This window comes from Piliocolobus tephrosceles, chromosome 13 (assembly GCF_002776525.5).
Source record: "Piliocolobus tephrosceles isolate RC106 chromosome 13, ASM277652v3, whole genome shotgun sequence".
NCBI lineage: Eukaryota > Metazoa > Chordata > Mammalia > Primates > Cercopithecidae > Piliocolobus > Piliocolobus tephrosceles.
The window spans coordinates 25,501,466-25,645,644 of record NC_045446.1 but is presented as its reverse complement, the minus strand read 5'-3'; positions in this window follow the sequence as shown (position 1 = coordinate 25,645,644).

Sequence of the window (144,179 nt, the reverse complement as noted above, 5' to 3'; positions counted from 1 at the left end):
GTACACATAAGGAGCCTTACCTTTCACCCCAGCAAGCAGTAACAAATTGCCACTCCTCCTTCCTACCAGGTGTTAGAAATGTGTTAGGAGAGGTCAGGTGCAGTGGCTCATGCCTGCAATCCCAGCACTTTGGGAAGCCGAAGTGGACGGAAGACTTGAGGACAGGGGTTCAAGACTAGCCTGGCCAATATAGTAAAACCCCATCTCTACTGAAAAAAAAAAAAAATACAAAAAAAAAAAAAAAATAGCCAGGGATGGTGGCGCATGCCTGTAATCCCAGCGACCTGGGAGGCTGAGGCAGGAGAATTGGTTGAACCCGGGAGGCAAGGTTGCTGAGATCGCAACACTGCAGTCCAGCCTTCAAAACAGAGTAAGACTTAGTCTCAAACAAAATAAAAAATTAAAAAGAGCAGCACTTTTGCCACCATCCAACAGTAGAGACCATATGTGGAAATAAAACTTCTGTCCTTACTGGGCAAAAATCAAGAGCCACCCTCTCCCTTCCTCTTGAGTGTCACAGGAGGGTAAGTGGAAAATATGGACTCCGGTTTCTACTCAGTAATTACAGAGTGACATTCTACTCCCCACCCTATCTCCTTTCCTGCTGGAACAGTGTCAGAAAAAGCCAGTGATCAAAATGTCCTTAACATTTTCCTTAGCTTGACCAATTTTGTGACCAGCTTCTTCCTGTGTCTACACCCCTGACTTCCTTTTCCTTAGAGCATTTACTGGAGGAGCCTGTCAATTGCAAATTCTTCCCTGCTACTATGAGATGGACATTTCTTTTAAAAGCCTCCTGCCAGATTTGCAATGCAAGATTGTCTTCCTCAAGGATTAAGAGCCTTCTCTTTCAAATGTAATCATCAAGGAAGAGATCATTCTTGTGTCCCAGTCTCTATGGCAGGGTAGGGGACTAAATTAGGTGCCTGGTAGGCAACTTGCTGCAAGTTGTAAAATTGCCTCCTCTCATGAGATTCCAGAAAGTTTACTTTGCGTTTGTTAAGGCCAATTAGCAAACACAGATTGACTAAGCACCCACCATTCCCAGTTACTAAAGACTCTCCAGCCCTTCACTTCATGAATTGACTTTAGACCATGTTCTGATCTCTTCCTCTGAAGCAATAGCCTTGAATAGACTTAAATTATCACTTGCCTGTTTAATGTTGTTGGGTGGCTTTTGTTTTGAAACCAGCTAAAATAGAAACTGTCTCAAAAAATCATTCATTATACAAAAAAAAAAAAAAAAAATTTGACTTAAAAGTAAAAAATCAATAGATGTCAGCAGCAAGATGGCAGAAATGTCAGAATTATCTCATAATGATTTCAAAGCGTTACCAAAAAGATATCCCGATCCAGACCCCAAGACAGAGTTCTTAGATCTCGCACAAGAAAGAATTCTAGTCACACACCGGGGCCTATCGTGGGGGGGGGGGGGGGGGGGGGGAGGGATTGCATTGGGAGTTACACTTGATATAAATGATGAATTGATGGGTGCTGACGAGTTGATGGGTGCAGCACACCAACATGGCACAAGTATACATATGTAACAAACCTGCACGTTATGCACATGTACCCTAGAACTTAAAGTATAATAAAAAAATAAATAAATAAATAAATAAATAAAGTGAGAACAATAAGATTAAAAAAAAAGAAGAAGAAGAAATGCCAATTTAGGATAGTCCTTACCCCTGTGAAAAGTAGGAAATTGGGTGGGGGCAGGGGTATTAATCCTATTCTGTTTTATTTCTTTTTTAAAAACAATAAAGCATTGCCGGACATGATGACTAATGCATGTAATGTCAACACTTTGAGAGGTCAAGGTGGGAGGATTCCTCGAGCCTAGGAGTTCGAGACCAGCCTGGGCAACAAAAATTTTTTTTAAAAAGCACAGTTGAAAACACATTTTTAGATGTAGACAGTAGGTACATAGATTTTGGTTATATTATCTTTTTCGTATATTTGAAATATCTCATAATATTTTCAATTTAAAAAGGATTGATAGTCAATAACATAAAACATCTTAGACTTATATTTTCAACATTTGTACTTCATACTTCCACTACCCTGGGGTGTATCTTGTTGTGTGGATTTTTCCTGGGAAGAGTACTAAAACTGCTGGTAAGCAGTACTCTACCATTTAGAGACTTGTTTTGAAATTTTAATCTAGGTCTAGTTTAGTCCTACTATCAAGGCATAGCTATTTTTGGGTTTCTTCTGTGTGTCCTGGATATTGAACTAGGACTTTACCCTGGCTAATCAGGACTCCAGTTTCTCCCTGCCCTGTGTGAGCTCTGGGAATACTTTTTTAGGGCATGGGAGATGTCTTTTTTTATGTCAGTTTTTTGCCTTGTCTTATGGAGTTTCATCCACACATGCATAACTTAATATCAGCAATAGAGTTAAAGAGAACACCAGGCAAATTTCTGTAGTTAATTTCTCTGTTTTGCTCCATCTTTTCTGGTATTCTGTCCCACATATTCCATCTAACTTCACCTTCCTGAACTCTTGTTTCTGTCTCCTCAACTTAGTGGGACTATTGTCCTTTGCATCTCCTTCCCTTCACAGTAGTCTTCAAAAAGCTAGGGTGATTATGAAGCTCACATCATTTATTTCACTTTTCCTAGGCATCACAGTCCTGAGATACCTATTATTTTAATGTCTAAAAAGAGTTGTTTCATATATTTTATCCAGGGTTCTCATTATTGACATCAGGAAGCTTAGCCTGGTCCCAGTTACGCTCAGTGGCCAGAAGTGGAATTGATGATATATTTTTCTCTTCTAAAATATGTCTATTTTCTAACCGTGTACACTATAATGGCATCAAAGAAACCTTTATAAGGCAATCCAGTAGCAATATTGTGGTCCCTAAATATTCTTCTTAAGATGAACCAATGTCGTTGGAGAAACAGTTGCATCTCTAGCACAGAATGTTCAGGATGAGCCTGAGATATTTGCTTGTGCCAGTTAACAAGGAAGTTATGAAGTGCTGAGTTATTGTCAAAAGAACACAAGAGCTACCCTAAAGGGGCTGTTGCCATTGCCCACAATAACCATTGGAGCATTAAGAATAATGACTATGGTTTTACATCAAACACATTAAAGATATAAAAATTCATGAATTCATAATGATAATTTAAGAGGAAAAAAATCTCATTGGCCCCCATTGAAGGTTACTAGGATACTAAGTTGTTATTCTAAAAACTGGTAAATTATGGGAAGAAACCAAGTATTTATCATACCTTGCTTATATAAATTGTATTTCAGGGTAGCGAAGTAATTGATGTTAATCAGTTCAGAAGGACTGATAAAGATATGAAACCACTATATTGTAAATCCTCTAATGAAGTAATTAATCTAGGTAACAACCATCAGTGTATACTAAAACCACTGAGTGTTTGACTAATTGAGATCTTCCATATATCAACCTTAAAGAGACCTAATTCATATACCATACAAGTTACTATTTAAAATATCCAATTTACGGTTTTTGGTATGTTCAAAGAGTTATGCAACCATCAACACAATCAATTTTAGAAGATTTTCATCACCCCAGAAAGAAACCCTGTACCCATTGCCAGTCATGCCCCATTTCCCACTAACCTCCCCATCCTGGGCAACCATGAATCTACTTTTGATCTGTATAGATTTGTCTATTCTGGACATTTTATATGAATAAAGTTATTCAATATGTGGTCAAAAAAAAAAAAAAAAGAATTCTAGGCAAATCCATACAGTAAAGTTAAAGCAAGTTGATTAAGAAAGTAAAGGAATAAAGAATGGCTACTCCAAAGGCAGAGCAGCCCTGAGGCTTGCTGGTTGCCCATTTTTATGGTTATTTCTTGATTATATGCTAAACAAATGGTGGATTATTCATGCTTCCCCTTTTCAGACCACATAGGGTAACTTCTTGATATTGCCATGACATTTGTAAACTGTCACCACGGCACAGGTAGGCTTGTAGCATTGTGGACAACCAGAGGTCACTCTCGTTGCCATCTTGGTTTTTGTGGGTGTTAGCCAGCTTCTTTATTGCATCCTGTTTTATCGGCAAGGTCTTTATGTATTTTGTGCTGATCCTATCTCATCTTGTGACTTAGAATGCATAGCTGTTTGGGAATGCAGTCCACCAGGTCTCAATCTTATTTTACTCAGCCCCTATTCAAGGTTGGAGTCACTCTGGTTTGAGCACCTCTGACAAAAGTAGCCATGGTTTTTAAAAATGCTTCAGTGGGCAATTAAGAACATGCTTGAGGTAAATGAAGGAACAATTAGAAAGTCTCAGCAAAGAAACAGAAATTCTTAGCAAATAAGTAGAATAGATAAATAGTAACCAAAAGAAAATTTTAGAACTGAAACACGCAAAAAAATAAAACTTAGCAATGGATTAATCAGCAGAATAGAGGTGTAGTATTCCTGTATATTTTAGAAACTTTCTAATTAATATTAATTACATACTCTTTTCTAACAGTTAAATTTCTTCAAATAACTTTGTGCTGCTGGTCCTTATTTTATTATACCAGACAGATGTCTGAAAGAGGAATACTATATCTGGTCTATGAAACAAATTAGATTGTTTATTAAAATAAAGACGAATCATTCTAGAAACAGATCCCAGTAAGATTGCTTTATTCTATTTAATTGGACTGGTGACAATCTTTAACTTGGTAAAATTAACATCTTAGGTTTGTATCACACTTAAGTTATAATACATTTGGCAGGTGCTGTGTTAAACTTTTTATGTTTATCATTCAAATGTTTCACAGTTTGGTACATATAAAATTGTTGTTACAGGGATAAGTGTTTTTTTTTTTTTAAATCTTAATGTTAAATAGCATTGAATCACAGAGAAAAAAACATATTCTCTTTTTTTTTTTTTGAGACGGAGTCTCGCTCTGTTGCCCAGGCTGCAGTGCAGTGGCACGATCTCTGCTCACTGCAAGCTCCTCCTCCCAGGTTCATGCCATTCTCCTGCCTCAGCCTCCGGAGTAGCTGGGACTACAGGAGCCCGCCACCATGCCCAGCTAAATTTTTTTGCATTTTTAGTAGAGGTGGGGTTTCACTGTGCTAGCCAGGATGGTCTTGATCTCCTGACCTCGTGATCTGCCTACCTCGGCCTCCCAAAATGCTGGGATTACAGGCGTGAGTCACTGTGCCCAGGCGAAACATACTATTTTTCATTTATCTTCCTTTCTTATTACACCAAAGAGAACATTTCTGTTTAATACCACTATTTCTTTATAATTTCTTCCTCTTTTAACAAAGATAAAGCCTCAGGCTCCGAATTTTCAGCTGGCACTGTATCTATCTAGGATTTATTTTAGCATTGCTTTGGTTTTAAAGGTTTATTTTTTTGTTATCTGATTTTTATGCAAAGCATTCTTGTTTTCCATTTTAAAGTTGATATAAAGTTTCTTTTTAAAAAATGTCTAATTTTTTCAGGATACTCAACTTAAAGAAAAATAATAAGTAATACGAATACATACGGAATGAAAACATAGCCAAACTCATGATAGCTTCATCCTCATGCAGAATTTTAATTATTGTGTTTTAACTCATTGGCTCTCCCAATAGACGCTAGATTAATGTCAAGTGTGGAAACTGAGGGCAGTGATTTATTCCAAGTTCTAAAGATCATTATAAATAGATCCTAGGTTTTACACTTTTAGCTTCTCAATCGGTGTCTCTTATGAAACAATGCCCCCATAAATTAAGAAGTCACATTTTTCTCCCATAGGGATTCTAGTCCAGGTTGTGGAATCCATTGTCTCCAACACTGACAAAATATCTGTGGGAATCTTTAAATCATTTCCTCTATGAAAAACATGCATCACAGAACTGGGATTTTAAAAAATAAAGTAGAAATAAGGTCATTTTTAAACTCTTTAAAGACACCTGTGATGAATTTATTTTGTTGATTGTTACAATAAAGAACTTAATAAAAAGCCTGGCAGGAAAATAACTTAAGGGATTCTCTTGTTCTTTCTTCTGGTAAGTCATCCATTTATAAAGATTGTAACTCAGAAAAATAATAAAAGAAATGATGTGATTAAATTAAAAGAGAAGACCTAAATAAATCTAAAATGCTACATTTAATAAAATGGTGCAAAAATATCTACAAGATTGAAAGGCATGGGCTGGATTGGTTAGGAGAAAATGCAAAGAAATACATTTGCATAAGTTTTGCTTTAGAATTGAATTAAATGTTATATCTTCTCAAGTTTCAGGGCAAAAATGACACATACAGCCGTGATTAAGAAATAAAAATGGATAGCTTTTATTATTCAAGGAACTAGACTGTGACATTAATCAAAAGAAACCAAAGAGAATACATTTCACTTATTTGATGAGCATATTTGGACAGAATTTAATGTTCAGAATGGGGGTTAGTGCATTAAACTGTTCAATCTCCTCCACCCCTAATTCTATGCATGCATAAATCATTTTTGGTTGGGACCTTCATTTAAGATATTTGTCTTTCAGATTTTTCTGATAAAATTATAAAATTATACATAAAAGGACTTTTTAATGGTTTGATTTTTACAATATTTCCAAATATTATCTTCTGGGACTAGCCTTTTGACCCTTTTCAGGATGTTATAAAGACAAAAAAAAATGCATTTGTGGTTTCCAAATATTTCTTCATCAAATCTTTTTTTGCACAGAAACAGAAAACCAAATACCCCATGTTCTTACTCATAACTGGGAGCTAAACATTGCGTACACACTGATATAATGATAGGAACAGTAGACAATGGGGACCACAAAATGGGGAGGGAGAAAAGGGGGGTAAAGTTTGAAAAAGTACTTATCGTGTACTATGCTCATTACCTGGATGAAGGGTTCGATCATGCCTCAAACTTCAGCATCACACAGTATATACATTATAACAAACCTGCACATATACCCCTGAATCTAACAGATGAATTAAAATAAAAATATTTAGAAACATTGCTTTAAAGTGATTAAAGGCTCTGCCCACATGAGAAAAATAACTAAAGTAGGAAAGCAAATTAGTTGTTAGATTTTAGTAAGTAAAGTGAAAATTTTCTATTATTTTAATATTTTCACCTCAAGTGCTATACTTAGGATGCATGTGATCAGTTTCTGAATATATAGACTAAAATAAGTCCATGATCTAACTTTCATAAGTCTGTAAACTAATACTTATAGAACCCATCAAGAAGTTAGAAATAATTCATTAGACAGTATAGTGAATTGACTTTATTAAAGAGTCTATAGTTAATAACTGCATTGTGACTTAATTTGGTCATACCACATCCATATAATCAAAGTGAGAGTCAAAGGCATTACAATCTAATTAATGTTTCCAATGTATTCTCCATAAATATTAAGACAAATCTAGAATAATTATGATATCAATGGTTTTATGAGATCAGTGGACTCACAGAGATGTTTGAACAGTTGAAATTTATCATGCTTTCACAACATACAGTGTGATGCAGACATGCTCAACCTAATTTTCAGAAACATTTGCAATTTCAGCAATTAAATGAAGAAGATATACAACTGATACGTAAAACTTTGTGAAAGACTACTCCCAAAATAATGTTTCTGTTATCTGAGTTACAGTTGAGTATTTTCTGAGGGGTTTCATGTGCTTTGATGTGTATCCTATGCTCAAGCTTACAGATTTTGTGATGTGAGCTAGAATTTTCCAACAAAGCAGAGATAGAATCAGAGTGAGGATTATAGGCACAAATAAAAAATATTCTTATTAATAATCAAATTTTGGGCAAATTAGCCAATGTTTCCCCAAGACAAATAAGTTAGAAAATTTACACATCATATAAAAATGATTCATATTCATTCTGTTTGAATCATCATGACAGAAAATACAAATGAGCTGTCTCACCCATGTCTTTAACTCAAGATTTCTCCTGGTATCACTATTCTAACAAATGATAACTAATTTTCAGCTTTGTATTAATCTGGTAAGATACATATCTCTTGGGGCCCCAAAAGAGTCATTTTATATTAAAATATTAGGGGAATTTCTGATTTGATCTGTAATTGATTACAGGTGCCTGGTTTATGATTCAACAAGAGAGGTGGTGAGAGATGAACTGCATAAAATCAAGCCTCAGGCACAGCAACATGCTACAGAAGGTTATGATTCTACGTCTTAAGAGGTTTCTAGGGAAATCTTACCCAGAGTTAAGAAAAATGATTGGTTTACCATAAAACTATGCAATATTTTAAAGCTCTGTTATAAAAATCTTCCTAAAATGTTGGGAGCTATAAAATGAGGGATGGACTTACACATAATTGTCTTGGTTACAGAAAAAAAGCAAAGTTTAAAAGTAGATATAACATCATCAGCTATAAAACTATTTATCAACAATGTATTATATTGTCTGCATCATAAGATCTTAGATAAAATATCAATTAGGAGGAAATACAATGCAGAACAACTTTTCAGTAATAACAATATCACTTAATATATTTTACATTATGGAGCAACAGCAAGCAAATTCAAAATCTAGCAGAAGACAAGAAGTAACTAAGATCAGAGCAGAACTTAAGGAGATAGAGACATAAAAAACCCTTCAAAAAAAATCAATGAATCCAGGAGCTGTTTTTTTTTTTTTTTTTTTTTTAAGATCAACAAAATAGATAGACCATTAGCCAGAATACTAAAGAAGAAAAAAGAATCAAATAGATGCAATAAAAAAAGATATAGGGAATATTACTACTGATGCCACAGAAATACAAACTACCATCAGAGAATACTATAAACATCTCTACACAAATAAACTAGATAATCTAGAAGAAATGGATAAATTCCTGGACACATACACTCTCCGAAGTCTAAATTAGGAAGAAGTCGAATCCCTGAATAGACCAATAACAAGTACTGAAATTGAGGCAGTAATTAATATCCTACCAACAAAAAAAAAATGTCCAGGAGCAGACAGATTCACAGCCGAATTCTACCAGAGGTACAAAGAGGAGCTGGTACCACTCTTTCTGAAACTATCCCAAACAATAGAAAAAGAAGGAATCCTCCCTAACTCATTTTATGAGGCCAGCAACATCCTGATACCAAAACTTGGCAGAGACACAACTAAAAAAGAAAATTTTAGGCCAATATCCCTGATGAACATCGATGCAAAAATCCTCACGAAATACTAGCAAACTGAATCCAGCAACACATCAAAAAGCTTATCCACCATGATCAAGTCGACTTCATACCTGGAATGCAAGGATGAATCAACATATGCAAATCAATAAATGTAATCCATCACATAAACAGAACCAATCATAAAAACCACGTGATTATCTCAATAGATGCAGAAAAGGCCTTCAACAAAATTAAACACCCTTTTATGCTAAAAACTCTCAATAAACTGGGTATCGATGGAACGTATCTTAAAATAATAAGAACTGTTATGACAAACCTACAGCCAATATTATACTGAATGGGCAAAAACTGGAAGCATTCCCTTCCAAGCACAAGACAAGCACGTCCTCTCTCACCACTCCTATTCGACATAGTATTGGAAGTTCTGGTCAGGGCAATCAGGCAAGAGAAATAAATAAAGGGTATTCAATTAGGAAAAGAGGAGGTGAAATTGTCTCTGTTTACAGATGACATGACTGTATATTTAGAAAACCCCATCGTCTTAGCTGAAAATCTCCTTAAGCTGAGAAGTAACTTCAGCAAAGTCTCAGGATAAAAATCAATGTGCAAAAATCACAAGCATTCCTATACACTAATAATAGACAAACAGAGAGCCAAATCATGAGTGAACTACAATCCACAATTGCTACTAAGAGAATAAAATACTTAGGAATACAATTTACAAGGGATGTGAAGGACTTCTTCAAGGATCACTACAAACCACTGCTCAAGGAAATAAGAGAGGACACAAACAAATGGAAAAACATTCCATGCTCATGGTTAGGAGGATTCAATATCATGAAAATGGCCATAGTCCCCAAAGTAATTTATAGATTCAATGCTATCCCCATCAAGCTACCACTGACTTTCTTCAGAGAATTGGAAAAAACTACTTTAAACTTCATATGGAACCAAAAAAGAGCCCTCATAGCCAAGACACTCCTGGGCAAGAAGAACTAAGCTGTAGGAATGATGCTACCTGACTTCAAACTATACTACAAGTCTATAGTAACCAAAACATCATGGTATTGGTACCAAAACAGATATATAGATCAATGGAACAGAACAGAGGCCTCAGAAATAACACCACGGTATCTACAACCATCTGATCTTTGACAAACCTGACACAAGCAATGGGGAAAAGATTCCCTGTTTAATAAATGGTGCTGGGAAAATTGGCAAGCCATTCACAGAAAACTGAAACTAGACCCTTTCCTTACACCTTACACAAAAATGAACTCAAGATGGATCAAATACTTAAACATAAGTACTACGACCACAAAAATCCTAGAAGAAAACCTGGGCAATACCATTCAGGACGTAGGCATGGGCAAAGCCTTCATGTCTAAAATACCAAAAGCAATGGTAACAAAAGCCAAAATTTACAAATGGGATCTAATTAAACTAAAGAGTTTATGCACAGCAAAAGAAACTATTGTCAGAGTGAACAGGCAACCTACATAATGGGAGAAAAATTTTGCAATCTATCCATAGGACAAAGGGCTAATATCCAGAATCTACAAAGAACTTAAACAAATTTACAAGAAAAAAACAAACAATCCCATCAAAAAGTGGACGAATGATATGAACAGACACTTTTAAAAAGAAGACATTTATGCAGCCAACAAACGTGAAAAAAAGCTCATCATCACTGGTCATTAGAGAAATGCAAATCAAAACCACAATGAGATACCACCTCATGCCAGTTAAAATGGAGATCACTAAAAAGTCAGGAAACAACAGATGCTGAAGAGGATATGGAGATATAGGAACACTTTTACACTGTTGGGAGTGTAAATTACTTCAACCCTTGTGGAAGATAGTGTGGCAATTCCTCAAGGATCTAGAACTAGAAATACCATTTGACCCAGCAATCCCACTACTGGCTATATACCCAAAGGATTATAAATCATTCTACTAATAAAAGACACATGCACACATATGTTTATTGTAGCACTATTCACAATAGCAAAGACTTGGAACCAACCCAAATGTCCATCAATAATAGACTGGATAAAGAAAATTGGCACATATACACCATGGAATACTATGCAGCCATAAAAAATGATGACTTCATGTCCTTTGCAGGGACACGGATGAAGCTGGAAACCATCATTCTCAGCAAACTAACACAAGAACAGAAAACCAAACCCCACATGTTCTCACTCATAAGTGGGAGCTGAACGATGAGAACACATGGAATAGGGAGGGGAACATCACACAACGGGGCCTGTTGGAGGAAGGGGGCTAGGGGAGGGATGACATTAGGAGAAATACCTAATGTAGGTGATGGGTTGATGGGTGCAGCAAACCACCATGGCACATATATACCTATGTAATAAAACTGAATGTTCTGCACATGTACCCCAGAACTTAAAGTATAATTTAAAAAGTAAATATATATATATATTTTATATTTTAATTTGTAATAATAACACCTACATAAAAATATTTTTGCTTCATTTTATATTTGCCAATACTAGGTAAAGAGAAGATAGAACTACCAAAGAAGAAAGCTAAGTTTTGCACTTTAACAGAGAAGCAGCAAAAAATAACAAGGAAAGAAAGGGAAAGTAATTTTGTTCAAACCATGGAAGGTTTATGTGATCAAAGGAATTATGCACTATTTTTTTTTAAATTTAGCATATCGAAGGAAAGTGTAATACATTGCTATATTTAGATTGGTTATGTTTTAAATAATTTGGGGTAAAGCTATTTTGGTATTTGCTGTATGTGCCACATAAATGCTGATGTTAACAATAAAAACTTAAACAACTTAAGTTTGCAGCTATCTGCACATTCTCCACATTCTGTTTACCAAGAAAAAGAGCAAGGTAGAAAACTTTTCAACTTGGGATGAAAACTATGTGTCTTAGACAGTTCAGGAAGCTATAATAGAATACCACAGACTGGGTAGCTTAAAGAACAATCAATTTCTTACAGTTCTCGAGGCTAGAAATTCCAAAATCAAGAGGCAGGTATCTGATGAGGGCACTGTTTCTGGTTAATAGACAGCAGTCTTCAGGCCGAAAAAAAGCTAGAGAGCATACTGGGATCTCATACAAGATCACTAATCTCTTTCATCAGGGTTCCACCTCAAGACTTAATTACATACATAATTTATTACATTTCATTTCATTATTCTTCACAGATACTGCATTTTTTTGTTTGTTGGTTTTTCACATATGGAAGGTTCGTGACAAGCATATCTTGAGCAAGCGTATTGGTGCCATTTTTCCAACAGCATGTGGTCACTCATTTTCTTGTGTAACATTTTAGAAATCTGTGCAATATTTCAAGTTTTTCTTATTATAATTACATCTGTTACGGTGATATGTGATGAAAAGTCTTTGCTATTATTATTGTAATTATTTTGAGGCACCATGAATTATGTTCATATCCAACAGTGAACTTAATTGATAAATATTGTGTGTGTTCTGACTGCTCCATCAACCAGCCATTCCCTGTCTCTCTATGTCTCCTTGGACTTCCCTATTTCCTGAGTCACAGTAATTTGGAAATTAGGCCAATTGATAACTGCACAATGGCCTCTAAGTGTCTAAGTTAAAGGAAGAGTCACAAATCTCTCATTTTAAATTAAAAGCTAGAAGTGATTGAAAGGCACTTCGAAAGCCATGATAGACCAAAATCTAAGCCTCTTGTGCCACATAGTTAGCCAAGTTGGGAATGCAAAGGAAAATCTCCTGAAGGAAATTAAAAGTGCTTCTCCAGTGAACACACAAATGATAATAAAAAGAAATAGCTTTATTGCTTATATTAAAAAAAGCCTTACTGGTCTGGATAGATCATCAAATTAGCTGCAGCATTCCCTTAGGCCAAACCCTAATCCAGAGCAAGGCTCTTAGTTTTTCCCATTTTTTGAAGGGTGAGAGAGGTGAGCAGCTGCAGAAGAAAAGTTTGAAGCTAGAAGAGGCTAGCTCATGAGTTTGAAGGAAAGAAGCTGCAGCCATACCATAAAGGTCCAAGTTGGATCAAATGAGTGCTGATGTGAAAGCTGGATCAAGTTATCCAGAAGATCTAATTAAGACAAATGATGAATGTGTCTACACTATATAATAGATTTGCAATGTAGATGAAACAGCCTTATATTTGATGATGCCATCTAGTACTTCCATAGCTGGAAAGACCTCAATGCCTGGCTTCAAAAATTCAGAGGACAGGGTGACTTTCTTGTCAGGGGTCAATGCAGTGATTTTAAGTTTAAGCCAATGTTCATTTACCATTCCAAATATCCTAAAGGCCTTAAAGATTATGCTAAATATACTGTCTGTGCCCTGTAAATGGAACAACAAAGCCTGGATGACAGAACAGCATGGTTTACTGAATGTTTTAAGCTCACTGTTGACACTTACTTTTGAGAAAAAAAAATTCTTTAAAAATATTACCGTTCATTGAAAATGCACCTGGTCACCCAAAAGCTCAGATGGAGAAGCATATGGAGATTAATGTTGTTGCCACGCCCGCTAACACAACATTCATTCTTAAGTCCATGGACCAAAGAGTCATTTCAACTTTCATGTTTTATTATTTAAGAAATATATTTTATAAGGCTCTAGCTGCCATAGGTAGTGATTCCTCTAACAGATATTGGCAAAGTAAATTGAACACCTTCTGAAAAGGACGTACCATTTTGGAAGCCATTAGGAATATTCATGATTCATGGAAGGAGGTGAAAATATCAAAATACATGCTATGGAGACATTTTTGTGTGTGTGAAAGGAGGAGTCAGCTGATGTGAAAAATGTCATTGTCACATTGACAAGAAATTGTCACAGCTACTCCACCCTTCTGCAACCACCACCCTGATCAGTTGGGAGCCATCAACTCTGAGTCAAGATCCTTCATCAGTGGCAAGATTAGCACTCACTGAAGGCTCAGATGATTGTAGGAAATTTTTACCAATAAAGTATTCTTAATTAAGGTGTGTACAATTTTGGACATTATCCTAGTATACACTTAATAGGCCACAGTATACTGTAAACATAAATTTTATATGCATTGGGCAACCGAAAATTTTGTGTGACTTGCTATATTGTGATGTCTACTTTTTTGTGGTTGTCTGGAACTGAACCCATGATGTCTCTGAGGTATGCCTCTATATACCAAGGGCTCTAACTCCTAATACCAATACATTAAGAGGTTAGGATTTCAACATTTAAATTTGTGGAGTCACAAACATTCAGTCCACAGCCTGTCTTTTATTGACTTAAAAAACTGACTTATCTAAAAGTCTTTGAATATTAAAAACAAAATGGAAACAAAACATTAATATTTTAGTAACCAAACATTATGTATCTAATTGATATATATTTAAATATTAAAAAATAGCATCAAAAAGGAGAATCCAGAGTTTATAGTTTCAACTTTAATTTCTATTCTTCTGTTATGTTCAGTTACGTGTACTTTGCATCTGGCTAGAATCTCATCACCCACAGGTCTATGCTGCTACATTTGCAGAGATCTAAGTAAGTTATATAAGAATATGTAGTACTGTTTTCAATGTGTCTATTTTATTTTTTGCAAGGTCACAAAGAAGAAAAATTTAAAAAAAGACATAATATAAAAACAGTATATTATCTGTAATCTTTTTTAAATATTATAGTTATTTAATTTTTGTCTACAAAATGATAAAAATAGAAAACTGCAATTTCAGAAAAAAGTGACAAGTATCTTGATTGATAATATTAGACATATTTTATTAATACAAATTACTTGTACATATTTATGGGATATATGTGATATTTTGATGCATTAATATAATGAGTAGTGATCAAATCAGGGTATATAAAATAAGAACATAAACTAGAATTGCATAATATATGTGTAAACTAACTATAATATCACCACCCTTATAATTTTGTCTAGTTACTGGAGCATTATGAATACAATTTCAGCTATCCATGTTTCTATCCCCTATTCTATCACCTGTGTTTCCCACAGAGCTTATTACCTTCTTGAATTCTATTGTTAACACTTCCTTTAAAAAAAAAATTGACTCTATGAATTTACATAAGGTATTGTATTTCCTTGCTTTTCATATATATACGACATTATATTATAGGTTGTATTCTGTGACGTTTTCTTTAACGGCATCTGTATACGATCATTATTATTATTTCTAGCTTTACTTCATTTGTTTTCATAGTTGTGTAATAATCAAAGGGATTTCTATAATTTACTTTTCAGTTTTGCTTTATGGTGTTGAGGTTTGCTGTTAAATTTATTTGCTTTACTAAACAGCATTGCTAAGAACTTTTCAGGGAATGTTTCTTGGTGCTTACTTGCAAGAATTCTTCTAAGATGTATAATAAGAGAAAATGCTGGGTTATAGGGTATTGTGGTGCTAGAGCATGTGGAATTGTTTTCAAAAGTGTTCTAATTTATCTATTACTGGCATTACATGAGTATTCCCTTCAATTTACAATATCTTCCTGAACAGGAGTTACTACATTTTCTAATTTTTGCTTTTCATGTTAGTATAAAATACTGCTTATCATGTTCTTCATTTGCATATTCTTATAACCAGTGAGGAAGATAAAGTTTTCACTAATAGATTACCTATTTGTGCTTCCTTTTAAATAAAATTCCCATGCATGTCTTTTTTCTGTTTTTCTATGAGGTGCTTTTTCTTTTCTTGGTTACATTTGTAGTTGTTCTATATTTGCTGCATGTAGTTTAGTTATATAAAGTTACAAATATCTTTTCCTATACTTTAAACTATTTTTTAATTTTATTCATGTTGGATTGTGATGAAACCAAGATCTTAACATTAATGTATTTACATTTTCTAAGATTTTTATTTGTAATTAGCTTTTATTGTGTATTATTAAAGAAATAAATTTGTTACAAAAGTTTATGAGATTATAAAAGTATACTTCTGTAATTTCTTCTAAAAGATAAAATTATTGCTTTTACATTTAAGTCTTTAATGTATCTTCAAATTTTTCACAAAGCTGTCAGTTATGGGCCCAAGATTCTATTTTCCTCACAGAAATAAATAGTTATCCCACCTTCATTTACTGAACATTTCCTCCTTGATCCAGTAATGTGCAATGCACCTGTATTAAATAGCAGGCTTCCATATATGACTGTATATCTATCTGGGCATGTGTATCTTCACCAATACTGCACTCAATATTTGTGTCTTATTAAAAGGTGAAGTACCTCTAATTTTTTTAAGAACTGATTGTCTTGGCTGCTTTTCTTTAATTGGATTTTTTATTGAAGAATAGCAAATAAATAAAAATGCATCAAATGACTATATATAACTACCAAATATAAATGTCTTAATATGGCATCATAAATATCACAAAGGGGACCTAATCATCTAACTGTCATGGACATAAAGAAATAGACCATAATCAGTACTGGAAAAATCTTCTGGTATTTTTTCCACATTTTTATGCCCACAATATTCCACAAAGGCAACCATCATCTTGGCTTCTAATAACATAAATTAATTTTGCTTGATGTTGAAATCCAGGTTCATTAAATAATATGATGTTTGTTATGGCATGACTTCATTCTTCAAAATAATGCTTGCAGATTTATCCATATTGTTGGTGTGTAGCAGCAGGATATTCCTGAAATACATAGCTGTATTCATTGAAAACCTTTAGCTGTGTATTTATCCATTCTATTGTTTGGACATTTAGCCTACTTTGAATTGAGGCTATTGCATATAACATTGCCATGAGCATGCATTTTTGTTAGGCATATGCATATGGCTTTGGTAGTATATTGCACCTGTTAGGTTTGTTTGTTTTTTTTTTAAGTGACAGACTGTTCACCGAAAATGCTCTCATTTTTTATCAGCCTGAGGGCATCATTTTGCCTTGATTTTTAAAAAATATTTTGAACTTTTAATTCATATTTATTTAAAAAACTAACATTCAAGTGAAGAATCAGTTATGTTTTTGATTTAAAAAGTAATAAATAGAAAATCTGTGGTTTTAAACTTTGGCTGATGAATATTATATATTTTTTATTATACGTTAAGTGCTAAGATACAAATTAAAATATAAAATATATACATACACATTTACTTTTTAAATTATACTTTAAGTTCAGGGGTACATGTGCAGAACGTGCAGTTTTGTTACATAGGTATATGCGTGCCATGGTGGTTTGCTGCATGCATCAACCCGTCATCTACATTAGGTATTTCTCCTAATGTTGTCCCTCCCCTAGCACCACACCCCCTGAGAGGCCCCGGTGTGTGATATTCCCCTCCCTATGTCCACGTGTTCTCATTGTTCAATTCTCACTTATAAGTGAGAACATGAGGTGTTTAGTTTTCGGTTCTTGTGTTAGTCTGCTGAGAATGATGGTTTCCAGCTTCATCCATGTCCCTGCAAAGGAAATGAACTCATCCTTTTTTTAATGGCTGTATAGTATTCCATGGTGTATATGTACCACATTTTCTTTATCCAGTCTATTATTGATAGACATTTAGGTTGGCTCCAAGTCTTTGCTATTGTGAATAGTGCTGCAATAAACATACGTGTGCACGTGTCTTTATAGTAGAATGATTCATAATTTCTTGGGTACATACCCAATAGTGGGATTGCTGGATCAAATGATATTTCTAGTTCTAGATCCTTGAGGAATTGCCACACTGTCTTCCATAATGGTTGAACTAATTTACACTCCCAACAGTGTAAAAGTGTTCCTATTTCTCCACATCCTTTCCAGCATCTGCTGTTTCCTTTTATTTTTATTTTTTATTTTTATTCTTTTTGAGACAGCGTCTTGCTCTGTCTCCCAGGCTGGAGTGCAGTGGCACAATCTCGGCTCACTGCAAGCTTCGCCTCCTGGGTTCATGCCATTCTCCTGCCTCAACCTCCTGAGTATCTGGGTCTACAGGTGACCACCACCACACCCAACTAATTTTTTTGTATTTTTAGTAGAGATGGGGTTTCTCCGTGTTAGTTAGGATGGTCTCGATCTCTTGACCTCGTGGTCTGCCCACCTCAGCCTCCCAAAGTGCTGGGATTACAGGCCTGAGTCACCATGCTTGGCCCTGTTTCCTAGCTTTTTAATAATCGCCATTCTAACTGGCATGAGATGGTGTCTCATTGTGGTTTTGATTTGCATTTCTCTGATGACCAGTGATGATGAGCTTTTATTCATACGTTTGTTGGCTGTATAAATGTCTTCTTTTGAAAAGCATTGGTTCATATACTTCATCTACTTTTTGATGTTTTTTTTTTTTTATCTTGGAAATTTGTTCAAGTTCCTTATAGATTGTGGATATTAGCCCTTTGTCATATGGACGGATTGCAAAAATTTATTCCCATTGTGTAGGTTGCCTGCTCACTCTGATGATAGTTTCTTTTGCTGTGCAGAAGCTCTTTAGTTTAATTAGATCCAATCTGTAAATTTTAGCTTCTGTTGCAACTGCTTTTGGTGTCTATGACTAAAACACCAAATGTCCGAATGGTATTGCATAGGTTTTCTTCTAGGGTTTTTATGTTTTTAGGTCTTACGTTTAAATCTTTAATCTACCTTGAGTTAATTTTTGTATAAGCTGTAAGGAAAGGGTCCAGTTTCAGTTTTCTGCATATGGCTTGCCTGCTTTCCCAACACTATTTATTAAATAAGGAATCATTTCCCCATTGCTTGTTTTTATCAGGTTTGTCCAAGATCAGAGGGTTGTAGATGTGTGGTATTATTTCTGAGGCCTCTGTTCCATTCCATTGATCTATATATCTGTTTTGGTACCAGTATCATGCTGTTTTGGTTACTGTAGCCTTGTAGTATAGTTTAAAATCAAGTAACGTGATGTCTCCAGTTTTGTTCTTTTTGCTTAGGATTGTCTTGGCTATGTGGGCTCTTTTTAGGTTCCATATAAAATTTAAAGTAGTTTTTTCTAATTCTGTGAGGAAAGTCAATGGTAGCTTGATGGAAATAGTATTGAATCTATAAATTACTTTCGGCACTATGGCCATTTTCATGATATTGATTCTTCCTATCCATGAGCATGAATTTTTAAAATTATTATTTTTTATTTGTGTCCTCTCTTATTTCCTTGAACAGTGATTTGTAGTTCTCCTTGAAGAGGTCCTTCACATTTCTTGTATGTTGTATTCCTAGGTATTTTATTTTCTTTGTAGCAATTGTGAATGGGAGTGTGCTCATGATTTGGCTCTCTGTTTGTCTATTATAGGTGTAGAGGAATGCTTGTGATTTTTGTACATTAATTTTGTATCCTGAGACATTGCTGAAGTTGCTTATCAATCAGTCTAAGGAGGTTATGGACTGAGATGATGGGGTTTTCTAAATATACAATCATGTCATCTGAAAACAGAGATACTGCGACTTCTTCTATTCCTATTTGAATATCATTTGTTGAGGATTTTCACATTGATATTCATCAGGGATATTGGTCTGAAATTTTCTTTTGTTGTTGTTGTTGTGTCTCTGTCAGGTTTGGGTATCAGGATGATGCTGGCCTCATAAAATGAGTTAGGTATGAGTCTCTCTTTTCCTATTGTTTGGAAACATTTCAGAAGGAATGGTACCAGATCTTTTTGTACCTCTGGTAGAATTCAGCTGTGAATCCATCTGGTCCTGGCCTTTTTTTTGGTTGGCAGGCTATTAAAAACTGCTTCGATTTCAGAATTTGTTATTGGTCTATTCAGGGATTGGAATTCTTCCTGGTTTAGTCTTGGGAGCGTGCATGTTTCCAGGAATTTATCATTTCTTCCAAATTTTGTAGTTTATTTGCATAGAGGTGTTTACAGTAGTCTCTGATGGCAGTCTGTATTTCTGTGGGATCAGTGGTGATCTCCTCTTTACATTTTTTATTGGGTCTATTTGATTCTTCTCTATTTTCTTCTGTATTAATCTAGCTAGCAGTCTATCTAATTTGTTACTCCTTTCAAAAAACCAGCTGCCAGATTCATTGACTTTTGCAGGGTTTTTTGGGTTTCTATCTCCTTAAGTTCTGCTCTGATTTTAGTTATTTCTCGTCTACTCCTACCTTTTGAATTTGTTTGCTCTTGCTTCTCTTTTAGTTGTGATGTTAGGGTGCTGAATTTTTATCATTCCCATTTTCTCCTGTGGGCATTTAGTGCTATAAATTTCCCTCTTAATACTGCTTTAGCTGTGTCCCAGAGATTCTGGTACATTGTGTCTGTTCTCATTAGTTTCAAAGAACTTATTTATTTCTGCCTTAATTTCATTATTTACCCAGTAGTCATTCAAGAGGAGGTTGTTCAGTTTCCTTGTAGTGGTGTGATTTTGAGTTAGTTTCTTAATCCTGAGTTCCAATTTGATTGCACTATGGGGTCTGAGAGAGTATTTGTTATGATTTCCCTTCTTATGTGTCTGCTGAAGAGTCTTTTACTTCCAGTTATGTGGTCGATTTTAGAACAAGTGCAATGTGGTGCTGAGAAGAATGCATATTCTGTTGATTTGGGGTGGAGAGTTCTGTAGATGTCTACTAGTTCCGCTTGGTTCATAGCTAAGTTCAAGTCTTGAATATCCTTGTTAATTTTCTGTCTCGTTGACCTAATATTGACAATGGGGTGTTAAACTCTCTCACTATTATTGTGTGGGAGTCTAAGTCTCTTTGTAGGTCTCTAACAACTTGCTATATGAATCTGGGTGCTCCTGTATTGGGTGCATGTATATTTAGGATAGTTTAGCTCTTCTTGTTGCATTGATCCCTTTACCATTATGTAATGCCCTTCTTTGTCTTGTTTTATCTTTGTTGGTTTGAAGTCTGTTTTATCAGAGACTAGGATTGCAACTGTGCTTTTTTTGCTTTCCATTTGCTTGGTAAATCTTCCTCCATCCCTTTATTTTGAGTCTATGTGTGTCGTTGCATGTGAGATAGGTCTCCTGAATATGGCACATCAATGGGTCTTGACTCTTTATCCAACTTGCCAGTTTGTGCCTTTTAATTGAGGCATTTAGCCCATTTATATTTAAGGTTAATATTGCTATGCATGAATTTGATCCTGTCATTATGATGCTAGCTGGTTATTTTGCTCATTCAATGATACTGATTCTTCATAGTGTCGATGGCCTTTATGATTTGTTGTGTTTCTTCAGTGGCTGGTATCATTATTTTGTTTCCCTATTTAGTGCTTCCTTCAGGAGCTCTTGTAAGGCAGGCCTGGTGGTGACAAAATCCCTCAGCATTTGCTTGTCTGCAAAGGATTTTATTTCTCCACATATGAAGCTTAGTTTGGCTAGACAGTAAATACTGGATTGAAAATTCTTTACTTTGAGAATGTTGAATATTGGTCCCCCCTCTCTTCTGGCTTGTGGGGTTTCCGCAGATAGACACCCTGTTAGTCTGTTGGGCTGCCCTTTGTGGGTAACCTGACCTTTCTCTCTGGGTGCCCTTAACATTTTTTCTTTCATTTCAACCTTGGTGAGTCTGATGATTATGCATCTTGGGGTTGCTCTTCTCATGGAATATCTTTGTGGCATTCTCTGTATTTCCTGAATTTGAATGTTGGCATGTCTTGCTAGGTTGGGGAAGTTCTGCTGGATAATACACTTAAGTGTGTTTTCCAACTGGGTTCCATTCTCTCCGTCACTTTCAGGTACAGCAATCAAATGTAGGTTTGGTCTTTTCACAGAGTCCCATATTTCTTGGAGGCTTTGTTTATTCCTTTTCATTCTTTTTTTCTCTAATCTTGTCTTCTTGCTTTATTTCATTAAGTTGGTCTTCAATCTCTGATATCCTTTCTTCTGCTTAATCGATTTGGCTAGTGATACTTGTGTATGCTTCACGAAGTTCTCACACTGTGTTTTTCACCTCCATCAGGTCATTTATTTTCTTCTCTAAAGTGGTTATTTTAGTTAGCAATTCCTCTAACCTTTTATCAAGGTTCTTAGCTTCCCTGCATTGGGTTAGAACATACTCCTTTAGCTCGGAGGTGTTTGTTATTACCCATCTTCTGAAGCCTATTCCTGTCAATTCATCAAACTCATTCTCCATCTAGTTTTGTTCTTTTGCTGGTGAAGAGTTGTGATCCTTTGGAGGAGAAGAGGCATTCTGTTTTTTGGAATTTTCTGCATTTTGGTCTGGTTTTTCCTCATCTTTGCGGATTTATCTACCTTTAGTCTTTGACGTTGGTGACCTTCAGATGGAGTTTTTGCATGGTCTTCCTTTTTGTTGATATTGATGCTACTGCTTTCTGTTTGTTAGTTTTCTCTATAACAGTCAGGCCTCTCTTCTGCAAGTCTGCTGGAGTTTGCTGGGGGTCCACTCCAGACTCTATTTGCCTGGGTATCACCAGCAGAGGCTGGAGAACAGCAGAGATTGCTGCCTGTTACTTTCTCTGGAAGCTTCGTCCCGGAGGAGCTCCCACCAGATGCCAGTCAGTGCTCTCCTGTATGAGGTGTATGTCAACCTCTGCTGGGAGGTTTCTCCCCATCTAAGGCATGGTGGGGTCTGGGACCTACTTGAGGAGGCAGTCTATCCCTCATCAGAGCTCCAGCACTGTGCTGGGAGATTTGCTGCTGTCTTCAGAGCTGGCAGGCAGGAATATTTAAGTCTGTTGAAGCTGCACCCACAGCTACCCCTTCCCCCAGGTGCTCTGTCCCAGGGAGATGGGAGTTTTATCTATAAGCCCTGGACAGGGACTGCTTCCTTTCTTTCAGAGGTGCCCTGCCCAGAGAGGAGGAATCTAGAGAGGCAGTCTGCCCGCAGAGGCTTTCCAGAGTCTGAACTTCCCTGCAGCTTTGTGTACACTGTGAGGGGAAAACCACCTACCCAAGCCTCAGTAATGGTGGATGCCCCTCCCCCACACCAAGCTCAAGTGTCCCAGGCTGACTTCAGACTGTTGTGCTGGCAGTGAGAATTTCAAGCCAGTGAATTCTTAAAAAGCCTTAGCTTGCCGGGCTCCATGTGGGTGGGATCCTCTGAGGTAGACCACTTGGCTCCTTGGCTTCAGTCCACTTTCCAGGGGAGTCAGTGGTTCTGTCTCGCTGGTGTTCCAGATGCTACTGGGGTACAAAAAAAACTGCTGCAGCTAGCTTGGTGTCTGCTCAAATGGCTGCCCAGTTTTGTGCTTGAAACCCAGGGCCCTGGTGGCATAGGCACCCAAGGCAATCTCCTGGTCTGTGGGTTGTGAAGATCATGCGAAAAGCGTAGTATCTGGGCGAGAATACACCACCTCTTATGGCAGGGTCCCTCATGGCTTCCTATGGCTAGGGGAGGGAGTTTCCTGACCCCTTTTGCTTGCCGGGTGAGGCGACACCCCACCCTGCTTCTTCTCGACCTCTGTGGGTTGCACCCACTGTGTAACCAGTCCCAATGAGATGAACTGGGTACCTCAGTTGGAAATGCAGAAATCACCCACCTTCTGCATTGGTCTCGCTGGGAACTGCAGACCAGAGCTGTTCCTATTTGGCCATCTTGTCTGGGAATCCCCCCCTTGAATTTGGAAGGATATTTTATTGCTTATAGAGATCTGAGTTGAGTTATTTTCTTTCAGACTTTTAAAGATTATATTTCTTTAAAATGGTTTTAATGTACAGTGGTTTACATTATTTTATTACTGCAAGTCGTACTGTTAATCCATAAAAGTAATTTGCCTTTATTTTCTTGCTACTTTTAATAAGTAATTTTTGTCTTTGATTTTCAGCAGATTTCCTAAGATGAGCCTAGGTAAGGTTTTCTTTGTATTTATTCTGTTAGGCAATCATAGAGGTTTTAAATCTCTGGCATGATATTTTATCAGCATTGAAAAATTCTTTGTTATTTTATCTTCAAATACGCCTTCATTTCCTTTCTTATCTTTTTCTTAGATCTAGCTGCATTTACCTTCATAATTTCTTCAGATTTCAAGTGTCTCTTACTTTCTTTTTGTATTTTTCTTTTTCTTTCTTTTTTTTTTTTTTAGACAGAGTCTGTCTCTGTCACCAAAGGTAGAATGTAGTGGCAAATTATGGTTCGCTGTAAACTTGAACTCCTGGCCTCAAGTGAATCCTCCAGCTCAGTCTCCTGAGTAGCAAGAATTACAGAAGAACAATCACATTCAGCTATTTTTGACATTTTTGTAAAGACGGGGGTCTCCCTATGTTGCCTAGACTAGTCTCAAACTCCTGGCCTCCAGTAATCTCCCCAGCCTCTGCCTCCTAAGTCATTGGGATTGCAGATGTGAACCATGCCTGACCCACTTTTTTCTACATTTATTTTAACATACTGCCCATATGACATTTCTCTTTGAGATTAAAATTCAACATTATCTAGGCCTGATAAGTATTTTTTGCAGAAACACTCAAAACAGTTTTTTGCAGAAACACTCAATCTCATCGGCAAATTTACATTGCCATGACAGAGGATCTCCTACTTTGCCTTAAGGTTGAAAAATAATAATGCCTGCTATTTAGCTGATTAAGATACGGTCTGAACGTTTTATATTTCTATATAGTAAGTTTCAGTTTAATAGTATTCTGTTTTTAATAAATATTTTTCTATAACTTTAACATTAAGTTACCTAAAAGTTCAAGATTAAAATGTTAATTTAAGGGAAGTAGTATTTTAGTAACTTTTTCAATTACATTAGGCCACTTTTAAATATGGTTGCTAAAAAATTGTTCTTCAAAGAAAACTTTTGTAATTAGAATTTTCTAATGCTTCTGCTAAAAAAAAGAAGTGCTTCTGTGTAATTTTGACAAATACTCTATCAATTTTACAATTTTTATATACTAAGCATGAAGATAAAAAATGAGAAATGTAGCTAGAGAAAATATATATTTCTTTATATTAAATATTTTATATTACATGTTTATTAAACAATAATATCTGCTGAGTTATTTACCTTCTGTTTACTTACTCATTGTATATTAGTCAGGGTTCTCTAGAAGGACAGAACAAACAGGATAGAAGTGTATATAAATGAAACATTACTCTTTTTAAACTAAAAATAAAAAAGACTCCTTTTTATTAAGGAGTATTGACACAGACGATATCAAGGTGAAGTCCCACAATCGGCCACCTACAAGCTAAGGAGCAAGGAAGCCAGTTGGAGCTCCAAACCCACTAAAGTAGGGAAGCCAACAGTGCAACCTTCAGTCTGTAATGGAATGTCTAAGAGTTCAAAAGCTGAAGAACTTGGAGTCCAATGTTCGATGGCAGGAAGCATCCAGCATGGAAGAAAGATGTAGGCTGGGAGGCTATGCCAGTCTAGTCTTTTCAAGTTTTTTCTTTTTCGTTTTTTTGGTTTTTGCCTGCTTTTATATTCTGGCCATGCTGGCAGCTGATTAGATGGTGCCCACACAGATTAAGAGTGGGTCTGCTTTTCCCTGCCCACTGACTCAAAGGTTAATCTCCTTTGGCAACACCCTCACAGACACACCCAGGAATAATACTTTGCATCCTAAAATCCAATCAAATTGACACTACATATTCACCATCACACTCATGATTAACATAAAACTACTTGCTCAATACAGGTAACACTTTATGTCTCTTAGGTAGAGATTGACTGAGGTGAGAGAAAGGCTATTCTTAGTTTTTGGTAACTGATTATGACTAGATGATAAGCACTTGATGGTGATACTAAATCAATTAGGAATCACAGAGTAAATAGAGCTGGACGTAGAGTCTTGAGTTGGTTTTAAGAAAAACCAACTAAGAGAATGCCACAAAGATATTCCATGAGAAGAGTAACCCCAAGACACATAATCATCAGATTCACATATGTATACATGGTTTTAAGTTGGTTTTAAGAAAAAATTATTTGCTATTTATATTTTGTCTTCTGTGTTAACCCAACAACTTTATCATTGCAAGAGATAGAAACCCAAAACAAATTATCTCAAGGAAAAAAATATAATTGTTAACACATTTATTTGGAAAGAACTGTGAAAGCAAGGGACTTCAGAAACTAAAACTTTGACTCCATCCTAAACAACTTTCTTTCAGTACAGAGAGATAGACTGTAATTGTTCTTCTTCAGTTATGTAGCTGGAGTTAGACCCACGAGGATTACTTGCATGGAAGAGATAAATAACTACTAATTTGTACAGGCAAATATCCTACAACTTAACAGTCAGTTTACGCTCCCACACGCATATCATAGACTGGAGAAATCTTGCAGCATAATTAGAAGCAAATAAAATTGAATACCAACCAAATATTCATAATTATTAGAATGGGTGTTTAAATTATGTTGTATCCGTATGACACAGTATGCAGTTTTCAATCAATATTTTAAAATTTTTATCTTTTTCCCATTTCACTCTATCTCCAGAAATTTAGACTGCTTAATGTTGCTTAATCCCACAAGTCATCGAAGCTCTGTTAAATACTTTTCAATAATTTTTCTCTCTGCTCTTCAGGTTGTATACTTCCCATTGATCTGTCTTCAAGTTGACAAACGCTTATGTCTGTCGTCTTCAATCTCCTATTAAAGTCATTCAGAAAAGTGTTTATTTTGGATATTTTATCTTTTAATTCTAAAAAATTGTATTATCTTTTAGACTTTTTTATTTCTCTGTAGAATTCCTCATCTATTCACATATTATGAACTTATTTTCTCTTATATCATTGAGCATATTTTAATAGCTAATTAAAACGCATTTTCTGTAAAATCTAATGTTGTTTCCTATATTCTGAGGTTGGTTCTATTGGCTGTTATTTTTGGAATACAGAGTCATATTTTTTCTTTGCTTTTCCCTCCCTCACTCCCTCCTTCCCTCCCTCCCTTCCTCCCTTCCTTCCTTCCCTTTTCCTTCCTTCTTTCCCTCCCTCCTTCTGCCTCTTTCCTTTCTCTCTCTTTTTCTTTCTTTCATTTGTCTTTTGCATATATAGAAAATATTTTTACTCTTTATTTACATCCAATTCACATACCATAAAATTCACCTATGTAAAGTGTAGAATTAAATGGTGTTTAGTATATTCACAGACATGTACACCATCACCACAGTCAAGTTGAGAATATTTTTATCAGCTCAGAAGAAACCCCATAGGCCTTAACTATCACACTTCTAATCCTCTGTGCTTCCCCAGTCCTAAGCAACCACTAATCTAATTTCATTTCTATAAATTTTCTATTCTGGACATTTTATATAAATAGAATTGTACAGTATGTGATTTTTGTGACTGTTTTCTTCACATTTATTCCTTTTTATGTCATATAATATTCCATTGTATGAAGCTGTCATATTTCGTTTATTCATTCACCAGTTTATGGGCATTTGAGTTGTTTAGTTTTAATTGCATTTTATTTTCTTTCCTAATATTTATTAAATTTATTGTTTTATGCCTTCTTGATAATTTCACTTTCTGAAGCCTTTGAGGGTGTCACACTACACTTGCTTATTTATTCTGGATCTCAGTTTCAGTGCATTATTTCCTCTTCTTTTTCTTGGTGATTTTAGCCCTATGTCTTGGAATCATTTTAGGTCTGGTTTAAAATTGTATTCCACAATAAAATTATTTTATTGATTTTATTTTTCTCTCCCAGTTTCTTGGTGGCATTATTGATCACAGCCTATGTTAAAGTAAGTTTTCAAGTTAAGATTTTTTGCAGAAATAAAAAAAAAAATGATGAAAAGTGAATTAAGAGAGAATCCCTGTAAGCCAGAGAACATTGAGTCATCTCAAGTTGGTGGATAATAAATGACAAAAGTACAGAAAATTATGAGAAAAATGTTTTGTGGTCAGCTCAATAATTGACTTAAAAATATATTTGACACTTTGGGAGGCCAAGATGGGTGGATCACGAGGTCAGGAGATCGAGACCATCCTGGCTAACATGGTGAAATCCCATCTCTACTAAAAGTACAAAAAATTAGCTGGGAGTGGTGGCAGGCACCTGTAGTCCCAGCTACTCAGGAGGCTGAGGCAGGAGAACAACGTGAACCTGGGAGGCGGAGCTTGCAGCGAGCCGAGATGTCGCCACTGCACTCCAGCCTGGGTGACAAAGCAAGACTCCTGTCTTTTTATATATATATATACATATAATATATATTATATATATTATATGTTATATATTGTATATATAAAATGTATATATATTTTAAATATATCATGTGGATTTTCAAAATAATATGTGCAGCAAACCAACATGGCACATGTATACATATATTAACAAACCTGCACGTTGTGCACATGTACCCTAGAACTTAAAGTATAATTAAAAAAAATATTTTTTACCAAAAGAAAAAAATAAATAAAATGAAGAATAAAACCAAAAAAAAAAAATACTATATCTGAAAGGTATAAAAGTTTTCTCTCCACTATACTGTAGAATATGTGGTCATAATAAATAGTTTAAACTTAGAAAATCTTTCATTTTAAATCTTTTCAGTTTAAAAACTTACATATTTAGAAACAATAGTAAGTATAATAAAGAGACTTCTAATGAAGTATTTTAGACATATGTTCTAATTAGCTTATGGTTAATTGGCTAATTAGTTATCATAAATTTTATATTTATAAAATGAAAGCACATATCTGAATGCATTAACCCCAAACTTGGTTTTCATCTATTTAAGATGATACACATTTGTTAACTAATAACCCATACTTTCTTTTTACTTTCTTTCTCATATTTTTTCTTATATTCTTTCTGGTAACTATCATTCTGTTATTGCTATTACTGAAATTGGGAATAAACCAAGGTCAAAAATTTCAATTATTTGGACATATCAGATATATGATAGTTTTCTAATATAAAGTAATGACAAAATATATGTTAGCTCAAACAGTAATTACAGTTTGGCATAAAAATTAAAAACATGCCCTTAATGAACGTGTTACTGCTTATCTCTTCTGGATTTGGGAGCATCCACATTTTCTGTTTAATATATTGGTAAATAGGAAAAAAATGAAAAGGTAAGTTGGGCATATAGAAACTAATTTGAAAAGGTTAGATTTTTCATTGATGAAACTGCCCAGATTTTTTTTTTTTTTTTGCTTTTACTGTCAAATTATGTTTCGAATGATAATTAGAAAAGTATAATTTTTATAGGTTGTATTTATATATGAATAAGCTTTCTAAGCATAACAAAAATATAGAAAATAAAATTCTGATAAAAATTGGCACATGTAATTAACTGATTGCCTAACTCTGTATATTGAGAATGTTACATTTAATTTCAATGGGAATTTAAACCTAATTTTTAAATATTAACATAACTATCACCATGAAAGCATGTACTTGAATAAAAATAACTGAGTAGTATCAGAATTTGCCTAAGTCCCTAACATATTAGTAAAATAAAGGGAAATACTGTAACTTAAATGCCACAGTAATAATTTTTTAATCAAGTAGTCACATATTACCAGAAAGTAATAGTATGGCCCAGTTTCATTCTCAAGATAATTGGTAGGCTCCTCAGATATCAAAAGATTTTGAATAAGGTTAAAATAACAAAAATTGCTCTTTTGTTTTGTCAGCCATGCACATATCCCTGAGATGTTTTACATGTAATTTCAGAAAGCAGAATAGTGAAGAAAGACAGGAAGCTTGTTATCCAGAACATTCATTTTGATCTTTTTTTTTTCTTCCTTTTTTTTTTTTTTTTTTTTGAGACAGTCTCACTTTGTCGCCCAGACTGGAGTGCAGTGGCCCCATCTTGATTCACTGCAACCTCCACCTCCCAAGTTCAAGTGATTCTCCTGCCTCAGCCTCCCGAGTAGCTGAAATTACAGGCACAGGCCACCATGTCCAGCTAATTTGTTGTTATTAGTAGAGGTGGGGTTTTGCCATGTTGGTCAGGCTGGTCTCGAACTCCTGACCTCAAATGATCTGCTCGCCTCGGCCTCCCAAAGTGCTGGATTAGAGGCGTGAGCCACTGTGCCTGGCCTTTATTTAGTCTTATTAAGGGGACTCCTGTTCTCTGTTAATCAACAGTGAGTTGAACTGGACTAGGTGGCTACTAGAAGCTAAGAGTAGTCCAAGTTGCATCTGTAGGTATAGTTAACTGCAAATATAGAAAAAAGATGAGAAAAAATAAATAACTGTACTAAATTGATATTAAACAAAATCTGCCTCAAATATTAATTAAATTAAGTTGCTACTCAAACATTCATTGACAAGGTAGGTTTTAATTTTCATGTTTACTGATAATTGTGTGGTTTTGTATGTAGGGCACTAAGGAAAGTTTGCATTGATTCATTATGACTCTTTAAGGTAATTAATAGTCACAGTGAACTATTTAAAGATATTGTGCACTAAATAGTTCCTTACGTAATATAGGCTATAAATATATGCTAAAAAATTAAAAATACAAAAGTTGAATTATTAATAACAAGACTGAACAAATGTACAAGTAATTAATGTACCAAGTTAATAAATAAGATTGAAGCAGCTTTTGCATATTATATTTCTTGAAATTTTTGCAATTTTTACAACTCTGTGGCTGGAATTTATTAGTTATTTGTTCATAGTTAAATAAATTGAGACTTAGAAAATAAAGGAGATTTTACTTAAAGGTGTTTAATATTACTGTACCTCTTTTGAAGATGGAGTGATTTGGAAATAATGTGTAAAAGCCAAACCAGGGAATGTACTTGTATTGAAATACATCTTACAGTCAAGCCACAAGGTGAATTTTAGAGACATTTAGGCATTTCCAAAATACAGATTCAACTTGCTAAATTCCTGAACATACCAAATTACCCCCCCCCAAAAAAAAAAAAAAATCAATTCATTCTGCTAACATCATCTCTGCTTCTCAAACTCAAGAGTAGAAAAATGTCAACCAGTGATACATCCTGAACATTTCTCATAAATCCTAGACATTTTTTCATGGCTTTAAAGTTAATCACTGACCTGGCCTAACCCTCTTAGTTACTGAACTCAAAGAGATTATGACTCAAGGCAGCCTTGCTCCATGCAGAGGTAAAAAAAAAAAAAAAAAAAAAAAAAAAAAGAAAAGAAAAGAAAAGAAAGCCACTGAAGAAAGCTGAACTTTAGTCACTTGTCGTCATCAGATTGAGGATAATCCTTTTCTTTGTCAGAGTCAATAGGAAGGTGTCTAAATTTGAACTCACTTTTAGAGTGATATATAGCAGAAGTGTTAAATACCATTAAAATATCTCTCAACAAAGTCATAGTACAACTAAAACTTTGGATCCAGAAAGAAAGTATTATTGTTTTTTTATCAAAGCCTACATTCAACTTTATGGAGGCAAATGGGTCATAAGTAGACTAAAATTGCCTGAGGTATTGGAAACTATTTTTCTCCAATAAAATAAAGGTATACATATATAATTATTTTTAACTAAATACATTGGAATTTAATGAAAATGAGTGTTTCTTTATTATATATATAGAAAAAACTTAAATATTGTATTGAAACAGCACCAGAAATAATATGAGAAACAGCTTTTGTAAAGAACAGAATTGACTTTTAAGACTTGATAGTTTGTGACAGTGATAAAAACATATGATTTAATAATTTTGGGTCATCATACATTAGGCACTGTGTAACATTATCTCATATGGTAGGAATTTTCCCATATGTTAGATAATAGTGCCATGCCCCATTTATAAATGAGTCAAATTAGACTCATACCTCAAAAATTGTTCAGGTTCTCAGAATGTATGACAGAGATAAAGCTACAGCCAGGTCTTATCAAGGATTTGAGCTCTTGATTATGACACTAACGTAAAATTCCTTACAGGCAAACAGCATATTCATTATTATTTGTTTCAATTCTATTAACTCTAAAAATTAATATGTGTAACCTTAATTTTTCCTAGAAATTATCAATATTTTGCAAACTAATCTTAAGAATTTATAAAACAATCAATATGAGAAAACTATGAGTTTACAGGGGGAAAATCAACTAATTGACCAGAGACAAAGGGTACAAAAAATACAGAATGCCAGGGCAAATTATTAGATGATATTTAAATAATTAACTTTACACTAATAAAACATATACCCAAAGAAATTTGTTGCATATTTGGAGATTTGAAATACTAAAAATAAGTACCACTAATATTATGTTGCATTGTTGTTGTATTTGTCATTAATAAGTAACCCATGTTGTACTTACAAAGGCACACACTTCATAAGATTTTATATTAAAAACATAAATAGGGGGCCAGGTGCAGTGGCTGACACCTGTAATCCCAGCACTTTGGGAGGCTGAGGCGGGTGGATCACCTGAGGTCAGGAGTTCGAGACCAGCCTGACCACCATGGTGAAACCCCGTCCCTACTAAAAATACAAAAAATTAGCTGGGAGCAGTGGCACGCACCTGTAATCCCAGCTACTCGGGAGGCTGAGGCAGGAGAACCACTTGAACCCAGGAGGTGGAGGCTGCAGTGAGCTGATATCGCACCACTGCACTCCAGCCTGGGTGACAGAGTGAGACTCTGTCTCAAAACAAAACAAAACAAACAAAAAAACATAAATAGAGATTAATGTTAATGAAGTTTGAGGTACCTTCTTCCTAAATAACCAGAAAATAAATTATAATTACATTTCCATATTAGATTTTGGAGATTTATGTACAAATTAACTGGTTTTTATTTCAATCTTCTAAAACATGTTATTCAAAATAATTATATACTAAGAACAAAATTCAGAGAAGAAAATTCAAAAATAAAATTATAAATCAGCAAAGTAATATGAGAAAGATGATTAAAAAGTGAATGAAATACATATAGGACTCACATTCTATTGTCATGAAACTGATAATTCTTTTTATTTTCTTCAACTTTTAGGTTCAGAGGGTTCATGTGCAGGTTTGTTACATGGGTAAATTTTGTGTCACTGGGGTTTGGTGTATGAATGATCCTATCACCCAGATAGTAAGCATAGCTCCAAATAGTTTTTTAACTCTCTTGCCCTCCTATCCTTCTCCCAATGCCTCTTATTCTCATCTTTATGTTAGATGATCCCACTTATAAGTGAGAACATGCAGTATTTAGTTTTCTGATCCTGCATTAATTGGTTCCAACCATGTTGCTGGAAAGGACACAGCTTTGTTCTTTTCCATGACTGTGTAGTATTCCATGGTGTATATGTACCACATGTTCTTTATCCAATCCACCACTGATGAGCATTTAAGTTGATTCCGTATCTTCACCATTGTAAATAGTGCTGTGATTAACATATAAGTATATGTGTGTCATTGGTAGAACAATTAATTTATCTCTGAGCATATACACAGTAATGGTATTGCAGGATCAAATGGCAATTCTGTTTTAAGTTCTTTGAGAGGTCTCCAAACTGCTTTCCCCAGGTACTGAACTAATTTGCATTCTCACCATTGTATAAGCATTCCCTTATTTCTACAACCTTGCCAATGTGTATTACTTTTTTGACATTTTAATAATAGACTTTCTGATCTGTATGAGATGATATTTCATTTTGGTTTTGATTTGCATTTCTCTGATCATTAGTGATATTAAGCATTTTTTCATATATTTTTTGGCCACATGGATGTCTTCTAAGGCCACATGTATGTCTTCTAAGGAGAAGTGTCCATGTCCTTTGCCAATTTTGTAATGGATTTATCTGATTTTTGCTTATTAAATTTTTTAATTTTCTTATGGATTCTGAATATTAGACCTTTGTCAGATTCATTGTTTGCTAATATTTTCCCCCATTTCATAGGTTGTCTGTTTACTTTGTTGATAGTTTCTTTGGCTATGCAGAAATTTTTTGTAGTTTAGTTAAGTCTAACATGTCAATTTTTATGTTTGTTGCAATTGCTTTTGGGGTCTTAGTCTTAAATTCTTTGCCGAGGCTGATGTCCAGAATGGTATTTATTAGATTTTCTTCTAGAATTTTTATAGTTTTAGGTTTAATATTTAGCCTTTATGTCATCTTGAGTTAATTTTTTTGTAGGGTAAAAGATAGGGGTCTGGTATTATTATTCTACATATGACTGGCCTGTTATTATGGCACCATTTATTGAATAGGAAGTTCTCTCCTCGTTGCTTGTTTTTGTTGACTTTGTTGAAGGTCATATGGTTGTAGGTGTGCAGCTTTATTTCTGGGTTCTCTATCCTGTTCCATTGGTTTATGTGTCTACTCTTGTACCAGTACCATGCTGTTTTGGTTACTATAGCTTCATAGTATAGTTTGAAGTCAGGTAATGTGATGACTTCAGTTTTATTCTTTTTGCTTCGGATTGCTATGGTTGTTTCAGTTCTTTTTTGGTTCCATATCAATTCAGATTTTTTTTTTTTATAATTCTGCAAAAAATCGTCATTGGTAGTTTGATAGAAATATCATTGAATTTATAAATTGCTTTGGGCAGTATGGCCATTTTAACAGTATTGATGATTTCTATCCATGAGCACATAATATTTTTCCATGAGTTTTTGTCATCTCTGATTTCTTTCAAGCATGTTTCATAGTTCTCACTGTAGAGATCTTTCACCTCCTTGGTTATCTGTCTTTTTAAGCATTTTATTATTTTTGTGGCTATTGCAAATGGTATTGGGTTCTTAATTTGACTTTAAGCTTGAACATTACTGGTGTGTAAAATGCTACTAATTTCTGCACAAAGATTTCATATCTTGAAATTTATTGAAGTGTATTAGACTCCAGGGGCCTTTTGGCGCAGTCTCTGGGGTTTTCTAAGTTTAGAATAATGTCATCCATAGAGAGAGATAACTGGACTTCCTCTCTTTCTATTTTGATGGTTTTTCTTTCTTCCTCTTGCCTGACTGCTGTGGCTAGGACTTCTAATACTACGTTGAATAGGAGTGGTGAGACATCTTTGCCTTGTTCAAGTTATTGTCTTGTTCAAGTTATTGATGGAAGTGCTTCTACATTTTCCCATTCAGCATGATGTCGGCTATGGGTTTGACATAGGTGGCTCTTGTTATTTTGAGGTGTGTTCTTTCAACATCTAATTATTTGTTTAGGGTCTTTAACACACATGGATGTGGAATTTTATTGAAAGCCCTATCATCATTTATTGAGATGATCATCTGATTTTGTTTTTAATTTTGTTTAAGTGGTGAATCACGTTTAGTGATTGTATCTGTTGAAGCAACCTTGCATTCCAAGAATACAGTCTACTTGATCATGGTGTATTAACTTTTTGATATGCTGCTGGATTTGGTTGCTAATATTTTTGTGGAGGATTTTTGGGTCTATATTCATCAGGGATATTGGACTGAAGTTTTCTTTTAGTGTGTGTGATATCTGCCAGGAGCTGATATCAGAATCATGCTGGTTTTGTAAAATGAGTTAGGGATGAGTCTCACTTTTCTGATTTCTTGGAAAACTTTCATTTGGATTGGTACCAGTTCTTCTTTGTATGTTTTGTAAAATTTGGCTGTGAATCAATGTGGCCAAGGGCTTTTCTGTTGTTGTTGGTAGGTTTCTTATTACAGATTCAATTTTCTAACTCTTTATTGGCCTATTCATGGTTTGCACTTCTTCCTGATTCAATATCAAAAAGCTGTGTTCCTGGAATTTTTCCATTTCTTCTAGGTTTTCCAGTTTGTGTTCATGGAGGTGCTTGTAATATTCTCTGAGGATTTTTTGTATTGCTGCTGGGTCGGTTTTTACATCACTTTTTTTATTTTTTTATTGTGCTTATTTGCATCCTCTCTTTTTCCTTTGTTATTCTAGCTAGTGATCTATCTATCATGTTTATTCTTTTGAAGAACGAACTTTGGATTTCTTTCGTCTTTTCTATAGATTTTTGTATCTCAATTTCATTCGGTCTTGCTCTAACTTTAGTTATTTCTTTTCTTCTGCTAGCTCTGGTGTTGGTTTCCTTTTATTTCTTTAATTCCTATAGGTGAGTGTTAGGTTGCTAATTTGAGACCTTTCTAACTTCTTGATGTAGGTGTTCTGTGCTACTAACTTTCCTCTTAACTATGCTTTAGCTAAGTCCCAAAGATTCTGGTATGTTGTGTCTCTGTTTTCATTAGAAACTAATAATTCTGGCCAGGCGCGGTGGCTCACACCTGTAATCCCAGCACTTTGGGAGGCCGAAGCAGGCGGATCACGAGGTCAGGAGATCCAGACCATCCTGGCTAACACGGTGAAACCCCGTCTCTACTAAAAATACAAAAACTTAGCCAGTGGTCCTAGCTACTCAGGAGACCAAGGCAGGAGAATGGCGTGAACCCGGGAGGCAGAGCTTGCAGTGAGCCCAGATGGCACCACTACACTCCAGACTGGGAGAGAGAGTGAGACTCCTTCTCAAAAAAAAAAGAAAAGAAAAGAAAAAAAGAAAGAAACTAATAATTCTGAAAGTCAAATAGAACAGAATATACATGACAAAATTCAAACTACTATCAAATAAAAATAATTAGTCACAGGGAATCAGAATGAAGAATACAAATAGTAAAACATACTAAAAAACCTAATAAATATGGAAAAGCAAGAAAATCTAACAAATGTTTTGGAAAAAACCTTAAAAAACAGAATAGAAAAAAATTAGAAACTAAAAATATTAATGATTCTTATAATGCAGAAATAATTGAATGTACATTTCAATATTATATTCTGTTTCAGGAAAGCTGAAGAAGGGGATGCTAAAATGAAATATATATGAAACCATGTTCTTGATTTTGTTGAATTTCTTCAAGCATCCACAAAAATTAAGAAATATAACCCTTTGTATTTAAGTTATCTCAGGAAAGACAGCTTCTGTGCCTTTGTCCTGGAGAAATGGGAACATTTTTAAGATAAATTGTTGAATCTGACATTTTGATAATATCCAAAATTGAAACTAAACTACCTGTAATATGTAAACCTAATTTTGTGTTTCTTTTAGAAAAAAGATGGATTATGAGGGCACAAACATTTTGACTGATAGAAAATTAATTTGTAATCATTGGGTTAAAAAAGCATCTAGAAGATAAAATGTCATTGAAATATTAAATTCAATTTAACACATATTTATAAGAAATCTGAAAAATATACAGAGGTAGTTTACAAACTTAATTCCATCTTAATATTTATAGCAATTACTCCTCATGCCTGTAAAGAGACTATTTAGAAAATAGTTGTGTTAGGCCGGGCGCGGTGGCTCAAGCCTGTAATCCCAGCACTTTGGGAGGCCGAGACGGGCGGATCACGAGGTCAGGAGATCGAGACCATCCTGGCTAACCCGGTGAAACCCCGTCTCTACTAAAAAATACAAAAAAACTAGCCGAGCGAGATGGCGGGCGCCTGTAGTCCCAGCTACTGGGGAGGCTGAGGCAGGAGAATGGCGTAAACCCGGGAGGCGGAGCTTGCAGTGAGCCAAGATCCAGTCACTGCACTCCAGCCTGGGCGACAGAGCGAGACTCCGTCTCAAAAAAAAAAAAAAAGAAAAGAAAATAGTTGTGTCGGCAAGGCACAGTGACTCATGCCTGTAATCCCAGGACTTAGGAAGGCCAAGGCACTTAGGGAGGCTGAGGTGGGAGGATCACCTGTGGTCAGGAGTCTGAGACCAGCCTGGCCAACATGGAAAAACCCTGTTTCCACTAAAAAAATACAAAAATTAACCAGGGGTGGTGGTGCATGCCTGTAATCCCAGCTACCCGGGAGGCTGAAGCACAAGAACTGCTTGAACTCAGGAGGTGGAGGTTGCAGTGAGTCGAGATCGTGCCACTGCACTCCAGTTTGGGCGAAAGAGTGAGACTCTGTCTCAAAAGAAAAAGAAAAAGAAAATAGTTGTGTTGTTGAAGAAATAGCCACTCAAAATTAAGGGCTATTTTGTTTTATGTTTGTATGATTTCAAATAAAAATCTATTAAATATTTTTATTAAAAATTAAATATCATAAACATTCTATAAAATATATCCACTACACTGAAATGTTTAATACTGAAATGTTTATCTGTCCCCAAATTATTAAACACATATTTCAAATATTTAAAGAAAGAAAGCCCCCTAAAACACTGAAGTATAAAAGCAGCAAAATGACTACAGCAAGAATAATTTAGATTATCTTCATGTATCATAAACTTGGGTTTGTGTATGAACACCAGGAGCTATAGACCATAGTAAATCTTATTATAGATAGTATAGTCAACTCAACCATGTGTATGATGCCTGGTCATGCAGCAAATATACTGAGCGCTATAAAACTACAAATAGCCATTAACTGTTTTCTGACATAACCCTTTGGCTGAAATGCCAAGTAGCTGCTTTAGATAAGCATACATTAAATGATTATTTATCCACTCTAGGTCAGATACTCTAAAGAGAAAGGATGCAAGGGTTTTATCACCCTTCTTTATAAACATTATTTCACTATTGGTATCTGTTGTGCAATCATTTATTCCATTAATGATTCCACAGTTTTCATCAGAATCAATTGGATGAATAACTACTGTTTAAACAAGGTCATTCTCCCATTACTGAGAATCTTAGCCTCATTAATGCTAATAGGAGGGAGGGCTGCTGGCCCTGCATCAGCACGAAATAGGCTTAGTGGGAAACATTCAAAGATCAAGAATAAAATTATAGCTTTTAAAAGTTATTATTAAAGAATTCATTCTCTCTAGGAGGTAAAAGTCAAAGCAATTAAATGGCCAATTTGAGGGGGGGACATCAAAATATACAGATTTACTGGAAGTTACCACATTCAAAGGTTCAAAATGAATAGCAAGGCTCTTTTATTTTTATTGCTGACTCTGTGATAAAGGGAAAAGAGGAAATTCTTTTTTCTCCTCCATCTCCCAAACCTATTTATGTTTTTGCTTTTTAATTCAATGTCATGTATTTTGAGCCTTAAGATACTATTAAACTCCTGTGAGCTTTGTTTCTGGCCTGAAGCTCTTCTATGTAAGTGTTGTTTTTATTTTTAAGTCTAGATGTGAATTGAGCAGACACAGATGGGGGTTAATGGATTGTGAGTCCTCATTGTGTGAAAGGAAAAGCTTCTTTTAATAAGGTGCCTATTAAACATTTGCCAGTTGCTGCATTTTTATGATAATTTAATCTGGCTGAATGTTAATTTTACTTTAGAAGTTTAAAGCATTGATTCTCAAACAAATACACTGGGATCACCTGCAGTGCTTTTTCATAATCTATGCTTATAGGCCTCCAAATTTAATTTTGATTTACTAGGATGGGAGACCAGAAATATAAAATCTGAAATCTACTCAGTGGAGAACTACATTTTGAGAAACAAGGGTTTAAACTTGTAGTTACTAATCTTTCATTATACATACTGAAACAAATAATGACTAATAGATTTATTTTAAGTGCCAATTTTATTACCATTCTCTTTTTCCTCATTTCTCTAAAATATCTTTTTAAAAATATTTATTATTTTTATTTTAACTTTTGTATCAAAATATTACATGTATGCCATAAATATGTGCAACTATTATATATCCATAAACGTAAATATAAAACTTTTTTTCTGATGGCATATTTGACAACAAAAGACTTAGCTAGTTTTTCCTGGGAAGCAATCAGTGCTTATGACAATCACCAAGTTTTTTTTTTTTTTTTTTTTTGAGGCGGAGTCTTGCTCTGTCGCCCGGACTGGAGTGCAGTGGCTGGATCTCAGCTCACTGCAAGCTCCACCTCCCGGGTTCACGCCATTCTCCTGCCTCAGCCTCCCGAGTAGCTGAGACTACAGGCGCCCGCCACCTCGCCCAGCTAGTCTTTTTTGTATTTTTAGTAGAGACGGGGTTTCACCGTGTTAGCCAGGATGGTCTCAATCTCCTGACCTCGTGATCCGCCCGTCTCGGCCTCCCAAAGTGCTGGGATTACAGGCTTGAGCCACCGCGCCCGGCCCAATCACCAAGTTTTAATAAACTTGTGAGTAAAAGTTATGAAAGAAATGATTTAATATTTATAGGTTTTGCCTTAATCCATAAAAAAGTTGAGCCTCTAGCAATCTTTGTTTTTTAATATAAAAAGTGAATTTGAGTTTCTGATAATCTAGATATTCACTTACGTTTTCTATTTTATGCATACATGGATAGCTTATTCTTGTACATTAGAATAATGACTAGTAATTTCTGATAATTGGAAAAGTTTTAGGCCAGCTCGGAACACCCAGCCCTATCATTTACCAGCTGTGTAACAGTCTATATGTGAAGTTACTTTTCTAACCAGCAATTCTTTTAAATGAAATGAAGTTGATTATACGTTTTATTATAATATTCCTGTCAGTGTAACTGAGATATTGTATGTAAAGCATTTTACACTGTTAAGGGCATATGGAAAATAAACAACACTTAGAATTAATATCATTGTCATTTTCCTAATTGTCATTATGAAATATAATTTCAAGATTATAATGAGTATTGTTTATAATACACATTATTTTTAAAAACTCTTAGCATATTTCTCTTTTTATAATGAGCTGACATTGGCTTCTTTTTACTGAATGATCTATCTTTGACAGAAAGAGTGTGTGACCTGCTTTTAGGTACAAACAAATAAAGGAATGGTAAGTTAATGCATAAGTCAGTGGCATTCTTACATGATAGTTAAGTAAATTCAAGACAAAAACTATTTTGTAGTGTTAGGGTTGTCTTTACAGTAAATTTGAAAATGACTGTGAAAACAATGAAGTCTGTATTTGTACTAATTAAGATGGAACATGATAGAGACACAGTAGGAATGTCAGAGAATGTGATATGACAGAGCAATAAAATGCTCTTTGGTGGTGGAATGTTCTGTTCCTGTTACAATGGTACCTGTAAGATCATACAGCTTGGAGGATGTCAGAATGTGTAGCCAAAAAGCACAGCCTGCCTTAGAGTGATATTTGCAGCAATTTGAAAAGAAAATTAAAAGTGAAGTAGAAATTACTGAAAACAAGAGGATTCAACTAGTTCATATTGGGAAAGATTAAAAATAAAAAGAACAACACTGAAAAATCCATTAACTAGAAGTGAAATATTCTATTAGTCAACACAAATTAAACTAGAAACACAATCAAGTTAAGAGATGTTCATGTTAAAACTTGCCTTTTCAATTTTCTCTCTAGATCTTCTGGCTGATACAAGCACTCAAATAGATATATCCATGAAATTTCTGGCACGCTCTCTCTGTCTCTCTCTCTCTGTCTCTCTCTCTCTCCCCCCCCCCTCTTTTGTAATATCATTAGGAACACATGGACTTCTACATATTCAATGTGGTACAATCAGTTGCAGCTACTGTTTTTAGATATTTTAGCCAGTTAGAAACTGAACAATGTATTATTGATTCACTGTATACATTTACACCCTAAACAGAAAATTTAGCAGTTTCTCCAAGGAGGCCTGGTTACTTCTCTTGGAACAAAGTATCCTTAAGTGTTAAACAATAACAGCACTTTTGCAAAGATTCATTAAAAGAGCCAGTACCATGAAGAAGGGGTCTGTCATTGAGTAGTTAATCCTAGAGCCATGTTAAGTCTCCTGAGGAACAGCTATCTACTCCTTTCTTCTATTCCAGAGACAGCAGCATTTTAAGTGACAGATATGACTGGACAAGAGGTTCTCAGAGACTAATGCCCAAAAACTATCTCCTAGAGAGGATCTTTAACATTTTAAGCCTGTATGTCTGGGTAGGGGTCTTCAAGTGCCCTCAGGTGCCAGGATGACCTATACTGAGAAAAACATTCAAGAATATGCTTTGTATGGTAGTAATATCCAGGCAGCTTATATCCTAACAGACTCTATTCTGTCTCTTCTCAAGCCTATTAAGGTCACAATACTTTATGGTCCATTCCTTATATCTCCTCATGAATATTGGCTATCATAGTTTCTGACAGCCATCTGCCCTCATTTTACCATCTATTCTAGATAATCTAAGCTCCAGGAATCCCAGAGTGTTTATTTAAAAATGTTACATTGGAGGGCCATGGGAATATGTGAGAGACGGGGTTGGGAGGAGTATTAGTACATAAGAAGAAAGAGGAGAGTCATTAAAATGTTTTGAGTACTAACTTTCCAGAGAATGTGCTAAGATTTTTACATAGTTTAAACCTAAGTGCAAATCTTCTGAGATTGTCCCTATGATTCATTATATTTATATTAACATATTAATATTTTGTGTTAATTATTAATTACACAATAATTATTGTATCTATTGTATTATACATTATATAATGTTATATAATATATTATAGTGCAGTATATTTATCTCGTATTTTATAATATGCTAAAATAAATATTTGAGGCTTAGATTGATGAAGTAATTTTTATAGGGTACCAACCTAAGATGTGAAGAACAGATATTTGAAAGCAGTATAGTCTGATACCAGAGTGAAAATATAAAAAGTACAAGAACCTGAAGAGAATTCATGACAAAAAAAAAAAAAAGAAATGAAATGCTAATTGATTCTAAGAAGATAGATTTTATTTAGTCCCTACAACAGAAAAAGTGGTTTAACTATAGCATAGAGGATAAAATTGAAAAAGCATTATGGCAAAAAAGACTCTGGCTTAAACATTAAAATAGTTTTTTGTTTTTTTTTTGAGATGGAGTCTTGCTCTATCGCCCAGGCTGCAGTGCAGTGGCGTGATCTCCGCTCACAGCAAGCTCTGCCTCCTGGGTTCATGGCATTCTCCTACCTCAGCCTCCCGAGTAGCTGGGACTACAGGCACCCGCCACCACGCCCGGCTAATTTTTTTTGTTTGTTTTTGTTTTTGTTTTGTTTTGTTTTTTAGTAGAGATGGAGTTTCACCGTGTTAGTCAGGATGGTCTTGATCTCCCGACCTCGTGATCTGCCTGCCTTGGCCTCCCAAACTGCTGAGATTACAGGCGTGAGCCACCGCACCCGGCCTAAAATAATAAATTTGTAATCCTTTTATCAACCAATGTGGTGCTAGACATCTAAATACTAATATTCTTTTAATATTTTACCTATACTCTACTTATATATTTTGTAATTAGTTGCAGCCCTACCAAAACTTTTACAACCAGGTGTCATTCAGGCTGCGTGAAGGAATTTTACTTTTGTACAAAAGAAAATATCAGGAAAACCCAAAGCATCGCCAACTGCTGCTAAGTTCCTTCCATGAACCCAGATAATTCTAACACTAGTGTGGGGCTGCTTCATAATCTAGCTCAGAAGCATAAAAAATAGAGGACTGGGGCGGTGGCTCACATCTGTAATACCAGCACTTTGGGAAGCCCAGGTGGGTGGATCCTGATGTCAGGAGTTCGAGACCAGCCTGGCCAACATGGCAAAACCCTGTCTCTACTAAAAATACAAAAATTAGACGGGCATGGTGGCGTGAAACCTGTAATCCCAGCTACTCAGGAGGCTGAGGCAGGAGAATCGCTTGAACCCAGGAGGCTGGGGTTGCAGTGAGCCAAGATTGCCCCACTGCACTACATCCTGGGCAACACAGCGAGACTCTGTCTCAAAAAATAAAATAACATAAAATAAAGAAAGAAGAAGAAGCATAGTATAGAAAATACTTTTGGAACTTCCCTCTCAATTTTTTGCCAACTCCAGAACCCAGGAAGGCCGGCCTTAATGAGCATTACTTGATATATTCTTCTTTTTCAAAGCCAGCTGTTTTGAACTCAGTAAAACACAAGGCAGAAGATGTTTGCATACAATAGGTGATTTGTTTAATTGAATATTTTGTTTTCTGACTAGATTGAAGTTTAATTTTATATAAAATGAATTATTAACATTAACCAAATTGAGTTTTACAAAATTTATTTGGATATTTTCTGGATTCACTAGCAACCAAGGTTAAACATTAGTAAAGTATTCTTTCTGTCCTACCCATATTGTATTATATTATTTAATTGTATAACGCAATTGGTGTTGGAAACTGAGAACCAATTGCAGACAGTGATAGTAAACTGAATTGTCTGCCTTTGTTTCTAATCACAATCTGTTGTTTAGGTAAGATAATGATTCCTTGTGTCGGATGAAAGACATAATCTTAATATAAACAAAATTAAAAGTAAGACAAAGAGTTTGAATAAGTGCTATTATATTAAAATGTCAATAAATGGAATTACAATCTAAATATAAAACTCTTTCCTATGCAGATTTCTACTGATAATATTAAGTCAAACTACTGCTAATAGAAATGTAATAGCATAGTAGAGATGATAATGAAATAGAACGAGTGCAGCTTCAGTTATAATTTCTCACCATAGACTGAGCATGCCGGGATCTCATTCATACTCATTGTATAAAACAGGTTTTTTTTAACAAGACAACATATTTGCTCTGTTCTCCTTTTCAACAAATAATTATTTCTAATAAAACTTCAAGTCTTTCTATGGCTGTATGATATTACTAATCTCATGTACATATTCAACTTTTCCCTTCACAAATAACTCACCACATTTCTTTTTTTTTATTATTTACTCAAGCAACTCCACAACTCTACTAGTTTGCAGAGCTTCCTTAAATTAACAAAGATTTACTGCTGACACATACTTAGAAAACACCTGTGACTTAATTCACTAAAGTATAGCTTTATTATTAAAGTCAACTTGTAAATGTTAGGAAAGAATTTAGTTTCCTTTGAAACTTTCTCAGGCAAATGAAAGCCTTACACACACCTATGACATTTTTTCAGAGTTTTTTTTTTTTTTCAGGCATTCATATTTCAGTGCCTATCTCCTGCTGAGATGTCTCCCCATAAAGTTATCATTTTCATGGTCCCAAACATATCTTATCTTTAAAAAATATTGTTGGTACATAGTAGGTGTATATAATTACTGTGTACCTGAGATATTTTGACAAAGGCATGCAGTGTGAAATAATCACATCATGGAGAATAGGGTGTCCATCCCCTCAAGCATTTATCCTTTGTGATACAAATAATCCAAATATCATTTTTAAGTTATTTTAAAATGTACAATTAAATTATTATTGACTATAGTCATCCCATTGTTCTATCAAATAGTAGTCTTATTCATTTTTTAAATTACTTTTTTGTACCTATTAACAATCCCCATGTTTTCCCCAGTCCCCGACTACCCTTCTCAGCCTCTGGTAACCATCCTTCTACTCTCTATGTCCATGAATTCAATTGTTTTGATTTTTAGGTCCCACAGATAAGTGAGAAGATGCAATGTTTGTCCTTCTCTGCCTGGTTTATTTCATTTAACATAATGATCTCCGGTTCCATCCACGTTTTGCAAATGATAGGATCTCATTCCTTTTTATGGCTGAATAGTACTCCATTGTGTATATGTTCAACATCTTCTTTATCCATTCATCTGTTGATGGATGCATAGGTTTCTTCTAAATCTTGGCTATTATGAATAATGCTGCAATATTCTTGATAGACATAGATGCAAAAATCCTGAATAAAATATTAGCAAATTGAATCCAGTAGCACATAAAAAAGCAAATCCATCATGATCATGAAGGCTTTAATCCCTGAAATGCAAGGTTGGTTCAACATAGGCAAATCCATAAATGTGATTTATCACATAAACAGAAATAAAAAATTCTACTATGAAGACGCATGCACATGTATGTTTATTGCAGCACTATTTCCAATAGCAAAGACTTGGAACAAACCCAGATGCCCATCAATGATGGCCTGGATAAAGAAAATGTGGCACATACACACCATGGAATACTATGCAGCCATACAAAAGAATGAGTTCATGTCCTTTGCAGGGACATGGATGAAGCTGGAAACCATCATTCTCAACAAACTAACACTGGAACAGAAAACCAAACACCGCATGTTCTCACTCATAAGTGGGAGTTGAACAGTGAGAACAGATGGACACAGGGAGAGGAACATCACACACCAGGGCCACAGGGAGTTGGGGGCAAAGGGAAGGATATCATCAGAGCAAATATCTAATGCGTGTGGGGCTTAAAACCTAGATGACAGGTTGACGGGTACAGCAAATCCCTATGGCACATGTATACCTATGTAACAAACTTACATGTTCTGTACATGTATCCCAGAACTTAAAGTATAATAATAATAAACAAAAATACCCACATGATTATCTCAGTAGATGTGGAAAAGGCTTTCAATATAATTTACCATCCCTTTATTTTAAAAACCTTTGACTGATTAAGCATCAAAGGAATATACATCAAAATAATAAGAGCAATCTATGACAAACCCGTATCCAACATTACACTGAACGAGCAAAAGCTGGAAGCATTCCCTTTGGGAAACAAAACCAGGAGACCCACTCTCACCACTCCTGTTCAACATAGTACTAGATGTACTAGCCACAGCAATCAGGCAAGAGAAAGAAATAAAAAAGCATCCAATAGGAAGACAGGAAATCAAACTATCTCTGTTTGCAGATAAGATGTTTTCATACCTATTAAACCCCATAGTCTCTGCCCAAAAGCTCCTATATCTGATAAAGAACTTCAGCAATTTTCAGGATACAAAATCAATGTACAAAAGCCAGTAGTACTTCTACATACCAATAACACCCAAACTGAGATCCAAATAAAAAGTGCAATCCCTTCCACAATAGTCAAACATACACACATACAAAATACCCAGGGATACAGCTAAGCAGGGAGGTAAAAGTTCTCAGTGAGAATTATAAAATGCTGCTAAAAGAAATCAGAGATGACACAAATGAAAAAAAAAAAATCCATTCTCACGGATAGGAAGAATCAACATAGTTAAAATGGCCATACTGCCCACAACAATTGCAGATTCAATGCTATTCCTACCAAACTACCCATTATGTTTTTTCACAGAGTTGAAAATACTACCCTAAAATTCATATGGAACCAAAAAAAGCCCAAATAGCCAAAGCAACCCCAAGCAAAAAGAACAAAATTGAAGTTATCACATTACCGGACTTCAAACTGTACTGCAAGGCTACTATAACCAAAACAGCATGGTACTGGTACAAAAACAGACACAAACACCAATGGAACAGAACAGAGAGCCCAGAAATAATGCTATGTACCTACTCACACAATCTGATTTTCAACAAAGTTGACAAAAACAAGCAAGGGGGAAGAACTCCTTATTCAATTTATGGTGTTGAGATAACTGGGTAGCCATTTGAAGAAGATTTAAACTGGACCCTTTCCTTATATCATATACAAAATAACTCAAGATGGATTAAAGACTTAAATGTAAAATATGAAACTATAAAAACCCTGGAAGATAACCTAGGAAAACCTACTCTGGACATAGGCCCTGGCAAAGATTTCATGATGAAGATGTCAAAAATAACTGCAACAAAACCAAAAATTGACCAATGGGACCTAATTAAACTTAAGATCTTCTGTACAGCAAAAGAAACTTTCAAAAGAGCAAACAGACAACTTACAGAATGGGAGAAAATATTTACAAACTCTGCATCCAACAAAGGATCTAATATATTCAAAATCTGTAAGGAACTTAAACCACAAGCAATAAACAAACAACCCTATTAAAAAGTGGACAAAGGATGTGAAAGACGTTTTTCAAAAAAGGTAAACACACTGCCAACAAGCATATGAAAAAAATGCTCAACATCACTAATACTTAAAGAAATGCAAATCATAACCACAAAGAGATACTATCTCACATTAGGTTACAATGGCTATTATTAAACATTCAAATAATAACAGATGTTGGCAAAGTTGTAGAGAAAAGGGAATGCTTACACACTTTTGATGAGAATGCAAATTAGTTCAGCCACTGTGGAAAGAAATTGGGTGATTTCTCAAAGAACTTAAAACAGGACTATCATTCTACCCAGTAATCTGATTATTAGATACATACCCAAAGGAGTATAAATCATTCTACCATAAAGACACATACATGCATATATTCACTGATGCATTACTCACAATAGCAAAGACATGGAATCAACCTAAATGACCATTGACATTAGACTGGATTTAAAAAATGTGGTACAATATGCACTATGGAAATACAGCCATAACAAAGAGCAAGAACATGTTCTTTGCAGCAACATGGATGGAACTGGAGGCCATTATCTTAAGTTAACTAACTTAGGAACGGAAAACCAAATACCACCTGTTGTCACTTGCAAGTGGAAGCTAAACAAACATGAACATGGAGCATGGAACAGTAGACACCAGTGCCTATTTCAGGGTGGAGATTGAGAGGAGGGTGAGGATTGTAAAACTATTTATAAGATATTATGCTTATTACCTGGGTAATTAAATAATCTGTACACTAAACCCCTGCAACACTCAACTTATCTATAACAAACTGGACATGTACCCCTGATAAAAGTTAAAAAATGAAAGAAAATTGAAGGACAATATAATAATGATGATTTCAGTATTTCATCATTATTCCAGAAAATTTTATGATTCTACCCTTTGTTTATTTTTAGTATTTTTTGTTTATTTGGGAATAATTGATAAATAATAATGAAATAATTCCCAAAAGATAAAATAGAAAAATGTTTTAAGATGTAGAAAAAAAAAGTCGCTGTAACCTCATAATGAGTTTTATGTTCTTAAAAGGTATAATGGATTCATATGGTAAGAATCTTTGGTAACCATGCTTTCTATCTTTATCATAGAGAGATACAATTAAATTTATTAAATAAAAATTAATTTTTTTATTCTTTCAAATGACACACAGAAATAAATAATAAAATACTGCAAATGTCAAATTTAAAAAAAATCAAAAACTAAAATTAAGTCTAAAAGCCCCTATTGTACATAAAAGCTTAAGGAAAACTTTATTTGCTAACTCAGCACTTATGCTCATTTAACATGTATTTATGTGATTGCTTCGTATATCTTCTTTTTATTTAAGAGGGATTTGAGAAAGATGAGAAGAAAATACCTTGTGATAAATTTTTAAAATCTTTCTTGCACATAAATATTAAGAGTTTGAATGAGAGAGGAAGAGGGTAACTGTCAGATTCGTTGGAGAATGGAGAAGCAGTATCAATTTCCTCTTTGTGTAACTTGAATTTCTGGCAAGCAATTTGCTATTAGAACTTTTGTTCTGTTACCAGCAGACAGAACATAAATCTATGGAATGGCATCATAAAGTACTTTGATCATACTAAGCCAGAATGGATTCTGATACTTTCTGTTGATAACCCTAAGATTCAGAACAATAGTGATGTTGCCTTCCATAGACAAATTTACCTGGTGTCGGGCTTATGACTCATTCCAAGAACCAGCCCAGCAGTAAGCTTGAAAGATTTGTTGAATATGCAACAGTGCTGAGAACTATGTATAACATTTTTTTTTTTACTAGAATTATCTAAGATGCTAGATGGGATAATAATAAAATAAATGATTTTTCTTTTGGAAAAAACATTGTTTTCGTTGATAGTGGGCATTAAGTTTCACTAAAAGACTTTAGGGGTTTGATGGTTCAAACACTTGGCCTAGGGATACAAGGCTAACTATGGCTCTGACTACAAGGGGTACTTAAAAGATCTTCAAAATTAGTTATAAAAGAAAAAAAATCAAGCTACATTAATAAATTCTTTCTCATTTCATATTGCATTTTTATTCATGAAAACTAGGTGTATCCCTCCCCCCACAGCATACTATAGCTGAATCATCCAGATACCCTAGTATCTTTGTTCTATACCATTTTTATTGCTATTGGAGAGCTCTTCTGCAGCAAATGGCTACTAGAGGAACAGCCTATTTAATAACTGTCAGTGAGCCCTGATTTTCAGTATGAATTAAATCGGTCATCAAACATTTTGTGGAAAGTCTACAATGGCAGTGCTCTAAATACATAAATAAAACTAACGGATCCTATGCAGGAACAACAGGAGGTGATACCTAAATTAATATAATTACCACAGGACAGGGACGTATGAAGTATTAATGGGATACACAGAAGGAGTGTATTTATTTTATCTGAAAATAAGAAAGAGAAAAGAAAATATTATGATGTAAATTCAGCTGGCCTCCTTTTTAACTGTTAAGCTGAAAATAGGACATGAGAAAATGAGAATTTGGATATGAAATGGAACACAGGAATTATTTTAGTTATTTGGACATTGCCTGGTGAAGACAGGGCTTGGTAAAGGTGCTAGTTATGCCTAGTTTTATATATTTTTTTTTTCCTCATGGTTAGATTTAGCTCTGTGAAGGTAAAAAGTACATCTTATTCATGTTGAAATCCCTGTCACCTAGCAAGGAATAGACTCAAATGTGTCCAGAATTGACTGTGACCTCTCCTTTTGAATTTTCCTTATCAAACACATGCCTTAAGGCTGAAAGTCTTCTTTCTGAAATTAATCTCTGAGCATCAAGCTTAAATTACTTGAAACTGCCTTCTTTATAAGAAAGTATACTTCTGGGCTTATCTATTTGGACTTAGTTACTACAGCATCTTGTTGAAAAGCTTGAAGATAGAAAAGTTTCATCTACCAAATGGAAAAAAAAAAAAAATGGAAAGGTAAAACAAATTATTATCTTGAGGATTCATCAGCTACTTTTATCAGATTCACAGATATGAAGTTTAGTTGTGACTGAATTGGAAAGATCTTGGAGGAGGCAATATAGGGCAGGGAAAAGGCTACAAAATGTATAACCCTGGATTCCTCATATCTTAGCAGCTGATAGGTACAGATCACTTGACATTTAGAGTAATGACGGAAACTGTATTTGTTTGTGTTCCTTCTGAATAATGCTAGTTGTCAAGTTCCTACCTAGATGGCAGGAAACATGTATGTTACAACATCTCCTGTACCTAGAACTGGTTAAGGCTCAGCACAAGGGCTTCAGTATCTATGTCTTCTTCATAATTACATTGCGAGGTTATCTTTGTCAACTCTTTCTGCAATCCTCTCATACTGCGAAAATAAGCACGTATGCAAAAAGTGCACATAACAATACTGAAGGCTGATGAGAACTGGAGTGTATACTTTACATCTCCTTCTTCGCAAGTATCCCCAGGTGTCAGTACACAAACCATGTAATCACAGCCTCCTTGGATCATGCACAGCAATCAATGTGAATAAATGCTCAGTGGCACAGTCACATATGCAGGCCTGCAGGATGCCTTTTTAGGTTCAGCTATGACTCTATTGCTGAAAATAGAAGGGATTAGATAACTCAGAAATGGAAAGCTAAAAAAAAAAAAAACAAACATTAAGATGTTATATTGCACTGGCCCTTCCTCGATATCTTTATTCATAGATACAAAACAGATGGGCATTTTGCCTTGAACATGATCATCACTAAATATATACTATTGAATGAATCTTATGTATAATGACTCATACACAATGACACATTTACAAAGCCACTTATCTACTTCTTGCATTCTTTGCATCTCTATTAATAATGTTTCACAAACTAAGGATACTTTCTATAAAAAGTAGAGTGCACACAAACATAAAATTTCATGATATTCATGAATTTCTTGGAGCTCATTTATAGGTTGTAGATACCAAGGTAAGATATCTTGATATAATTTAATTTTCTCATTTCACGGAGGAGCAAACTGAGACCTTAAGGTTACTTGAAGGGTCAGTTCATTGCCTTTCCAACCATACTATTATACTGACTTTCCTTTTATGGATGAGAAATGACTTAATGAAATAATTCTTACAATGCTTCAGTAACAGAAGAGTCACTCAAGGCTACTTGGTCCTCAAATAATAATAATTATTTTTATTGATGGCTCAGGATAATTTAGATGTCACATATTATTCTCCTTTAAGCAGAGCAGCAACATACAACTGACTAGAATTTCCTGAACATCAGGAACTTAATTGATTCTGTCCATCACTGTCTTATGCACTTAAAGAAGATTCTTCTTTTGCCAGTAGCAGGAGGTGGTAAGAGTATAATTAAGATTTTCCTAGGCCTTATTTATTAATTTTTGCAGCTCTCCACCTCATATCATATTAAACATATAGAAATTCACTCATATTCCACATAAAACGATATTTAGGTGTAACGACATAAGATTTGGTTTGTGGTTCAATAGTCTGATAAATACAAATTTTTTGGTAAATATACAATTATATATTCATATAGTTTAATTTTGTAACTTTTTCCTGCTATGAACCAATGCTTTTTTTTTTTTAAACATTCAAAAATTTTTCTGCATCTGTGAAAAGCAATTATGCCGAGGCCTGTGCTCAATGACTAATAAATGAAGCAGTCTTAATAAGAGATGGCTATTACCTGGAAGAAATCTCCAAAGATTTTGCGATTTAATACAGATTGACATCCAAAATCAGTGATAATTGGTATTTGGGAATGAATATTTTCTTCAGCCCAAATATTGGATCCAAAATTTGGTATTGATTTCAAAGTTTAGCCTGGAAAGGCCAGGGAGTTAAAGCTGGATATAAGTTAGTGTTCTGAGCTATGACAGCAAATAATATAAAATATAAGTGAATCAAATATACAAATAACCTATTTGTTAAACACCCTAATGTTAGCCAACTGAGTGCAGAGTCTATGTATATTAATCACAGTTGATAGCATTCATCATTGTTTATATCAGTTAATAAATATATATTAGATAAATGTGATATATTTTATATCATATTGATGTGAATTTAAGGCACTCAGCTCCAACCTCCTCTTGATGGATGTATGATTGACATTCAGGGTAACCAAATGCCTTGGGCTTGTTTCATTTAACATTACTCTTACTTAGTCTACACTGAGACTGTCAGTGTCATTTGCCATTAAATCTGTGAGCACTGGCAAATTAACTTACTGAATTTCAAATTTTTATCAGTAATGGAAGGATGTCTCTCTTGCCACGTTGTTGTGAGGATTAGAGATAGCACACACAAAGCAACTGGAACCATAATAGGGCCAGGAGAGCAGACATGCAATAAAGGATGGCTATTATTTTTAGTCTGTTTTTCAGATGAGGAAATTTGGCCCAATAGTAGTTCTCTCCCCTCCTCAAATTGATTCTTTTCATCTCCTATTGCCAATGGGCACCATACTTCTCAGCTATTCTGTCAGGTGGGTATGGCCTTATGAAAATCTTACCAATGAAAAATGAGCAGAACATGTATGGGGAATGTTCAACTTACTTAATCAAAATGAAATTGCTTGCCCAGGGCATTATCTCTTTTTCCTTCACGCAGGCTGGAAAATGAATCAGGAGAGCCAGTTCTGACTATATAGATAAGCACAGTATTTTAGAGGAGGAGGAATATTAGGGAAGAAAAATTGGGGTCCTGAATGATGCTATGGAACAAAGCTTCTCCACCTCCTCAAACAAGAGGTGAAAACTTTTTATTCTAAATCTAACCCACTTCATTTTCTCATGAAATTGAAATTATTTGCTCATCAGGTTTCTTAAAAATATGTTTTAAATTAATTTCTTGGAAGTTTACTGACAGATTGAAGTTGACTATTTCTTCTATTTGTATTTGCAAAAAAAAATATAATGAAAACAATGGATAGAATTTGTGAATATTAATTATACCAAAATACTGTGCTACATACTACATTTATAAGTCACATAATTTTTATAATAACCATATATGTTATATAGTATTATTATCCTTATGCTGCATATGAAGAAATTAAGTCACAGAGATTAAATAGATTTCCACTGGTCATTTGGCTTTAAAAGGAATGGAACTAAGAACCAGGTTGCCTTGATTTAAAATCTTAGTTCTTCAATTTTTAAACTGAGCCACTGGGAATTTGCTCAACCTTTCTTTCAAATGAGCCATACCTATTTAAATGAGTCTGGTAAAAAATAATTTTATGCCTTTGGTTTATACAATTTGAAGACAAGAAAAAGTACCTGTAAAGCTTTGAGCTATATATATCTTAATTCTGGTGTGAAAGTGGAATTCATTTGTGTCACACCAGAAACCAGAGTAGAATAAATGGTGAAATGACTGAAAAGGAGTTTAATGATGAAACACATTAATGAATTGTGTTCATAGAAATAGCATGCCTTATAACCTCAAAGTTGTGAGTTGCTCTGCACCATAAATATTTAAAGATAATATGAATGTCTTCAAAGATTTTGAAGATGAGTTCATTAAAGAATGGAAAATTGACCTGAACTTTCCTTGAATTTTCATAATCTTAATTTTATACAAATTAATGTTTAATCATTGTCCTGTCTAATATGGAGATATTATCAGTCTGTGACTGTATATCACTTCCAGTTTTGTACCACATAAAGAGAACACAGTCTTTGCTGTTTCAGTTGTATTTTCTTCCTCTGAAGTGAAAGGACATATAACAGAAATATTTAGTATAGCTGTTTCTGGGAGATGAATTTTTAAAATTATTTTATCATATTTTTCTTTGTTTCTGATGTCTGTACTTTGCAGTAAGTTTCACTAAATGTCACAAATAGGTACTTGAAAATTGTAACTTTAAGAAAAATGACATATAGCAGGTCCTCACATAACATTGTTTTATTCAATGTCATTTTGTTATCATGCTGATGAGAAAGAAAAGATTGGTTTTGTTATATGCCATTTCATTTAAAGTTTCAGTATCTGATAACCTATCAAAGGTATTAAGTGAGGATTTATTGTATACATGTATGTGTTATAGTAATACATAATTCTATAATTATATATAGGATTTAGGCAGATAATTCAGAATTTTTTCATTGAAACACTAATAGACCAAATTTCTGCCTATCTTTGAATTTTATATTTATTTGGAAAAATACATGTTTGTTATCAGCACTACCCAGTTTACCACACTGCATAATAATTCAGAGGCATTTTTCCAGTATTTCATTTGCCTTGAATATGTTAGATGTCAGAGGAACTTAAACTAATTACTTCTGAGCTCACATAAGCACCAAAATACATTTTTTGAATTAGCTTAAGCCTAAAACACAGGTCTTGTTTTATTTCTTTGAACTGATACACCTCTTGTTGAATGTAGTATATTTATATCCCCAGATTATGTATTTTTTAACTGCATATAAATATGGGATAATCTAAGAATAAGTAAATACATACCTATTGTTAGCATTTTGTAATGTACAATAGTTATTTTGTTCTGTCTCTGAACAACACACAGCCTCATAACACACTTTATGGTGTATAGGGACTTTTTAATATTTTCAAACCCACAGAAAGTCAATGGCACAAAAAGATATCTTTTATTACTTTATTGAAAGTTTAATATCTGCTAAAATAAATTTTAGATTTCTTTACTTACTTATAAATGGACATTTCTATCCTATTCAAAAGATAAAGTGGGAACAATTACATAATTTACAAATTCATTTTCCAGTGTCTCTGTTTAAAAAAATTATTAATTTCCCATGAGAAATCTTTTTACATTACAACCATAGAGTATTAGAATACCACAATCAATCAGTAAGGTAATTTGAACTCTGCCCTGATGTCCATGTATGTCACTGACCACTCAAAACCACAGACGTCTAATCTCCAAAGTCAGAAGGCAAATGAGAAAAAGTAAAGATAAGGATCAAAGAGTCCTGAAGATGCACTCCATTTTTCTGCAGGTCTTTTGAAATGTGAATTTTTTTGAAATTTTAGAAGTTAGATGGATGAAAATGTCTGCCACAACAGCAGAGGTAGTGGTACATTGCAGTTTATTCGCTGTCCTTGCTAGCAGGAGAATCAAATTACCCCTATTGTGGCCCTGGCTTTTCCCAGCCATGCAGAATGGAACTTCAATCATTTCAGCAAAGTGAATGTTTCATCTCACTGTTGACAAAGATAGATACTCTATGTCTATTCTTTCATATGGCCATACTCTTCTTACCTAAAATACTTTTTCATCAGAAGAAACAAATTTATATCATTTATATATATATATACAGAGATTGAATCTGATTAATTAAAAAGTTAATAGGAAAAAATCAGTCTTCTTTTAGGGCTCTGAAATAGAAAGGCATATGAATTCATAGCTACCTATCTTCACTGCCTCACATATGTAAACTCATGTGAATTTCTTCATTAATTTTGATAGGATTATGCTGTGGTATTATAATGCCACCACAAATAAATGATTTATAGAGTTTAAACTTAAATTATGGTCTCTTAATACAAAGAGAATTAATGAGTCTTGAAGGACAAGTTTTCCTTTAAAAATTTTTAATGTACATTTAAATTTTTAATAAAGGCTCTGTTTGTTCATGTTTACTGCCTAAGTATGTGTCAGAATCCTTTCAGTAGAATTTAATAAATTTGTGATAAGCCTTATTGAGTGTTTGAGATGTTACCTCTATTCAGAGCCACATCTCAAGTAAGAGATGGGTTTTTTGGGGGGATGTTTCATTTTCAAAGAGATAGTTAATAAATGGATTCAAAAGTATTTGCCTTTGTGTGTAAACAATTTATTTTATTGGTGATGTGCAAATTAACTATCCTACTTACAATTTGTTTTATTTAATACTTTTTATTCTCAGTTCAATGGAATAGGTACCACACATGGATTACTCAATTTGAGAAAATAAGATACCAAAGCAATAAAAGACTTCTAAAGTTTAACATCATTACAAAGCCAAGAGACTCTTTAAGTCTGACCACAGTAAGGTGATCTTTAGTTTCACACTAGACAGTATGAAGTAGCTTGCAAAAGAGCTGAATTTTCGAAAGCTACTTAGTGGCCATGGATATTATCCCAGATAATTATCCACAAAACTAGAACAGGGAATTTGGGCTATCTTGGTTCTATAGAATTTAATGTATGTCATAAAAACCATTCTATTAAGCAAGTAAAAGTCCTGAGGACTTACGTACCTTTATTTTTATTTTCCCTAGTGGGACTGTCTCTTCTTTTGAACCTAGATGTGAACTCAGAAAAGCCCACTCCATTTTCCGGCTGTTTGTATAATATCTCAAAATCCAACAAAACACAGTTTGATGTAGAAATCAAAATTTTTAAGCCTTCTTTTTAGGCTCCCTTTCAACTTTTCTTTTTAGGCTCCCTTAGCTCAGGCCAAATATAAATGGTAAGCCTGCCTTGCTCATTGCAGTTTAGGATGCATCTGGGAGTTGGAGGTAAGGGTAGAGGTGGGTAAGAAATTATCAATGCCATCATTCTTGTGCAAAGTTGGTTTTACCATTGCTCTCTGGATATTTAATGATTATTTTTCCCTTGAGAACACTTTCATGGTTTCTTTGGGAACTCCCTCATGGTTCTTGATCTTTAACCTTCTAAGGAATTAGTCTCTAAATTAATCCTTAATTAATCTGTATTTCAGGTCATCCCAAACTCTTCTTCCACCGCAAGGATTCCGTTGATACCTGCTTAGCTTCATTTTTCATTTCAGGGTTGTTCTTGGAGAAAACTATTACAGGTCTATATCAATTCTGTCTCTTCTGAGAGCACATCTTTTATCCATGAAAACACTATTGCATTCTTTTCCCATTTAAGACAGAAAAAGTGTAGCTCCCTCCAAACGTTCACTTAATTTTACAGAAATACACACTTTGGCACAGTGGTTCACACCTATAACTCCAGCACTTTGGGAGGCCAAGGAGTGCGGATTATTTGAGGTCAGGAGTTTGAGACCAGGCTGGCCAATGTGGTAAAACCCTGACTCTACTAAACATACAAAAATTAGTTGGGAGTTGTGGTGTGGCCTGTAATCCCAGCTACTTGGGAGGTTGAGGTGGGAGAATCACTTGAACCTAGGGAGTGGGGATTGCAGTGAGTCGAGATGGCACCACTGCACTCCAGCCTGGGTGACAGAGCAACACACACACACACACACACACACCCCACTTTGAGGCTGAAGTAAATCTGACTTATTTGCAACGTGAAAATAAAATATAAAATCTCTTCTTAGGGTTATTTCTAAACATAACTAACAACAGAATCATCTGAATCATCAGAATCATCTATTTTGGAAAAAATCAGATTCATCAAATGAACCTTCAGCCAACAACTGATCATCCATTGAGAAGGATGTTTACATCACACGTAGGAATGCTATGTTTTCTAGGATTTGACATTTTTAGCGATTGAGAATTATTATGTTTTGTAAATAGAAATACCACGGCTAAAAACAGAATGTTATAAATAGAATATTGTTTGTTTCTAAAGTCGATATACTAGAGTCATGTGAAAATAATAAAAGCAAGACATTTTGTGGCAAAGTTATCTGGGAGTAAACACGGCAGCCACAAGCACTGCTGGTGAGAATTTTCCAGGCATATGGGAAAAGGGTTGACAAGTTGCAGTGAAGCAGCAACTTTCCCTTTGCTCCAACAATAGCCAGCCAATCACTCGTCCTTTGATTTCTCCGATAATTATGTACCAATTGAATATGTTTCACAGAGCTTTGAGTAATCACCTTGAAAAACCACGCCATAAAACTTCAGTTAAGCAGGAAGGATTAGGATAGCATATCGTTGTTAAATATGAATTTACACTGTAATAATTCTCTCCAAAGACCAAATAAATTCTAGTTCAAAAGCCTCTAAAAAAAAAAAACAGGTTCTAAAGTCTCATAATAAGTTTTTATTTTTTTTAACTTGGCCTTTTCAATTTCTGTGTAAAATTAAAAACCTTCATTTGAATATAATATCTACTGTTTTCAAATATTTACAAGTTGCTTCCTTTTTATCATCATAGATCATTATACACTAATGATGGGGGTGGTGAATGAATTAACTTTCTTCCTGTTGTGAATTGAATTCTGTTCCCCTGAAAGATATATGAAATGCTTGTGCATATCCCCTTATCTGAAAACAGGATCTTTTCATGTATAATCTAGTTAATACAGTCATTTGAGAGTGGAGTTGACCCTTAATTCAATATAACTAAACTTCTTGTAAGAAGAGAAGGAACACGGAGAAACAGATAACACAGAGAGATTGCTATGTGAAGACACAGATACACAGAGGTAAGTCACTCATGTGGGATGAAGGCAGATAGTGGAGTTGTGCCACTGCAAGCCTAGCATTGCTCTTGATAACCTGAAACTATAATAGAGAGCATGATTTTGTCCATTTTTTTTTTTTTTAATTTTCCAGAACTGGGAATGTTTTAAACCACCTAGTTTGTGGTAGTAATCCTGCAGCAATGCTAGGACATGAACACATTCCTCTTGACTAAACATTCAGTGTGTTTTATGTTACTACATTTACTATGAAAGTAGCATATGAAACATATTGAATTACTTTTTATTTAATTACTTATTTAGCCCCGAGTTGGCCAATCGTGAGAAGTCAGTCATGACAGAAAAGTGTATCTATCACCCTGGTATCTAGGTTGAGAATTTGGATTATCCTTGGGTAAAAAGTGAAATATTTTATTTTTATTTTTTTGTGTGAGATAATCAAATGGTGTATATGGCCACCTTTTTGAAGAATAAATATATGCGATGATGGACTTATGTAAATATTTATGAGTTAAGAAATGAAATGTGAGGACATATGTTATATTTTGGCCACTCAAGGCTTTTTCTTTTGGATTAAAACAGTCTAAATTTTTCTTTAGAGAACCTGTTTGTCCTTTTCCACTGTACACATATTTTGTGTTGTACTCACTGTGCTTTTAGCTTTGAGGGTACCAACAGGACCCTAGGTCTGGCCGACTAAAACAAAACAAAACAAAACCTCACATTTCTGTCCTAAAAAAATGAATACATGTATAAACGGGCAAAGGACCGGAATAGATGTTTCTTAAAAAAAGACATACAATGGTCAATAGGTACATGAAAAAATGCTCAGCATCATTAATCATTAGGGAAATGAAAATCAAACTCACAATTTGCTATAACTTCGCAGCTGTTAGAGGGGCCACTATCAAAATGATTAATGATAACAAATATAGAGAGGATATGAAGAAAACAGAGCTCTTGTACATTGTTAGTGGGAATGTAAATTAGTAGTACATCCACTATGCACAGCAGGGTGACATAGTCAATAATGATGTATATTTCAAAATAAGAGAATACATTTCAAATGTCTCACCATAAAAAAGTTCTAGGTAAGGAGGTGATGAATATGTTATTTTGCCTGATTTAATCTCTCTTTACTGTATATAGATATCAAAACATCACACTGTTCTCCATAAAGGTAGATAATTATGATTTGCTCATCAGAAATAATATTAATAATATATTTTTTAAAAAGATGTGTGTACATGGTATGCTTTCAGACAAAATTGGTGATATTAGCTGGAAGTTTTATTCTTTCATGCTATAAACTGTTTTGCTTGCCCACAAATGGAGTTAATACAGAAAAATTTACTGCTGAGAAAGAGTAAAGAAAATGTCGCTATAACCTTCAAAGATAGCATTTGATAATGACTGAGACCTTATAATTCTGAGGTATAGAGCCAAACACATATTTTGATTTTCCTTCTGTACCTATAGGTGAACAATTTTTCTTCCTATCTGTGGTAAACTTCTACATGTATACGCTTCATGTAAGAAGGTACAATATCTTGACTGTGGCCTGATAAACATGCATGAGTTAACTCTAAAAATCAATTTGCTTTAAAGTCCAATGTACTGAGATTCACAGTTCGCAATCAAGCATTTTTCTAAAATTAATAGAGAATCATCTATAACTTTATGTTAGAATTCATTTTAAATATTAATTTTTATAGGATCATTTTGTAATTTAAAGGAATATATATCATAATGTTCTAGATGTTCATATATACATATTCCTAATAATCTTAAAACATCAAAAATGTCACCTCTGTATTTTTAAAGTATAGCTCAATCTCTCTAATAGTTTGTACTTTATGATTTAGTAACTTCATTTTTTCATGTATTTCAAAATCCCAATTGTTCTAACAAATCAAAGATATTTTATATTTATATACTAATTGACCAAACCAACCTTATTTTATGTTTACATAAATTTTATCTTTATTTTAGTATGCATGACAGTACACTTTTAAACAAGGAACTATTCAAAGAATAAATTTTACATCACTTTAAATCTTAAAACAACAGACTCATGTATAAACAAATCAAGTATCAGAAAGTAATTCCTTGTGTAGAATGACAGTGATATACATACACACACACACACACACACACACACACTCATATGTTAGAAGACAAATAGACTTTTTTTTTTTCCGATTTTTACCACTTGGAGTTTTGTTTTAAATTTAGGCAAATGAAGTCTCGTTTCAGAAGAAGAATTCAAAGGACAGTTTTCACTTAAAACATGAAGATAAAGTTAATAAAGTAGGAGTTTTATAATCAAAGAACATATAACTATACATTAAATTTATTTACTTTTTTTTTACATAGTGTATTTGGTCTTTAAAAATGTCAGTCACCCGAGAGTGAAGACACGGCAACAGTAGAATCACAATGTTTACAAATCAATTATTTCAACAACAGTGGTATAAAATTAGTTGCAGTTTTAAATTTTATCCTTGTAATTTTTTTTCACACTTTTTGAAAATACTAGGCAGCAATTGCATGCACTTTTTCTATTTTATTTGAAAGGCACATTTATGCTTAATTATACACACATTTCCAATTCCAATTTACACTTGGCATTAGATAGCAAGAAAGTCAGTAATAGTTGTATAGTTAAATTAAAATGGCTGAAATCTACAATTTTAAAATCAGGCAATAATAAAAATGATGTTACTGTTTTGTGTTTTAAGACATAGATTTTTCTAACACTTAGAAGATATTTGGAGAATATTGTTACAAAATGAAATAAGCCATAGCAGATCAATATTTAAGGTAAATAGCCTTAAATCATTTGGTGTAATTAGGTTTTAAGGACAGTAAAAATAATTAGATTTAGAATGCTTAGGTACTTGGCTATTTAAAAGTTTGGCCCTAGTACAGCTAGGCATTTTACTTAAAAACCCAATAATTAGGAATAATTTTCATCTGTTGCTTCTGTGTAGGTTGGTACATTTCCTTCAAATAATTGATTTGAGTATATATAGAAAATAATTTTCTCAAGTCATTGACAAAGTTAGGGCTAGGTGTGGGCATTTCAATTAAGAAAAGTTTAAGAAACTATACCAAATTGCTTCACTTTTAAAAACAAAAATATAACTTCAAAATTGCTAACATGTATTCCTTAAACACTATAGTGACTATCTTTGTATAATACTGGATATTAGCAGTCAAATGAAGGAAATATATTTTGAGTAAATTTAGTTAGTTCAAAAGTTTTACTGTGTTTACCACCAGTCATAATGCCTAGTAATACCTAAATATATTCAGTTCTTATAAGGTTTTTTTTCCCCAGGATCTTTCTCGGGTGTGTGTTTTCAAATATCACACACAACATTATTTTTGATATGGGCACACATTATTTCATTTTGAGATGCATTCAGCTTTGGCTAAAATTTAGAAGATAATAAATGGCTGAGTCGAGGAAAATGGAAAAAACTGTGTTCCTATTCATTTTATACTTAATAACTATCCTATAATATTGCTGATCTTCATTTAATATTATATGTTTAACATTATACATTTAATACTATAAATGGCACATTTAATATAAACAGAACAGAATGTATTCCTGCTCTCAAGAAGCATGTTATCCATTTGAAGAATTTTCAATAAATGTAGACTTGCAAGTGTGGTTGGCAAGATCTGCTGTTCATGACTTGAAAGGAGAGGAAACCTGGAGACAGGGGACACCCTCTACACACAAGGTCATGTGCCCCAAATGACACAAACCAAGGCTTGTCTGAAATGAGTCAGGTGGAGTGCATTAGAGCCTCTTTTTCTGCTCAAGCATAATGTCAAACCTACCTATGGAAGGGGGTCCAGTGGAACCAGCCAAAGGTTTTATCTCAACAGTTTTATAGCACTAACCTCCTGCTTTATTACAGCCAAAAACACGCTTCCAAGTATCATGAAATAATCAGAAAAAGTCATGGTAACCATGGTATACAAAGTAGAGTGGAAAAAAAGCCAGAGTGGTGGAATCTGTTGTAACAATGACACATTAATGATTAAGAAGTATTCACGGTGAAAGTATTCAGCCTGGTGCATGATTCTGGTTTTAATACTACAGAAAAAAATATACTGAGAAAACAAGTAATTCCAAAAGGTTGGAATGCTACTTTTCAACCAAATACCCCTTCAGAGCCTACACTGATAACTTTTTCTTTAAGCGTAACTTTTTTATCAGCAAAGTACCAAGATTTAATTATGTAGTCACCTATCTACATAGAAAATAAGTAACTAATTTCATGCTCAATTATACATTTTCATGGGCAAGTGACTAATTTTGCAAGAAACAGCCTCTAGCAGGTGCAAAAGAATATTCTTACAATATAGTAGACGGAAAATAGTTCATTAGAAGTGTAAAAATACAGATGGTGGCCATTCTGAATATAAGCTAGATATTTAATGCCAAGTTGCTGCCATCAAATAATTTTCATCCATCGCTAGAAAGTTCAGGAGCTGACATTTTATACTATCATGTGGAAATGCCGCAGAAATCCCCGCATACTTCAGAAGGTAAAGTTGAAGGCCTCAGATTCAGCTATCACTTGATGGACAGTTGACCTCAGTTTATGGTTTTCTACCACTAAACTGTAAATCCCTGAGAGAACCTGAATTTAATGAATAGTGGCCAGAAACCCATATGGCATATAAAAGTTAATAAGTTTCAAATTAAAATTCTAATTATAGAAATGATTCATAGTCTGATTTTTAAAAAGGCATATGTTACATAGTAAAAAGTTTAAGCCCTCCGATTTCTATCCTATTCCCACATTCCACTACACAAAGGTATGCACAATTCACATCTGGGTGTGTATTATTATTATTATTATTATTTTTATTTTTATTTTTTTTGAGACAGAGTCTCACTCTGTCACCCAGACTGGAGTGCAGAGGGCTTGGCTTGATCTCGGCACACTGCAGCCTCTGTCTCCCAGGCTCAAGCAATTCCCCTGCCTGAGCCTCCCGAGCAGCTGGGATTACAGACACCCACGACCATGCCTGGCTAATTTTTGTATTTTTAGTAGAGACGGGGTTTCACCATGTTGGCCAGGCTTGTATCGAACTCCTGACCTCGTGATTCGCCCACGTCAGCCTCCCAGAGTGCTGGGATTACAGGCATAAGCCACTGCACCCAGCCCTGGGTGTGTATTTTTATGGACCATATATTCTCTCACACACACACACACACAGTATTCCATATATCCCGCATATGGTATTCTATAATATTCCACATATAGTATTTTATAACGTTATTTTCACATAGCGATACATGGTAGATAATTTTCCATGTTAATGCATGTACATTAATTTCATTATTTGAAATAGCTGCAGATTAGTCCACTAAAGCAAAGTTGAAAAAATTTTCTTAACCAGTCTTACATTCTAAGATTTTGTTGTTTATTTTAATTTCTTATTGCAGAAAAGTAATAAAGATTTTAAATTCTAAAAATCTATAATGTAATAAGGTTAAATTTTATAATATATGTGTAATAAGAAGGTCTTAGAAAACAACTTTAAAACAAAGTGGCCAACTTTGAAACATTATAAAAGAGTAGAGCCCATGATCAACAAAATTTCTCCTAAGTTCAAGTCATATGTACTATTATGACTTTTCAAGGAGCAGAGAATGTATTTCATAGAAATGTGAATGAAGTTACTCATAAAATATCAAAAGAGAACCTATAACTGTGTATATTACTGTAACTGTCCCCCATCTCCAGGCCTTCTTATATAAATTTAAAAAAGAGAATGTATCAATGATGAATTATAATTAATTTTTCACAATTAGATTAAAAATAAAAATTTAATAAATATACTGTATTCTTTAAATGATATTTCAGAACTTCCAGTTAAAGTCACATGGAAATATCTATAGTAACTATCTCATACATTTTTAAATTGTAGAACTGGAAAAAACAGACAAGATAATCACATATATTAGAAAAATCCCTGCATAAAGGAAAATTTTTGTTTATTCCTATAGTGAAAAACTATTATAAAAGTGTTCTGTTTTTTTCTCATAAAGATATAAAATCTGCTTAATATCCAGTTCCTTCAATTAACTAATATAATTCAAACACAGAGTCCAGACGTGGTGGCTCATGCATGTAATCCCAGAACTTCAGAAGCCCAAAGCAGGAGAATAGCTTGAGCCTAGGAATTCAAGACCAACCTGGGCAACCTGTCTCTACAAAACAAACAAACGAACAACAACAAAAAAACATTAAAAAATTAACTGGGCATGATGGCAACACCTGTAGTCTCAGCTACTCAGGAGGCTGGGGTGCAAGGATCCCTTGAGCCTGCGAGGTTGAGGCTGAAGTAAACTGTGATCGTGCCACTGAACTCTAGCTTGGGCAACAAAGTGAGATCCTGTTTCAAAAACCAAACCAAAACAAACAAACAAACAAAACACGAGGATAGTGGATGTCAAGACCAATGGTATTTGCTCTTTTTCCATGTTTATTTAATATTTCTATATATAAATGTATGAAAAAAATTTATAAATAATTAGAGCATATCAGCTATGTCATATTCTAGAAAAATAACGTTCTTACAAATTAGGTTCTGAGGAATTGATTTTCTGGAGAAATTACACCATCAAAATTTTTCATTCCAAGCTTTTTCAGATTTAAATACAAATTTTTAATAGTACTTTGTCTCTAAAGGTTCATATTTGAGTATAAACCCTAATTTCCATTAAAAAAATTCTAGTCATAATTTATAGGTACAGTAGGTATATATTGGGAGGATACATACACATAGACGGTCTTTCCTTGGTAGTGCCTAGTGCTACAATCAGAATTATAGCAAAAAGTTAAATTTCACACACACACACACCTTGCCCATATCCAGTGCGTCATATAGAGATGGGAGAAGTATTCTTCTGAAAAATGAAACAAGTAAATTCAAACACAATGACAGAATTAGTATATTTCATCACCAAAACAAGAGATGGCTTAAATTTGACTGAAGCATTTGGAAATTCCTAATACACTCCATTCTATTGTGTTTGGTGTGATTTTTAGTAGGTAAGCCTCCTTCCCCCAGAAAATTTCAAAAGAACATACACAAAGCATACAAGATTATGCTTTTTATTTCTGTATGTTCTCCATCAGTCTTAGTGTCCTTGGTTGGTGTAAAAAATGGAAAACTGAATGTGTGGACCTCATCTTCTTTTGAGCTTTTCAGACCTTAGGATTAGACTCTAAATCATGATATATACATTAAGACATTGGCGACCAGAGAGGAACCCATTCTGTTGGCCAGCTGCTCTTGCCCATCATGTATCATACTCTATTTCATTCAACCTTGCAATATCAAGTTCGTTTTCTAAAATCAGTAAATAATACTCCAAGATTCCAAAATAAAGATCATTTTTATTTTTTCTTGCCTGTAGTTTTCTCTTCCTTGAAGTCAGCTTTGTCAGATCTTTTTTTTTTGCCTTTTTAAAGAAAAATTATATTATATATCATGAAAATTGTGGCATGTATTATATTTTTATGAGAACCATAATGTCTAAAATACCCTAACACTCATTATTGGTTCTCAGAATATCAGTGGTTTTTTTCCAGAAATGTCTAAACCAATATTCTCCAAAAACAAAATACTCCCTTCGGATGTTTCTAATTTAGTTAACCCCTTTCCTGAAACCAAAAATCTGTATGATGGAGCTTCAAACTTGATTTTTAATTGTGATATGTGAAGCCTGATATATTTTTTTTATCACCTAACTGGTAGGTAACTCAGAATTTTGATTGTAAAATTCAAACAATGAGTCAATATCTCATTTAAATTGAGAAGAAAGAATACAATTTGATAAGCAAAATATTCCAAGGAAATGGCTTTGCAGATTCAGGCCATGGGAGGGGAACAGATATGGAGACATATGCATATGTTAAAGGAGATTTATGTGGAAGAATGTGATTTCAATTGAAGTGTAACAACTAAGGTCAAGAGAAGTAGGTGAGGTTGAACCACTTTATGAAATGCTATGCTGTGAAAAGAATTTGAAGGCTGGAAAGAGTTTGAAATGATGTTTTAAGCAATCATGGGAAAATTCTAGACAGAAGTGATATACACTGCTTCACAGAGGTATCTTTTTACTAGGACTTTTTAATGGTGTAGAGAAAGCTGACATATTGCTGCAAGGGAAAAAAGATTTGATTTCCTAAGTTTGACCTGAGTGTATTAATACGGCTAGTCTATTAACTCTGGAGACATTCTCTATTCACCAACCCCTTAAATCCCCAATTTTCCTTAAGTATCAGCAGCTATAATTCTAAAATATTATTTAAGTGGGCTAACTTAGGGGATAGACTTGGGTAGTGGGTGTTAATAAACACACTTGGCTGCATATCTAACACTATATTTTAGAATAAATTGTATGAGTATTAAAGTTGGCTTTTGTCCTTTCCCTAGCCTCTGTACTATCTTAAATTTTGGTTGATTCCAAACTCTGGAAAAATGCTTTCTATTTCCCTTCAAATGTCCAGTGATTTCAATTCCTTATCTTAGGTAGTTGACTCCAGCAAGAGAGTAGAAAAAATGTAGTTTGAATCAGAAATAAATTAGAGAGAGTGAGACCATATGGTAGGTTATTGCACAAGGTAAGTGGTTGTGAGGGTAGAAAGAATTTAAAAGTAAAGAAACACATCAATAAATTGAATCAATAAGCATTTATTCAAGCAGTCATATTGGAAAGGGAAAGAACCAGCTGCATTGAACTAAACCATATGGTTTTATAATTTATGAACATACCCAATAGCCTTCACCAATTTCAGCCTGAATATAGTTTTCTGAATCATCAAGTCATTGACATGAGCCCTAACCAAAAAAAAAAAAAAAATGTAAGGTAAGGGTTTTCTATCTGTCTTGTTTTGTTTTACTTAGAGGCAAGAACAATTAGAGAAGGTAAAGGGAACCCACCTAGACGACTATGGCAATATAAGTATGAACAGTATATCATCAAGTAATGACAGGTCCTATCTATAATATATCTAAATAAATATTGAGCTAAATAATTAGAATCATTTGCCTAAGCCCTTCAAACTTAGCCCTCATACCCATTAGGCTGATTCAAGACCTCAAGGAAAATGCAAAAGGGAATTACATTAATTAATCAATTAATTAGTTCCTTACTTTTCATATATATTACTCTCCTGAAATTGGTTTTATAATAATTTGTTTTTACAAGTGGTTCATTGCTTTTGTCATGTGGGTAGTGCATTATGAAGTTGTTATTAAACTAAGGTATTTTAAACAGAAAGGGAATTAAATTTTATTTGGTATGCAGTTCTGGGGATTTTCTATATGCAATTGCATTTCATCACAAATTGAAGCATTATTATCACCATATTAAAGGTAATGAAACAGGTTCAGAGTTATTAAATGAATTACCAAAGCTCACAAGCTACTCTCAATATGGACACTAAGTATTAACACTAAAAATACTGGTATGATGAGTGATTGGCTCAAATCAGGGAATTCTTTATAATTTTTTTCTTTACTTCTTTCATCTGTTCATGTTGTATAACACTCCATTCTCTCTAAGCTACCAGCAAATTGTGTCAGAAAAAAAAGTGTAAGGAGCTCTGTCAAGTTTCTTCAACTAAAATGAATGATTATAATCTGCATAGATTTTGAAGGCAAGTTTCAGTGATAGTTCATAATAGTGAAGAACACATCAGAGATAATTTTTCTTATGCCAACAACAGCCTTTCTGTTCTAAAATGATAAAATTTAGAGATGAAAAGGACAATATGAAGTCTGTAATCCATACTTCCTGCACAATATTTTTGTCCTCACTACTGTTTATAACAGTATAAAGAAAATTTACAACAACCCAAAGTAACCCAGTCTATATTTTTCAGTTGACTTCTTATTGAAACTCTTGCCAGATCTCCACTCCTACCCAGTGTTACACATATCAGCCAACTACATACATCTGTACAATCTATCAGCCAAATATGACAGAGAGTAAGATTCAGGCCAAGATCCTGAAATAAAGCTTTTTCCTTTCTTCAGTGGTCTCTCTTTTAATTTATTATGGTGTTTCTGTTATTTAACATCATTCTAAGAAAGAAAAATGTTAGCATGGATTTTTTTTCATTCAGATTTATAGTCTGCAATGTTTGTTTAAAATGCAAATATAAGGGCATTTAACTCATCTGGAATAACCACAATGGCAGTTTATATTTCATATCTCATTTCTTGAGGATGCTTCTAGCGAGCCAGAGACTAAAATGCAACTCATACTAAGCAGGGTTTGAGGGAGGAAAAGAGAGTTGAGGCCAGGCATAGAGCCACCTCGAAGGGGTGCTGCCTTGGGTATGAGAATACTGGGGAATGAGGACACTTACAGCCTCCTGGATGCCCAGCCCAGGATTGGAGGCATCTAGCAGGCACTTGCTAGGACCTAAGAATATCCAGTTTCCCCCTTCCATGAGTTGCCAAACTAATGCACAACACTGGGCTGGCAGCAGGCTCTGGGGAATTTGAGCCAGGCATTCCCAGCTTTCAATAGTTTGCTGCTCCAAACTGTGGTAGAAGGGCTTACTCCATCCAATTTTAAGACATGGCCTCTAGCTGCCTTACTGGATGTACCAGGGCATTGGGCAGCCCTTGGCAGAGGGGAGGGGTACCACCACCAAACTTACCCTGAGACACCCGGGAGTACATGCACCCAACTCTGACCTAGGTCTTCTGGATTATACTCAGGTCCCCACTGAGGGCAGAGGGCAATGGCAGAATGCCCGCATTGGCAGAACAGAATCCCCTGTTCCCCATTCCCAGTCCCCTCACCCCCAATGCCTGATAGGATCAGTTGCTTTCCCAGATGGAGGGAAACAGAAGTAGTAGCCAGGGCTGGGGTGTTTGGGAACCAAAATTGTATGTAAACTGACACTGAGTTTCCTCTGCCTCCCACTCCCACCATGGTCTATTGTGTAACTGGAATTCACTTAAAAATAACAATTTAAATATATTAACAATTTTAAGACTGTGACAATGGAGTATTAAACCAAGCACTGCGCTCTTTTGAGCTTGGGGCCCTGTGGGACTGCAGAGGTTGCATGCCCATGAGGACCGCCTTGGCTATAGGACAGATGGTGATTGATGTACACATGCATATTAACAAGTCATCAAGCCGAGCTGATGGCAAGCCTCAGAAACCGAACGCTGAGAGATCAGACACCAGAAGATATGGCTCTATTGAAAGATCTATCCCTCTCTCACTAAGTGGCTCATACATACCTCAGCCAAATCATCGATCATATTTATACTTCTGTTAGTTTACTACAGGTTTTGGTACCAAAGAACTGTTGCCAGATCTGGGTCCATGATGTTTATAAATGTCATCATGTCTTGTAGTTTAAATACTGTGAAGTTAGGAGTCTAGACAAACTATTAAACCATAAGTATGCTTAAGGTTTCTCTACGTGATCCATAATCCAAGAACTTCCAGAAGTTCAGATCAACACAGACCCAAATTAACTATGTTTTCCCACTATGTTTGTATCACTGTCCTATTAGAGCTCATGTTCTAGAGCATATTAAAATGAAGATGAGAAGCACCATTGGAAATATTTAGGTAGATACATTAGTTGATGTTTTGATGATCATTAAAGCTCATTACAGTAATAGCTTATCAAAAACCAAATAATTGTATCAATTTTAATTAGGTCAACAAATAATTGTTAAGTGCACTTGGTTGGACAAGGTACTATGGGGAAATAGAAAGACAAAAAAAAAAAAAATAGTTACCGTTCTGTAGAAGTTTACTGTATTTAGTTTCTGCCTACATTTGATAGAAACCTCAAAATATTTATGTGTTTTGTAAAAATCTCTTTCAAAAATGTCAAAAATAGGCATTGGTAGAGAAATCTGATATATTTGAATGCCATTCTTTGATAATATATAACATTTATAATGGTACATACTTAAAAGTTTTCCTAGTATTGATTTTTCAGAAGCGGATACAAGATTTGGGAAAATCACAGGGAATAATGTGACTCAGTTGAATATATTTGATTCCATGTGACAATAATTTTCAATCAACAATGAATACAAATTGAAGGCGGAAAAGACACTGTAGAAAGATAATAAGCAACTTGTGCATCACAGTTGGAATGAGAGTTGAAATGTCTTCAGCGTGTTGCCTTAGGGGACTAGCCATACCTTGTGGATATTACCAGTTTCTTCCCTTCTCCACCCACTCCCTTCTCCTGGCATTGACTAAATCTCTGGGTATCTGACAGTCCCCTTCAATTTGAACCTGAAATAACAGTCCCAGTTATGGTGAAACTAATCACAGCTCTGCCTTTTTAGCTAGTAGCTATGTATCAGAATAGTATATTAAGTAAATAATTTTTTAAGTTAATAAAGGAATATTCAACCACTAAAATAGTATGATGTGTCAGTTAATTAACATTGTTTTTCATTACATTTTCAGAGTCATGTCTCCAATTGGCCACATTTACTTAATATATATTTTACATCTATAATTTAGAAAATGTATGAAAACCAAGGCAACACTAGTGTATTCTATTGTAATTATGTGTCTTACCATGTATATAAATTCATAAAATAAAAATGTCTCAAAATTGATGATTTATTCCTAACAGGGTGAATTATCAAATGACACATGAAGCTAATAAACATAGGTCTTTGAGATCAAAAAGTCATATTAAAATCTGAATTGCATTTTCATACAGAAAGTTAATTATTTTCTGCTGAGATTGATAATATATTCCCTTAGCCACTTCAAAATATTTTTAAACATCAGAGGCTGTCAAAACTCTGCATTGGAAAAACAAAAAAGGATGAATACACATTTAAGAGAAGAGAATAAACTGCAATGCAATAACCTATTTTTAATCTCCAGATACAGATGGGAGATGACTTTGATCATGTCTAGGCATAAATGACACTTTAAGGAAATTAACCTACCTAGTTGGACGCCAAAGGTCATTGTCACACTCAAACAACCTCACTACCTGCCTCTTTTCCATCCAAGGGCTGATTTTTATCTAGGGATGACTTCAATGACTTTCCCACAGGCAAGTTAAACCTTTCAGTGTATTGAGCATTATTTGAGATTTCTCAAAGACTTAGGCTAAATTGTCTTTTCCTGTTTATCACTGTAATGGTTTTTCTGGTACAATATTGCTCACGTTATCTTTTAATTTCTTAGTCCCATGGGGTACATGCTGTCTGTGACTGTGTCTGTCATGAATGCCTCAGACAGAGAAGACTGTTCTCAGAATCAGTGCGACAACAAGCTGTAGTTCTGTGATCATTTAATTAGAGAGTTGAAAGCAAGGACTTATAATTTTCTGGTGCCATCCGAACTGGAAAATATAAATGACAATTTTTAGCATCATATCAATAAAAGGAAATATAAAATATTGAAAGGTGCTTACCTAGTAATGACAGATCTTACAGAAATATACAATAAAGTAAAAAAAAAAAAAAAAAATCCAAATGAGGACTAATCCTCTGTGGGAAGTGATTTGATATGGAACAAACCACTGTGAATGTTATGCAGTCTTTTCCTCTGTGATTCTGTACTAGAAAGCAAGGGGGACATCAATTTGCTTTTTATTTATTTATTTATCTATTTATCAATTTATTTATTTATTTATTTTGGACACAGGGCCTTACTCTGATGCCCAGGGTGGAATGCGATGGTGTGATCACAGCTGACTGCAGAATCTACCTTCCAGGCTCAAGTGATCCTCCTGCCTCAACCTCCCAGAATGTTGGGATTATAGGCATGAGCCACTGCATCCAGCTATTTTACTTTTTAATCCACAAAATGTATCGATTTCCATTTTATAAAAATTAGTTTTGCATCATCCTCCCCTATTTGGCAGACTTTCAGAACCAAAGCACTTTCTTTATTCTTCTCTAAATCTGTATCCTGGTTTTAAAACCATTAATATTTGAATTTTACTACATTTAGATCTAAGCCATAGTTCTTATAAATCATTATAACAAAACATATCTGACTACACATTACATTTTTTCTACCTTGAAGAGGGCACTCAACAGTAGAACGTAGTAGCAATTTTTCCATTGCTAAGTTTCTGATAAATATTTAGGTTTTCAAATCGTCATTCTAAAGTGTCTAAGGCTCAAACAATTTACAATATTACTAACTAGACATAACTTTCTGTAAACACTAAGGAAAAAGAATGATCTAAAACTGGATTTATTTTTAATAGTGCTATAATCCAATGAGGATATAGAACATGTATTTGAATTAAAATCAATAAACAATAGATATTTTACATACTAATTGATAATCAGATTAAAATACTTATAATGGTATTCTAATAGATTTTAGAGAATTGGGTTGATTAAAGAAGCATTCAAGGACAAGGTTATAACTCAAAATTTTTAAAAAACAGAATTTAATGGGCATTACCAATGAGGTTTACTTCATAACAAATGAGCAGTAATAAAAATGCAAATGCTAATTCAAGGATGAACAAGCACACAAAATTCAGCAAAATAAATGATACTAAAAAGCAGAAATTCAAGAAAAGGAATGAATGAAATAGACAGTAGTTATTGCAGAAAACTATGGAGAATTAGAGATCATCTTTCCATTGTAGGTGGAACAATTTATACATAGCTTCAACAGATTATTGCCTTGTAGGAATGTGGGCCCAAGTTGCCAAACTTCCTATGTTGTCATAGAGCTAAAGTATGGATGGTTGTAGGAAATCCTTTATAACTTAAATTCAAACTATTTTTTAAATGTGCAAACAATGCTAAATCCTTTACTAAGCAAGATTACATGTATAGACAACCACTTTGTCATTTCACTTATATATGATAAACAGATGAGGTGTTTGGGTATACAATGAAGTAACTGTCACTCGGTCAAGATATTTAACTGTCCCATCACCCTAATGGATTCCCTTGTAACATTTCTAATTTAGTATCACCCCTCTTTCACAAATAAACTATTATTCTTTTTTTTTTTTTTTTTTGAGACAGAGTCTCGCTCTGTCACCCAGGCTGGAGTGCAGTGATGGGATCTCAGCTCACTGCAAGCTCTGCCTCCCAGGTTTACACCATTCTCCTGCCTCAGCCTCCCGAGTAGCTGAGACTACAGGCACCCGCCACCTCGCCCGGCTAGTTTTTCTGTATTTTTTAGTACAGATGGGATTTCACCGTGTTAGCCAGAATGGTCTCGATCTCCTGACCTCGTGATCCGCCCGTCTCGGCCTCCCAAAGTGCTGGGATTACAGGCTTGAGCCACCGCGCCCGGCCAGAAACTATTATTCTAACCTGGGTCATTAACAATTAGCTTTGCTGTGTTAGCAGTGTTTCACTGTGTTTATTGTTGTGTAGTATTCCATTGTGTGACTACAATAATATATTTATCCATTTTTCTGCTCATAAATATCAAAACTTGTTATGAGTGGAGAGCAGTATTTAGAAAACTAATGTCAAAATGCATACATAAACATAAATCGGCAATATTTTTCGTAGAAATATAAAACAACAAGGAGAGACTTACACTACAAAGATATATGCAAATATGATAAAACTGCAATGATTAAACCATGTAATAAGTCTGAATCAACATATAGATCAATAAAACAGAATACAAATCTTAGAGAAGGATCCCAGAACATAGAAAATATAGTATAAAATTTAGTCTCCCTTTCAATAAGAAAAGTTGGATTATCCCATAAATAATTATGAAAGAAGTGAATAGTCATAAATATAGCAATAAATAAAGGAGAATATGCTTTAAATAGAACAAAATTAAAATTGTGTGTTTTCTAACAAAATGGAAAGTGACCTAGATCCTGGAAGACATAAATACACATTTCAAAGAAGAGGAATTACAAATGGTATTATATGTTATATAAGCAGTTTTCTATGTATATAAAATAATGTTATATTATTATAGTATAATATACTATATTGTAATATATCTAATTAAACATGATAACAGGGTAAATGCAAATATGTTATCTTTCCCCTATCAGATTTATGAAAAATAAAAAGTCTGATGATATTTCATTGAACTGGCAAGCATGTGAAAATAGCCATTATTAAAGAAAGGTCAATACAGTGATATCTATTAAAATGCAAAACATATATAAGTTTTGACCAGTGCTTTTCTTTCTTAGATCTTATAGCTTCACAATGTGCAAAGATAAATGTAAAATATTTTTCTCTACACAACTGTTTGTAATACTTAAGTTCTGTATGGCTTTCAGTCCATTTGGGCTGCTATAAGAAAATAATCATAAATTGGGTACTTTATAAAAACACCAATTTATTTCTCCCAGTCTGGAGGTTGGAAGGTATAAGAAATCAAGTCACTGGTGGATTCAGTGTCTAATGAGAGCCCATTTCTCATAGCATAGCCTTCCAGCTGTGTCCTCACATGATGGAAAGAACTCTCTAACTCTCTTGGATCTCTTTTTTAAGAACCCATTCATGAAGGCTCCACCTTTACGACCTTTCACCTCCTAAAGGCCCTAAGTCTTAATTCTATTGCACTGAAATTAGGTTTCAACATATGAACTTAGGGAAGATACAAACAGTCAAAGAGAATCTAAGTATTTGTTAAATGGATACTGGCTAAATAAATTGTAATGCATCCATAAAATAGAGTACCATTATGGGTCTGTATATATTAATCTGGAATGTTTTCTAAGACACATAATAAAATAAAAATGCAAGAAGCATATTGTCCCTAGTATGTTTCCAAAAGAGGAAAATTATACACATTTAATTTTATATGCATAAATACTCTGAAAGAATATCAAAAGCTTCTAGTATTACTGACTAACTAGCAAAGGGGACCCAGCCATTTGAGGTCAAGGAAAATGATTTCACATATACTTTTCTATCCTTTAAATTTCAAATTATGAATGAGTCACCTTCAAAAATTAAGTAAGCCTTTTTTCCAAACAGAATGTCATGATAAAGCTCTATAAACTATAAAATGCTGAAAGTGTAAGAATTTATCTCATATTTTATTGCTACTAAGCACTATCTGTGAAATTTGTTAAATGATTAGGCAATAGAATTTTAAATTACATTTATCGTATTATAAAAACTATATACACTCATTGCAGGAAATGGGGAAGGTATAATGCTAATAACTTTAATACACAAAGAACTCTGCAAATTGCTAAAAATAAGAACAATTCAAATATATAAAAGGCAATTTATAAAGAAGGAAATGCAAATGGCCAATAAACATATGAAAAGATGTCCAAACTCACTAGTAGATCAGATAATGAAAATTACAGCAATAATATAATTATTTTCACCCTATAAAATGACAACAATTATCAAGACTAATAACATTGAGTACTAATAAGTGTGCAGTAAAACAGGTAGTCTCATGAATTGCTGATAGAAGTTTAAATTGCTAGCAAGTATTAGAAAACTGAAGTTGGGAAGAACGTATTATTTTCTTCTTTTGGGGTAAGTAATACATACACATAATAAACATAATTCAAAATTTAAAAGATATAAAGGATGAATAGTGAAAACTGTCCTTTACACTATTATCACCTGGCTAGTTTTCAGCTCTTCTCTTAGAAGGCAACTGATGCCATCATGAACTTGTAAATTTCAATGGAGGTTTACATATGCATATGTGTGTGGATGCACATACATATATTTTATATATACATATATAATACACACATATATTTACTTATATATTTTCTATTCACATATACAATGCATTAACTCTCTTTTTTATGCCTATGATAGAATGTTACATTCATTATTTCACAATTTTTCTTTCACTAACCTATAGCATTCTTTATTTGGTGGTGGTGTGGGAGTGGGTGCCTATTCCAACGTACAGAAGTATCCAATTTACTTGCATTGTCATTTGTGACTATTGAAGCTCTTCACAATCTTTTGCTATTTTTCACTGAATAAAAACACACATATTTAATTCCAAAATAAAAGAAAGCAAAATTTTACATTACAAAGATACTGCTGAAACAAATTCCAGAGCTGATGAATGCAATGAATGAAATTTTTAGAAATGCATCAGAAAGCATCAACATGTAAAACATAGGAATTAATATTTTCTCAATTTATGTTAATGGATTTTCAAACATTAAAAATGAATGTATCAAAATATATAAAATACTAACATTGACCAACAATAGCAGAAAAACATATACAAGCAATTATTATAGGAACAGTTAAGAAATATATTTTTAATATTTCCCATTATCTTTAGTCACCATTTCAACTTTCAATTACCTCCTTTGTCAAAATAAAAGTAACACAACAGGTTTTATAAGTGAATGCTCACAAATTTTTCAATGAACAAATAATTTTGAAGCTATTCAATGTATTTTAAGAAACAGAGAGGAAAGGAATGTTCCAAAACTATTGTTATGGAAAGGCAGAACAGGGACTGCAAAAATCTATATTTAATAACATATATAAATATGATACAAAGAGCAAAATTATAATACCATACATGTAGATATTAACCATGTTAAACAATATTATTTGTCATTATGTGTAAATAGTGTACATATGGGTAAATATATTAAAACATGTCTAAGGAATTACATCAGGAAAACGGTGGAAAAGAAGTTTTCTACCATAACTCCCAACAGAAGCATCAATTTTGACAAACATCAATGAAACAGCATGCCTTTATGGGAGGCTGGGGGGTCCAGCAGAGAAGTTCCAGTACACCATTGGAACAGACTTTTTGAGAAGAGATGCACTGAAGAGGTTAAGAAGAAGAGTTTCACTTTACCTGTATTGATGAAAAGAGTCAAAGTCTGTAAACTATTTTAAGATATTTATTCTGAGCCAAATATGAAAGTGACCATGGCCCACGACACAGCCCTCAGGTGGTTCTACGAACATGTGCCCAAGCTTGGTTTTATATATTTTAGGGAGGTATGAGATATCAATAAAATACATTTAAGAAATACATTGGTTTGGTTCAGAAAGGTGGGACAACTCAAAGCGGGGGCTTCCAGGCTATAGGTAAATTTAAACATTTTCTGGTTGACAATTGGTTGAGTTTATCTGAAGACCTGGGATTCATAGAAGGGAAATGTTTAAGTTAAGATAAAGGATTGCAGAGATCAAGTTTTATTGTGCAGACGAATCTCCCAGATAGCAGACCTCAGAGACAGCAGGTTGTAAAATGTTTCCTATTGGACCTAAAAAGGCGCCTGGTGCTTAGTTGATTATCTCTTGGATCTGGAAAGGAAGAAAGGAAAACAAAGCAGAAAGGCGCTTTTCTATAGAATGTGGATGTTTTTCCCACAAGGGATGGCTTTGCAGGGTCATTTCAAGATATGGCAGAGAAAGACGTTTTAGGGTAAAATATTTCGATTTTCTTGCTTGTTATGCCAGAGTTAGATTGCAAAGTAAGTCGTGATATAAAGGGTTAAAATAAACCTCATCTGATGAGAATTTCTGGTTTGTAGGGCGTGACTCCCCAGGTCCCTTAGACAGGAATTTGAGCAAGATAAAAAAAAATCAGAGCTTAGTCCTCATCTGCCTCATACCTCCGACTAAGGTGGTACAGCTCGGAACCAAAAGAGACCCCCTTTTGCCCACAATTTATCCCATGGCAATCAGTACAAGCATAGTGAAGGGGCATCAGTATGCCCAGCCAGGCTGGATGCTGCCCAAGAGGCCCATTCTTTCCATGCCTCACCCAGAACACTGAGCTGATTAGCAGGGCTGAGTGGTTGGGAGAGTCTGGGAGCAGGGAAGAGAGGTGGGAACTAACAGAAATCAGGGCGCAGAACCAAACAGGGCTGTGGATCCTACTGACTGCTTCAGAGACGTTTTCAGGAAGCCTGCCTATAAGCTGCTTGAGATGTCTCACTCATGGAATGGCCCAACTGGTGCCTGGGCACCCCCTCAATACTCTGTGTGCCTCCTTCATACCTATGGCCAGCTTCCCATGCACACCACCATGGATAGAAAGTGTGTCTTGCAGATGGCTTGTATACATGTGGTGACCACTAGGCTGAAGATGTGAGACTGGGAGAAGAAACACAAACTTAAGCACATCAGGGGACCACCCTAAGGAAAACAAATGGAAGCTCTCAGGACCCGGCTTGCCTTTATAGGACTGAGAGGAGGCATATGAACTTCTAAATTCTCCTCCAAGAGGAAACATGAGGTGGGGAGCAGGCATATCCATAGAAGAGATCCTAGATAGCCTCAAAATCCCTAGCCAGGCTTACGATGAAAGCGGTCTCTTCTGTGGTCAGTCAGCGAAGACTGGAGGAGATGACTGCTGTTTCAAATGCAAAGACATCCACAATAATTCAAGTAACATAAAAAAATCAAGGAAACATGAAACCAGCAAAGGAACACAATAGTTTCCTGAAATCTATCCCCTCCCTCAAATGAAGTTCTACAAATTGCCTGACAAAAAATATAACTGTTTTGAGGAAGCTCAATGAGTTACATGAGAACACAGACAACTAAATGATTCAGAAAAGTAATACAGAGACAGAATTAGAAGTTCAACAAGTATAATCATTTTAAAATAAAACAGAAATTCCAGAGCTGATGAATACAATGAATAAAATAAAAAAATGCAACTGCATAATCAACAGACTTGATCAAGCAGAATAAAGAACCTGTAAACTTGAAGACAGGCTATTTTAAATTATCAGTCAAAGAGGAAAAAGTAGAGAGAACAAAAGAGAATTTAAAAAACTCTAAGAGATTTCTAAAACATCATCAAGAGAACTGATTTACAGGTAAAGGAACTCTCAGGAAGAGAAGAGAGAGAGAAAGAGGACAAATTCTTACTTAAGAAACAATGACTGCAAAGTTCCCATAACTGGGGAGAGGTATAGACAGGGACAAGCTTAAAGATTCCTAAACAGTTTAAACCTAAAGAGAAATTCACTGATGCACACTACAATCAAACTATTACAATCCAAGACAAAGAAAGAATTTTAAATGCAAAAAGAGAATACTTTACATACAAGAAAACCACCAGGAGACTATCAATGTATTCTTAGCACAAAATTAGAAAATGAGATAATATTTTTAAAGTGCTGAAAAACAAAACAAAACAACCTTGAAACCAAGAATACTGAAGCAGTCCTTCAGGAATAAAAGAGATTAATACTTTTCCAGAGAAATAAAAGCTGGTGATGAAGGAGTTCAACACCACTCAACCTGTCTTACAAAAAATGCTAGAGAAGCACTTTAAACTGCAAAAAGAACATGAATTACTAACATTAAGACATCTAAAAGTATAGAACTCACTGATAAAAGTAACTACATTCTCAAATTTAGAATGATTAAATACAGTAATGGTACAGTATAAATCATGTTTAATTCTAATATAAAAATTAAAAGGAAAAAGTACTAAAAATAACTATTGCTACCATAACTTGCTAATGAATACACAACGTGCACCTGTAATCCCCGCTATTTGGGAGCCTGAGGCAGAAGAATGGGTTGAACCCAGGAGGTGGAGTTTGCAGTGAGCCCAAATCATGCTACTGCAGTCCAGCCTGGGCAACAGACGAGACACTGTCTTAAAAAAAAAAAAAAAAGTGTAAATTATGACATCAAAAGCATAAAAGGTGAGGGAGAATAAAAGTGTAATTTACTTGTAACAAAAGAGCAACTATTTAGAAAAAAATTTAGAAAAACCGTTCAGAAAATAAAACTAGTTTATGAAACACTGTTTTAAAAAAAGTGGCTTAAAAACTATTAAAAAACCATTAGAAATAATGAATAAATTCAGTAAACTTACAAGATACAAAATCAACATAAAATGTCAGCTGTAATTCTGTGCATTAGCAATGAACTATTTGAAAAATTAGGAAAATCACATCTATAATAGTACCAAAAACAGTAAAATACTTAATAAATTTAACTAAGGAGGGGAAATATCAATACAGGGACATCTACAAAACAATGATAAAATAAATTGATAAATAAAATACACATTAATAAATGAAGCACAGATAAATGAAAAACTGTTCTGTGTCCGTGGTTGGAAGAATTACTATTAACATCTTCATATTACCCAGAGGAATATACATATTAAATGCAACCCATATAAAAATTCCAAAGGCATTTTTCACAGAAATAGAACAAAAAATATCTTAAACCTTGTATGGAACCACAATAGACTTTGAATAGCTGAAGCTATATTGAACAGGAACAAAGTCAGAGGCATCATACTTCATAATTACCAATTTTCTGATTCTATTACAAAGCTATAGTAATAGAAATGGTATTGTACTGGCATAAGAGTAGATATGTAGACCAATGGAATGAAATGCACAGCTCAAGAATAAACCCTTGCTTGTACAGTCAATGAATCTTCAAAAAGGCACTATGCATAGTCAATGGGAAAAGAGTAATCTCTTTAATAAATGATGTGGAAAAACTGGATATCCACAGTCAAAAGAAATAATTGGATACCTCTGTTATAACACTCACAAAAATTAAATCAAGCTGAATTAAAGACCAAAGTGAAACTTGAAACCATAAGTCTCCTAGAAAAAAACAGAAAAGCTCCTTTAAATTGTTGATATTGCTTTTTGAATATGACAACAAAAGTATAGGCTACAAAAGCAAAAACATAAGTGAGGATACATCAAACTGAAAAGTTTCTGCATAATAAAGGAAACAATTGACAAAATAGAAGATGAAAATGAAAGGCAACCTATGAACTGGGAGGAAATATATGAGATAAGTCATTAAGATATAAAATATATATGGAATTTACACAATTTAAATGAAAAAAGAAACCTGTTTATAACATGGATAAGAACTAAAATAGATTTTTTTTTTTTTTTTTTACAAAAAAAGGCACTAAAAAATGTCCAACAGTTTTATCAAAAGATGTTAAATGTTACTATTCATTGGGTAAATGCAAATGAAAACCACAATGAGATTACGTTACACCTCTTACAATGGCTATTTAAAAAAAGTGAAAAGACATCAAGTGTGGGTGAGCATGTGGAGAAAAGGAATCGTTGGTGGGCATGTAAATTGGTAAATTCACCATGGAAAACATTATGTGTGATCCTCAAGAATTTTAAAATAGAAATACCACATGATCAAGCAATCTCAATTCTAGGTATATATTAAAAGAAAATAATATCATGATCCCAAAGAGATATCTGCACTCCAATATTCATTGCACTATTATTTGCAATCATAAAGATATGAAAACAAATTAAGTGCCCATCAAGGGATGAAGAGATAAAGAAAATGTGGAATAAGTTCAACAAGATGTCCAACTAGAAGTTCCTACCACTCATATTCCCCAATAAAAACAAACAAAACTATGAATAAACAACTACCTTTGGTGAAAGTAAAGTACAGTGCCAGCACACAGCAAAGAAGTAGCAGAAATTCTGAGGACCAAAAAAAAAAAAACTAGATGGCTGCATAGGGAAGGGAATAAAACATTTTACCTCTTTCACGAAACCCCGAGTCAGGTTCAGCTTGGAACCAGGAGGGACTTCATCACCATTGCAGATACCAACAGTCTTTAAAGACTCCTGCATTCCTCACATACACTGAGTCCAAGTGAGATGCTTCCCAACGTCCACACGGCTATGCTCCCAACAAAAAAGGAGCCAATGCTGTGACTCTTCCACCACAGCCCCAGCTACTATTGTGTTGTGCCACCTTAGAAGTAGAGCCACAGTGAGTGTGTCCTGCCTTGGAAGAGAGTAGTCACTTTACTCTTCCATTCCAAAGACTTTGTCAACTCCGCATCCACCTGCCCAGTGACCCACCAACCTTAAGTTGAGCTGCTGCTACACTCTGCCCCCGAGGACAAGTTGCCATAAAGTCACCCTATCTTCTCCATTCCAATTTTTGCTGGCCCCTGCCCTTCACTGCCTGAGCTGATGTGATGCCCCACCTCCCAGGGAATATATACATTGACCAAGAAAAGTAGTCACATCTTCTAGCACTTGAGTGAAAGTGGCACCTCCCTTCTTGAATGGGTGCCTTGTCCATCTAGAGAACTCATAGCCTTTAGTGCATGAGTTGAGGCAGTACCCTGCCCTCCCAGGAAACTGGTGCCTTGGGCAAGAAGAGCAGTCATACTCTGGTGCCTGAGCTGACATGGTGCTCTTCCCCCTGGAGAGTAGAAGCCTTGTGCTAAATGAACAGGTTTCCTGCCAGGGCTGAGCTGATTCCATAACCCACACTGCAGTGAAATACAGCCTTGGCTGAACTAGGCCGCTTTGCCAACTGAATTGAAACCTGTAGCACTCTGCTTTCCATCAAAGGAATAAAATAATTCTCCAGTAACTGGTTCCAAAGACAAGAGAATTTACAAATTGTCAAAAAAGAAATGCAAAATAATGATCTTGAAGAAACTCAGCAAGATACAAGAGAATACACATAGAAAATTCAAGGAAATCAGGAAAAACAATTCATAATCTGAATGTGAAATTCGACAAAGAAACATACATAATCAAAAAGAACCTAAAAGAAATGTTGGACGTGAAGATTTCTTTCTTTTTTAAATTATATTTTGTAGAGATGAGTCTCACTGTATTGCCCAGGCTTGTCTCAAACTCCTGGGCTCAAGTGATGTTCCTGCTTCGGCCTCCCAAAGCGGTGAGATTACAGATGTAAGCCACTGGGGTCAACCTTGAGTAATTCAATAGAAATAAATAAAAAGGACAACCAAGAGCTTCAACAGCAGACTAGATTAAGTAGAAAGAACAGTCAGTAAACTTTAAGACCACTCTTTTAAAATTACCTAGAGAGAAAAATTTGAAAAATAATGAGAAAGCATAAAGGAAGCCTATTGGACTTATGGGACCCTATTAAGTGAAAACATAAATTTTTCCATTATGGAAGTTCCAGAGGACAGAGACAAAAAAAGTACAGAAAGTTTATTTAATGAAATAATTGCTGAAAAATTCTCAAGTCTTGGGAGAGATACAAACATACAGATCTATAAAGCCTTAAAGTTAGCAAACAAGTTCAACTCAAAGAGGTCATCACTGAGGCGTATTATCATCAGAGAATTATAAAAGCATCAAAAGAAGACAACATGTCATATACAAAGGAATTTTTATTAGACTATCAGTAGACTCCTCAGCAAAAAAAAAAAAAACCAAACCAAAACAAAACAAAACAAAAAAACTTGCAAGCCAGGAGAGAATGGGATATAAATTGTAGCATCAAAAATACAAATTTTGTATGTGACCAAAATTAAATTTTTATCAGCTTATAAGATGTTTTACAAAAGTTTCATGGTAGCCACAAAACAAAACAACATAGCGTATACATAAATGATAAAGAGAACAGAATTAAAAGCTTAGCAGTACAGAAAATCAGCAAATCACAGAGGCAGACCACAGAAGAAAGAAACAGAGGTTCTACAAAACAACTAGAAAACAAGTTACAAAATGGCAGTAATAATTCCTTATATATCAATAACAGCTTTTAATGTAAATGGCTTACATTCTTCAAAGGATATGGAGTGGCTAAATGAATAAAAAAAAAATTCTAACTATATGCTGCCTACAAGAGGCCCACTTTAACTTTTAGAACACACATAGGCTAAATGTAAATGGAAGAAAGCATTCCATGCAAACAACTACCAAAAGAGAGCCGGGGTGGCAATATGTATATCAGATAAAATAGATTTTAAGGCAAAAACTATCACAAGAGAAATAAATGTTTACTAGTTAATGAGACGGGTCAAATCATCAAGAAGTTATAACAATCATAAATATATATGCATCCAAAATAATAGCACCTTAAATAGATAAGGCAAATATTAATGGACAAGAAAGGAGAAAGGGATAACAATACAATAATAATAAAGAACTTGGATACTCCACTTTCAATCATGAACAGATCAACCAGATGCAAAATTAACAAAGAAATACTAGACTTGAACTACAATTTAGACAAAATCTATCCCACAGACGTATAAAGAATGTTTCATCCAATAGCAGCAGAATATATATTCTTATCTAGTGTATATGAAGCATTCTCCAGGACAGACCACAGTAGGGCATCAAATAATTCTTAACAGATTTAAGAATATGAAAGATTTAAGAATATTAAAATTTAAGAATATTAAAATGATGTCACTATGATTTTCAGGTACGATATTATGAAAGTAGAAATCAACAAGAGGAGAAATTTTGAAAAATTCATAAACATGTAGAAATTAAGTAACATTCTCCTGAAAAATCAATGAGTCAAAGAAAAAATCAAAAGGGAAATTAAAAAATAACTTGAGACAAATGCCAATGGGAACACAGAATACCAAAACCTATGGGATGCAGCCAATGTAGTTTTAAGTGGCAAGTGTATAGTAATAAATGCCCACACTAAAAGAGAAAAATAGATCCCAAATAAATAGCCTATCATTATACCTCAAGAAACCATAATTTATTGTAGTTTGGAGTAAGTTTCATATGTAAACAGTGTGTTAAATTTCCAACGATTCAAGAATTGGTATTGATTTTCTATAGGGCTAATCTGTGAATCCATTCCCTTTATCATTTGTGTATATGCTATATATACATTTCTGGCCTTGTGACTACCAAGAAACTTACATTAAAACATCTTATAGTTGTACTGGACCATTTTAAGCCAATTGATTTAATTTTAATCCCATACAAAAACTTTGTACTTTTACCACCCCACAAAATTTATATTTTCAATGTAACACTTTACATCCTTTTATGTTGTGTATTTCTCAACAATTGTAGCTGTAGTTGATTTTACTATTTTGACTTTTAACATGCATACTAGAGGAATAAATAATTTGCACTTAATCATTACAATACTGGGGTATCTGAATTTGACTATATATTTATCTTTACCAGTGAGTTTCATAGTTTCATATATTCTCATGTTAGCAATCAGTGTCCTTTCATTTCTACCTGAAGAACTTCCTTAAGTATAGCAATATTTGCCTATTGCTGGATAACTATGGTATTGCTTCGAAGATGTCATATTTCCTTGCTTTTTCATGTGTCCTTCTGTTGGTATCTGCACATGTGGTATAAAGTCACTTCTTCATATTTTTAAATGTACTACCATAGAGGAGGACTTTCCTGAAGATGTACCTTTGGTGTTGGTTAAGTAGGGCACTTTGGCTTTTATTCTGGTTGTGTGCAGTAGTGTAATCTTTGAATTATTTCTTTGGTTATAAACCGAATTAGTGGTATCTGTGATTTCTCTGGTGGGTTAGGGTGCTATTATTAGAGGAGGCTGTGGTGAAGTTACGCAGCAGACTGGGTTGTCATGTAGGCTAGTCTTCAGGCTTTCATGGTGTCAGCAGGGGGCTGAGCATACCTGCCACTGGTGTTGGTGATTACTGGGCTGCTCAGATGTCAGCAGTGGTCAGAGTGAATCCGGTGTGTCGGCAGGTTTTGGGACCCTGGGAAGCTGTTGTGGCTTGAGAGATGGCAGTAGCAGTGGCCTGATGATTCTGTGAGTCTTGAGTCTTGTGTGTTGATTTGGCGGTGGCTGCCATGGGCTGGGTGGGCCAGTCTTCAGGCCCACAAGTGGTTCTTACAGGTTGGTGCAGCTGAGATAGTAGCAGTGAGAAGTTTAGGCCCACCAACCTCAGGCCTGGAGAAAAGTAACCAGGTGACCCAAATGGTGGATTGGTTTGGACAGTCCTCCCAGGACCCCAGCTATGTGCTCTATCTTGAAGCAGAGTAGGGGATGGTAAAAACTAAAACCAAGGTAGGCAGACCAATGTTCAGGCCCTCCAGTGGTGAGAGTAGGTGCCAGCCATGGTGACCAGGACTGGGCCATTCTCAGGCCCCAGGAGGAATGCGTGAATGAACTACCACTGGAAAGGGTAGGGTCTGCCTCAGTGGCCACAGCCTGGGCTGGAGGGTAGGGAATGCCTGTCCCTCTCATGCTCCAGCCCTGGTGGCAGGCAGTAGCCCACACCTAGTTAGCACCTCAATCCCAGCTGCAGGTGTCCCTGGCCAGCTCACAACCAAGATCCAGAAACAACCTGTGGCCCCGGGTATCCCTGTCTAAGTCCCCAGGGTGCTTGCTCACTTCTCAGCCCCAGCTGTGAGAGCTCATTCTCTGCTTGTGCCCTCATCCCAACAGTAACAGCATGAGTTTCCCTAGTGCCTTAGTCCTGGCACCACTGGGCCCTAGCACAGTGTGCATTCTTTTAAAAGCTAGAATGCAAAACGGTACCTCACTGTAGCCACTTAGGTCTCAGAAAGGATGTGGGACCCAGCGTGAGCTGCCTCCCTGGAGCAGTTCTGTTCGACAGACTCCTGCCTGCTCTATATGTTGTGTTCAGGGCTTAGGAGGGTCCAGGGGTTCTCCCATGGCCAGGATCGCACAAATCCCCAGTGGGGATATGGGCCACTGGAGATCTTTAACTTACCTTTTCCTCATGTTGAGAAGTCATTTTTAGCTCTGAGATGATCCCAGCCAAGTGGGCTGCTTTTCTTCCTTCTCTTTCCTTGCTTTTGGGGTTTCCTATCACTTTTCTGTTGAATTCCAGCGTCTTCTCTTGGATAATGTATTCGAAGTGTGATTGTCCCATCCAGCATTTTGGTTAAGTGGAGGATGCAAGGTGAAATGCCTCTAGTCAAACATCTTGAAGCCCCTCCCTAGTGTCTAATTGAATATTAAATAAATCATGTCCATTTTCACACATAAAGCAGTGATTTCTATAGCAATTTTCCTCACACTGTAATCATATAGAAAATAAAATAAAACATAGAACAAGTGGTTTCAGACATTAGATGAGAGGCAGTAAATTTCTGTGATTCTGGGGATAAGGATAACATTTAAAATCAGCCTTGCAATTGTTCCATCTTACTGCCTAGAATGAGTTTCCAGGTAACGGCATAGGAGATGGATTTCAAAAAGACCCTGATACACTTTCCTATATCAAAATGTTTACTGTAAGTTTTTAAAAAATCATCTAACTTATTAACTCAGGTATAAGCTCAAATAGGGCAGAAATATGCCAGTATTTATCAGCCCTCAGAATGAGGTTTTCCATGCAATATTGGTACTTGGTAGGTAACAAAGAAATATTTGATAGAAGAATAAAGTAAAATAGCCACAGGTTCTAGATAATCTTTATACTTGTAGAGTTGGTTCATGATTAATTGACTTGATCATACTGAAGAACCCCAACACTGTTGTTTTAAGAATGAAAATCTCGAAAGCGTCTCGCCAACTGCAACATGAAGGGGGTGCATCCTAAACTTGGGAAAAAGAGACAGGGAGAAAAGAAAAAAAGCAACATTTATGGAGCACCTAATATGTGCCAGTAATTTTACATACATTGTCATATTTTCCCCTCACCAGAATTTTTCACGGCCAATGCTAATATGAGCACCCCCAGTTTACAGTGAAGACGCTGAGGCACGGAGAAGTGGCAAACGCAGTCTTGCGTATTACCATTTAGGTAGTAACTTTAATAGATGGCCTTTGAACCTATATTTGATCTCTTTTTCTCTTTTTAGTTTATAATCCAATTAAAATTGTCACATATGAAACTTGAAAGGGTCATTTGTTAAAGTTATTTATTTGGTAAGAATTTATAAAGAACCCATTATCATAGCTCAGAAAGAGGTTTTCTACTTTAAAGCAAACACCTCATTCAGCAAACATGTTTTTTTTTTTTTTTTTTCAAGGAAACCAACATTGCCACTTTAAGAGCTTTTATATGTTGTTTAATGGAATAAAGTGTCTCATTTCTAAACAATCCATTAGTATTTGTGATTAATTAGCATATAAAGAATAATGAGGTGACTGAGACCAGAGTACCCCTGCCTTAATTGATTGCCTGAGTTCCTGGGTTAATAAAATCCAATTATTTTCTTATGTAATTGGCACGAAGTTTATTTGTATCTCCTTTTTAATAAGTTTGCTAATGATATAAGAAAGTAAACAAAACAAACTAACTGTATGAATGCCAAGTTCAATTAAATCTTCAGGCCTGATCAAATATCCCTATGTACAGATTAGTTCAAAATCCGTACTTATCTGTAAAACACACACCAAGTTAATCACCCATGCTGTCCTGACTTGTGTGTTGAAGTAGGAGCAAGAGGGCATTATAGCTTTTTAAATAGAAGTGAAATATCATAGCACTCTGTAATTGGAGAAAGGACAATCAGAGGGAAATCCCAAGTGTTTCAGAGACTGAACTTTAAGTAAGAGACTAGAATGGGCTAGTTTTCTTGAGACTGCGTTTAAGATGTCTCTCAAGTGACTTGAATGGTACCTTCTGGAATCCTATACCAATTCATAATCCTTGTTCATTCCTGTACCTTGCTTGACTTTGCTGTCAGATTTGGGTATTCTCAGTCCAGCTCTGCTAAAATACTGTGATATACAAACTCTAGGATCAAGTTTGATGACTCCCAGACCACTTAGCGTTATAGACTCTTGGCCATGGAACATAAACCTGTGATCATTTTTTCTTTCTTTCTTTCCTTTTTTTTTTTTTTTGACAGTGTCTCTCTCTGTCACCCAGACTGGAGTACAGTGGCGTGATCTTGGCTCCCTGCAGCTCTACCTCCCAGGCTCAGGTGATTCTCTCAGGTAGCTGGGACTACTGGTGTGCACCAAGATGCCCTGGTAATTTTTGAATTTTTTGTAGACGTGGGATTTTGCCATGTCGCCCAAGCTGGTCTTGAACTCCTGAGCTTAAGCAGTCCGCACACCTCAGGCTCCAGTCGGGAATCATTTGAGTTGGAGTGGGCCTTCAGCATCTGCATGCTTAGTGAGATCCTTTCATCGGATCATCATTATATTTTCTTAGCTCATTCAGTTTGGTTTCCATAGCTTTATCCTACTTATATTTCCAATGTTGCAACAGAAATCCTTTCTTAACTCCAAGCCACTTGGTTAAGGCTTAAACAAAATTATGGATCCCTTACAAGATACCTAAGAACTGTAAGGTAGTATGCTAGATATTATAGGTACTTTGAGCCTAGCACAGTCTTAAATAGAGTGGGTGAACAGTACATATTTGTTTATTTAAATGTAATGGATTAATATATTGTACTGGTAAAATTGTATTTGAGAACCATGCCCTGCATACTCATTGTGTTAAGCATCCTTAGATGTCATGGTGATAACTCAGCTATTTGCATTGTTACATCACACCTCCTCAGGAACATTTAGGCTAGCATATAGGACTGCTTACTTGGCATCTCCACTTTAATAAATGTCCACAGCCAAGCTCCTGGTCATCATTTAATACCCAATACTTTTCACACTTTTTCCATTTCTTGTAATGGTCACTTAGACATTATAGTTGCTCAGACCAAAATTTTGAAGGCAGATTTTTTATTTCTCTTAGCTACAATCAATCCATTAGCCACTCCTGTCAATGCTTCCTTAAAAGAAATTCAAACTTGGACAATTTCTCACCACCATCACATTATGGCCCTGGGCCAAGGCTCCAAGCCATCATCCTACCTCATCTAAATTATTGCAATAATTTTTGATACCCTGCCACTCCTTTGCCTGCCCATGCTGAATGCTCGATAGAATCAGCAGAATAAGCCTGTTAAAACTTATATCTGATCATGCCACAAAAACCTTTATTGCCTTTGCTCTCATTCAGAGTAAACATCAAAGTCTTTATGGTGGTTTATAAAGCCACTGTATATAGATACGTTATTTTCCCTTTCACTCTTACTTTTCACATCTCCTACTTACTCTCCCATCTTTGCATAAGTGGACTGGCATCAGTTTGGGTGTACTTTTCATTTAATTCTCTCTCGATTTAGATTATTTCCTGAAATCTCAGTTATCTATATTAGTAGTACCCTCACCTCCTTTGGGTCTTTAGTGAAATATTCCTTCCTCAATGTGTCTTTCACTCATAATTCTATTTAAAATATTACCTCTCAATACTCCCTATTTCCCATTCCTGCTTTATAGTGTTTTCTGCAGTACTGGTCATTATCTAATAAGTATATGTTTTACTTGTATATTTTATTTTCTCTTTCCCTCCCATAAAAGTTTAGCTCTGTGAGGCCAGAGAAATTTGCATTTGACTCCTAGTTGTATCCTCTGCACATGTATAGTTTTTGCAACATATTAATTTCTCAATAAATGTTAAGTGGATGACAGGACATGGTTGTGGTATATAAGATTGCTATTGTAATTCTCCGTCCTCTTCCAGTAACATGATTAGACATGCATGCCTTTCTCCATGTATTTTTGTAGTGATCTCCCACTGTAGGGTTGTGTGAGGGGGTTTCCCATTCTTTAACTAGGGCTAGATCATGTATCTTGCTATGGCTAATGTGCTCGTAGCAGACATAGTACAAATACAGCTTAAAAAAGCACTTAAAAGTTCAGGTTGCATCTCTGCCATCAGAAAAGAACATTCCCGAAGTTAGTCAGCCAAATCAAGCTAAGGTCAGCAGAGCTACTCCATTGCACCTAGCTTAGATCAAACTATCCCTAGGAACCTTTCAGATTCATGAGTTAAATAAATGTAAATCATTTAAAACAATAAGTCACTGAGTATAGGAATATTTGCTCTGCTTATACGATGGGCCAAAAGATCAATGTTCTCAGGTTACAAAAATGGTACAATGTCTTTCTAATGAATTACCGTGTATCACATAAATGGGACTACAAAAATTAAGTAACTAGGATTTTCCACTTTTACTTGGTTACTGGAAAACTCAAATTTTTCTATGTACTCAATTTTGGTTATTTGTTTCAGTCTATTTCTTAGAATATAATAATTATCTTCTCCCATAAATATTTAATTTATTACATGATTCTTAATTTTAATATTTTTATAGGTTTATTTTTCATTTTACATTAATCTATTTCAACTTTTTATAAATAGAAGTTGTGTGAGTTAACTCTATTAGAATAACTATATTAGAATAGCACACATTGTAGAATTTCTACATGAATGCTGCAAAAATATTGCTTAGAGTATAAAATTTAAAAATTAAATAAAAATTAGTTGATGTTAATGCTATAAAAGTTTAAGTATTTACAGAGTAAAATTTAAAAATTAATTAAAATATGTTGGGTGACTAATGTAAAATTAAGTTGATGAGAAATCAATTTTGTGGAGTCGACATTCTAGTCTATATAATGTTAGAAGGGAAAATTCTATATCATCTATTTTCTATGTCTTAATAGCTAAGATTTGAGCTCAGCAGTAAAAAGCTTAGAGTCTCAGTAATGAAACTAAATATTTTATTTATCCTTAAATTAGTAATTTTTGGCTGGTTTCTATATTGTGATAGTAAAATTAGTTTCCATGATAATTAATATAATAAACAATGTCTCACCACCTTAAACAATACATTCTCAAATGAATAACACATTACAATAGGAAGATTCTAAGTCACTTTAAGCCCAATTTTTTAATCTGAATAAATTGAAAAATTTCCCAAACCACTAATTGAAAAAAACAAGCAGCCAAATACATCTAAAATGCTATATTACCTTTAAATTCCACAACTGAATCACAAAAACCTCTTCATATACAATAACACACGTCCACATACATGAACACATGCACACACATGTACTCACTATATAAGTTCACTTTTCTAATAGTTTTTGTAATTTTTTCTTTTTCTTTCTCAGTAATTATTTCTAACTATCCTGAATAAACCTTAAAAGCATACACAGAGTAATTCTTATCTACAAATAGATCCATTATTGCATTCATTATATCTGCAGGCTGGACTTGTATAAGTATAATATAAAATTCAATTTAGGAATTTAAAAAAAAAGAAGCTAATTAAATCAAAAGATTGAGTCAAAAAAAAAAAGGTGAACTGAGTAGCAAATCATTATGTTAACATTTTAAATTTAGTAATGGAATTTATTTACTCATTAAATGCGTTTTAAAATTAATTCTCATTTTTGAACTCACTCCTTTTAGATTCAATTAAAGTATTTTAAAAGGAAAGTGTAAAATCTACTGTTTCTAAAGCTTGACTCTAGTTAGAATAAATCCTTTCAGGCCAGGTGTGGTGGCTCACGCCTGCAATCCCAGCACTTTGGGAGGCCGAGCCAGGCAGATCACGAGGTCACGAGATCAAGACCATCCTGGCTAACATGGTAAAACCCCGTCTCTACTAAAAACACAAAAAATTAGCCAGGCGTGGTGGCAGGCACCTGTAGTCCCAGCTACTTGCAAGGCTGAGGCAGGAGAATGGCGTGAACCTGGGAGGTGGAGCTTGCAGCGAGCCGAGATGGCGTCATTGCACTCCAGCCTGGGCAACAGAGCGAGACTCCATCTCAAAAAAAAGAATAGATCCTTTCAATGTATACTGATCCATTTTCAGCAAAAATATTAATGTACTTGAAAATTTATGTCACTCAGATCCTCTGTATAAGTACTAAGATTACATTTGTAAACTTTCATGGAAGTGGAAATGAGACTGAGTAAGATCAAAGCTGAGAAATTGAACTGGAAATATAATTGGCCACCATAATATGTTGGCAAGTGAACTTTGTCTTGGTTAAACTGGTAGAAGATAAATGACTACAGAGGATTCAAACTAGCAGTAATACTTCCAACTTTGAAAGGTGCTCGTTGTAATTCCAAGTAAATTTCCTTTGGGTAGGATCTTAAACAATGGTTTTAACTAAAGGGGCTATGATCTAAAATGCATTTCATAGAATTTTACTGTTTTACCCTAGCTTCCAGGGTATTGGGAGAAATACAGATCTCAGGAGAAAATCAAGCAATAAAAGGGAGAAACTGATCTATGACACACAGAAGTCTTGTCAAATAGAAACAACATGTTGGGGGAAGGACAGGGTGTGATAGAGTTGACATGAAGTTGCTCATGCCCTTCATCAGTGCTTCTTTTAAAATTGTTTTGTCAATGAATGCTTAATACTCATCATTACTGTGTTCAATTTCAAGATACAATTGAGAACAACATGCCATTGTGGCCCACCCAAATGTGGTATCTTTTGAGGGAAGAGAGTCAAATTAGACAATTATAATAGAGTGCTATTTGTAGTGGTTCTTGATAACTGCAGTATAGTTAATATCAGATCCTTTCCACTGCAAGGTGAAAACTTCTAGAGGAATCTTTATATACATGGCCAGAATGTGATTAGGAACTATTACTAGTTAAAATGAATCCAATCTAGTAGTGGTCTTATTTACCGTGGAGGTAAATTGCTATCTGCTGTAACCTTGGGTTATCTTATTAACTGAGTAACAGCATTATCTACATCATTGAGTTGCTGGGAATGTTAAGTAAAGCACTACATTGCAACAGATCAGCAAATTGCCTGACACATTTTATTTATTTTTACTTTATTGAAATGGAGTCTCTCTCTGTCACCCAGGCTGGCATGCAGTGGCATGATCTCAGCTCATCACAACCTCTGCCTCCCCAGTTCAAGTGATTCTCCTGCCTCAGCCTCTTGAGTAGCTGGGATTACATGCACTTGGCACCACGTCCGGCTAATTTTTGTATTTTTTAGTAGAAATGGGGTTTCACCATGTTGGCTAGGCTGGTCTTGAACTTCCAACCTCAGTTGATCCACCCGCCTCGGCCTCATAAATTATGCACTATTTATTAAAATACTATTTTTACATTATGGTTATAGTTAGCTATAATTGAAAAAGGCTAAGAAAGGAAAGATTAGTGTACAACAGAAAATGTCGTATATAAATTATACACGAAGTCTGGAAGATAAAGAGTTAAAAACTCAGGAGGAGTTTCCCATAATTCACATGATTATCTTTCATGCTGACAGGCAAAACTAATATGCTTTATAACCTGATCACAAAAACATTAATAAGCATTTACCATGGATTTGCATCCTTTCTATCTTTATTTAACTCTAGATTGCATGATCTATTCAAGTTACCCTAACCTCTTTTCCCTCATGAATAAATTCATTCCCTATTTAACTTTGCTTCACATCATACAGCATAATACATTTTGGAAATATGAGGTTCCAGAAGTGTCACACAAATATAGAACTCTAATGCTTTCTGATAACTCAAAACCCATGGTAAAAAAAAAAACAATAATCTTAAATAGAGATGGACTGATAGCATGCTAGAAGATATTGCTGCTGCTAAGTTTAATAAAATATGATTGACATGCTTAGATTTATCACAGAAGGGATCACATTTTTTTAACAGTCCAGAATGACATACAGCAAAATTTGCTGCCAGTGAGTGGAATGAGAAACGCAATGCTCTGTGTTCTGTGGCAAAACATTAACAACCCAGTTTTGGAATAGAAATTTTTTTCTTTTTTCCGTCCTTCATGAGCGTAGCTTCCAGGACCTGTCTCTATTATCTAATCACCTTCACACATTCTGCTTTGCACCCTGCTCTCTTTCTGACACTCGGGCTATGCTGACATTTCTTGGGAGGGCATTTTTTCTTATCCTAAAAGCTTTCAGCTCAACAAGCTGATTTTCAGAAAGATTAAAGATCATTACAATTCCCAAAGATGGGAAAAGATTTTGATAGGAGTTTGTACTGAAGAAAAAGGTGTCCCATTTTGAGTATTCATGTTTACCTAACTGTGTTTTCTCCAAGTCCTCATTGCCTAGGGGAAACAAGAATTTGAAGGGAATCAAGTGAAACCTCCTTTCTAACTGCACACACTTACTTGCCCTTTGTATTTGCCCTAATGCAAACAGATCATCACTGCTTCCTTCTTCTGAGAAATCTGAAAAAACTATTTGTATTAATTTTTAGTTTATCATTTGGAGACTTTGAGTTGGTAGACTTATTTTCATAATGAAAAATAGTGCAGTATTTCCTGCTATTAAACACAAAAATTGTTCTTTAATGTAGAAAACATTTCCAGAAATATGAATGTCTTCTGTTCAAGTATGTTAATAATTGGGAAGTAGTTGATTAATAGAATAAATGTAGTCCTTCAGACCTCAGATCCTAAGAGCACATTGAGTTTCAGAGAAGTTATATTATACTTGATTCATTACTTGCATAAACTTGGGCAGCTGATTGAATGTTTCTAACCCGTTTTCTTCCTTCAGAAAAACATTCAAAATGGGCAAAAGATCTGAGAAGGCAAGTCACCAAATAAGATATACAAATGATTAATAAGCACATGAAAATATGCTCAATATTATTAGCAGTCATGGAAATGCAAATGAAGACCAAAATGAGATACCACTTAACACTCAATGGGATAGTTTTGATCAAAAACAGATAAAAACATGTTTTAGTGAGAATATAAAAAACTGGATTCCATATATACTCTTGGTGGAAATGATAAATGATGCAGATCCCTTGGAAAATAGTGTGGACTTTTTTGTTTTTTGTTTTTTTGTTTTTTTTTTTGAGATGGAGTTTCATACTGTTGCCCAGGCTGGAGTGCAATGGCGCGATCTCGGCTCCCTGCTCCTCCACATCCCGGGTTCACGTGATTCTCCTGCCTCAGCCTCCTGAGTAGCTGGGATTACAGGTGCATACCACCATACCCGGCTAATTTTTTGCATTTTTAATAGAGACGGGGTTTCACTATGTTGGCTAGATTGGTCTCGAACTCCTGACCTCGTGATCCACCTGCCTCGGCCTCCCAAAGTGCTGGGATTACAGGCGTGAGCCTGGCCATGGACATCTCTTTAGAGGTTAAACATACAGTTAACATATGACCCAGTAATTGTCTAGTAAACAGGCAATGGAGATTCTCCTGTAGTCTTAAATTGAAATAGTCATTTGCGACAGATGTAATGTTACTTCTTTTATAGCATGTTAATTTGGTAAAGCATGAGAGGTAAAAAGCCTAATTATAGATTTCCTGGGGTTTCATTTGTTTGCATCAAATAATGCCTCCTATGCTTACAATTCTTCAATTTTATGATCAAATGTTAATGTTAAATATTTTTAATTTTAAAAATAACAATACTTGAAAGTATCAATACTGTTTGGGGTCAGTTTGTGTGAAAATTATTTTCATTTTCTGATTTTTGTCACTAAGAGTGTCTTATATTTGGGACAGGCATCAGGCATTGGAAAGAGAGCACAAAAATTTAATTCATCACAGAGTTCATAGGTTAAAATAAAGCAGTTGCTCAGGAAAAGCACATTTATTCCTGATAGTGTGGTAAGAGATAAATGTCATTTGTGGTCTGTTACTGAGAAGAGAGGAGAATGCTTAAAAAATGGAGCATCCTCATAAGTAGAATCTGCAGTGAAGGCTGGTTTTCTTGGTATTTCTCAAGATAGTTTTGTAGGAAAAAACCAGATTCTTGTTACAAGACCAGGAAAGATTAGGCACACAGACACTTTGAAGGGTGAGGGGTTACGGAATTTATTGGGCTAAAAGGAAAATGACTCATAGCCAAGCGAGCAGGGTTCCTGTTAACAGGCTCCCATCTCAGATTGAATCTCAGGTCCCTACTCAAGAACAGGAGAGGCCAAGCTCCTACCCTCTGCAAATGGTGGGAGCTTCCTCAGGCCCCAATCCATCCTCTCAGTGCTCAGGCTGGTTGGAGATTCTCCAGGGAATGCTTTTTACTTAGCTATATTAATAAATTTTAAAATCATGTAAAAAGCATAAATCATTCAATGTAATTATTTAATTGGTAATAGAATATGGTGTCAAGAGTTGGTAACATAGAATAAAGTATGGTGCTAAGAGTTGGTGCATTGATGCTTTGGCTTGATTCAGGAATAGACTGTCAACCTGTGCCATCTGATACAGTATCTCCCGGCCACATGTGTGGCTATTTAAATTCAGATTTAAAACAATTAAAGTTAAGTAAAATTAAAAATTCTGTTTCTCAGTCTCACTGGGCACACTTAAAGTGCTAATGACAATTGTGCTGATCACAGATATAGAACCTTTCCATTATTGCAGAAAGTTTGGGACAGCATATCTTTGTTACCTAGAATAGTCATTTTTATTTTTATTTTTTGGATTGGGTATTCTTTTGAAAATTCAATAAAACTTGATCTAAAATAGTAAATTAGGAGCCTTCCCCCTTTGGGCAACTATATGTAATATGATTTACTGAACTAAACTCTAGACGCTATGGAAATTATTGTTTAAATGTTCTTTTTCTTGAAGATTATTGTAAGATCAACTACTAGTGTTTCCATCTAAAGACAGAGCCATAACTGTAATAAAAACCTCCATTTCAGATTATGACTGATGTCGTACCCTAAGATTTGAAATACTGACTAGTGAAGAACTGTACAAAGGCTATTTAAACTTTATTGAAGGGCTGAGGACGATCATAAATATAACAATAACAACACAATTGTGAACTATATTGCTAAGAGCTGTATTGAATGATTTACATATAATATCTCATTTAATCCTCAAAAAATCCTCTTACACTAAATTCAGAGATGGAAAACAAATAGATACAATTAGGTAAAGCAGCTTGCCCAAAGTAAATCACAACTAGTAAGAGAGGAATCAAGGATTGTACTCCCTTCTATTTTCTACTACAGATAAGGCCTGTTATACACAGAAAAAATGGATGAATGAAGTTTCATGTAAGTGACGATTACCAATATTTCATTATGGGAAAGTGTTTAAGCAGATATAACTAAGTTAACTTGCCCATTAAAAATTCAAATTACCTTTGAATACTTGTAATGCTTATACCGCCGTAGAATACACTAGAAAAAAAAGGTTTTGCAAAATGCAAACCTATAATACATTATACTAAATAAAATATCTAGATTACTACATAACACACATACATTTTTACCTTTAACACTTCTGGGAATTTTAAAAAGATATGTCAAGTCTGTGTTTTAAATCCTCTTAAGTTAAATTGGGCATTAGTAAATCAATTTCTATGATCTATAGATTTATTTGGGGCAGAGAATGCTTAATCAAATGACATAAATAAAGACATTATCAAGAGTCTGAAATATTATGTTTAGATTGCTATGATATAAAATTCTTGCTATTTTATTTTTCTTCTTTTTTAGTTCACTTTATTCAACTGCACAAAATGTTAGGTGTAAGAAGTTGAAATAATGCATCCTAAGAGTTGACTGATCACTGTTCTTTTTTGTTTTTTTGTCTTTGTTTTCAAGACAGAGTTTCACTCTGTCACCCATGCTGGAGTGCAGTGGCATGATCTTGGCTTACTGCATCCTCTCCCTCCCGGGTTCAGGACATTCTCACGCTTCAGCTTCTGTAGTAGCTGGGAATACAGGCGGGTGCCACCATATCCAGTTGATTTTTAAAAATATTTTTAGTAGAGACAGGGTTTCGGCATGTTGACCAGGCTGGTCTGGAACTCCTGTCTTCAAGTGATCTGTCCCCCTTACCCTCCCAAAGTCCTGGAATTACAGGTGTGAGCCACTGTGCCTGGCCCACGGTTCTTTTTACAGTTAAAATAACCTTCAGTTGAACAAGAAATATATCACACACCACCACTAAGCAAATTCTTGTTAGCATGCAAGCCATATACACACACAAATGCAAAAATTATACATACAATGAATATATTCATACATATAAGTCTATGTAAAATGTTCAGACAACAGGAAATCTAGGCAACTTGTCAATATTTCACTAGCTAAGAAACATTAAAGTGTTTATGTTTTCCTTGAATTGTGTTATACTAAGAATTCAGGATAGATTTACTCATAAAGATGGAAATTAAATACCTTTTAGTGCTTTAGATATATCTTTTCCATTTCACCAAATATCTCATTGGGGTCTTAAAACTCTTAGTGCTTGGCTGAGCATATGTTAAGTTATACAGAACAAGAGATTCTTAATCTAAACCACTGATATTTTTCTAAACAACTCCAAAGCAATGAACCTTACCACCTCAATGTTTTCTTCTTACCTGAATATCTTAATGACATAGTTTTTAGGCAGCTTGACATAGTAAAAAGGCACTGAAGGAGAAGAGAGAAGTCCTGAGTTTAAGTATTCATTTGGCTATAGACTTGTTTCAAAATGGCTGTTTCATCATCTATAATATACTATGGTGTCTTCCTCAAAAGATGGTTCTCAGGATAAAGCAAGAGGAAGTATGTGAAAGAGCTCTGCAAATGTCATGGATTTCAATGATCATTCTCATTAATGCAGTGTTTGGTCAAGGGCAGTAGAAATACCATGACTGATTGGCTTTTGAAAAAGATTCAGTACCCATGCAGCCTGCAGTTCTCTTCCTGTTTTCATTTTCAAAATTGCTAGGGCTCACTGTGAGATTTTCTCTAATTGCCACATATGTGATATAATTTTCTTCCAAAACATCATAAAATATTAGCTCTTTACTGCTCTCAACAAACCATCTTTTATATCTTTTTAAAGTTATATTTGCAACTTTTGAAATTGTATGTGTAATAAAGACCAAAGTTAATATTAATGTATTGACTCTTCAAATCATGAGCTAATTAACTCAGCACACGTTCAGCCTCTCTCTAATTTTGTCACAGTGTTCTACATACACCAGCATACTGAATAGTCAGTCAACACCATTCAACAGCAATTCAGATATTGATGGAAATATGGAAGAGCATACAGTTTTAATGAACAAACTTTTACTCCTCAAGTATGAATGTAAAGATTAATACCAGAATTAAGCAGAATTTTATAATGGAAGGATGTTTAAAATAATTTCCAGAAAGCCTGAGTTGTATTTCTCACTTTGGCAATATTGCAAACCACATTAGATTACAAAATGGCTCCAGTTATTTAACACTCTGAGCTTATGTGTCCACTGTGTATTCATAATTCTAGTAACAACAGCGGAGTTTGTATTCTCATTGTTCGAATATAGGCTATCCTTGTGATTTGCTTTGGGTTATAGAATGCAGCAGAAGTGACATTGTTCCCGTTTTACGATTCAGGAGACTTCGCACACATGTCTCTATTGGAATCCTTCCCAGTGGTCTTTCCCAGAGTAGCTTGTTGGATGACAAGATACACATGGCCTAGTAGTCACTGATGGCTCTAACTAAGAACTAGATTGCTACCATATATGTGCATGAAGCCATCTTAGGTCAGTCACTTCTCTGCCAATCTGCTAGCTGACTAAAAAGCTATGATCAATTGAGTCTGAGCCACACCAGTATATCATTCAAGCTGACCCATAATAATGTGAGAAATAATAATTGTACATTGTTTCAAGTCATTGAGATTGGGGAATTTTGTAGCAATTGCTTATTGCTGTGCAGTAAATCACTCTAAACATAATGTCTTAGCAATCATCTTTTTAGCTCATAATTCTGTGGAATAGCAGTTTGGGCTGGACTAGGTTGGTTCTTTGAGTCTCAGCTGGGCTTTCTCATGGACTGCAGTCAGCTAACAAGTCATCTAGACAGCTTGCCTAGGATGGCTTCCACTAGGATAGATCATTTATGTTGTGTGTTGTCTCTCATTCACTACAAGAAAAATTTTAGAATTCTGACATAAATAGATGAAAGATGGAAAATTAGAAGTTGGAATACATCTGGGACAGTTTGAGATAGCTAAATATATATGCCTGTGTGGAATTCTGGAAGAAGAAAGAGAGAGAAAATCAGACCAAAAATTATTATTTGAAAAGACAGGGACGTATAATTTTACATAACTCATAAAAGGTACTAATCCATGGAGCCATCAAGTCCACAATACTTTAAGTAACTAAATAAAAAATTCATAATCCCCTTCCAGCTGTATTATACTAACACTGCAAAAACATAAACTCAAAACCAAAAAAAAAAAATGTAAAGTTAAGGACGAGAGATGGAGGGAAGGAGATTTTACAGATTACTGGAAAATAATATAGTTTGAATAATTTTACAACAGCAAAAATAGAAGAGCTATGCCAGTGGAGTGACACCTTTAAAAAACTAACTCTAAATGCAGAATCTAAACCCATTAAATATATGTTTCAAGAAATAAAGCAAAATACAACTATTTTCATATTAAAAAAATGAAAAAATCAGAAAGTTTTCCACCAGCAGATCACACTAAAAGAAATGTAAAACAATGTATCTCAGGAATAATGAAGTAAATCTCAAATGGTAGATTTGAGATTAAAGAAAAATTTTTAAAATGTAGAAACTATATGGGAAAATTTAAGTAAATATTAACTGTATAAAATAAACAGCATTTAAATTGTTGTGTGGCCCAAAGTAAAATAAGAATTAAATTGCATGACAACAGTTACATGTAAGCCAGGAAAGTGAATTATATAGCAGTATTCGGAGAGTCTTCTCTAGTTTAGTAGGAGAATGACATGATTGATTAAATCTACATTTTGGTAAGGGGATTTGTGTATTATAATTTATCAGATAACTAAAGTGATAACAATAGAGTAAATACATTCTATAGTGTGGATGGGGAGTAAATGAATTCGAAAATGTTCAGTAAACCCAAATAAAGGAAAAAAGAAGAGAAAAAGAAATATAGAATATGCAAGACACATAAAAAGCACAAAGCACAAAGTATGATACTAGTTATCAAACATATATGTAAATTACATTAACTCTAAATAGAATACATTCTCTGGTTAAGCTACAAGGATTATTCCAAAGAAAAACCAACTATATGCTCTTTTTAAAAGATGCAAATAAAACATATGTAAAATTTTACACATAAATGTATAAATTTACATATGTATGTTTTAAAATGAAATAAAGTTAAAAAATTAACCCAGGATATGCTAAACAATATAATGTCAGAATTGGCTATTAATGTCAGATTAGTATTTATAGAATAAAACACTATAATAAACAAAAAGTTTCACTTCATAGTGATGAGTTTAAATTCACCAGAAATATATAATTTAAAATTTTATATGAATCTAATGATATATTATCCAGTTATCTGAGAAAATTAAACAATGTTATGTTTAAAATTGATGAATTATATCCACAATGAATGTTTAAATTTACCTGTCCAACTATTAAAACAATGAAACAACAACAAAAAAATAAAACTAGCAAAGATATAAATTGCAGCAATATAAGTAAAAACCTTACTTCCATGTACACACACACTGGACCCAAAAGCTGTGTGCACTAAGCGGTTGTAAAGATTCCACCCCAATGGATTTAGAATATTTATTAAAGATTTTAAAGATTAAAGATTTAAAGATTAAAGATTTTAAAGATTTTAGGCCGGGCGCAGTGGCTCAATCCCAGCACTTTGGGAGGCCAAGACGGGCGAATCACGAGGTCAGGAGATCGAGACCATCCTAGCTAACACGGTGAAACCCTGTCTCTACTAAAAAAATACAAAAAACTAGCTGGGCGAGGTGGCAGGCGCCTGTAGTCCCAGCTACTTGGGAGGCTGAGGCAGGAGAATGGCGTAAACCCGGGAGGTGGAGCTTGCAGTGAGCTGAGATCCGGCCACTGCACTCCAGCCTGGGCGACAGAGCGAGACTCCGTCTCAAAAAAAAATTAAAAGAAAAAAAAAAAAAAGGATTTTAGAACATCAGTTACATAAAAATGCTATATGTTATTATTAAGGTTTTAAAATATGTCTATGAACTGTCCCTGTCTATTTCACTAAATTTTTTCTTGGTAGCTCTTCTCTTATTCTCTTTATTTTAATATTCAGTTACATTTTTACAAAGTTTTAGATCTCTGCAATCACATCTGTGTCTCAGTTCTCTGACTGACATTTTAGATCCCATTGACTATTCTAGATGATTCCTACCCTTCTACAGACCATCTTATGATTCAACATTTTGAAAAAACTTCCCTTTTTTCTTTTTTACTAGCATGTTTATACACACCTTTATACCATTGGAAATGACTTAATAGATACTGCCTTTTAATACTTAATTTACAAGATAACTCCTTGGATAATAATCGTACAGTATTAGTCCATTTTCATACCACTGATAAAGACATTTATAAAGAAAATTATAAAGGCAATTTATAAAGAAAAGGAAGTTTAATGGACTTTCAGTTCCACATGGCTGAGGAGGCCCCTCAATCATGGTAGACAGTGAAAAGGCATGTTTTACATGGCAGCAGGCAAGAGAAAATGAGAGACAAGCAAAAGGGATTTCCCCTTATAAAACCATCAGATCTCGTGAGATTTGTTCACAACCATGATTTGTTCACAACCATGAGAACACTGTGGGAGAAACTGTCCCCACAATTCAATTATCTCCCACCAGGTTTGTTCCACAAGACATGGGAATTATGGGAGCTACAATTCAGGATGAGATTTGGGTAGGGGCACAGTCAAACCATATCATTCCACCCTGGCCCCTCCCAAATCACATGTCCTCACATTCAAAACCAATTATGCCTTCCCAAGAGTCCCCCAAAGTCTTAACTCATTTCAACATTAGCTCAAAAGTCCATAGTCCAAAGTCTCATCTGAGACAAGGCAAGTCCCTTCTGCCTATGAGCCTATAAAATTAAAAGCAAGTTAGTTACTTCCTAGATACAATGGGGTACAGGCATTGGGTAAATACAGCCATTCCAAATGGGAGAAATTGGCCAAAACAAAGGGGCTACAGCCCCCAAGAGAGTTTGAAATCCAGGGAGGCAGTCAAATCTTTGACTCCATGTCTCATATCCAGGTTACACTGATGCAAGAGGTAGGCTCCCAAGGCCTTGGGCAGCTCCACCCCTGTGGTTGTGCAGGGTACAGCCTCCCTGTCTGCTGCTTTTATGAGTTGGCATTCGAGTGTCTATGGCTTTTTCAGGCACATGGTGCAAGCTGTAGGTGGATATACCATTCTGAGGTCTGGAGGACAGTTCTCACAGCTCCAGTAGGTGGTGACTCTGGGATCTGGAGGCCCTTTTCTCACAGTTCCACTAGTTGGAGCCTTAGTAGGGACTCTGTGTAGAGGCTCTGACCCAGAATTTCCCTTCTGCACTGCCCTAGCAGAGGTTTCCAAGAGAACTCTGCCCCTGCAGCAAACTTCTGCCTGAGCATCCAAGTGTTTTCATACATCCTCTGAAATCTAGGCATAGGTTCCCAAACTTCAATTCCAGACTTCCATCCACCCACATGCTAACACCACGTGGAAGCTCCCAAGGCTTGGGGCTTGCATCCTCTGAAACCACAGCCCAAGCTGCACCTTGGTCCCTTTTAGCCATGGCTACAGTGGCTGGGATGCAGGGCACCAAGTTCCTAGGCTGCACACAGAAGGAGGGGCCTGGGCCTGGCCCATGAAACAAGTTTTTCCTCCCAGGCCTTCAGGCCTGTGATGGGAGGGGCTGCCAGAAAGGTCTCTGACATGCCCTGGAGACATTTTCCTCATTTTCTTGATGATTACCATTTGGTTCCTCATTACTTACGCAAATTTCTGCAGCTGGCTTGAATTTCTCCTCAGAAAACTGGCTTTTCTTATGTTTTTATCATATCTTCAGGCTGCAAATTTTCTGACTTATATGCTCTGTTTCCCTTTTAAAACTGAATGCTTTTAACAGCACCCAAGTCACCTCTTGAATGCTTTGCTGCTTAGAAATTTCTTCTGCCAGCTACCCTAAATGATCTCCCTCAAGTTCAAAGTTCCACAAATCTTTAAGGCAGGGGCAAAATACCACCAATCTCTTTGCTAAAACATAGCAAGTGTCACCTTTACTCCAGTTCCCAATAAGTTTCTCATCTCCATCTGAGACCACCGCAGCCTGGATTTCATTGTCCATATCATTATCAACATTTTGGTTGAAGCCAATCAACAAGTCTCTAGGAAGTTCCAAACTTTCCCACATTTTCCTGTCCTCTTCTGAGCCCTCCAAACTGTTTTGACTTCTGTCTGTTACCTAGTTCCAAAGTTGCTTTCACATTTTTGGGTATCCTTACAACAGCACCCCACTACCTGGTACCAGTTTACTGTATTAGTTTGTTTTCACACTGCTGATAAAGACCTACCTGAGACTGGGTAATTTATAAAGAAAAAGAGGTTTAATAGACTCACAGTTGCATGTGGCTAGGGAGGCCTTAAAATCATGGTGGACAGTGAAAGGCACATCTTACCTGGTGGCAGACTAGAGAAAATGAGAGCCAAGCAATAGGGGTTTCCCCTTATAAAACTATCAGATCTATGAGACTTATTCACTACCACAAGAAGAGTGTGGGGGAAACTCCCCCCATGATTCAATTATATCCTGCTGGGTCACTCCCAAAACATGTGGGAATTATGGGAGCTACAATTCAAGATGAGATTTGTGTGGGGACACAGCAAAACCATATCACTTACTTTTTTTTTTTTTTTTAACTTTCACTCATCACTTTATTTAGCTAACAAAAGCTTACTAAGCTCCTTGTGCTGGAGCTAGGAATGTGAAAATAAAATGTAGCCTCTGCTCTGAGATTTCACTGGACAAGTAATAAACCAAATATGATAGGGATAATAATGACCCCTAAAGATGTCCACAACCTATGACCCAGAACCTACGGATATTTTACCTTCCATGGCGGAAAGGGACTTTGTGAATGTGATTAAGATAAGGATTTTTTAAAGTACGTTTTTGGGAAACAGGTGGTGTTTGTTTACATATATACATTATTTAGTGCTGATTTCTGAGATTTTGGTGCACTTCTCACCTGAGCAGCGTACACTGCACCTACTGTGTAGTCTTTTATCCCTCACACCCCTCACACCCGTTCTCCCAAGTCTCCAAAGTCCACCATATCATTCTTATGCCTTTGTTTCCTCATAGCTCCCACTAATGAGTGAAAACATAGGATGTTTGTTTTCCATTCCTGAGTTTCTTCACTTAGAATTATGGTGTCCAAATCCATCCAAGTTGCTGCAAATGCCATTATTTTGTTCCTTTTTATGGCTGAGTAATATTTCATAGTATATATGTACCACATTTTCTTTACTCATATGTTGATTAACGGACCTTTGGGCTGGTTCCATATTTTGCAGTTGTAAATTGTGCTGCTATAAACATGCAGGTGCAAGTGTAATGACTTCGTTTCCTCTGGGTGGATATCCAGTGATGGGATTGCTGGATCAAATCATAGATCTACTTGTAGTTTTTTAAGGAATCTTCATGTTGTTTTCCATAGTGGTTGTACTAGTTTACATCCCCACTAGCAGTGTAAAGGTAATATTAACTGCTCTTTAAAGTTCTTGCTCAGTTGCATGAAGAAGCTCTTTTAAATTTACCTCTATCCCCGTATCTGTCCTGCTCTGAAATTTAGCAACTTTTGCTAATTCACACACATGCATGCACACACACACACACACACACACACAATCATTTCTATTGCCCTAAATCACATTCATGCCTACCCTTGTCTTTTAATCAAACAACTGTTTTAAAAAAATATATAAATCATTTATACTTCTATCTTTCCTCTGAGAGCTCAACAAGTTGGCTTCCTCCTTATGTGCAAATGATTCTCAAAATTATGCCTGCTGCTGAAGCCAGTGCTGATTAGTTGGAAGACTGGCCATACTAAATACATTCTCTTTGTTCATAAGCTCATAAGCACAAATATGTGAAGCTGTGTTTTCTGTATGTTTACAACACAAATAAATTTTATGACATATTGCAAACTTTTAAAAAACAGCAGTCTCTCATGCTTTAAAGACAGCTTTAATTATAATATATATGAAATCATTGAGTAATGCTGATGGATCTTTTGTCCTGCCTATTTCTTTAATCACCACCCTGGCCTGCATTCTTCTATTTTCTCAAAAAAGGATAATGTGGTAATCACTAGTTTCTGATACTTCTATTACTATTACAATGCTTACAACATACCATTATTCTACATAAATATAAGTCTATGATCTTAAGACAAGGTGTAGGTAAAATTGGGGAAGGTGAAATTTCCACAAGTTTTTAAGATATTGAAAAGGCATCTCTCCACACGTAAGATGAAAGAAAGTTCATTTTGATCCATTGGTGATAATGATTTCGCTTCTAACTATATTGAAACAATTGAGAACATTTCTTATTATCCTTAAGGAAGAAATTGTGCTCTTTGAAATGAGAGATTTTAAATATTTAATTTTAGAAATAATGGCAGCTCCTATATCTCTCTTAACATTGGGACAGAGAAAAATCTATAGCTACTAATGGGGTGATATGTCACTTAAGAAAGGTTTTTTGTTTTTGTTTTTGTTTTTTAAGGTTATTTTTATTGTGAAACTGTGCCAAATGTACTATCTTTCTTTTTATTTGTAGACTAAAATAAGTATTAAGTTTACAGACACATGTCAATTGATACAGCTTAAATTTATTTACCCTCAGATGGAGGTTTGGAGGACTGTATATTGAATTTATTTTGCTAAGACAACCTCTCTATTTATCTATGTATTCACTCTTAAACCTATTTCCTGTGGCTTCTCCATCAGAGCAGATTTACTATTCTACCTGTTTGTTCAAACCCAAAACCCAGGGGTCAGCTATAATTCTTTTACTTTCTAACGCACACCACATTCAATCCATTAGTAAGCTTTGGCTTTACCTCCTGATACACACTGCATTTCATAGTTCCTTTCTGTGTTCACTGCCATGACATTAACTCAGGCTGCCATTATTTCACACCATTACTATTATAATAGATGCCCAACTGCTCTCCCTGAGCCTCTCCTGTCCCCATGTAGAAGCTATCTTTATAAATATACTTCAACCTACAACCATCTAGTGAGTTCTTATTGCACTTAAGGTCTAATTAAAAACTCCTTTCCAAAGTTAACAAAAGACATATAAGTTATCCTCCTTGCCCGCCCATTTGACCATATCCTGTACTTCTTTGCCGTGACAACAATCAAGCCAGTCACACTGTTGTCTTTTCTGTTTCTTGAACGTGTACCGCTTATTCGCATTTGTGTCCTTCTTATTATCCCTAACGTCAATGCTTTGTTCCCAGATCTTCCTTTGCCTGGTTCTTCTTTAAATGTTGACATTTCAAAGAAATGTTTTCTAGTTACTTCATCTAAAGTAACCTCTAAACATACACAGAGTGGTCCATTTCTATATCACATCATCGTGTTTCATTTTATACATAGCCTATGTGACTATCTCAAAATAGTTTCTTCCCTCTCCATTGTCAAGATATTCTTCAATAGAAAACTGTATGTGCCATGTAACGCTTTATCTAGAAATTTAGGATAATATCTAGTGTATGACAGAACATCAAGATCTTCTTTAATGAATGGAATTCAATATATATTTTTAAGAAAAACTAAAGCTTAGTTTGGTCTTTCAATAAAAATATAGATACTACAGGAGAAACTATAATTCATAAAAACTCAAATATCTTAGTTTATACAGTTATACAAAATGAAATCCTAGGAAAAACATTTTGATTTTCTCAGCAAAGGGCAATAATAGATCCTGGGATACTCCTGCTACCCTGAAGTTCCAATTTTATTTCTGCTAAGTATTGGAGAAAGTCATCATACAAAGCATGGGACATCACTTTACTAGATCTGAATGTTGTTAATAAACCTAAAACCTCTGAAAAGTGGCAGAGAGCCTAATTACATAGAATATGGTTAAAACAGATGCTCCCTAACATACAATAGATTATGTAAACTGTCACAATTCATTTCAGCTGAGAGCATTTGAATGACAAGACTTGGCTCCTTTGAAGGCCTGGCACACACTGACAAACAGGATTGCAGGATGCCTCTCTTAGGGTTGCACTATGAGTGATTACATTCCAAAAATTCTAGTTCCCAGGTGTTCCCACTACTTCCACTGAGTTCTTATAACACTAGCATTGCTTAATGTTACAAAAAGAACAGACACAATTGCTCAAAGGAATGCGATATTTGCTGACACACTCTGTGCGTTGGAAGCTTACTTTAGATGAAATGACTAGAAAATAATTCTCTGAAGTGTCAACATTTGAGAATGAACTAGGCAAAGAAAGAACTGGGAGAAAAAAAATGCCATTAGAGATAATAGAAAGGACAAAAATGAGGATGAGCTCTACATGTCCAAGAAACAAAAAGAATATCAGTGTGACTGGCCTAATTATTGGTGAATATCATGGAAAAAAAAAATTTTTTTTTTTGAGACAAGTTTTGCTCTTGTTGACCAGGTTGGAGCATAATGGCGTGATCTCAGCTCACCTCAACCTCCACCTCCTGGGTTCAAGCGATTCTTCTGCCTTAGCCCCCTGAGTAGCTGAGATTACAGGCATGTGCCACCACGCCCAGCTAATTTTGTATTTTTAGTAGAGATGGGGTTTCTCCATGTTGGTCAGGCTGGTCTCAAAATCCTGACCTCAGGTGATCCGCCCGCCTCGGCCTCCCAAAATGGGATTACAGGTGTGAGCCACTGTGCCAGGCTAGAATATCATGAAAATTTTTAAAACCGAGAGAGAAACCATGTAGAACAACATTTCACTTTACATGATTAATTTAGCTCTAAAGAGATTCAAACAAGTTTTTTATTTATTTGTTTATTTTGAGACAGAGTCTCGCTGTCACCAGGCTGGCGTGCAGTGGCACGATCTTGGCTCACCGCAACCTCCGCCTCCTGGGTTCAAGCGGTTCTCCTGCCTCAGCCTCCCAAGTTGCTGGGATTACAGGGGAATGCCACCACACCAGGCTAATTTTTGATTTTTTAGTAGATATGGGGTTTCACCATGTTGGCCAGGATGGTCTGGATCTCTTGACCTCGTGATCTGCTCACCTTGGCCTCCTAAAGTGCTGGGATTTCAAACAAGTTTTGAGTCAAGCCAGAACTAGGCTCATTTATCACCACTCTTCCGTTTATAACACTCTTTTTTTTTTTTCCCAATGTGCCAACCTCTATTTTCTTTGAAAACAAAACAAAATTTAATTTTAAAAATTTAGCCACAAAAGGCTGAAAATAAATTACATAACCCATAGATTTTTTTTTGCTTATCATATATTACATGATTTGCTTGTTATATATGATTATATATGATTACATGTTATATAATGTAGAAGGCTCTACAATGCCTTCTCATACTTGAAGTTACATATAGTAAAATAAGTGAACCAGAAAATAAACTTACTAAAGTGTAAGTTCACTACTTTATGAACCTCTTCAAATTTCCAACAGAAAACTGGAAGAGACTGTTGTGGCAGAAAATTGTGGCAGAGACTGTTGACTGTCCATTAAAGATTCATGTTCCCCTTCCCTTTTGTAGACATGTTTCTAAGAAGCAGCTACCCAGGCTGGTGCTATATTTAGGGTACATTAGAGTATGACCTTGTGATTATTTCCCAAACATTGTGAGCTAATGTGATGTTGTTGCTCTTGTTGTTTCTGGACTGACATGATTAAGAAACAAGTTTTCTTTTCCTCATCCACTTTTTCCCATCCTGTTGCTGCCGAGAATTGTTGAAAATAGCAGAGCCACATTCCAGCAGTGCCTGGTTCTGGAATGATCTGAGACAGCATCTGGAATATATCAACATCTGGTATTTATGTAAAGGAGAGATAAACTCCTATTGTATTAAATCCACAGAGATATCTCGATGTCTGAGTTACCATAACTAATATACCCTCTGATGTTTTTGTGAGGATGTCTAATATTTTATGATTTTGGCTACAGGAAATTTTCTCTCTAGGCAGTAAAATTAACATTGATATTTCTATTTTAGTTGACTATTACAACATGGGATCGACTGCTCTTTGATAAATTATTGGATCACCATTTACAAAGTATACACGAACATTACCTATACAGTTGAAGATATCTGGGCAGTTAAATTAACCAATCCTGATTTATGTCAACTTTATTTCCCAGGAGTTACAAAAGTCATATTTTGTCTAAAAAAGTCCAGTGTAAAGTGGCAGAGTCTGAGTGTGACTTTCAAAAGAAAGAACGTGCTTTCTTGGAGCAGGAAAATGAAATGGCAGAAAGGTATTTTTCTCCTGAAAAATTATTTGAGGGTGGGAGTAGTGGCTCAAGCCTGTAATCCTAGGACTTTGGGAGTCCAAGGCAGGCAGATCACTTGACCTCAGGAGTTCAAGACTAGCCTTGGCAACATGGTGACACCCTGTCTCTACCAAAAATACAAAAACTTAGCCGGGCTTGGTGGTGCACTTCTGTAATCCCAGCTACTCGGGAGACTGAGGCAGGAGGATCGCCTGAGCCTGAGAGGTGGAGGTTGCAGTGACAGAGATTGTGCCACTGCATTCCAGGCTAGGTGACAGTGAAACTCTGTCTCAAAAACAATACAAAATAAAAAATAAATTTGAATACATAAAGAGTGAAGTGAGTATAGAGCAGCAGACCATATAGTGGTCTATCAACTTCTGTTTTCTCCAGTAAAATCCTATTGAGTATAGAAAGATTGTGTAAGTTCCATTTTAAAATAATGAGAAAATGCAAATGAATATGAGTTTCAAAATAATATATAACTATATGAGTCTGTGTTTATAAACTATATGAGTCTGTGTTTCAGTAGATTTATTCAATCAGTTTCAGTTTGTTTATTCAATCAGGTAAGTAAACCATATTTTTCTCAAGTTGGGAGAATGGCATATGACTCATCGTCCATATGTCATGTTATATTTTCCTCCTTTTAATATAGACAAGTTGTGTATTTGATGGAACTCTTTAAATTTCCTTTGGTGTCCCATATTTACTGGGTGGTTACTATTCTGAGAAACAATGAAGAGCTCTATTCTTGTTTTAGAGTTCTTAGTTTTCTACAAAATTCTTTAGGGAATGGGCTGAAACAACTAAATAAGAACAAATTGAAACTCATCTTGTTCATGATGCTTTTGTTCATAATCCCTCCGCTGCTTGGAAAAAGGGCTTCTTTGTTTTTCATCTAGTACAAGTATTCATGTGTCCTTTTCACTACAGTTTTCAGTTTATATGTCTACACACTCATAATGAGGTAATTACTCTGTTAATTTGGCTTATTTTGACTTTACATAAGTTTCAAAATTTTCACATTAACCATATATGTATTTGCCCTCTTTTCATATCTCAAAGACAAACAGTTAAGGGCATGTATGTAAACCATATAGAATAATTCATGTGTCTACACGGACTTAATGGGTGATATTTTGAAAAAGCTGATACATCTATACAAACAAAAATATTATCAGGCAGGGGAAAGAAGAAACATTTTTGCAAGGCTTATATTGTCGTAGGATTTGGTGTTGGTTAAAGATAACAAAACTCAACTGAGACCAAATAACATAAAATGAAGCAGAATAGAAAAAATACAATGATGAAGCAAACAGTTTTCTTATTTATCAGACATAGAAAACAGTGATATACATCTAGTAATGTATTTAAATAAAATTCTAAAATATTAATCAGTAATATTATTATCTAAAGTCAATTCATTAACATTTCACAACTAATTCTATTACCTTCATTAATTCGTGATAAATGTTACTATTATTACCAACATGTTATTATTGATAAAGATACATAAATAGTCACTGGGACATTATGGTTCTATGTAACTGATACAGAAAGCAATGCTATATTTAAATGTCAATTATTAATACTGAATAGAGGAAAATTTAAAGTTGATTTGCTTTCATTAAATGTAATTGGGTATTTAAAAACCTCGGCAACCCATATATTATTTTGTTTGCCCTAAAAGTACACCTTATGTTCTTTATTTATTAATTTTTTAAGCACATTGGCTGATTGATACAGGTATTGAGCTTTTGCCATGTTAAAATTACAATGTAATCTTATACCTAGCATTAAGTTTCAAGTAAATACAGAGAAAAGAAGAACAAATCAAACAACACCTTCAAAAAACAGTCAGACAATTCCAAACTATAGGACATTCTATAAGACAAATTAGTATAAACTGTACAAGAGATCAATGTCACTTTGAAAAGTAGGAACTGTTCTAGAGTAAGAGACAAAACATGTTTGTGGGTATCTTGACTAGATAATGGTAGAAACGAAAAGAAAAGCTTCAGAAAAGAAACTTATGACATATTGGGTATATTTAAATTTCAATTTGATAATAGAGAACATTAGGGAATTACTGTTAATATTTTTCATTTTCATATTGCTAATATTGTTCACACATGAACTAATGTGAAAACAAAAAAAAATTTGAAATCAATTAGCTATTATATGGTTACAGTAAATTTTGAGATATCATAAAAATAAAAACAAATTAGCTACTGGAGCTTATAATGTCATTTTACATCACATAATATCCTTATTTTTCACAGACATTTGTTGAAATATTTAGGAATGAAGTGCAATGTCCACAACTTATTTTGAAGTGGTTCAGCAAAGCACACTTCTCCCTACACAGGTGCACAAACCTATACATACATTGAAATAAATTACAAAAACAAACAAAAAATTGTTAAATCTAGATGGTGAAGACGTGGATTTATTGTTCTACTATCATTTTGCTTTTCCATATTTTAAAAATTATAATAAAACCTTAAAAATGTATGAAGCCACTCCTTAAGAGTTAAAATTAGAGAGTTGAAAAAGGGAACGATACTATAACACTAAGTAACACATACAGCATACACAAAATGTACAGGCAAAGTGTTTGCAACAGCCATTATTAAAACCTAACAATCAGTTCTGAAATTCTACACTACTAAAGCACACCTGAACTTTCCAGGACACCTTCTTGCACATTGCCCAATAGTAAGCTAACACACGTGATTGACATTGGCCTTTCTAAAGTTCAGGAGCTTCCTAGACCTTTAAATTCATAACGATTTTATTTCCATTTTTATATTTTGTTGTAGATAAAATGATAAGAGGGTATAACTTTATGAAATTTTTAGAACATGAATACTGTAACTTTCAAGTCTCTCTCAATTTGGGATCTTATTCATATTTTCATCATCTTCTGTGTCAACTGATTTTTAATTGCATTCTTCTCAGGTGTATTATTTTTATAAAATAGTTTATATAGATATAAACACAAATATTTTTTCCTTGCAAAGTGATTATTTATAAACTCTCTGAAAAGAGTCATATCCCTATGTAATTAGGTGAGTTTCCATATAAAGCAAATTTTAGAAAAAAGATTGAAGATCAGAAAGGGTATTGCAAATCAATCAGCAATGAAGATGTAGAATCTAAAATGACAGTGAACCAAAGATAAAATTATTATTTAGTCTCCTATAACAATATTTCAATATAAATATAATTTATATGATATATATATTACATATATTATAAACATAATTAAAGGAGCAATTTCATTAGTTAATGATCAGAATCAGATATTCCTAATAGCTTTATGAATAGCTTATGAGATAAATAAATACAGAATTAAGTAATATATGAGGCAATAAATGGAAGAGTAAATACAACTTATCCCAAAATAAGTATCTGTTACGATAATTATGCCACTCAAAGTCATTAATAAGCTCCAATTGGTCTTTATTTTTGTGATATCTCAAAATTTACTGTAGCCAAATAGCTAATTGATTTCAATTTTTTTTAATTTTCACATTAGTTCATTAATATTGAATCATTCAATTAATATTTAAAAATACTTGGCTCATGTAGAATATATAGGAAAAGTAATGTGAGCTTAAATCAATTTTCTCTCAGAAAATTTTGTCGGAAAAGCATTACTTGTTTTCAGTCACATTTTTGTAATGGAAATTGGTTCCTGTCCCTAATCTGACTTAATGGAAAGGAAGATCAAGTTCTTGACATATCTGATAGGACAGCAACACAATCTGCTGGAACACTTGCCACTTGATGATGAAACTGTCAGAACTGTACTAATGAGAAAGGGATGCCTTGATTAGATGCCTTGTTGCATGTTAATTATAAAGTTAGGAAAATAGAGAGTTCATTCTCTGATATAGAATTCCTAGTAGGATTAGGTTGATTCTTAAAGGGCCAGAAAGTCAAGCTGAAACAAAATACCATTTATGTCTTACATTGTCCAAATAAAAATACCTTCAGTATGACCTTAAAATTTTATGTAATTTGCTAGGATCAAGAGATAGTGTCCATTCAGATTCCAGGCTACACTGCTCAGGAGCCTGAGTTTTAATAATGCTGGTTCCATATCTGAAAGCAACATTAGTAAGTAAGCACTTGGCCAGAGACGAGCAACTAAGGTGAAGAATCTAGCAAAAGCATTACATAAGAAATACATAAAGCAATGTGATATGTTTTGATTATGCACAAATGTATGCTAGCCAACTTCAGGTATCATGTAGGTGATACTTCAAGTATCATGTAGGTGATAGACTTGGCTCATTCTCTATTGAGTAAAATTTGCAAACATTCCTGGTACCACAAATGCAGCTGTCCAGCAGAAAGAATAGTGAAAGCTAATGAATGAATGCTATGTTAAGATAGGTACCTTTAAAGTCTTTCTATGATTTCTTTGAATTTGATTTTCTATGATTTGCTGGAATTAGTAATCAAGTTCTGTGTAAATTATAACAAGATTGAGTACAACTATTAAAGTATATGGGAAGTAAGTCATTTAATTATTAGCTTCAAGGGAGTTTTGTATATTTACCAGAAATTTTCCATTTGGTTCCATGTGGAAATCTATCTTTGGACAATTACAACTACTTCATCTTTTAAAAAGTAATTCAATTTCCTTTTGGTTGTAGTCAAATAAAGTAAGAGATAATAATAAGACCATTTTTATCTCATAAAAATTCAGGGAAGAAAATGCGATTGTATCACTGGGAAACTGAGTCAATTTTCTAGTTAGTTTAATTTGCAAACCACTTTTATTTGACATTTAGTGTAACTTTGGAAAAAGCTATTTTATTTTCATTTTACTTGTAGGAACAGAAAGTTACATGAATATTTTACCTTTAGTTTGCAACTAAAGAATTAATCAACTTGGGTAATATGATAATATCGTGCCTACATAGGGAGATTTTTGCATGCACGACTGTGAATATTTTATTCTTGTTAGCAATGTCTGAAATCTGAAAAACTATGCAATAATCTTCATATAATATCTTCATGTACACCTACTAGAGCAATTCTGTTTCCATATGCCACAAACACTAATTGTTTTCATAGAATTCATTTAATTAACTCCATCCCACTGTAGAAATCTCATCCAGAGGAGATGATGAGACTGAGTTAATTGCAATCTGGGAAACTATGTGCCTTAAACAGGTGCAACCTCCTGCATCTATTCTGTGACTGTGTTTATGAATAAACATAAATTTTAGAATATCATGTTTAGTCTCGTTCTATCTTGTTCTATACACAAATGATATTTATGGGTATTTTCATTCAAGCCATTGGTTACTGGTGTCAGGTTATTATTAGAAATGTAAGTAAAATTGAATCAAGTTACTTAACTTGTAAGGGGTATTTCTAGGTATTTTAATATAAACAAATTTCTATTAGTGTCTACTTTTAGTTTATAATAAAAAGTAATTAAATGACTACCCTAAACTTTCCTTGCAGCATAGAACATTCAAGTAAATTGGCATCGTTCTTCCATAGGGATGTGGAAGTATTTAGAATGTTTTTCAATATCTGTAAAAACAATACATTATCAATTTTATAGTACATTCAGTATCCTGACCTTGTAATGTGTGTCTTCTAAGGAAAAGCATATCAACAACTATATTTATTTGTTCATAATTCAAAAGAAGAAGAGAATTATGCATATTTTCTGATGTTCTGAATAAATAGTTCACCAACTGGCCCTGCAACTGTGTCAGAAATTAGAATATCACTTGTGTCCTTCACATACAAGTTAACAAGTAAGCAAACAACCAAAGCAAAAGAAAAATAAAATAAAACAAAAGCACAGTGAACACACACGTGCAACTATAACACATCAATAAAATCCTGATACGATACTTCCTACAAAGATAACTTTTTAAAAACTTTAACAGTTTTAAATTTTAACAGTTTTAAAATTTCAATTTATTTCTAAAATATTTTTATTTTAATACACCTGCTTTGTTGAATACATAACCTATAGTTGCTTGCGTGGTAAGCAGATGTCTTACATGGCTTCTAAGATTCCCTGTCCACTGGTATATATGAAGTTCAAATCCCTTGGAGAATAAGTATGATGATTTTACATTCATCATAAGATTATGTTATATAAAACAGTTGATGTAAAGAAAAGGAGATTATCCACATGGGTCTAGCGTAATTACAAGTCTTTTAAAAGCAAAGGGTTTTCTCTAAAAGTTAGAAGCAGAAGAGGAACTCAGAGATTCAAAGAATGAAAAAGATTCTACGTGCCATTGTTGTTTCAAAGAGAGAGAAGCCACATAGGAAGGAATGTGAGTGGCTTCAAAGAGCTGAGAGTCACACCTGACCAGGAACTATTAATTAAATGGAGACTTCAGTCCTTGCATTGAAAAAAAAAAAATTAACCAAACAAAAAAAACCCCACAAATTCTCCCAACAACAAGAAAGTACACGGTGGCAGATTTTCTCCAATGAGAATTCAGCCTGAACAACACGTAGATATGAGTCTGTAAGACACTAAGCAATGAACCCAGTCAAGCGCAGTGACACTCCTGGCCTGTAGAACTAAGAGCTAAAATGTGAAATTTATTTCAGGACTTTAAGGTGGGTCAGCACACAAACAATGATAACTGTAAAAATCATTATAACAAAATCTAATTCAGCAAATATTATGATACCACAGAATTTCTGATGCTATGAGCCAAGGCATTGTTTTTCCAACTTATTTTAGGAGCGTTACATACTCTTGAGATGAAAATCTGACACATACTCTCCATATCTACAATACATAAAGGCAGCACCACTACGGTTGAATTGAGATAATTCTGCTGGATTATGGCAAACTCACTTCAATATTAACTTAACACAAATATTAATTTCATAAAAATACATGTTTTATTTCATATTCTCAATATTTACTTGATATTCTGTACAGCTTTCTCAAATGTGCAGAGAATAAATGTTATAGAAAAAAACAAAGCAATGTGATAAAGAGATACTGCTTTTGATGGTTAGGAAAGGCCTGGCTGATAAACTAATATATAAATTGAAAGCTAAATGTCAAAGAAGCCTGCCAGGCAAATGTGATGAAAGAACACTTCAGGCAATCTTTTGTTAATCACAATAAAATGGCCACTGCAAGCCGTTGTTCCTTAAACTATGTTTGAACATCACTGGCTTAAGCAAGAAATAATTACACATAATAATTATAAACATATGTCTTCCTACCAAATCTATCACATTTAAGGTCACAGAATGGTTCGTCATTAAATTGACCTCACAAACATGTGCATGCAGTCATTCTCAATGTTCTTCTTGGTTCAGCTGGAAGGGCGCGTAGAGGACAGTTCCCAGCTGGAAGTGAGATTACTGTCAGAGTTAAATTGTCCATGATTCAATATGGAGCATGGGCAAGTAAGGTTACACTAAGGAACTGTGTAACATAATAAGCTGTGTGACATATAGAAAATGTCAGCAATAGAACCAATCTTATATAAAAAGAGGAGTAACATCTTGCTGAACACACCATAAAAACTTATTTTCCTGTTGCCTCCTGTTCCACTTGAGAAAAAAATAAATAGATCATGCTTATCATTGTGAGACTTAATATTTTGTTAGTTTTTTTAGAAGACTGAGCACTGGGCTCTGTGCTGTTCTTAGTCCTTTCAATCTAGGTAGGACCCATGCCATCCTATAGTAAATTCTGTAATATATTGTGCTCATGGGGAGGGAGAGAGAGTCTAATAGAATTCCCCCTTGGTTCTCCTTTGCAGAGTTTATACTCTGTGGCACTTTGTACAAATGCGTATCATAGAACTTTTATTATAACTACTGATTTATAAAACTGTTCTCCTCCTCAACAAGCTTACGCATACTTCCAAGGCGAAAACAGTATCTTTTACTGGATTTGTTGCAGAATTCAGGATTGCAATTTAACAATGTGGATCTGTTAAATGAATAAACCTAATTTATGCTGTGATGTTATTCACTAATGAGAGTTCCCCATGTTAATGGTTTTTAAAGCAATGCAGATTGGCCTTAAGTTGGCCCTTGAAAACTCTTATATACTGTTAGTGGTAATGTAAATTAGTTCAGCCACACTTTGAAGATTTCTCAAAAAAGTTAACATGGAACTATCTTTCAACCCAGCAATCACGTTACTGGGTATCTACCCAAACAAAAATAAATTTTTCCACCAAAAACAAACAAACATACACTCATATTTTCATTGCAGCACTATTGATAATAGCAAAGAAACAGAATCATCCAAGGTGTCCATTAATGGTGGATTGGATAAAGAAAATGTGATCCATATATACCTGTGAATACTACACAGTCATAAAAAGGACAAAATCATGTTCTTTGCAGTAACATGGTTGTAGCTGGAGGTTATTGTCCTAAGCAAATTAATGCAGGAACAGAAAACCAAATACAATGTGTTCTCACTTGTAAGTGGAAGCTAAATATCGGGTACTCATGAACATAAAGATAGCAACTACGGACACTGAGGACTACAAGACCGTGGAGGCAGGCAGGGGGAAAAGTGTTGAAAAACTGACTGTTGGGTGCTATGTTCACTACGAGTGATGAGATTATTCACATCCCAAACCTCAGCAACCCTCAATATGCCCACATATACCCATATGACACTCAATATACCCATGTAACAAACCTCCACATGTAGTCCCTGAATCCAAAATAAAAATTGAACTTATTTAAAAAATTTAAAAATGAACATTTGATAAATGACTCCACTGATATAAGTTTCAATATCAGGCAAAACATGGGTGTTAGGAGTTAGGATTGTAGTTACTATTGGGGAAATGAGGTAGTAAAAGGAGGGGGAAGAACGTAGTCGGGTGCTTTTGAAATGCTAGTAATGCTCTAGTGCTTGATCTGAATGCTGGTTATATAAGTGTTTTTCAATTGTAAAAAAATTATTGATTTGTATAATTATAATCTGTATCCTTTTCTCTACATATGCTAGACTTAAATAAAAATGTCTAAAAAAATTTTACATAGACAACCCTAATACAAATGCATAGACTAAATGAAGATAACAGACAAATATGGTTCATATACACACACACACACACATAGTTTCTATTAAGTGTCTAATAAGTGTAGATGAATATTTTATTGTACATATTGATATGAGAAGGATGATAATACAGGTAATTTCTAATAATCTAGATATAGAAATAAGAAATACTGATCATTTGTTTTTTATTATACACACATACTCTACACACATAATTATACATATCTGTACACAAATAAACATATCTCTGTGTATTTATGAAACAAGAAGTTCAGTATTTCATTGATAATCCCAATGTATGTACACTGAGAAGCATATGAATTGTATTTCTTAATGGAGCCTATTTTAATTAATCTCTGATTAGAGTTGGGGTATAATAGGTAAAGCAATTCAGGGATAGGAATTATTTCAGATGTATTTGTTATAATGTAAGTGTAAAAATAATGGAAAATGGTCACAGATTCTTTGTCTTGTTTTTGGGCCAAAGCAAGGCAGATCTCAGGTGCCCTCATTGGGAAAGAAAAAAGAGGAAGCTGAATTCTTTCCTTTCCTTCCCCACTCCCTCTCTCGCTTCCTCCCTCCCTCCCTTCTTTCCACCCACCCACCATCCCTCCTCCCTTCCTCCCTCCCTGCTTTCCTTCCTCCCTTCCACCTTCCCTCCCTCCTCCCTTCCTCCCTTCCTGCTTTCCTTCCTCCCTTCCTTCTTCTTTCCTTTCCTTCCTTCCTTCCTCTCTCTTTCTTTCATTCTTTCTTTTTCTTCTCTTTCTTTCCTTTCTTCCTTCCCTCCACCCTCCCTCCCTCCTCCCTTCCTCCCCGCCGCTTTCCTTCCTTCCTTCCTTCCTTTCTCTTTCCTTCCTTTTCTTTCTCTTTCTTTTTCTTTCTTTCCTTTCTTCTTTTTTCTTTTATTTTTCCCTCTCTCTTTCTCTCTTTCTCTTTCTTTCTTTTATTTCTTTTTGATGGAATCTCACTCTGTTGCCCAAGCTGGAGTGCAATGGTATGACCTCAGGTCACTGCATCCTCCACCTCCTGGGTTCAAGTGATTCTCCTGCCGCAGCCTCCTGAGTAGCTGGGACTACAGGTGCCCACCAACACGTTCAGCTAATTTTTTGTATTTTTAGTAGAGATGAGGTTTCATCATGTTGGCCTGCCTGGTCTTGTACTCCTGACCTCAAGAAATACACCCACCTTGGTCTCCCAAAGTGCAGGGATTACAGGCGTGAGCCACCGCGTCTGGCTGAATGCTTTATAAAGATTGTACGTAAATCATAAACTGAAATGTCTGCCATCAAAACATTTGTTTCTCTGAGTAAATATGGCATTGTGTATTTCTTTCTGTTTTCATTTTCACTTGAAATCTCTTATTTCAACTGTTTGCCAAATGTTAGCCTCTCAAAAATGTAGTGCTTATTAATCCCTCAAGCTGAATAATAAGATAACACTAATGTCGAGAAAAGTAATACCCATGTCAAAGCTATAGAAGAGAATACAATTAATAAAAACAGTCTGCATGAGAAATACTATGTTTTCATTACTTCAAACTTTCTGTATTTCAAAATACTATGTTTTCATTACTTCAAACTTTCTGTATTTCAAAATAGGATTAATTAGCTATAGTGTTATTTTCAGTGAGTTCTACATATTGCCATGAATCATTGAGAAAACATATATTGGCGTTGGTAACGTCAATTTTACTTACATGTTGTCGTTCTAAAATTCCAGTCATGAATAGCTTGTGTTCATTGAAAACAAAGAGATAAGGGTATCACGTGTAATTTGTACAATTGGATTTTGCTCATAAAACTGTTTTTGATCCCCCAAAATGATAAGTGCATGTACTAGAAAATGTAGAACATAAAAAAGTGTGAAGAGTGCGAGAGTAGGTGATTAAGTATCAATACACAAAGTCAAGAAGAAATATTTCATTTCTTTATGTAGTAATTAAGCAAAGTCTAGCTGCACAATCCTGGACACTGACTGAAAATTTCACTTCAGGGATTCTTGGGCCTCCCTTACAGTTGTACCACAGGTTTGGGGATCTTTCTTAAAATGAAATGGTGGAGGAAGTGGTTATGGCACAATTGCCCATAAAAATTACCACCGTGATCCTCATTTTCCCCATGAAAAGGATTCATTTAGGTCCAGCATATTGTTGCTAGTTCTCTGCAATTATCCAACAAGAGAGTCTTTTCTGTGGCTAATTCTGGCCAGGTCCTACTGAAAGTAGCCATTTTTCTTAGGAGACTCGCCCATCTTTGAAGTGCAGCCAGCTGACCAGTCTTTTGCTAGGTCTGTTCTCTTGGCTCCCTCACATCCAATCTTCAGATGTCTTCAAGTTAGGCAATTCTGTTTCTCTCTTCTTTAGGTTTTTTTTTTTTTTCTTTTTTTTTTCCTTCTTGATCTACTCAGCAAACCCAGTTCATTTTTATTCTTCTGCAGTAGACATCAAAGACCCATTAGACTCCAAATCCAAATAAACTAAATGCTGTTGGTAGCTTTCTTTCCAGAGGAGAGAAAGAAGACTTGACCTGTAAACATTACTAATTCAAAAAGAAAAAAAAGTGAAATAATTACTTTTCCATATTAAGATGGATGGACTGTTCAGATTCTGCAATACTCCCGGGTTGGTATGTCCAACAAGAAAAATTTATTTTCATTCCAGTACGTGCTGCCTAAGTCACCTCCTAAGGGAGGGACCCTAACTATGAACACATGGGCTCCCTTAGAATGGTAATAACTCCGACATAAAGCAGCACATATATCTGTCACTAGTCTTTCCTCGAGCCTCAGGGGTCTTTGATTTTATTCTAGGTTCCACATGAAGTTTTTGTCTTAAGATTCTGGGATATTGATTCCTTGTAATGATTTTTCTCCCTCTCCATTCTTCCATTTACCAGGGAATTAAAATTTTAGCACAAACAGAATGAACCATAGTTGTAGAGAAGGTTCTGATCAAGTTACATCAGGATTTGATTTGAGCTCCAAGTTTCGTGTTGTACTGTCTTTACCCTTGGAATCATTTTCTTCTTTCAAACCCTGAGGCACACAAAGTAGAATGATATCCTCAGCTTCTATTTGGCCGTAATAGGAAGATGAGCAGTGAGCCGCTGTTATATCCTGTTAAGTTTTCTTCAGGTAGTTGACACTTCTTGTTTCCTCCAAATTCTGACTTTCACCTCTTATGTGAGAGAATAGACATGGCGCCAGTGAAATTTAGGTTCTCATAAAAACTGAAGGGTTCCTCTCTCTTGTCCATCTCTGCTTCCTCAACTCCCAAGTCCTCTAGGTCTTCTGCTCTGATGGTCATGTGTTCTCTCCAGAAAAATCATCATCAAAGCTTCATTATAGCTATAAGCAATTTGTTGGCAATTATGACTCTTATTATGAAAGTAATAACTATCCTTTGAAGAATATTATAAGTTTTGCTATTGATGTATTTTTGTATGTTTATGTGTATATATACACACATGCATATAAATATATATATATTTACATAACTCAGATAAATTCTAAAAATTGATGTATAATTTTGTATTATGTTATCGTTTAACAGTATATCAGAGGTCACAACAGCATGAATTTAAAATTTAAAAAATTGTTTTGGTTAGCATAGTATTTGAAAAATGAATTATTTCTCTATATTTTAAACATAGGAAGATTCCCCGATGTGTTTTTCCTTGAATAACCATAGAAACTGACAAGATTGGATCTGTATTTGACTCTTGTAGTACTTGACAATAACAAAGTAAAGACAGCAGCCTCTTCTAGTTGAAACATATGCCTTAAGTTCCCAGTTTACCAAAGTCTTCACTGGCAATTTCTACTCACTTACTCTACCTGCCTGTCCCATAGGGTTATTCGTATTTGATTCCTGTTATTCACAGGTTTTTATAAAACATTCTGCACTTCATGAAAATAATATGTAATGTACTGCCATGTTCCAAACCACTGTACCTTTTTGTATTTAGAGCAATTGTTCTCAATGGGTGTCACACAGGCTTTTGCCTTGCCATGAGACATCTGGCAATACTTGGAAACATTTTGATAGTACAACTATGAGACGTGGGGGTGGGTAATTATATTAGCATCTGGTAGGTAGAAGACAGGAATGCTGCTGAACATCTCATAAAGCATAGGACAGCCCCCACAACAAGGAAAACTTCAGCTCAAATGTGAATTGAGCTGATGCTGTAAAGCCTCGATTCAGAGGTTGATCATATAGTACCTAGTGACTGAACTATTTTAAGCAATAAAGTAAATTCCTATAAAGGACATCAAAGGATATGGGTGGATTTTAAGTAATTGGTAGCTACTGTCAAAAGTTCTCTCCAGAAAGCTTTTTCTAATGGAAACTATTTAAACTTTTATTTGTTTAATAAGTAAAAGAATCATAAATAAATACAAGACAAAGTATGACAGAATGTAAGAAAAGAAATTCTGGATGCAAAACTTGCCTTTATCCACTTCTGAGCACAAGAATGTCTTTAAAGTAGAAACCTTTTTCTATACCTTTCTTCTAGTGTTAAGGACACACTTCAGTAAATATTTAATCACGATAATGGGACATTTTGAGGCTGTCTACTAGAAAAACATTGTAGTAAGCATTTTAGTGTTAATTAGCATTCATGGGCATTAACAATGCCTGGGGGCTATGTGTAAGGTGACAAGTTATGATATATTTTAAAAAGTAATTTCAAAATAATGTTAAAAGGCTTCCTTCTTATGCATTTTTATCTTTTAAAACATTATTTTTTTCTATTAATAATGAAGTTCTGGATATTTCCAAATTAGATTTAGGAATTCACCAGAAATACAATTCCAAGAATATCAACTTTACATAGATAAAGAAACAGAGTTAGAGAGAGAGATTTCATCTTGGTTCATTACTGCAGCCTGAGCTGTGGTATAAAGCTCACATAGAATGAGGTGTAGAGCAGTGTGGAGGACACTGGGGACAGCAACATCCTGGTGCAAGGAGTCGGAGCCAGAGTGAAGAAGGTGTACGGAAGTGAATGGGTAGGGGCATTGCATGACATGCGTCAGCCAAAAACAGTTTAGGAGGATGGGTCTTATTGAGGGAGACATGGTTAGAAAAGCATCTATGTAATAGCGACATAATGGTGGTGGTAGTGGTGGTGCTGTTGACATGTGTCATAGCCCACGTGGAATAAAAAATGTACTGTGCATGGGGGCAGTCATGGCAGCTACCTGGCTCAGAGTCTCAGTTCACTTGGGGGACATTTGTATTTGGTGAGTGGTGATGACAACAGCGATCCAGTGCACTGTATCATTTGTGTGGTAGGGCACGGAATGCTGGAGCTTGAGCAGGTGTAGGGGGATCACCTGCGGTTGAGAGAATGTCCAAAGTGATGGGAGATTATTTACATATAGGAGGATTAATTAAATAAGTAAATAAACTAATGAAAATGGAAGCTAATTTTCTGACTTTATGGAAGGCACTTGCAAATATGCAAAGGGAGGACACTTGAATGAGTCGTACATAGTGAATCAAAATAGAAAGTATTGATGGAACTCAAAGTTTTCAGTATATATGGAGAGATATTAAAATTAATTTAGATGTATATGTGCGAGCCTGTGCTCACTAAGAGAGCTTTAGAGTAGCAACACCTCAGTACCTGTCAGCAAACCTATCGCCAAGATCTTCATTTCTAAATTTGATTCTCCACAGAAAGGAATGAAAGTGTTTTAAAACAGGGTACATTCCAGGGCTGGGGTAGAAGATACCCATGGTGATCCTTGAATATCATGCTATGCCCAAGAGTAAGAAAGTGCTCAAAAATAATGAATACAGGTGAAAAAAGACCCCAAATCAACTTGAAGTATCCACTGGCAAAACTGGAGGCAATCTCAGATACTATTAAGTAATAGTGGTAACTGATCATAAACCACTGAATACAAAGAGAATCCATGAGTCCATGTTTATAAAACTAAATAAACTACAGGGAGAAATTTTTTTTCTTACAGTAAAATGCTAATCTAATTATCTAGAAAGATTAATCTAGATAATCACAATTCCACATCTATCAAGTATGAATTAATTTAGCCAACTAATATCCAAAGATGCTAAAATAAGTGTGAAAGTTTGATAGGGAATTGGATATTTACATAGTCACAAACAACCTTCATATATAATACTTATTAATTATAATAGTGAAGAGTAAGTTTTCAAAAGAAAAACATAAAAGTTTGTCGATAAAATAATAAAATAATCAAAGTTAATATGGGACAAACCACATGGGATTTGGGACAAATCAAAATCGTGTCACATGAGAGAATCCAGTTAGAAGAACAGCATCGCTTCTCTGATATTTCTGCCAAAGAGTCTAATCTGAATCACATCATGAAAAAAATATTAAATGAAACAAATGTAGGAACATTCTACAAAGTAATTGGTCTATAACATTAAAACTAACTGGCCAGGTGCGGTGGCTCACGCCTGTAATCCCAGCACTTTGGGAGAGCTTTTTATTAGAAGGGGGCCCATTCAAAGTCAGCCAATTTGCAGTAGCATTTTAAATAGGCTTAACCCAAATTGTAAATAAGGAATAAGCTGTCTCCCAAACCAGAAAGAGACTAAAATAAATTACGAGTGCTGAGAGTCAATAGTCAGTTGTCAATCCCCAACAGTTTTCTTGGCAATGTCAGGGATGCAGCAACCCTCAGCTTCCCTAAAATAATTTACAGAAATTTAACTGAGGTGGTGAGGCTTTGCATTATGTGTAGGACAATGGTTTATCCTTTTTTGTGAGCTTCTTTGTCAGTATTTTTATGTCCTGAATGAATGTGTCAAATGAATGTCTTCAGAGGAGGATGTCATCAATGAAATGCCATACCTGTGCACCTAGAGGAAGTTGTATGCAGTTAAAATGTCTTATACAAAGACAGTGTGCAGTGGCAAGGCTGTTGAGGCACTCTGTGAGTTATGTGGTGTATGGATGCGTATTTTGTTCCTTAGCAGATGAAGGCAAACCAACTGTAAGACTTTTTTAATAGACAACTAATAGAAAATGTTAGCCATATCTATAATAGCAAAATATGGAACTGGTAATTTCAATAATACTAGATATGAAGGTCTCAAAGGGTAGAATCACCATATTAAGGTTGCTAAAAAGCACCAACTCACCACTGTTACGGCCTTAATCAATATCGGGGCTTACATTACATTCCACTCAATTTTCCTGTGGTTAGAAATTTTATTACTGCTTTCACAAATTATAAGTATGAAACTAAAACATTTTTTTTAAAAACCTAGGCATAGTCAAAAAACTAAAGTGCTAATTTGAATCTCCTTTGATTTACTAACTCAAAATGTGATTTTGCTGTCAAAGCCGATGACACCACACACATCATATGAGAGAAAAAAGGTTTATTACTTATGCAGTTGAGGGGTTCTGAGGAGAATAAAATAAGCTTTCAACGATGCCTCCAAGATGGACTTGAGAGATCAGGGAAAGGGGACTGGCTTAGGACTTTCATTTTGGTTAGGGGTTGTAGCTGCTGTGAGGAATCTCACAGAGCAGTAACTCACATAGCTGTATTCTGGGGTACAAAGGCCTCTCCTCTTTCTTTATGATCTCTATGATACTTATTCCAAACAATGATATTTCTCCACATTTAATTTTTTAAAGAAGTTTGTGTGTCTTCTGTAATCCTTGGTGTTAGCTCCATTTGACAAAAGCTGTACCTACAAATCTCTTGTAGAGAAAACAGTCCTCCGTTTTGGGGGTTCTGTTGAAAGAGCCCAGGAACAATGTCTTTAAGATTTCTGATGTTCAGTTGTTTCAGGAGATCTTGGAAGCACAACTCTAATGTCTTAAAGGGCTTTCTGCATGACTGAATATACTGAGGTTTTAACAAAAGGTTTTACAGCCACACCCTTGGTTTCACCTTTTGACTAAGTTTTCCTGGAAGTGCACTGGATTTTATGTTTTCTTGAAAGTTATTTCTTAATTTTAGTATTTCTGGTCATCTGGAAGGGCAGAGGATTTATGAAAACATCAAATTTTGGCTTCCTTTTGCTTAACAGTGTTTTTCATTTCTCTCTCTCCTCTTGAATTTTGCTGTACTGGCTAGAAGAAACAAGATGACACCTCCAATACTTGGCTTAGAAATCTCTCAGCTGCATCACCCCACTCACTAGGCATATTCTTTACTCTTTGGGGAACTACAGGTGAAGTGTCACAGAATTTCTGTCACTAAATAACAACCACATAGTCTTCACTCCCTTTTGAGCTTTGCCTTGTCTTTCCACTCTGTATGCCAGATTTTTTTTTATTCATTTATTAAAGTTCAACCAATTGGAGCATATTCAGTGATACCTGAGAGAGATTTAAATTTAACTTGTTTCATAGCCATTTATATACAAAAACACAGTGCAAAAGCTAAGGAATTCAAAGTCAGATGGAGTTAACCATGGATTAATTACTAGAGAAGGGGAAGGCTGGTAGATTTGATTGGTGTGCTTTGTTGAGACAAAAAAGGTGGAACTCTTACCTCAAGATTTGGGGCACTTCATCTGCAAACAACGAACCAACCAACCAAAGATATCACAGATGAGGTACATGTTGAAACATGCATACATTAAATTAAATTTGAACTTAAATTTAATATAACTTTAAGATTTAAAATAGTTTAGGTCTTGAATGGGTAAATGCCAACATGAAAATATAGTTTGAAGAAGGATTTTCTAGCAGTCTTGAATATACCACATTTGATTTAACAAAAGGGGAAAAAGAAAAAAATGGAAATTTGGCATATTAATAATTTAAAAAGGAGTAGGTAGATATAACAGATTCCCAAGTGCTTAAATGAGTGTATAATGTATATCATGCAAGTTACAATGGATTGAAAGAACAACTCATATAAAGCTTTTATCTGAATCAGTAAGAAATGTGTTTATATGGTTCATTTTCACAGGTATGTATCATTTTGTGATATATAACAAGGTGTTGTGTTGAAAATTCAATTATGACATCTAACCAGCTTCTTTGGGAAAGTCTTTGATGGTATTATTTTATTTGAGAAATTCTAATGATTAACTAAATGATGTACATAATCCATACTATATGTAACAGTTTTACAAAAGTAAAATTATTTCTTTTTTTTTTTATTATCATACTTTAAGTTCTAGGGTACATGTGCATAACGTGCAGGTTTGTTACATATGTAGTAAAATTATTTCCATTGATTTCTCTGAGAAAGATTGTTGGCCCAAATTGTCAGCACAATAAATCCTCATTCACTCATTAAAGGGATGCTCTATTGGAATTGTCTCCTAGCTTAAATTGTCAAGCAGAACAATGAACAAATACACCATGGGAGTGGATGAGATTGCAGATGATCATACTATTCAGAAAACATAAGGCATTTTACCTATCTTACTCTTAGAATATTTAGAACATCTGTTTCTAGAACTGCATGGGCCTAATATACTTAGGTTGAAACTTGGCTTGAAGTATATTCTATAGATCATTATGGCTCTGTTGGATACATATTTTTTTATGCCAACAAATTGTGTAGAAAATAATCTTTCCTCAAATCCATTAAATTTTTCCATCTCTAGTTTCAACCCCCTTATTTTTTTGTGGATAGTCACAAAAGTCTCTTTTAATTCCTTTTAGACAATTTCCAATAGCTCTTCCAATGCATTTTCTCCTGCATTTGCTCTCAGCTCAACACAATATGCCTTGGAGTCCCTAATGGCTTCAGTGTTCACAGGAAGTCTTTATTTTCTCTCCCAGTCTTGACAGCCATTTATTTTAGTACCTTGATCCTTCAATTTTTTCTCAGAGTTATTTTCAACTGGATTATTTTTCCTGTCTTACTTAGTCTTTCTTTATAAAGTCAAGTTGTGGAGCTGAGCCCTTTACTTGAAAGACAATAGAGTAAAAGAAGTTTACTTGTTTCCATAGCCCCACTTATTGTACTGTAATTCACTAAGGAAACATGAAATCAGATCCAGATTTAAACATATGAGAAGATAAATTCTAATTTTTGAAGAGTGTTTTATCCCATCTCTTTGAAATTAAGAGACTCAAACATGACTCACAATCCTAATCAGGAAACTGACATTTTAGTAAATTCCTGTGATTACATAATAGACTGTATTTTCTACTTTATATTATTCTCTTCAATACTGCTTCTGTAAATGGAATGTTATTCTAGGGAAATACCAGTAATGGATGTAGAAAATGTTATTTATTTTGATGTGAAACCTTTGTTATCATAAATGTAGCTAGGGAGACTGTGGATTTTAAGTGGAGCAATGAATTTATAATTATAGTACTGAAAAGGACTTAGTAGGCAAATAATCTGATTTATCATCTTATTTTCTAAATAAGGAAGTGTAATTCACTGAGGTAAATTGACTGGGAAAAGACTACACCATTATTGACCAACACAGTAGAGTCCTTAACCCTCTGTTGATTTTTCCTCCAGGGCTCTTTGCTATGAATTTTTTGCTGAAATCCTACTCAGTTCTGTAAAGTGGGTTCTTAAGGCAGTTTATGTGTTTCAGTGATCTGAAAAACTTAACCGTTCTGTTTGTGTAGAGCAAGGATGGAAATCTGGAAAAATGCCAGAGCATCTGGCTCTTTATATCTATCACAATATCAAAGTGACTTTTTTTTTTTTTTATTGGCCAACTGTTACCCCAATAGAAATGAGACTCCTTTTAAGTTACGTCAAGGAATATTTGGAATACTTCCCCTTTCACATTGCTACTGAAAAGATGGTCCTTAGCATGGCACTTCTCTGTGAACTATGTATCACTGGACCATGTTAGACAAGTAAGTAAATTGAGAAAATATATCTAGAAAATTTATAATAAGTTCTCATTGCTGCAACTTTCATGTGTGTTATTAGAGGATTCTTCTTGTAGAACAGAGTACAGAAAAATTCCTTGTTATCAAACTCATCTGGTGAGGGATATGTGGCATCAGTTGTGTGATAGTCATGCATCGGAGGACCAATTTTGGTTCACAAAAGAAATGATCTTTTTATTTTTATTTTTTAAAAAAAGGTCCTTTACTGTACATTTTGAGCAGCACAGCTCTAGAGAATTGAAAACTCAGGGGTTGGCAGCTTCTATTGACACTGGCTGCTTAAATATTTGGTAGGTTTTGATTTGTCATTGCCTTATCCTCTCCAGATAGCTTCTGTAATTATGAAAATCATTGCCTAAAGACAAAAAGTTGCAGTAACTATGGTCTTACTTAACCTATGAGTCCAGCAGAAGTTACTTATTATTAATGGATATATTTGGGTGAGAGGCTTGAAAACTGTAACAAAACACAAGAGGCTTGTTTTGATTTTCTTTCTGAATGGATTGAAGTCAATGGGAAAACACTGCATTTGCTTACTAATTCTTAGGGGAAAACATGTTCTTTGCATGAGAGCAAAGACATATGAAGTATTCAGTTTCCTAGCAATGTGTTAAAAGGATTGGGGAGAAGGAGTCAGAAGGGATTTTCCTCACTGACAACATAATATATTTTGAGATGACCCAGGAAATCAGGGGACTTGAAATATGCAAGTGACCTCTGATCCGTATCTGAGAAGGTGTGGAGCTACAGGGATTCTGTTGGAGTTCAAAACATACTCTTGAAAATTATAAAAGCAAATGAATAAAATACCTGACCAGTACAAAATAAATATTCCACAATTTCTGTAGGACTCAGTAGGGTGAAGAAAAGTGATGAAAAATCTCAGTTGGAGCTGAAAGAGCTGAAGAATAATCTACTTGATCAGCAAGCACTTTTAAGGGGATTGTTAGAGCTGTTCGATCTCATCACATAAACTCTAGGAATGAGTCCTCAGAATGAAACCTTTAGCGTAAGAATGTAAGAAAGGATACTAGAAAGGTCTACTTAATATTATCTAGGCTATGCAAGAAGAAATTTTACATTATTATTACATCATTTACATTAAATTATTCTATAATTCTTTTTATTTCTATACCACTTTATAGTTTGAAAGAATGTTTACATTATTTTTGCATTTCATACATATGACATGTAAATAATATAGCTATTATTTTCCTTTCATAGGAGAGGATATTGGAGTATCAATGTGAATTAAAAAGCAGGACTCCACATACAGATTTTTTTGTTGTTTTATTCTGTCATAATCTCTAAGAGGACATAGAATACGTTGTATAATTTTCTCACCCTCCTTTCCTCCTTCAAAACTTAAGACACAAGGTAGGTGGTAGTGAATGACAGAGGTTTTACTTCAAAAATATGTAGACTAACTTTGTTACTTTTTGCATTCTTACATTTTTTGTCAAGATGTCCTGATTTGGTCACAGACCATTCCATCTAAAGATATTCTAAATATATTTAGTCAATCTGAAGATGTTCAGTCAATCAGGGAACTGTGACAGATCAAATTACATTTCAAGTTTCACATTTTAGCTTGTTGCTGTTGTTTTCATGTCTTTACTTTACAACTTGAAAAGTGATAATATGAAGAAGTCCAAGGAGATTTCAAAAATGTCTGAAAAATCAAGTAAATGTTATTTTGAAAATATTTATTTAGGAATTTATCAGAAAATATGCACAGGAATAAAATTCAGCATTTTTACCAGATTAAAGAATAAGACAGATATAGTAATTGTTTTTGCCAAATGGTTAATTGGGAAGTCACAAAAGTTGTATAGCAGAAGTTAGAAATAGTTCATTACAAAAAACTGTAAAACTTCTCTGGCTTATTTTCTGCCTTGGCAGAATGACTGTATCTTGAAATAAGTAATGACTGTGTCTAAAATGTAAGTAGGCTGAGCGCAGTGGCACACATCTTTAATCCCAGCACTTCGGAAGGCTGAGCGAGAAGGATTGCTTGAAGATAGGAGTTCAAGACCAGCCTGGGCAAGCCTTTGTCTTGACAAAAAAAAAAAAAAAAAAAATTAAAAATTAGCCAGGCATGGTGGCACACACCTGTAGTCTCAGTTACTTGGGAGGCTGAGGCAGAAGAATCATTTGAGCCCAGGAATTTAAAGTTGCAGTGAGCTACAATGATGCCACTGCATTCTAGCCTGGGTGGCAGAACAAAACCCTGTCCACCCTCCCAAAAATGCATACAGATACCTGCACTCACATGTTTATTGCAGCACTATTCACAACAGCCAAAATACAAAATCAAGTCTCCATGCCCATCAATGGATAAGTAAAGAAAATGTAGCATATATTCACAATGGAGTACTATATTCAGCTATAAAAATGAATGAAATCCTGTCATTTGCAGCAATTTGTATGGATATGGATGCCATTATGTTAAGTGAAATAAGCCACAGAAAAACAAACATCACATGTTCTCAGTCACATGTGGGGGCTAAAAAAGTCCATCTCGTGTAGCTAGAGCGTAGATAGTCAACAGAGGCAAGGAAGGGTGAGAGAAGAAAAAGACAGGTTGATTAATGGGTGCAAACACACAATTAGATATACGGGATATATTCCAGTGTTCGATAGCACAGTAGAGTAACTATAGTTAACAAAAATTTATTGTATTTTTTTTAAATAGCTAAAGATTTTAAATGTTCCCAACACAACCCTGATTTAATCATTACACTATATGCATGTATCAAAATATTACATATACCCCACAAATATGCACATGTATTATGTATCAATACAACATTTAAAATGTAACCCTGAAGCATGCATAATTTGATTGAACTAAATAAAATCTAAATAGTTGTCTTGAAATTCTCTCTTTTTTTTTTTTTGAGACGGAGTTTCGCTCTGTCGCCCAGGCTGGAATGCAGTGGCCAGATCTCGGCTCACTGCAAGTTCCACCTCCCGGGTTTACGCCATTCTCCTGCCTCAGCCTCCTGAGTAGCTGGGACTACAGGTGCCCGCCACCTCGCCTGGCTAGTTTTTTTGTATTTTTTTAGTAGAGACGGGGTTTCACAGTGTTAGCCAGTGTGGTATCGATCTCCTGACCTCGTGTTCTGCCCGTCTCCGCCTCCTAAAGTGCTGGGATTACAGGCTTGGGCCACCAGGCCCAGCCTGAAATTCTATATATGAATTTTTGCTTTAGTTCAGCTATCACATGATTGTGATTTTTTGATTGTCATTCATTTTATTAAATTTTCTTAATATTGTAATTACCTCTAATAACTCTCTTTGCCTAATAAACACATCACCTGAATATCCTTCTTTCTTTTCGAACTATAAAAATTTGTCAGGCTGCTTTGAAACCAACACTTCCAATATGCTAGCTATGCACAGCTATAAAAATCTATTGCATATTTTATGGCTAATACATCAACTCTCAGAATAAATTTCCAACAGCGTAAGATAAATTGTGGAGAACTTCATGTATTAAAGTTTGGGAACATCTTTCCTCTATGAGGCAGAGAAAATGGATTCACATTTTTGCCCTCATCCCTTCCACGTGGAAAGTCTACTTTAAACACATTCGTAATTCTCAAGGAATGTTTCTGAAGCCTTTCTCTACAGGGACTGCTTGTGACCATATATACTACATCGAGTCAGAAGCCAAACTCTGGAGTGTGGAAAAGAAAAAAGAGGAAAAAAACAGATCGATTAATAAGAAATTAAGGATAAAGAAGAGCAGGCACAAATCTTAAGGCTGTTAGGAGATAGGATGATGTGGAAGAGTTACTAGACAATTTCTGCCTTCCATTTGGAAGTCCAAATTCATTCTTCCTACAGCACATATTGCTAGTCTATTCCATGATAAATATTACAGTAGATAACAGAGGTCCATATTTAATGCATGCTTTTTCATCTAATCAGCCACTTTCATCCATCCCTATTATTTCTGTTTTTGTCTAATCCTTACCACCTTTTGCCTAAATCATTTTAATTTCCTTTTTTTATTATCTAACACTCTTCCATTTTACTCTTCCCTCCATGTCAATTTTTCTCAAGGACAAATATCAGACTTAGAAATACCACCTAAATATTTGATGTACACATGTTTTTACAAGATCACGGTCACACTCAACAGTATTGCATCTGAGGGCCTTTACAATTCTATGTTTTTCTCTAAACGTCTGCAGCCTTATTTTCTGGCATTGTCCTACTACTACTTTCATGCACAGGTAACAGGTAACTTAGCATCAACGTCAACCCTTGAACAACAGGGTTTGAACTGTAGAAGTTCACTTACACATAAATTTTCTTTTGCCTCTGCCCTCTGCCCCCAGAGAGCAAAACCAACCCCTTCTCTTCCTCCTCTTCCTCAGCCTACTGCACTCGAAGATAATGGGGATGAAGATATTTATTATTATTCATTCCACTTAATAGTAAATATATTTTCTCTTTATTTTGATTTTAATAACAATTCATTTTCTACAGTTTACTGTAAGAATGCAGTATATGATGCATATAACATATAAAATAAGTGTTTATCAACTGTTTGTCTTATTGATACTGCTTCTGGGGAACAGTGGGTTATACTGATAGTTAAGATTTGAGGGAGTCAGAAGTTGTTGTGCATGGATTCTCTACTGTGCAGCAGTTAGCACTGGAAACAATCATATTGTTCAAGCAGCAACTTTAGTTGAATTTAATATATAATATACAGCTCTCATTCTATGTAGATTGAAAAAACAAAGCAGGTAAATCTTTTTACATGGCTTACCATACACACACACACACACACACACACACACACCTCCATAAGGAGAAGTAACATTTGGAGAAGGTAATCTCCTCTGGTTAAACTTTATAAATCTGAAGTTCTTGGAAGATGAGATGATGAAGTGTCTGTCTTGGGGAGACCAGTTAGCCACTAACAATCTTCCCTCAGCCTTTTGTGCTGCCCTTATAATATTTTGTCACTGCCAGGAAAGCAACTGGGCTATTGCTAGTGATTTCCCTGGTGAAGAAGTGTGCAGCAATTGTTCTAAAGCACCAGAGGCCAGAGTCAAGAGCAGAGCATAACAGTTTTCCTTCAATCCATTATCTCTCTGTTCCCTCCAGTTTCCATCTGCTCCACGTGGTAGGTACCACCAACCAACCCTCACCCACTCAACACACACCAGTTTCAAGATAGACTTCAATCTGTTCAATCTGTTAGTTCTGGAATATGTAATTCTGTTTCACTTCTCTAATTTTTGCAGGGATATGTTCACTGTAGGGAGACAACAGCCCATGATAGATTGTCAGTCTTGTAAGCAACAAGCCGAAATGTTAACAGAGATAATGGGCTGGTGGAAGAATCTTAAGGAAGTTCATATATTTAATTTTCAACAGGTTTGGTATAAGGACAAACCATTATTTTGCCTTTTTGTATTGTGACATAATTTAAGAAATATGAAATTTATTATTTCTTTTGTCTATAAACTGAGGCCCAAAGGAGTAACATTGTTTGACAATGGTAATAGAACTTTTTAATCGCAGAACTTGATTTTACTTCTTTCTAGCTGGTTAAGAACAGTTTCCACTGTACCACATTGTTTTCATTACAGGAATATACGTTTCTAGAAGGTGCAATTTAACTCAGGTGGACAGGTGATGTGAATTAAACAAAATAGAGGGATATAGTGTCCTTAGACAAATAAACCCTATATGATAAAGATTAGGATGATTTTGGCTGTCTTGAACCACACTTTAATGAATTCTTCAGGCTGAGAGGGACCTCTTCATTTCAATCATTTCAAGGGCATAAGATTATTTACATTGTTAAACTTGTCTCTTAGTAAAGTGAGAACAATGTAAAATTAAAGCCCTTCAAACTATTGTAATAAAAACAGCTTTGTTTCTGCAAATTTTTTAAAAAGTAATTTTTTTAAAGTGATAATATCATCTGATGATGTGACTAGGCTTACGATCTCTAATATAATTACCATCTAATTTTGGTTTGTGTTTGATAGGTTTCATGGTGGGGTGAAGAACAACTAATACTTCCGAACTAGGTTATTCCTGTCCATCCTACCATTTGTTTGTTTTTAGGGTGAGGGTAATGACAAATACTCAACTAGTTTTTTTTAGGTTCACAGACCTCCAGTTTTTGGTTCACTGGCACTGATTATGTTTTATATAAATTACTGTGGAAGATGATTCTTTGATAGGTGATTGCAATCAGGAGAATGATATATAATTTTGATTAATCAAGGAAGGTTGATTAATTTTAGCATTGATCGTAGCATAATTCCACACTAGAATGAAATGCTGTTTACTGTCATTTGGGATGAGTAATATTCTGCAGTGGATTGAGCACTTGTTTAAGTACTCCAAATTTCATACGAAGTTATCTAACATTTTGTCATTTCTATTGGTGAGTATAAATACTTTTTTAGTGCTTTTGAAAGTCTGAATCCCCAAAAGCATTATAATGTATAAAAGCACACAAAGAAAAAAATCTTCCAAAACATATTATTAAGACTATTCTGGTTTTTTTCCTTCCATCAAAACCTCCACAGTAATATCTCCAAAGTGTTACTCACTTGTTATTGACGTAGTCAGATTTTCAGTCTATAAGGTTTAATTAATACTTTTTATATAAAATTGCAATGTATTCCATATTTTACTGGTGTTCATATGTGACCTTTATCTTGTGAGGTTTACAAGTCAGATATTGTTAACCATAACCATTAAAAATTGACAAATCAACTTAGTTTTTGGTTGTCCCTCATTTTTGCTAGATGATTGTTTTCTCAATTTTGGGACATACCTGGTGTCAGTCACTACTGTAACTGTTTCAGCTTCCTTTATATTTTTAATTTTTTCTGCCATCAGATTCTTAATTAATGACTGAATCTCTTACTCTATTAAAAGTAGTTACACATCGAATCATCCCAAAGCCAGTTCCTTTTCATTTATCACGTCAAAATTGAAATATGTCCCACAAAGTGATGCACTCTATCACTACTTAAGTAAATCAGTGTTCTTCTTTTCAAGTATCAAGACTGTAGCACCCTGTTATGTCATTATTCTACCACTTATTTTTCATAATTCACACTTTTATTAAGTTTGTATGTGTTTATATTTATCTTCTAGAAAAAAACTTTATGAGACAATAAAGCTTTCTGTCCTATTCATTGCTGTACTTCTAGTGTCAAGGACAAGGTTTGATATACAATGGAGGTTAAAAAAGAAATGTTGAATGTGTAAATGAATTAATGTTCTAATGCTCCTTTAATGACCCTCAATTTTATTTAATGATTATATTAAGATTTATCTGTTTTTACTTTTACTAGTATCTGAAGATTTGCTCAATCTCATCTTCAGTGTCCTGTACACTTCCATACCAAATCTCCTGAAGATAATGTTTTGTTTGTTTGAGATTGAGTCTCGCTCTGTCACCCAGGCTCGAGTGCAATGGTGTGATCTTGTCTCACTGCAACCTCTGTCTCCCGGATTCAAGTGATTCTCCCTGCCTCAGCCTCCCAAGTAGCTGGGATTACAGGCACCTGCCACCATGCCCAGCTAATTTTTTCTATTTTTAGTAGAGACAAGGTTTCACCATGTTGGCCAGGCTGGTCTCAAACTCCTGACCTCAGGTGATCCGCCTGCCTCGGCATCCCAAAGTGTTGGGATTACAGGCGTGAGCCACCATTCCCGGCCAAAGATAATGTTCTTCATATGTATGTTTCCTTTTTTTAAATACTCTTAAAGCTCTCTCAACTTTTGAAACATTTAATAATGTAAGCCCTGGAATCACATTGCTTGGTATTGTATCTACTATTCCACCACTTACCAGTTGGTGCACTTGGACAAATTCCTTGAGTATCCTACATCTCAGTTTCTCATCATCTATGTTGATGTTAACAATACTACTTTTATAGATTTATTCTGAATATTAAATGAATTTAGACATTATGGTGCTTCAAACACCACATTCCTCTCACATTAATGTGAGCATTTGTATTATATGAAAATAATTATTTATTTTAAAAAAATATTCTACAGAGAGAGTAAAAGAGAGGGAAAAGGTAAGAGAGAATTGTGTAAAGTAGTTAAGTAATTTCCTAAACCTTCTTATTAGTATTTTTCCATCACCTACCTGCATTCCTCTCTTTAGGATACATGAAAGATCACTGTATAATCATAGTATTCAATTTGTATTATTTGCTAGAATAATGCTGATTTATTTTTGCTATTTATTTTATTTGTTATATATGTTGCAAATAACATATATACAAGCATATAAACTGTACAACCACCAAATGAACTTTGTTGATGCCTCTATCTTTTCAGTTTATTATTCCAGTGGTCTACACCACCAGCTCTATTTTTTTTTTTTTTTTTTTTTTTTTTACTAAATTTTTCACCCCTACCGTTCACCTCTGGCTTCTTTATCAACCAAATGGATTATTGGCGAGAATGTTATAAATGTCATCCCTGAAAACTCATAAACACAGCCCTTGTTAATCCTATTATAAAGATAATGAGTGCAGGTTAAAGCATGACCCCTATGGAGAACAAGTAACATTTTTTATTTCTAAAGCTGGGAAACAAATCACAAAACAAGATATACAGGCTAGGCCTAGCAATAGAAAGAAGTAATGTATTGAGTTTAACCTGCTAGATGCTATTCAAGTGGCCTCCTACTCCATGGGTAATTGAAAGATCGATTCCAAGAAACAAGTGTAATAAATTAAGAGTCAAACTAAAGGGCTGCATTTTCTCTTTATAATACTACCGAATTAATTAAACAAAAGGCAAAAGAAAACCTTAGGGTACAGAAAGTTGCTAGACCAAGATAGAGTAGAATAAAGATAGAAGAGATTAGACACAGATTCAAACGGGTATTCTTCAAGAGTAAAATAGAGATACAGGAGACTTATCCCTGAATTCAGCATAGTAATTTGGGATAGCTTATACTAAAAAGTGGTGGATAAAATTTACCTCGTAGTAAAAAGTGACAAAGAATATGCCACTGAAAAGTGCCAAAACAACATGGGAACCTAGGGTATACTCAGCTTCACATGGTCCCAGATGCAGGACGGTATCAGCATCTGCTCTCAGAAGTCAATGCATTGGGTTTTGAGAAGAGATACCGCCATGAAGAGGAAGATCGGTGACCATTTCCAGACAGAATCATAACTTTAAATTGAAACATTAAGATCAAAAAGAAGATGGAGATCAGAGTTTCCTCAGATTTTGTTAATGGAGCCCGAGCTAAAGATACTATTTTTATTGTCTCTATTATTTATTTATTTACTTATTTTGAGGTGGAGTCTTGCTCTGTCGCCAGCTGGAGTACGGTGGCGCCATCTCAGCTCACTGCAATCTCCGCCTCTCAGGTTCCAGCGATTCTCCTGTCTTGGCCTCCAGCGATTCTCCTGTCTCAGCCTCTTGAGTAGTTGGGATTACAGATGCCCGTAACCATGTCCAGCTGATTTTTGTATTTTTAGTACAGATGGGATTTCACCATGTTGGCCAGGCTGGTCCTGACCTCAAGTGACCTGCCCGCCTCAGCCTCCCAAAGTGCTGGGATTACAGGCGTGAGCCACTGTTCCCAGTCTGTTTCTATTTCTTTTTCTTTCTGCCTGGTAATCATTTCTGAAATTTCTTTGTCTTTTTGTATTCCCTCTATTAGAATGGATAATTTCTCAGGCCCCATTATAATCATTTACTCTTCTTTCTGTTACAAAAATTACTTTTTTTTTTTACTTCAAATATTACTCCCTATGAGAGGCTACAGCATACATTTTTGACTTTGATTAAGGTAATGATTTCTAATTGCGTTTGGTATATTGTCAAGCATGTATTCATTTTACTATACAGAATGTTTAATTGTTTCTTCTCATAAAGTTATTCTCCAATTTTTCATTTCTGTTAATGAGTATATTGTTTTCTCCCAAATCATGATCCATTGACTCAATATTTACCTTCACATTCTTTTTCCTTTGTTGTCAGTCTTATCAAATTTTCTTTTAGGTAACTTTCCAGATTTATCTCTTCCTCTTCATATGTTTTGTAAACTGTCTTCAAATTTGAAGTGTCCTTCCTTCTTTAATGACCAATAAGTTCTCAAAATGTTAGTCCATGCCCCATCGCTGTCAAATGTATTTCCAACCCCTTCCCAAACTTCATTTCTCTCTCTTGTAACTCCTTTAAACTGACTGACTTTACTATTAACTTGTTATCCATGTACATGATCTTGCTGCTGTACGTACGCTACATGTCAAAAAGAATAAAATTTCTTTTTAGGTAGATCCTTAACTTTGATATAAGTATTTTTGTCTTGCCCTTCAGGTTGACTAACAGATGTTAAGAAAATTACAGGATCACAGTGATTTTAAAGTAAGAAGACAGGTAAAAAATTTACCCATTGGCAGTAATACCAGTATTAAACAATTTAAATCAATTCATTAAATTAGTCATTAGTTAACATAAATTCATCATTTTAATGATTAACTCACTTAATTTTGAAAACACTTTTCTTGGGTACTTATGTGCCATGCACTCATGCTGGCACTGGGATATTTACAAATTAAAATGGGCCAGGTGTGGTGGTTTACGCCTCTAATCCCAGCACTTTGGGAGGCTGAGGCGGGTGGATCACCTGAGGTCAGGAGTTCGAGACGAGCCTGATGAACGTGGTGAAACCCTGTCTCTACTAAAAATGCAAAACTTAGCCAGGTATGGTGGTGTGTGCCTGTAATCCCAGCTACTCAGGAGACTGAGGTAGGAAAATCGCTTGAACCCAGGAGGTGGAGGTTGCAGTGAGCCAAGGTCGTGCCACTGCACTCCAGCCTGAGCAACAGAGCGAGACTCTGTCTCAAAATAAATAAATTAATTAATTAAAATTAAAATGTATAATGCCTAACCACATGATTTTAAAAATATAATAAAAATAGTGACTTTAAAAAAGATGAAACAGTATATTACTCTTTGCATAACTGATAGGACACAGCGAAACACAGAATGTTCTGTGAGGAACACTTAGGAAGAATGCTGCAACTTCAGATACATCTATTATTTTATGAACCTTTGATGATTTTAATGAAAATATCCTGAATAAAGAAAGCATCACCATTCTTATCAAATAAAATATATAGAACAACTGTGGATACAGTATATTTGTACTATTACAGGTAAATGAGGAAATTAATAAATTACCAAAAATTAAAAGGTAAAGATACTCTCATGTAAACTGTTGATGCTATTTGAAAACTTTATTTTCTGTTTAGATAACTTACAAATAATTATAGATTAGAGACTTTTAAAATTCACTTTTGTCTGCTATTAATATTTAGGAAGACTTTTACTATTGTTGACTATTTTCATGACTGTATAATATTGTTTTTATTGCTGCTATTGCTTTCAAAGTTTATATTAAATTACATTTAATAAGCAAATGAACAATTAAATTATTTTTTCAGTAGGTAACCTTACTAACGAAATCTAAACAGTTATGTGATACAAAAAAACAAACCTTAGTTCCCAGTTTTCATTTCTTTCTAAATAAAAATACATTATAATCATGCTTTACATCTCCAGATCTTTCTAGGTTCCTATATTTATTTGTATGTTCACTTTTACTAAAGAAGCTAAAATAATTGAGGCATGTATGTTTCACTCCAATAAAGATGCACTTCCAAGAGGATCTAAATCAATGAATTTATATCCATTTTTCACTCTTGATAGAACCAATTTTCAGAACATTTTTCTCTACCATTTATCTTTTTAGACTCTTATTCTCTTTTTCAAATGTTCTATCTTATAGTTTCTAGTGCCACTCTCATGTTCCTTTCTAAAGGTTTATCCTCTTAAAAATATAATTTTAAAAACTCATTTGCTCATTTGTATTTATCATATGTGGTTCTAAATCAAAGGAAGACTAATGCTAAGTAGAACTATTAGTATCTTTTGATTTCATTTTTTATTATTTTCTTTTCAAAGGTTATCTTAAAGAAAGTGAAATGTAGCTGATAAAATTGTATGATGTCTTATTAAAGAAAATGAAGATTTATAAAGGAAATAACTAAATAGAATATTACTTAGAAATATATTTTTAGAATACGAAGTAATTTTCTTGACCATCTAAAGTTCTAAATGGAAAAGTGATACAACCTGTTTTTATGAGTAGTTTATACTAAATTTTACTACTGTCATCCCCATCTTCAAAGTTTCTTCTTCAACATATTTGTGAGTGTCGATTAATCAGAACACAAGTTTAGCAACTGTTTCTGCCTCAAGTCCAGGCTTTCCGTTACTAAATGAATCCTGAAAATGTTGAGTTCCATTTTATTTGTTGATGGACCTATTATACTCATCATTTTTGGCCCAAGAGAGATCATCAAGCTAGAAATACAGGTATTCTTATATCTAAGAATGGATTGTTTGAAAACGTACCACAAAGACTTTCCTTTGAGCAAAATTCTATAGAAGTTAAATGTGCCACTCTTTGAAACCACTAAGAGGCATACAGTGTGTTTTCTAAAACAGCAGATGAAATTATTATAGGCCATTTTTATTTTTGGCATGGTACAAAGCAAGGGCCTCAGAACAAGAATACAGTGAATTTTTACTTTATTCTTTAAAATCAGAATCCAGCAGAATAAAGGTGTTTGGTTGAATGTCATTTAATTATATCTTCAAGGAGATGAAGTGCTGTATTAGAAATAAATATCACTATCTGAAAGACACATTTTCAGTCAAGAAACTT